At 42.3% G+C, this 144,179-nt stretch overlaps 2 protein-coding genes across 2 annotated transcripts in view; both read right to left on the bottom strand.

Annotated features, from left to right (window-relative positions):
- Nucleotides 1–32,295, bottom strand: part of LOC126354218 (partitioning defective 3 homolog) — a 468,105-nt gene extending 435,810 nt beyond the window's left edge. The window contains exon 1 of the mRNA XM_050003695.1: nt 32,027–32,295. Within this exon, the coding sequence (XP_049859652.1) occupies nt 32,027–32,146 (120 nt within the window). The 5' untranslated portion in view covers nt 32,147–32,295. The remainder of the gene's footprint in view (nt 1–32,026) is intronic.
- A 16,110-nt stretch (nt 32,296–48,405) lies between these two features.
- On the bottom strand, nt 48,406–116,538 carry LOC126355530 (uncharacterized). The gene is made up of 4 exons (XM_050005874.1): nt 116,485–116,538; nt 102,227–102,353; nt 49,471–50,864; nt 48,406–48,456 (listed from the first exon to the last, which is right to left on the bottom strand). The coding sequence occupies exons 1-4, from the start codon at nt 116,536–116,538 to the stop codon at nt 48,406–48,408; spliced, it is 1,626 nt and encodes a 541-aa protein (XP_049861831.1).
- Nucleotides 116,539–144,179: the final 27,641 nt, after the last annotated feature.

Raw genomic sequence — 144,179 nt, 5'->3', positions numbered from 1 at the left:
AGACATGTACCCTATAGGTTTCAATCAGTGAATCTGCGAGTGTTGAAATACATGACATAAACGGCCGTATGTTTTGATTGACGTAAGTTACATTTATTGCAGCAATAGAAAATTGTAGCGAAATGCAGGAAGATCTGCAGCGGATAGGCACTTGGTGCAGGGAGTGGCAACTGACCCTTAACATAGACAAATGTGATGTTTTGCGAATACATAGAAAGAAGGATCCTTTATTGTATGATTATATGATAGCGGAACAAACACTGGTAGCAGTTACATCTGTAAAATATCTGGGAGTATGCGTGCGGAACGATTTGAAGTGGAATGATCATATAAAATTAATTGTTGATAAGGCGGGTACCAGGTTGAAATTCATTGTGAGAGTCCTTAGAAAATGTAGTCCATCAACAAAGGAGGTGGCTTACAAAACACTCGTTCGACCTATACTTGAGTATTGCTCATCAGTGTGGGATCCGTACCAGATCGGGTTGACGGAAGAGATAGAGAAGATCTAAAGAAGAGCGGCGCGTTTCTTCACATTGTTATTTGGTACCCGTGACAGCGTTACGGAGATGTTTAGCAAACTCAAGTGGCAGACTCTGCAAGAGAGGCGCTCTGCATCGCGGTGTAGCTTGCTCGCCAGGTTTCGAGAGGGTGCGTTTCTGGATGAGGTATCGAATATATTGCTTCCCCCTACTTATACCTCCCGTGGAGATCACGAATGTAAAATTAGAGAGATTCGAGCGCGCACGGAGGCTTTCAGACAGTCGTTCTTCCCGCGACCCATACGCGACTGGAACAGAAAAGGGAGGTAATGACAGTGGCAAGTAAAGTACACTCCGCCACACACCGTTGGGTGGCTTGCGGAGTGTAAATGTAGATGGACAACGAGCCATCAAACTTAGTACAAGACATAAATTCAAACTTTATACGTCTAGCCGATCCTGAGAAGAACGGTTTTTAACATTCGGACAGAGAGACAGAAGGACATACAGACATACGAACGGACAACAAAGATACTCTATAAGGGTTCAGTTTTTATCGATTTAGGTAAGGAATCCTAAAAATGAATGAGATGTTCGTCCAGCCCTTCAGGAATTCTATATAGTAAACTGTAGGAAACATTGAGGAAGATGGGTGATATTTTTGAACCCGAGAGAAACAAGATTCGAGTGCCAATAACGGCACGCGCGGTAGCTATTTTACAGAAGTAGCATCTGTCTGGGTTGTGCAGTCAGGTCGCAGAACAGAGCTCGCGCTCACATAATTTCGACGTTCGTGGCCGCTGCGTGCATCCTCTCGCGGTGCGGAAAGATTCTCACAGATGGTGGCCAGAACATGCTAAGCAAAGATGGCGCCAATTTGCGCGCTAATTCTTACGAGCAATCTAAAAACCAAACGGCACCGACGAGGACCTGCTTCATAGTTTTTGTATGTTCATCCTTTTGGCAGGAGGTATCTGAGACGATGGCCGTTTACTATTGTGACAAAATGAAACACATACAGCCGTCCTTATGATTTTATATTGTTGCAACCAGTTTCAACGGTTCAGTGCGTCATCTTCAGGCTGTTGTTGATGCGGTACGGGTTGATTTGATCCATATATACATTAATCAGTTGCCAGCATTACTGTATACGCAGATAACGTGTCAGCACTCCAACCATCAACTGCCAACTGAGTTCGCAGTTGATGGTTGGAGTGCTGATACGTTATTTGCGTATCCAGTAACGCTGGCAACCGATATGCTTCAAAATCACCTTTTCATATCTATAGCTTTATTGTCGCCGTTTGTCTTTCAGCGCTCGGCTCAGATGCATCAATTGCTTTAGATAACGCTCTCCAGTGATCCTGCAATTGATTCTGTCTGTTTCATTAGATTCGATACTTTCTCTCCTCCACCGCCAGGCCAGTATTCGACATCAAAAATTACCGTTCGTCAAGCGTCGAAAGCATTCTTTGTGCGTTCTTTGATGAAGTGCTTCACCATAGGTCTTACCCTGCATTTATGAGCCTCGACCGCAGATTTCTTCAAATTAAAGAAAATAAAAACTTCCCGTAAATGACGAGAATTGGGCTCTTAAGTTGACAGACTGAATCGAGAATAACTTTATGATGGACTCACAAATTGACTAATATTTTGATGGCGTTATATTTACAAACGCTTAATCTCATTGTATGACACGACCTGCCACCTGAACCACCACTTGGCGCTACTGCCAAAAGGCGGAAGCAAAGCTGTAGAGCCAAATGGTAGCTTGGCAGTGACAAGTGTGCCAACAGTTACTTTCGTCCGCAAAGTTCTGCACATCAGTTTATTACACTACTGGCTATTAAAATTGATACACCAAGAAGAAATGCAGATGATAAATGGGTATTCATTGGACAAATACATTATACTAGAACTGACATGTGATTACATTTTCACGCAATTTGGGTGCATAGATCCTGAGAAAGCAGTACCCAGAACAACCACCTCTGACCGTAATAACGGCCTTGATACGCCTGGTCTTTGAGTCAAACAGAGCTTGGATGGCGTGTACAGGTGCACCTGCCCCTGCAGCTTCAACACGATACCACAGTTCATCAAGAGTAGTAACTGGCGTATTGTGACGAACCAGTTGCTCGTCCACCATTGACCAGACGTTTTCAGTTGGTGAGAAATCTGGAGAATGTGCTATCCAGGGCAGCAGTCGAACATTGTCTTTATCCAGAAAGGCCTGTACAGGACCTGCAACATGCAGTCGTGTATTATCCTGCTTAAGTGTAGGGTTTCGCAGGGATCGAATGAAGGATAGAGCCACGGAACGTAACACATCTGAAATGTAACGTCCACTGTTCAGAGTGACGTCAATGAGAACAAGAGGTGACCGAGAAGTGTAACCAATGGCACCCCATACCATCACGCCGGGTGAAACGCCAGTATGGCTATGACGAATACACGCTTCCAATGTGCGTTCACCGCGATGTCGCCAAACACGGATGCGACCATCATGATGCTGTAAACAGAACCTGGATTCATCAGAAAAATTGACGTTTTGGCAATCATGCAGTCAGGTTCATCGATGAGTACACCATCGCAGGCGCTCCTGTCTGTGATGCAGCGTCAAGGGTAACCGCAGTCACTGTCTCCGAGCTGACAGTCCATGCTGCTGCAAACGTCGTCGAACTGTTCATGCAGATGGTTGTCGTCTTGCAAACCTCCCCATCTGCTGACTCAGGGATCGAGACGTGGCTGCACGATCCGTTACATTCATGCAGATAACATGCCTGTCATCTCGACTGCTAGTGATACGAGGCCCTAGGGATCCAACACGGCGTTCCGTATTACCCTCCTGAACCCAGCGATTCCACTTTCTGCTAACAGTCATTGGATCTCGACCACAGCGAGCAGCAATGTCGCGATACGATAAACCGCAATCGCGATAAGTTACAATCCGACCTTTATCAGAGTCGGAAACGTGATGGTACGCATTTCTCCTCCTTAGACGAGGCATCACAACAACGTTTCACCAGGCAACGCCGGTCAACTGCTGTTTGTGTATGAGAAATCGGTTGGAAACTTTCCTCATGTCAGCACGTTTTAACTGTCGCCACCGGCGCCAACCTTGTGTGAATGCTCTGAAAAGCTTACTATTTGCATATCACAGCATCTTCTTCCTGTCTGTTAAATTTCGCGTCTGTAGCACGTCGTCTTCGTGGTGCAGCAATTTTAATGGCCAGCAGTGTAGTAGAGGAGACGGAATTCACATCGCTGCACGTCGAAAATCCTCGTCCATTTCGAGCTTAAGCTCAATCTCTAATGACGTCATCGTCAATTGAGCATTGGACCCTAGTCTTCAACATTTCACTTCCGGGACGCTCGTCGTATCTGTCGACAGAGAGCTACAGCCGTGTCGTGCGTTCCTTCGTAACTGGGTAGCAGTCGGAGATACTGGCAGGACGAGTGGAGCGCCGTTTTATGCTCCAGCGGCGCCAGGCTTATCTGGCGGCAGGCAGCGCGCTCCCGCGCCTTGCGCAACCTCCTCTCCCACCTACCTGCAGCTCGCCTCGCCTCTCCTCACCTCCCGCCAAACACCGCTGCCGCATGCCAGCCGGCCGCGTCACGGACAGAGAGCGAAAACAGAACACGCGCTGCGCTGCGCTTCGCCTCGTTTGGCGCTGGGACACCTCCAAGGCCAGACTGCGGAAACGTTTCGCGCTCAATTACTGCGTCGCTAATAGTGCTCCCGTGAGACCACTGCCTGACGCACTGTCCTTGAGAGCAACAAATACTGCCAAGTCGTCACACATTTCATACTATCTCGTTGGGTTGTAATTTAAAGAACAAAGCAAGGAGGCACAGATTAAAATTCCATCAATATAATAACCATTAAAGACGGTTATATAAGGAGCGCTCACATCAAAAGGTATGAAATTTCGTAATGACCAAACCGGTTGAAATTTCCGTCTGCCGCTTTGGAATAACGTAGACATCTACGGACTCGAATGTAGTATCGTCACATATCCCTAAAAGATTCACAGCTGAGTCCTAAATAGCCATGGTTATGCTCACCGCTTTTTTCGTCGTCGGGAATCCGATATTCGCCGAATTGCTTGAATGCGGAAAATCCATTAGTAGTGACGCATACTGTGACACACTCCGTTGTTGTTGTTGTGGTCTTCAGTCCTGAGACTGGTTTGATGCAGCTCTCCATGCTACTCTGTGCAAGCTTCTTCATGTCCCAGTACCTACTTCAACCTACATCCTTCTGAATCTGCTTAGTGTATTCATCTCTTGGTCTCCCTCTACGATTTGTACCCTCCACGGTCCCCTCCAATACTAAATTGCTGATCCCTTGATGTCTCAGAACATGTCCTACCAACCGATCCCTTCTTCTAGTCAAGTTGTGCCACAAATTCCTCTAATCCCCAATTCTATTCAGTACCTCCTCATTAGTTATGTGATCTACCCATCTAATCTTCAGCATTCTTCTATAGCACCACATTTCGAAAGCTTCTCTTCTCTTCTTGTCTAAACTATTTATCGTCCATGGTTCACTTCCATACATGGCTACGCCCCATACAAATACTTTCAGACGCGACTTCCTCACTCAAATCAAAACTCGATGTTAACAAATTTCTCTTCTTCAGAAACGCTTTCCTTTCCATTGACAGTGTACATTTTATATCCTCTCTACTTCGACCATCATCAGTTATTTTGCTCCCCAAATAGCAAAACTCCTTTACTACTTTAAGTGTCTCATTTCGTAATCTAATTCCCTCAACATCACTCGACTTAATTCGACTACATTCCATTATCCTCGTTTTGTTGATGTTTATCTTATACCCTCCTTTCAAGACACTGTCCATTCCGTTCAACTGCTCTTCCAAGTCCTTTACTGCCTCTGACAGAATTACAATGTCATCGGCGAACCTCAAAGTTTTAATTCTTCTCCGTGGATTTTAATACCTACTCCGATTTTTCTTTTGTTTCCTTCGCTGCTTGCTCAATATACAGATTGAATAACATCGGGGATAGGCTACAACACTGTCTCACTCCCTTCCCAACCACTGCTTCCCTTTCATGTCCCTCGACTCTTATAACTGCCATCTGGTTTCTGTACAAATTGTAAATAGCCTTTCGCTCCCTGTATTTTACCCCTGCCACCTTCAGAATTTGAAAGAGAGTATTCCAGTCAACATTGTCACAAGCTTTCTCCAAGTCTACAAATGCTAGAAACGTAGGTTTGCCTTTCCTTAATCTAGCTTCTAAGATAAGTCGTAGGGTCAGCCACGTGTTCCCACATTTCTACGGAATTCAAACTGATCTTCCCCGAGGTCAGCTTCTACCAGCTTTTCCACACTCCGTAGCCTATGCTAATCCACCAAGAACAAACGGCCTGGGTAGCTCGCAGAGGGAGTGATTCTGCTCCACAATAACGCGGATCGGCATGTCTTGAATACCGAGCGAGGTGGCGCAGTGGTTTGACACTGGACTCGCCTTCGGGCGGACGACGGTTCAATCCCGCGTCCGGCCATCCTGATTTAGGTTTTCCGGTATTCCCCTATATCGCTCCAGGCAAATGCTGGGATGGTCCCTTCGAAAGGGCACGTCCGACTTCCTTCCCCGTCCATCCCTAATTCGATGAGACCGATGACCTCACTGTCTGGTCTCCTCCCTCAAACAATCCAATCCATGTCTCGAAAGACGCACAATGTGTAAAGGCAAAGTTCAAGGGGGAGCAGCAGCTTGAGCATCTGCTCTACAGCCCACACATGTCGTCCTGTAACTTACATGTATTTGGTTAAAAAGAACTCAAAAAGGGAAGCTCTTCATCTAGGACGGCCAACTGAAGGATACAGTGGAGGACTGGCTCCTACCACAGTCACAGGAACTCTGGGAACTGGGAAGCCTTTGGCTCTTTGAAACAGTGGGATAGTTGTACTCCGCCCTCTAGTGATTACTTTCGAATGAAAATAATGCTTCAAATGGCCCTGAGCACTATGGGACTTAACATCTATGGTCATCAGTCCCCTAGGACATAGAACTACTTAAACCTAACTAGCCTAAGGACAGCACACAACATCCAGTCATCACGAGGCAGAGAAAATCCCTGACCCCGCCGGGAATCGAACCCGGGAGTGGGAAGCGAGAACGCTACCGCACGACCACGAGCCTTCGAATGAAGACTTCAGTTATATACACAGTGTTGTTTTATACTTTTTCTTTTGAACAAACCTCATATACAACGAAGCGCCAAAGAAACTGCAATAGGAATACGTATTCAATTACAGAGATATGTAAACAGGAGACTACGGTGCTGCGGTCGACAACTCCTATATAAGACAAGTGTCTGGCGCAAGAGATCTCCAATCCCTCGTACTCTTGCGGATTTATACAGGGTGTTACAAAAAGGTACGCCCAAACTTTCAGGAAACATTCCTCACACACAAAGAAAGAAAATATGTTATGTGGACATGTGTCCAGAAATGGTTACTTTCCATGTTAGAACTCATTTTATTACTTCTCTCCTAATCACATTAATCACGGAATGGAAACACACAGCAACAGAACTACCAGCGTGACGTCAAACACTTTGTTACAGGAAATGTTCAAAATGTCCTCCGTTAGCGAGGATACATGCATCCACCCTCCGTCGAATCCCTGATGCGCTGATGCAGCCCTGGAGAATGGCGTATTGTATCACAGCCGTCCACAATACGAGCGCGAAGAGTCTCTACATTTGGTACAGAAGAGCTTTCAACTGCCCCCATAAATGAAAGTCAAGAGGGTTGAGGCCAGGAGAGCGTGGAGGCCATGGAATTGCTCCGCGTCTACCAATCCATCGGTCACCGAATCTTCTGTTGAGAAGCGTACGAACACTTCGACTGAAATGTGGAGGAGCTCCATCGTGCATGAACCACGTGTTGTGTCGAACTTGTAAAGGCACATGTTCTAGCAGCACAGGTAGAGTATCCCGAATGAAATCATGGCGGTGAATCGAGGAACTAACAGTACATACTGACGAAACTGAAATGAGCTCTAACATGGAAATTAAGCGTTTCCGGACACATGTTCATATAACAACATCCTTCCTTTATTTGTGTGTCAAGAATGTTTCCTGAAAGTTTGGCCGTACCTTTTTGTAACACGTTGTATACAGCCCTGCAGGTGTCAGGTCCGTCCAGCATTACTTCAGACATTAGTCGTGTCTATGCCTCGTCTTGTTGCGGCACTTCTGCGTGCTCGGGGGGGGGGGGGGGGGGGGGGTTCTAATGTTAATAGACAGGTGTACCAGTTTCTTTGGCTCTTCAGTGTATATCTCGATGGTTAAGTGCCAGGGATGACGTTCTATTTCCAGTCAATCCTAGGATTTTTCTTTGTCACTTTTCACTTCTTCGACCTCTGCCAATGCTAAGCAGCACCATGAGTGAGAGTCCACGTTAAACTGTAGGACGCCGGACTATGTAGGCCCTAACTACTGGCCGTGCAAGTCACTTCAGAGGTCGGGGGACGGCTAGGACATATCACCTGCAATAGATCTATACCTGGAAAAAAGGTTGTTCAAACATATTTCGGGCTGGCAGCCGATCGTCGTTTAATTCGTAGCCCCATTTTGGACTGTACACCTGCCAGTCATCTTCCGGTGAGTCATCGAAGACTTCGATGGCTCACGTGAATATGACTGGCAGCATGTGTTCGTATCCTTCCGCATTTAGCGTTCGCCTAGCGCAATAAGGGGACTACACGCTAACCACCGAATAAAACGCTCCAATTCTGCAGCACGACCAGTAACGTACTTGATTGTCAAAAGTGGATATGACGACGCAGGTAACGTTCTCCGTGCATTCGCCACACCCAAGCCCTTTCCTCGGATTGCCACAGGGAACAGTGTGATACATCACTCCAAATCGCTCCGTTCCCATCATCCACTGTCCAGTGGAGTCGCTTTTTACACCACCTCAAGCGTCGCTTACCATATGCCACAGGAACGAGTTACTATCAGAAGCTGCTGAACCATTCTTTTTATTTTCCTTCGCACAGCCATTGCGCTACGTGAACTGCTGGCAGCGCCGTGGAACTCACGAGTGTTGTTTCCTTCCACTGGCTTCAAGCGATGTGTTACAACCGCCCTCACAAATGCCGTTTTACGTGAGGTCAGTTGCTGTTGTTAGTGCGTGTGTCCACTTCACCACCACATCATCAGTAACTGTCGACTTGGGCAGCTGTAGGAGGTTTTAAATGTCTTTGATGGATCTGTTACGCAGTGACTAGTCCCATGTTCCATATCACTGAGATCTTCTCATCGACCCAGTCTGCAGTTGGTGTTAACAACTCAGCATTCTCCGCCTCGTTTTATACTGATGGTTCTGCAACTTGTGACATCGAGTAGTCAATTTCTCATTACCTAGAGGGGTTCTGATACTTCTGAGCAGACAGCGTATCTATTTAAGCATTTAACCTATTATTCATCATAAATTCTGGGAGTTGCGAGTAGAGTTTCATACCCTGCAATATCTGTCTGACAACACCTGCAGAGTTCTTACAGGAACACTCCCACACGAGGAACACCAACATGACCGTGTAAAAAGTACAGCTGAAGTTCTGCAACGCGCCAAGTCACCGCTTCTGAGAAGTTGGCTGCAGTGACGTGGCGTGAGCATAGTGCTGGCGCGTTTCCTCCTTGTAAGGGGGCCCGAACAGTCACGCAGCACCTGGAACGAGACCTATTTCATAAGACCTTTGCTAAGGGTCGCTTTGTGTCAAAATACTCCTGATTTTTTTTTTTTTTTTTTTTTTGCCTGCAGACAAATGCAGTGAATTTTCGTGTCAGAGAACAACATATAACGCTTCTTACGAAAAACGGATGCGCTGTTTTAATAATAGCATTCAAGAGCCTGGAGGGTGGTTTGCAAACCATAATGGTTTACTAGACACGGACCTGCTAGAGATTGTATTCTCTTGCCTTCCTCTGTCAGGTAATTGCGTTTCCAAACCAGTAATGAGACACTTACAGTTTGACGTGTAATGTGAACTACACCATTACTTGCCACGTTTCATGTACTCTAAACCAGCAACTGACGTGAAATTCACACAATATCAGAAAAATTCATAGGATAAAATAGGGGCCGGAACCCTTCACTATAATACTTGTAGTTATCCTCTCAGCCATCAAATCAAACGAGATAGCTAATTTTACGATGTAGGAAAAAAAATTACGTACAGCATCTTTAATGACTGACTTAAGTGCATGTACGTCGTTTGTGGGGTTATTTAAAGATACAGTTCCGTGTGTCCAGACAGCTCTGAAATTCCACTCTTCTGCACAACATTTTGAGGAATGGGTTAGCAGTTTTTTTTTTAATCCTGTGCTGCAAGTTATGATCGTAGGGCGGTTGAGGTCCAGTGATCACTTCTGAAGTCACATTGTGAAGAGATGAGTCGTCAAACCGACCGATGGAGAAATGCATCTTCTAGCTGAAGCGTTTAGTAAACCCTCAAGAGGGCCGTTATTTACGATTTAGACATATGCAAAATGCCAAATTTTGCGACACCTTTGGTTGTACACAAGTTTCCGGATGATCTACGAGGAAAACGAAGCGATTCGATAATCGTCAGTAGAGAACAGTGCAGTTCAAATCAACCAAGAGGTTTTAGACAGCTCTGTTTCAAGTTGCTTATTTTTCCCACATTCTCTAACATGTCGTACGAGTGCATACGTCAGAATACGTACAAGGATTCTGTTTGAGGTTGCTATCTGAAAACGCTTCCTTATAATTCTTTACTACTATAAACTTGACTGCATGCAGCTAGGCAAATAAAGGTAAAGGTATCAAAAGAGTATTTTGGACTCTGCATTTAATACAGGACTCAAATAGCGATGATTAAAAGATTTCCATCACGCGAGATGACCACCGAAATTTTAAACTGCGTGCACTTTTTAAGAGCAGCAGCTTGCAAACAAGAAGGTATACTTACGTACAAGTCATGTCGAATTATGACGTAATGGGGAAGACGCCTCGTGTAGATAATCCCAAGCTTGCAAGCACTAGCAGAGACACTGATAAGTACGCCCCTCCATTCCTCGCCAACACATCTTCTAGATGCGTAGCTATGCCTTACAGCTAACGTTCAACGGAAACTTAACAAACATTGGGCGTTTCCCAAGGAAGCATAATAGAACCTCTAAAGCCTTCAATACAGACAAACGATTTATCTGGCGGAAATGCAGAGAGATTTGGAGCAAGCTACCACTGTATGTAATGAACGGCCGCTCTATTTGAATGTAGATAAATGTAAGGTAATGCCTTTAACAAAGAGAGAAACTGATAGTATCCCAAGCGATGTGAAATGGCATGATTACGTGAAATAAGTGATAGGTAAGGCCGTTGATCAATGGAAATGAGTCGGCTCTTCGGGTGAATCACATTTCTGCAACACTAGGTTGCTTGTCGTCTCCACAAACGTCGTCAACGAGATGGACAGACACGGTGGGAAAGGAGATGGACAGAACGGTGTGGGGGTGGGGGTGGAGAAGGTAGGCAGAGAGAGAGAGGGGAAGGCGGTGACCGACAAACAGTGAGGTGAAGAGGAGATGAGCTTATAGAAGACTTGAATTTATACATGGCCGCGGAACGCCGGGTACTCAGCTAAAACGGGTTTAAATCACCTCGGGGTATGACCATACACTGCATTTGGCCTGCGGTGGTCGCACAGTGGCGCTGGCAGCAGTTCACATACGCAGAGGTGTGCTGGTGCATGTCAGAGTACGGTGCACCGAGTAAGTGTGCAGACGTTTTAGGACGTGCTAATGGTGACTGTGTGTTGAAAAAAATGGTTCAAATGGCTCTGAGCACTATGGGACTTGACTTCCGAGGTCATCGGTCCCCTAGAACTATTTAAACCTAACTAACCTAAGGACATCACACACATCCACGCCCGAGGCAGGATTCGAACCTGTGACCGTAGCGGTCGCGCAGTTCCAGACTGTAGCGCCTTTTTTTTTTTTTTTTTTATCTGCTCGGGGCGGACGTCGTAAGACATCCATTTATGTTCGTTTTTGATCGATTGACTCAGTTTTTTTTTTATTACAGAGGGCGCCGGCCGCGGTAGTCTCGCGGTTCTAGGCGCGCAGTCCGGAACCGTGCGATTGCTACGGTCGCAGGTTCGAATCCTGCCTCGGGCATGGATGTGTGTGATGTCCTTAGGTTAGTTAGGTTTAAGTAGTTCTAAGTTCTAGGGGACTGATTACCACAGCAGTTGAGTCCCATAGTGCCCAGAGCTATTTGAACCATTTTTTTTTTTTTTTTTACACAGGGCGCGTAGCCCTCTGACCGAACACGCTGAGCTACCGTGCCGGCTAATTTTAGACAGTGGCGGGGATCGAACCCGGGACCGAAGACGTTTTGATTATGAATCAAAGACGCTACCCCTAGACCACGGGTACACTATTGCCTAGAACCGCTCGGCCACACCGGCCGACCGACTGTGTGTTGAAAATTGCTCAAAGAACACATATCGACAATATTATGAGGGGCAGAATACTAGGGCGACTGGAGGCTGGTCAAACACAGTGGGTCGTAACACGGGCCGTCCGTGTGCCACAAAGACTATGGCAGACTATGTTGTTAAGAGACTTTGTGGGTTTGATAGGCAACTAGGTTCTTAGTGGCGAAGAGTAAATTGCAAGGTCCGATTCCAGCAGACAACTCAGGTTTGGCTCAAACCCGCCGCCAGAGCTGCAGCGTACCGACCGGATTAAAGTAGTTCACAGAATTTTAATAGACGAGGATTCGGATAGAAGACTTGCGGATGGCAGTGCCGCTCCTTCCCTGCTGTGGCCGGGATATAGTCGCTGCTGCGGAAGTAGGGCGCGGCGTGCTCGGAGCCGGCATCGTCTCCAGAATCTGGCTATCGCACGCACGGCGCTGGCAGTCCCCGCGTGTTTGCTCCAGATAGCCGGGAACACACAGCACAGTACGCGCTTTGTCGGCCCGTGCGAAGTGTCAACACGCCGCGCCGCTCTTACCGGGCGCAATTACCGAGGCGGGCGACACGTGCTCTCCGTCCGACCTGCGAGACACCGCCAGCCTGGAGCTGCACTGAGGCAGCCCGGATTTCATTCCGCAGGCCTCAGGAGATTAACTGTCGACAGATGTCAACACTAGTCTCCTAATGCTCTGATGCGCGGTGATTACGAGTAATGCTTGTTAAGGAAAATGTAGTCATCAACTCGAACACTGGTTTAAAAACCTTTAATAGGTATTACTAACAATAGGTGCTATATTATTCTGACAAATTCACGAGATTAAGAAGTATTTAACAATAATATATTCATTTCAGCTCAGTCGCTGTCGATCATATTAGTTGAGCAAAATTAACAGTTAACAAATAACGGCTGCAATATTCAAACTGCTGTCTATTCTAGCGATGCAATTACTGAAGATTCAGCTAAGTATAAAGCTAAATTAAAATGTGTGAAAGCTTGAAACACGTTTTAGTATAAATCAAAATACATAAAAATACCCGACTGCTGTGTTTATTACAATACTAATACGTATTATTGCCGCCAAGAGCAACTGCCAATTGCAGTGGAGACGGTGTGAATCTTTGCAAAAAATCAACATTGATTCTACAAACGGAAATCTTGCCGAATTCAGACCTTCCATCAGATCCGGAGCGCCCTGAATAGCGTCATCCAGGTAGGCGGAGTGTTCATTGACTTCCAGAAAGCATTCGATATCGTACAGTCATTTAGTGGAGAAAATACAACCGTTCCAACAGGTTTATGATAGGAGCAAGACTTTCTTGCAGCCACAACTCAACTCGGCGTTGTTATAGAAATAAAATCAACGCATAGGTACAGTATAATGGTGTAAATAAGCAAAGAGATGCACTATTGTTCCATTACACTACCTCCGATAAATAACTGGAAATACTAACAACCGTAGAATACCTAGGAGTAACATTCCAGAGCGTCCTGAAGTGGAATGACCCCCTAAAACGAACTGAAGGAAAAGCAGATTCTAAGCCGACTTTCAATGGGAGAATCGCAACGATACATAATACATCCACAAAAGCAGCAGCATAGGAACACTTGTTCCATCGATCCTTCATTGTCGTGGAGATCTCCTACCAGATCACATTAACAGAAGAGATGGAGAAGACTTTCGTCACGGGATCGTTTAGTAAGAATGAGAACTTTACGGAGATGCTCAAACAACTCCCGTGGCCGACGCTTCCGGAGAGGAATTGCGCATCACGGAACACCTACTGTTGAAATTCCGAGAGCATGCGTTCTAGGAAGAGTTGGGCAGCATATTCCTTCCTACCGCATAACTTAGTCTCACGAAATGACCTCGACGAGAAAATCAGAGAAATTACACCTCATACAGAGGTTTATCTACAATGGTTGTTCCCGGACACCTTTCACGAGTGGGGCAGGGAATGCAGCAAAAGATGAACAGCATTCCACAGATGCAACTAATTCTAACCCTCACAAACACCCTGTGTAAGCTTTAGTCCACCAAAAATGTGTGGGTTCCTCATAGATCCTGCCGTAACGTCATTCATGGAATGTTTATATCAGACATGTCGTGGTTATTCTTATTTGTATGAAATCAAAACCGACAGCACATACAAAGAGGGTAAAACTGCCATTGGTTATGAGGTGGACAAACCTTGCAGAAGATGGCACGAAACACGGTCTTGGACGTATCCACAGCACTGTGATCACTTTCCTGTGTGTTTTAGCATTAGCAGCTAAACAACCCTCACAGTGGTGAACGTTTGTGACATTCACAGCAATACAGTCTGCAAATGGCATTTAGGGCTTTTCGATTCTTTTTCTCAAGCACTCACGTTCAGCCTGTTAACGTTTCTTATGGCAAATCGGATATATTACTCTTGAGTTATTTCGGCGTCGGGCGAGGCAAAATGTTCAACGTTTTAGTCACTATTTCAAGTTCGGTATGAAACCATCAACGACTCTTCGACAGTTATTTCACTATTTCGATCTACTTAATTTCAGATTTCGAAATTTTATACATCGTGGAGCTTCCGTAACAATCTCTCTGCCCGTGACCCAGAGTACTTTGCACTCATGTTTCCCTCCCTGTGACGTGACTACTCCATGACTTGTGGAGATATATGCAAAGGACTTGGTTTATCCATTTAAATATTTTAGTACATGGAAAATCCATAAATAACACTATCTTAATATTTATCACACATATAACCCCTTCCCCACTACCTCGATGAATCATAGGAGCTTTAATCTGAAAACAAAGCACTGCCTTAAAGAGAGGAGATAGCGGAGGCGGCATGAGTCACGATAAACCGATACGCTACGAGACATTCGGTTGGGTCGTTGGCTTCCTTGTTTACGTGAGCCACCTGCGTAAACTCTTCGGCGTCTGTAATTTGCGTTTCAGGTTACCTACTCAGACAAGGCTACGTTTTCAGTCTCTAACATTTTAGGCCTTTGAGCCAGCCTTCTTATTTTTATGAAGGATTTGCATTAGTAGAGCATTACATTGTGCATATCAGCTCAGAATAGTTTCTCGTGCTCTCCAGCCAGAGGTGATACTTACCTTTCTGTATACAAACTATCTAATCATGCTCACCGTGACGTGAATGGTGGACGATAGTCATAACAGAAACTATGGCTCTCGTTTTCCCTTTTATGGATGGAACGAGCAATGCGCACTTAGTCTCACCTCCACAAGTTTCAGTAATGCAGTTACACATTCGTGACACAAATCTATAGTGTACACAGGTAGTTCAAATTTATCGAGAAAAGACGAAATTGCGTACTCAGCGAGAGGCAGGGGTGGATAGCTGCCTTCTCCTTTGAACATACTCCCACACCAGACAGACAAGGCAGTCAGTCAGTCAATCCATCCATCAATCAAAAATTTCAGTATCGCTTTCAAGAAAACTAGAACACGTAATTGGTACAGTCGATGGAATCCCTATCAGATTCTATAACCAATTCGCAGCTGAGTCACCTCCTCTATTAACTATAATGTATGGTAGATACCTTGAACAAAACACTGCGCCCAGTTCTTTGGGAAAAAAAAAAGTACAGGTCACATCCGCCTACAAGAAGTGATTCACAAACTATCGTAGATAGTCTGATACCAATTTGCTGTAGAATCATAGAACGTAGACAGAGCTCAAACATAATAGGGTACGTCGAACAGAACGACTCCCTCCACGCCAACTAGAATGAATTTCATAAACATAGATTATGTGAAACCCAACTGGCACTTTTCTCACATGACATCCTGAAAGCCATGGATCAAGGCAGTTGGGCAGTTGGATAGATGCAGTACTTCTTCAGTTCCGAGAAGCGTTTGTCTCAGTACCACACCTAAGCTTATTATCAAACATACGATCATATGGGGTATCAGACGAAATATGTGGTGGATTAAAAGCTCTTTGGTAGGGAGGATGCAGCAAATTATCTTGGATGGAGAGTCATGAACACATTTCTCAGAACCTTCGGGTGTACCCCAGGGAAGTGTGTTGATATCTTGCTGTTCATATTGTAAAGTAATGATTTTGTGGCCAATATTAAGAGAAACCTCAGACTTTTCGCGGATGATGCAGTTATCTACAGTGAAGTACAGTTGGGACGCAGCCGTACAAATAGTCAGACCTTGATAAGATTTCAAAGTGGTGCAGTGATTGGCAGGTTGCTTTAATGTTCAAAAATGTAAAATTGTGCACTTCATAAAACCAAAAAAGCAAAGCATCCTATAAATATAGTAATAGTGAGTCACAGCTGGAATGTGTAAACTCATAAAGACCCCGAGAGTGTAACAAGGAAATGAGGTGAAACGATCGCACAGGCTCAGTCGTGTGTAAAGCAGGTAGCAGGCTTAGGTTCTTTGGCAGAATACTATGGAAATGCAGTCACTCTGCAAATGAGACAGCTTACAAATCAGTTGTGCGACTCACCCTAGATTTTGCTCAAGTGTGTGGGACCCGTACCAGATAGGAGTAGCAGGGGTTTTGACCGTATACAGAGAAGGCCACAATATTGAATTCCCTAAGATTTCCGAAATGAAATGGACTTGGCATCCAGCTTCAACTACCATTTCGAGTTCAAAGTTTGTTAATTCCTATCGTGTGGCCTTAATGACGCCGGAAACCTGAGTGCAAATGACAGCTCTGGCAATGCACTGCCCTTTTGTATCTTATGTACGCTATACTCCCGCCAACTGTATATGTGCGTATCGCTATCCCACGACTTTCGTCCCCTCATTGTATAGGTCAATCACCGATTACTTGGAAGACGGACAGAAACTAACCAGAGGATAGAAGAGAGAAAGAAAGGCTCGAGTGCGACGATTTTTGGCGCACAGAAGATGGTTGGTTGGTTTTGGGGTTTGATGGGGGCTAAACATCAAGGTCATCAGTCCCCTGTTCCAAACAGACATACTTGTAAAAGGCCTCTGTACCCAGAGGGAGTACAGAGCTAAAATGAACACCGCAATAACACAAAATAGGGGACATGTAAAAGGAGCAGAGCAAATAGTTGACTAGAGTAAAACAGACTACAGTGGTTGATGGATCCGGTAAAAGGTCAACCACTCAACTACAAACGAAGAACCTGCAGCTGGAAAGCGCTGACAGAGGTACCAACACAACTTGTTACCATAAAAGACACTATTTTCGTATCCACGTCACAATTAAAAGTCGCTGGAGTGAGTGTGGCCTGAGAAATCATGCGAGAGCGCTCACACTAGAGTGAGTGATAAAACCCAGCTGCACGGGTAAAACGTAAAACTGAGTCAGCGATAGAGGCATCGTCACCTAGAATTAAAGGAAGTGCAGCTGGTAAATTAAAGAACCGCCGCAAGGGGGCAGAAGATGGACCACTGGCAGCCCCGCATCACAGCGACACTTGGGCGGGTTCTCACGACGAAGGAGACAGCTGTGGGTCAACCTCGTATGTCCAGTTCTGAGACGGCAGACAACAACTGAGTCCCTACGAGTGCTCCTCAAGGATGAGTTCCATACGGCCGTGGACGACTTGACCATGCGGAGCTTATTTGGCGTGTTCAAGACAGACCATTCAGAGCTCCAGACGTCGCGGACCTGGCGATGCAGGGCTGACCGGAGGTCTCTTTCCACGAGACCGAGCTCCAGGGGTGGCCTGCTTGGCCAACCGATCGACACGTTCGTTTCCTGGAATGCCGATGTGGCCCGGGGTCCAAACACACGTCGCTGAACGGCCACACTCGGCGAGAGCAAAAACAGCGCAGACGTACCTCTTGTGTGAAGTATGCTGCAAGGACGCCACATACCGAGCCGCTAGAGAAACAGTAGCTAGGTAACGAAATGGGTTTCCGCGACCAAGGCTATCGATATCTGTGCAAGTATGGCTCACGCGGAGAGTGAGAGAAATCGGAGGAACAATTGTGTCAGGGGTGTGCTACACAAGAAGAGTATACCTGTGTAGTGTAGTGTAGTGTAGTTTTTTGCAGTGATAGTGACGTCTGTTGCTCACGGCTCAGCGCCATTAGAAGAGATTCTTCCTCCACACTACGCGTCTCCTCTCAAACACTGTATGTGGCCATCTTAGAAACCAGTGTGTTTCCTTGATAGATGGCTTCAGAGTATCTTATGCACTGCTCCCACCATGTTGTCAACCCAGATGGTCTTGTAGCCCCTCTCGTCCTGCAGAAACGTTTTTGTCCCTTAAGTTTGAAATGTTCCTTTCGTCCCTATCTTGGAGATTGCATGGTATTGCTCGAAATCGCGGTCGCAGTCTGAATTTGCGATTTGTGATGCACGAGATGTCACTGCATAGGACAAATGACTCTCCAGGGCAGGAGGAAAGGTGAGCGAGTGCACGATAAACAGCAACGAGCTCCGCAGTGGAAACTCTGCTCCCACAAGGCAGGGAGTGCTGCCCAACGTAGTCGCCGTGGATGAAAGCAAACCCTGTGCGTCCATCGACCACAGAACCATCGGTGTAGACTACATCTGCATCGCGAAACGAGGCAAGAAGAGCCAGAAATTGTTGACGAAGACTGGCTGGTGGAACAAATCCAAGCAAAGCCGCAAGCTGGTCCCCGGCACGAATCCGGCCGCGGTCCGGTAGTATACGTCGGACCCGCGTGTCGCCACTATCAGTGACTGCAGACCGAGGGCCGCCACACGGCAGGTCTAGAGAGACTTCCTAGCACTCGCCCCAGTTGTACAGCCGACTTTGCTAGTGATGGTTCACTGACTTCTACGCTCTCATTTGCCGAGACGATAGTTAGCATAGCCTTCAGCTACGTTATTTGCTACGACCTAGCAAGGCGCCAGTATCCGTACCATTGATATTGTGAATCATGAACCATAAAGAGCGACGTTCTCCATTAATGGATTAAAGTTAAGTATTCCACCAGCTACGTCCGTTTTTCTCAATTCTAATTCCCTTGTCATGTTCCAGACCTCACGCCAGCCTGCGTGAGCTAAAACGCGTGCATTTCGGTATCCTTTAGAAATACGGGGTTGGCTCTCCTGCCAACCACAACATACACCATAATTACTCCACTGGGAACCGAACCGCGGCGGTGGACTGCTGTAGCCGGCTGTGTACCACTTAGGGCTACGGCGGAGACGAAGCCTCTCCGTCGTTTCTAGGTCCCAAGTTCAATACATTCATACGTACATACACTATACTATACTATACTATACTATACTATACTATACTATACTATACTCGTGTCGCCTAACGAAGTGTTTAATGGCCTTTATCGAATAAAAAAATAAAGGTTTCCGAATGGTACTTCTCTGTATGGTGTGGTTTGTTTCGTACCCTCGCGTGAACCTCCATAGTTAGGGAATGTAAGACAGGTCCCGGGCTCGGGGTCCCACCGGTAAACGAGCTAGCTACAGCTGGCGGCTGGCGGCTGCCCACGCTCTGCCTACCACGAGTATCCGAGTCGCAGCCGCGGCCTCTGCTGCGCCCTTTCGCCGCTGGAATGCCGCGCCGTGCCCCACCTCCCGGCCGGCTGGCTTGCGGCACGGCTCTACAAGGTACGCAGCTACAGCCAGGCAAACAGCTGACGCTCGTGCAGAAAAAGCTTTGCCCGCACTCCAGATTAGCCATCACCACCTACGGCCTACGTGCTTCATAATGCCGCGCTTTCGGGTGTTCGGCCGACGCGTTTCCTGTTTTCTACACACACGTCGCCTTTTTTTTCTCCAGAAAGAACATTTATTATACAGATTATAAGTGATTCAAGAGAGCCCTGATTCCATGTTTAGCAATGCTGTTGTTTTTTTCTTCTTCTTCTGGTGTAGCTCTATATTTCATTACAAGTCTTCAACGAATCTCGGCAATTTTCTTCATAGCCGGTACCACACCAAGAAATCGAATAAAAGATAGAATTCCTTTCACATCTGCAGTGTTTATAATTCTGCTTGACGACTAGTTTCTGCCTTTTAGGCCATTACCAAGTGATTTTCTGTTTGAAAGGGAACACAGACTACATTACCTTCACGAAAAGAAACGCAATGCTATGAACGTAACTTATTAGAAAGTAGAAAATTGTGTGATATGCATCAAAATGGAAGCGCCTTTAAATTTACGTGCTCTGTTCGCATATTGTGTCTTGCTACTCTGACAGCCAGACATTTTTATAAGGCGCAATTCCCGCGTATCGTAAGCAGCCACCTTTATAACTTCGGCTATCCGAGCACGCCTCTTCTTTTTTGGCAATTTTGCTTGTTGTGGTTGGTCGTTGCTGCCGTCACATAACATCCGTTCAAGTTCGTTTTGTTGACCCTTCCACCCCGCTTTTTATTACACAGGCCATCCAGCTCTCCGACCGGACACGCCGAGAGACCGTGCCGGCTGCCTCCAGAATCGATCCAAACTTCCACACGGAACGTAACTAGGACACTACTCCTCGCACAGTTAGTGATTCCCGCACAGGTAGACAAATATTATGCTATTATTTTAGCACAAATTTTCGTGTGTCGTAAGCGGCTGACGTCAGCACATAATCGCACAATGCGAATCTACACTAAGACAAGAAAAAAGAAACGATGCTCCAGGGATGCAGTTATTCGAATGGGACGGAAACCGGCAGTTGTGATGTACACTTACAAACAAATGATTAAAATTTCAGAAAAAAATGATACTTAATTCAGGATAAACAACTTCACAAACTGAGCAAGTCTATGGCGCATTGGTCGACCTCTGGTCCTTATGGTAGCAGGTATTCGGCTTGGCGCTAATTGACAGAGTTGTTGGAGAACCCCCTGAGAGATGTGTCAAATTCTGCCCAAAAAAAAAACATAAAAAAATCCCCAAACACTCTCTCTCTTGACACAAAACACACACATAAGAAAGTACTTGTAATAATAATAATTAAAAATCCTGAACCCTACATTCTCTCTCTCTCTCTCTCTCTCTCTCTCTCTCTCTCTCTCTCTCACACACACACACACACACACACACACACACACACACACACACACAGACACAGACACAGACACAGACACAGACACAGACACAGACACACACACACACACACACACACACACACACACACACAGACACACAGACAGAGAGAGAGAGAGAGAGAGAGAGAGAGAGAGAGAGAGAGAGAGAGAGAGAGAGAGAGAGAGAATTAATTAATTTTGAGCATAGAAATAACAAGTTTCAAATCCTAATTTTGGCTTAAACAATGTCTGCTTTAAGGTGTAAGTGATTGTAGATAACAAATGTGAAACAAAACAGTCACTGTAGATAGACAACGCATGAGAAACACCACACGATGTGCTAAAAAGGTATGAATTCATAATTTTATGTGTTTTTTTCAAATATCTGTAATTACCATTTAAAACTAATAGTTGCATGTGTACAGACAGTAAAGAACATACTTTATCTTCAACAGTCATAAAATAAAAACCCATTAAAAATGCTGCAACTGCAGTGAAAGATGTTTAGGTTAAAAAAACAAAACTGTCTTTTGCTAAAGGAGGACCCTATTCAAAAACTTATGTATTGTTAAAGCAAATACACAAAAAAAGAGGTTCAACCCCAAGATGATTATTTGCCCAATTGGTACGTTATCGTCAAAATCCCGAGGTGGTTGGATACCTCTGCTCACAACGCTCCAAATGCTCTCAATTGTGCAGAGACCCGGCGACACTGCTGGCGAAGGCAGGGTTTGACAAGCGCGAAGGCAAGCAGTAGGAGCTCTCTCTCCACGAGTGAGCGGGCAGTACCTTAATGAAATGTGAGGTCAGGCTGGCTTGCCGTGAAGGACAACAAAACGGGGAGTAGAATGTCGTCGACGAACCACTGTGCTATAAAGGCGCCGCGGATGACAACAAAAGGTGCCCTGCTATGAAATAAAATGGCACGCCATACCATCACTGCTGGCTGGCTGGCTGGCCACAGTCAGGTTGATATCCCGACACCGTCCCGGCCGCCTCCAGAAATGTCTTCGACGTCAAGTCTCACTGATGGGAGTAGAATTATCCATAGTGACGAGTTCCGCTTCTAAATGAGTCCCGAGGACCTGCGAAGAAGTGTGTGGAGACGATACGGATGGCGGTGAGATGCCAGCCTTGCTAGAGCCCGCAGTACGACGCGACAACCACAAAAAGTGACGGTCTGGCTCGTCGTTTCATTTCAAAGCAGGTTGTCATCTGTGGCACCTCTACAGTGCAGCGGTACGTTGATGATATTCTACGCCCCATTTTGCTGCCCTTCATGGTAAGCCAGGCTGGGCTTACATTTTAGCAAGATAATGCCCGTCCGCACACGGCGAGAGTTTCTACTGCTCGTCTTCGAGCTTGCGAAACCGTACCCTGGCCAGCAACGGTGCCGGTTCTCTCCATAATTGAGAAAGTTTAGAGCATTATGGGCAGGACCTTCCAACCACACTGCATTTTGACTATCTTACGCACCATTTGGATAGACTTTGACACGCTATTCCTCAGGAGAACATCTAACAACTTCGTCAATCCATGCCAAGGCGAATGACTGGCTGCGCAAGGGCCAGAGGCGGACCAATGCGTTAACTTTTTGTGAAGTTCTCTCTCTTCAATAAATCAATCACTTTTCTGAAACTGTAGTAATTTATTTTTATTTTTAGATGTACATGAGATCTACCGATTTCCGTCTTGTTTTCTTACAAGGGAACCTCCCCATCGCACCCCCCTCAGATTTAGTTACAAGTTGGCACAGTGGATAGGCCTTGAAAAATTGAACACAGATCAATCGAGAAAACAGGAAGAAGTTGTGTGGAACTATGAAAAAAATAAGCAAAATATACAAACTGAGTAGTCCATGCGCAAGACAGGCAATATCAAGGACAATGTGAGCTCAGTAGCGCCGTGGTTAGCGTGAGCAGGTGCGGATCGAAATGTTCTTGATTCAACTCTTCCCTCGAGTGAAAAATTTATTTTCTTTATTTTCGCAATGCTATGATCTGTCCGTTTGTTCATTGACGTCTGTGTTCACTGTAATAAGTTTTTGTCTGTGTTTTGCGACCGCACCGCAAAACCGTGCGATTAGTAGACGAAAGGACGTGCCTCTCCAATGGGAACCAAAAAATTTGATTGCAAGGTTACAGGTCAACCGATTCCTCGACAGGAAAACACGTCTGATATATTCTATACGAGACTGGTGACGGCATGTGCGTCACATGACTGGAATATGTTGTCGACCCACCTAACTTGTACACTTGGCGGAAGGGTAAAAAGATTTTTCTACCTTGCCCGATTTAGGTTTTCTTGTGGATGTGATAATCACTCCCAAAAAAGTGATGAGAACATAAGAGTTTGTCACATAAACTGCAACAAATGAATGCAACAGTTTCACAGTCGCACAGTTTTCCCTGTGCTCTGTCAAAACATGTGTTTCTAACGTTTTCAAATTTTTACGTGTGTAGACCGACAAATCCTGCATATCTCCAAGCAAATCTGAACATGTCCTGGAGTTTTGGAGAGCGAAGCTGATTATATAAAAAATTAAACTTTTCGCTCGAGGGAAGAGTTGAAACAAGGACCTCTCGTTCCGCAGCTGCTCACGCTAACCACGGGACCACGGCGCTCCTGAACTCACATTATCCTTGATGTTGCCTATCTTGTGCATGGCCTACTCAGTTAGTATATTTTGCTTATTTTTTTCATAGTTCCACATAACTTCTTCCTGTTTTCTCGATTGATCTTTCAGTTTTTCAAGGCCTATCCACTGTGCCAACTTATAACTAAATCTGAGGGGGTTGCTATGGGGCGGTTCCCTTGTTAGTGTGTAATTCGTGTTTACCACAGCCGTAGCCGACAGCGACTGTCCCTTCAGACATGCCTACATGTCTACAAGAAATTGTATTACGAAGATGCAGACCGTGTATAAAGACAGACTTTGTAACGAACAGAGACGATTTGGCGGTGAGGCGAGGGCCGCCGGTGCGGTGTCCTCGGCCAGCACGGACGGCACGAGGCTGTCGCCTTTGTCCGCGGGAGCCAATGTGCGGCAGCCTTTGTGTGGCTGGCTGTTGCCCCTGACACAGCGCTGCACGGCTCACCAAGTCAAACCACCACCACTCACTAAAACCAAAAAACTCTCACCACACCAAATAGAAAAATTGCCAGTTACAGCAGTAGCACAGCCATACAGAAGGCCTCATTTACACACCGAGAACCAGAACTCCCGCGACAAACTGTCAGAGGTTGTCCAGGGACACCTCTTACGCATTTCGGTACAACGGGTACGCGGTCTCCGACGGTTCGTTACAGAGCTATAACGTAATTATGACTAATCCAGTTTGTTACCGCAATTACCTTCTTTTCTGTGAATGTGCCTTCACAACATCGAAGGAGCCTGTAATATGCAAACAAGAGGATCTCTGGGAAACATCCGCACTTGTATAGTTTAAATGCCACTATTTAGAATAGGTGTAGTCTTTGGGATAAGGGAAGTTGGTAATGAGGAGAAAACATCTTTAAAAATGAACCGAATGACCTGAAACAATCTTTAATTCATGGTTCATCCTTGTATGTCCATAATTTTCAACATTTTTTTTTACAGTGCATTAAAATACGTCACTGTAAATATGTGACGTAAGGATGTAATCTTGGTACACTTTAGGATTTTTTTCATTTTCTTTGAGTGGTAGGGACAGAGACAAAGAACTACCGCAGTGGTCACGGTTATTATCTACGACAGGGGTTCCCAACAAAACTTTCTCGCGGACCGCCTCATCGAGCATGATTGGTACCTTGTCATATCACAGTATCAAGTACCTAAAAAATCCAAATGAAGAGTCTTTTTCTACCTTTTCTATTTTTGGTACTTAGAAAAAACATTGACATGTGCGTTACTCAAAAAATATTGAGCTTAAAAGTTTTTCAATTTAGCCATTATTGTTATTAACTATTTGCCTCTGTCTAATTCTAGTTTTTCGCTAGAGTGTGCTAATGTCAGCTCGCTCTAGGAAGACGCTAGACGCAGAAGTTAGCGTTCGCTAAAGCTCTGCTCATGCAGGAAGCCGCCAAAACAAAAAATCTGTTATCATACGAAATACATTTATAATATTTTCATTCTAATAGCATCTTGCGGATCCCTCTGGCATATCTCGCGGACCCCTGGGGGTCCTCTGACCACCTGTTGGCAACCACTGATCTACGACAATGCTGCACACAAATTATCCAGTTAAAAAGTACTTTAAAATAAATAAAATCGTATTTGTTATAAGCTAATATGAAAAGGGAGTCCCTTATTCGTGATTAACACGTTAGCCTCGAAAACTGTAGATATTAATAGCTAAAAGTTTCTTGTATGTTAAAATTTTCCACAAATAGTAAGTTGTAGCGCAAAATTGAATGCAGTGTCAGAAGCCGGTTAGAGAAGCTTTCTAACGGTACCTCATTCGTTCCCATATGATAGTATGTGTCGAGTAAAGATATGTGATATCCAAAATGTTATAACACAACACAGAGTAATGCAACAACCCCAGACGAAATACGTACGCTTTTAACATAGTGTGTTCTATCTGTTCGGCATCCATCGATACCAATTTTCTCAACTGAAATTACTACAACTGTTTTGTGTAAATTCGCACGTATCTCGATTTTTGCAGGGGAGTTCGCGGTATCAATAATATTTTCTGTTACTAGTATTGCTTTGTGCATTCTGAATTTTATATAAGCATTTTATATTTTGAAGATATATTTACAGGAACTGCGAAAAAAAGTTAGCCATCCAGTGATTATTACATTAAAATTAAACAGAACCGCTCAGAATAATAATTACAATATAGCTATTAATACATAATCTGTAATAACGTATAAATTTCTGCTTCTTGATGCACAAAAACAAAAAATCCAACAATTTCTACATTTTAACACCAATGAAACATCTTTAATGCATTCTTGTCTTTGGTAGTATGTTGGGTCCAAGCGGAGCAGAGACAGAAAGAAAGAAAGAGAAAGAATTGTTCTCAACTGTGGTTAAGTTACGGACTATGTTGGCAATGTAATGGACATTTTACGAGCAGTGTTTGCTGTTAACTACTTCAAGAGTTTGGCAAATTTATATTAAAAGAGTTGTGGACTTTGTGGACATGGCATTAAAGATTGTCATAAAAAGTGTAGTTATAATTATTTTGTGGCTGGCTGGACCGTATCTTTGGAGTATCTGAGTGGAATTTAAATGACCCTGGACACTGACGCGGCAACAAGATAACGTTGAGAATAAATACTTCCTCACCGGCTGTTGAAATACACTTATTAAGAAGTCACTACCGGCTATGCATCAATAGAGCTGCACATTCAAGGGATAGGTGTTTTAAAATGCCTGGCGCGGCAAAGTGGTTGCTTAGAGTAAAGTCCCAGCATTCATCGCCAAGACAGAAGGAAGCAGCACGCTAAAAGCGATAGTTCGTGACTAAACTGATTGTGATGGCAGAGCACCACGTCATAGAGAGGATACATGTGTACGGCGCCAGCGTACAACAGTTCATTATCTAAATTAAATCCTGAAACCTGCAATGTAATTCATATTTGCTTGAGGAAACAATTCACTGCGCAAAAGTGCAGTTACGGTGTTGCTGCGTCGTCTGTTGCGTGCTGCGGTTGACAATTGCGCGACGAATTAATTATCAGTCGTATTTTTGTGTTAAGATTCGTTGGGCTTCGTCAACTCTCAGCCAAATTACCGCAACCTAATCTTGTCCTCAGGTTTCGCTACTGGTCAGTTTTCTCCCTTCTCTCCACGTCGAATACAAATCGAGTCGCCTACTTCGTATTATGCATCACGCAGTTGTCAACTAAAGTACGGTACGAAGACGGCGTAACTTCATTTTAGCCCAAAACATAGAAAACACGTTCGTGTAAACTTCATTAATTTATATATGCAGCATAAAAGATGTCCCGGTAAGTTTAAGAAATTCATTCAGGTGAGAAGAAGAAAGATTACAAATGTTGGTGGTGCACATCATCTAATAAATTCAACAACAGATACATAAGAAATGAAGCATTTAGCAAATGTGAGAATTTAAAAAACTGTCACACAAAAATAAAGAATAAAAGACACGCATAGGATGCGCCAGGAAATATTAAAGAAGTACCTAAAACGAAAAACTCCGTGAACGATAGAGCAATTTCACTATCAGCTGATTCGCAAGTTTGATTCAACTATAAGGGTCCGTCAGAAGAAAACGAGGTAGACGGAAAAAGTAAGCAAGCTGTTTCTTATTTCAAAAGTAATCTAACTTCAATCATTTATCCCACTGTGACACAAGACGGTAAATGCCTTCACGGAAAAATGTTTGCGATTGTCTACGGAACCATAATAGTACGCAGGCGTGCACCTCTTCGTCCGAAGCAAATCGACGGCCACTAATATCTTTCTCCAGGGCCCGAAAAATATCGCAATCGCGTCGGGAGGGATCGGGAATGCACATAGCACGTTTAGGGGGTTCCCAGCGAACTTTCTGCAGCTTGCTCTAAACCGTCTTGCCAATCTGTTGGCCCGCTGCGGAGTTTCACTGATGCGATTACTAAATTTTTGAGGCCCTGAAGGAAGATGCTCGTAGCCACTGATTTGCTTCGGACGAAGAGGGCCTGCATACAATCGTGGCTCCACAGGCAACCGCAAACATTTTTCCACGAAGGCACCCGACCTTCTTCTCTGACAGTGGGATAGATGTATTCACAATTACGGCGATTACTTTTGTAATAAAAAGTTACTTTTTTTCCATTCGTCTCATAGTCATGATTTCCAGTTATATCTCGAATCGATAATCTGCCGTATTTTCGCCCAGGATTGTAAGAGATTAACCTTATATATCTGTAGCTACCCACTTTTTGATGTAAACCTAGTGTAGACAGCTAGAAAAGTCGTTGCCTCTGACACCCTTCAAATATTGAGGGCAAATGGTGTTTTCATTCCGGTCACGGTTGTGTCACTTCTCCGCTAGGGCGTCACACGGGTTTGGTCTCTCACAAACCTGTATATTTCGTTGTGAATGGAACGTAGTCGCGCTTGGTTCAACCGTAACAGACAACGTTAACTGCTGTCACGGTTGGGGCACAAAGGCGAGATACTTGAGTGAATAAGGAGCGATTCGCCTTCGGGAGACTGGCCCGCGATGGAGCCGTTTGAAAGGACGGTCAGCGTGCTGCGGAACGCCTGGTTTTCCGCGGAGTGCACAGGCAGGTGGCTCTGAGTCACGGTCCGCGTGCCGTCTGCGCCGGAGAGGCCTGCAGGCAGAGGCGGCGACGGCGCATGCGCCAGCGTCCCGCGCGCCCACAGCGCCGTGCTACTGGACCAAAACTACAAACCAGAGGCGCACTTCTTGCCGGCTGTGTGTGCCCTTCCGTCACTAATTCTGCTCACTTCTTTGTCTTGCTAGCGCCCAAGATACGCCGCATTCCACTCCAATACGAGTCGCCTCCGAAGAGCTTCCACTAGTTGTCTCGCTACTTGTACTGTCCTTCAAACGCCCCTTCGTAGCGGCAACGTTCATGTATACGGTTTGCCTCTCACGATTATTCTGCGATACCTGTTACCATTACTGACAGTACGGAATTAACAGCTTTCTTATCTCAAGCTAACTCTCAAATTCCAAAATAAACCAAGCGAAACAAATGACAGCTCAGGCATCGATATTAATAGTTTGCTGTGTTCTGTACGTCCATAATACCTAAACTTCAAACATTTGGGCAAAATACAAAGCGCTATAAACTGGCTCCTCGCTGCATAAAACATACTGCTCAGTCAAGATGTTGTAACTGACGACTATGGACCGATAATGATTAGGTGCCATCTGAAACATTTTTATTCTGTTAAATGCTACCTTACTGTGAGATTTCCTAGTACAGGAAGAAAAAAGGTAACCACAATAAAAGATTGATGACGCCAACAGGCCACTAACTTTGTAAGGAAAGGCTTTTATTAGCAGCTAGTAATCAACGCTAACTAAATATGGCGGTTTACCTGTTACCGGTAATTTATTTTAGCCTATACATAAAATGCCGATAATGTAACCACTAAACACTAGCTCGCCTTACACTGAGCCGTCTCTCTACACTTCAACGTTTTAAACAGGAGAGTTGCACGTCTGTCGACACTACGCTACGTAACGCGCAAAACAATAACCAGAAGCCTATACACGATGTTGCAAAACACAGTCGGTTTTTTGCGTCAAGGTGCGCACACTTCAGTTTTAGCACCGTTTAGTGTTCGTTTAAGGGCTGGATGTCTGAACACTCACCATTTGGTCTATATTCGTAAAGCCTATGTAAACTTTTCACTAGGTTACCCGTCAAGCCTTCATTGCATGCTGTTAACGGACGGACTGTAAGAAGAATAACTGCAGCTATTCTTCTCGCCGATCTCACTGACTCCGTCGAAGAATGTTTTCACTGAACAATATCTTTATTTCCGCTCTGAAAGCTTGCTGTTAGTATTTTCTTAGCAGCTTTATGCGATATATTGGTGACTTACAATTTAAATTATTCGAACGAGTTCAACAATTCGCTATAAAATAGGCAACAGTTACATAATGATGCCCCCCCTTGCATTTTTTCTTGTTTACATACTATGTGTGTACATACTATACACCAAAATAAGCGACAGGTACTTGTTTATTAATATAGGCTTTGCAAATATACGTGATTTTTTTGTTGTTACAACGAACAGTGAGCTAAACATTTCGCACAAACATAGACATCTGGCTAAGCTACAGCTCAGTTTGTTACCATAACCATTGTTTCGCATTCACGTTCGTTGTTTTACCAAGTGTCATCCAGGCTTCCACTTCTCAGTCTAACCTAGACATCAGACTACGTTACCGCGCGACTGCTACGGTCGCAGGTTCGAATCCTGCCTAGGGCATGGATGTGTGTGATGTCCTTACGTTAGTTAGGTTTAAGTAGTTCTAAGTTCTAGGAGACTGATGACCTCAGATGTTAAGTCCCATAGTGCTCAGAGCCATTTGAAGCATCAGACTGCGCTACTGATCAGTGTTGCCACCACAGCGAGGATGATAAAAAAAAAAAGGGTGGCAGAAGACACTATCACTCTCTAGACGATCAAATAATGGAGCAGCTCAACCCACGGATTAAAGGGTTTTCAGAGTCATTAATGTCAATCGCCCTTAGCCACCATTGTATAAAACAAAACCTACTTCGGTTCCAAATAGAGTGAAGAACGATTTAAGCAAGCCACAAAATTTTGTACATTTTTTTGGAGCATAGCGCTGTTAATGGTAATCGTGATCTGCACTGTTAAAGACAGCAGTTATTGAAACCTGCTTTTGAAATGTAAATATATACACCAGACGTTGGGTGAACAGTATGGCAAGAGTGCCGATACGAACTTGTAAACAAGACAAAGTTGCACGGCAATGGCTAGATGTTTTGCCGCTGCAAGCGAGAATTGAAATAACGCCTCGTCTTTTTCCACTACCATCGGTCTCCTTGATGTCAGCCCCCCCCCCCCTCCCCTCTACCATCTAATTGTTTAATTGTTCGACGAAGGGCTCGGGGCACACGCAGCAAATAAATCTTACACATTGTGATGTTATTTTAACACAGATAACATTTCGACTAAAATTATAGTGTAAACTGTAGCTGAATTCGTTTCTACGATATTATCGCACCCGGTAATTTTTTTGAAATTTGACTAATCAATCAAAAACTTTGTAAGATTTTTGGACTCATTTCCAACTTTATCATGAAATAGAAGATCAGTGTTATTAATAAAATCCGTTTCATTGTTCTAGATTACGGATTCTGCTAAGAGTTTTTGTCCCAACAGCGTACGATGCCCAGTCTCTATACGGTTTATAGCTTAAAATATCCTTTCGCGCCGTCAGCAAAGAACAATATCCAACAAAGAGATTTCATTATCTTGCTGTCGTTAATTACACTGAGAAAATAGCTTGGAAGCACAAGGCACACCATTTCTACACGTATGTCCCGCTGATAAACAAGTCGTTACTCTCTCGTCCTGGTTATTATTTGCGTACACATCAAATTTTAAGAAAACTACGAGTAACTTGTTTGAGAGAAGACAATGTAGTTCTTTTCTCGTGCAGAAGGTATCAGCCACTCCGAGATAGAATTACACACACACACACACACGACTGATTTTTTATGTACGGTTATGATAAACTGTACTTAACCTTTTACTCATTTGATTTATTTTAAAAGGTAAATACGTAATTGATTGTCCACAGGAAATAACAGTAGAACTCCAAATCTTCAAATGTGTGTGAAATCTTATGGGACTAATCTGGTAAGGTCATCAGTCCCTAACCTTACACACTACATAACCTAAATTATCCTAAGGACAAACACACACGCCAATGCCGGAGGGAGGACTCGAACCTTCGCCAAGACCAGCCGCACAGTCTATGACTGCAGCGCCTTAGACCACCTTTTTTTTCTTCATCTGTTCATGGCGGACGTCGCAAGACAACCGTTTCAGTTTGTCGTTGATCCATTAACTCAGGTTTTTTGAGGGCAGCTAACCCTCCGGTCCAACATGCCGAGTTACCGCGCCGGCTCCGCTCGGCTAAGCACGCGCGGCATAGGAGAACTAAAAATACCAACAGAACCACTGAGGACAACTGTCGCTTGACAAATGGTCTGCAGAGGCGAAAAGAAAAAGAGCGACTGAGCGAGGTAGGACATCAACACGTAAACACGGTCGCAAACCAGCGCTCGACAGACATGAATTAAGGTCATATTTGTTTCGTTTCCTACCCAATAGTGGCCGCTTTAGTTTTGAGGTTGATAAAGGCAATGTGTGTCGCTACCTCAAAGTAAATGCCGTCTGCTTTTGCAAACAGTTTACTCCTCATTTGCTCAATTTTTCGCTGCTTGATTTAAAATTAATCTTTTTCCGCCCTTTGCCGCGCCTAAAATAGTGGTCCTAGGCGCTAGCTAGCCTTGCCTAGAGGTAGAAACGGCGGCGGGCAGCATTTGTTGCAGACGGCAGGTAAGAAGCAGCTGGCGTGGGCAGCCGGGCAGGCGGAGAGCGGCTCGCCTTGGCCTCGGCGCGGCGCACTCACCTTGCCGGTGGCCTTCTTGTAGCGCAGCGTCGCCTGCCGGATGAGATCCCTGACGAGCATGTCGCCGTCCCCGCAGGGCACCACCACCCGCACAGGCCCGAAGATCACAGTCACCTTCATGCCACCACACACTGCGTACTGCTCCAGCACAGAATCACACAGCACACGCGCCGCGTCGCGCACTAGCAGAGCGGGCACACGGGTTGGCTGGCCGCATGACGGCGGCGTCGCCGAGCGCTCACTGCTGGAAGACCGGAGAGGAGCGCTGGAGGCTCCGGACTGCCGCCCTCAGCCGCGCCGCCGACAAAAGCCGGAAAAACCTGTTTTCCAGCGGCCCCAAGGTGCGGCGCTGGCGCCCGCCGCAGCGCGCCCTGCCACCTGGCGGTCGCCGGGCGAGCCACTGGCGCGCTATCTGGCGCCGCACGTCACAAGTACTGGGAGCGTGAACACGCCAAAATCAAAATTCGCTCGCACGCTAGTTTACTTTTTACTTATCTGCATGTTCTACAGATCATAATTGCAATCTCCGCTATGATATAGCACGAGCCATTTAGTTTACAGCTTTGCCTTTTCTGCTTTTGGGGACTCATTGGACCAATTCAGTCAAACATTTTCTGTTCCTCTTCTACAACACGTCTGATTTTCGAATTGCCCACTATCTTTTTATTCGTTCTGACCTGCCTTGTAATTCCTCAGTTTGTCTGTTTCTCATTTAAATCTTACTGTTATGTTTTTTAGTTTCTTTAAATTCTGTGCTTTATTTTACAAACCGTGAAGGGTTAATTCTAGGTCTTTCATATCCATATGATTTCCTATGTCCTTTCTACTTTTTGCTTTATATTCCATAGTTTATAATTTATCTTGATAATCTGGGTTCTTGTTTCCTTATAATGTGACCAAAGACATAATTTTCCCGTATATACCACTACATTTGGCACAATCCACCATTGTCCATCTATATGATATTCCTTATTTATGCAAGTTCTAGCAATTTTTCTGTCTACTTTTAGCATTTTGTACTTCTGGGTGACTTCCGTATGCCATCTCTGGTTGAACCACCGTCTTGTAATGTTTTAATTTAGTGTTAATTCACAGAAGTTTTTATTGTATGTAGATCACGTTCATTTTTGGGCTTTTATCATTTTGTTACTTCTTTCTTCTCACGCAGTTCTCTCGTCAAAGTTGCATATAAAAATCTCTCCTATGTATTTAAATTGTTTCACTGTTTTTAATTTCCTGTTATTTACTGTTATGTGGTTGATTATTAGTGGTTTTGCTACCATTATCTCAGTCTTTTCGAATGATGTCTGGAGTCCTATTTTTTTTTTTTTTTTTTTTACTATATTGTGAGCTTGTTAATTGATTTCTGTCTTCTTGAATGTTATCAGCTAGTAACAATAAGTCGTTTACGAATATCATGCAGTTTATTTGCACTTTCTTGAATACAATTCTTATGTTTTTAGGATTTTCCTTGTACCATTCCTTAATTACGTACTCGAGTGCACAGTTTACAATTATAATAAATTTTCTGAGAGGCACCACGAACTGAAGGGTGTCATAAGGCTCCGTGCTGCATCCCTTTCTTTCGTTATTTTTACAAACGATCTTATCTCTACAAAAAATACCTCAATCTGTTCAATGATAACACAGTCATTCTGACTGAAACTTCCATCAACCACCCAATAATAAAATACAAAGCGTTTACTCACTACGTTTAGAGAGGTTGTAGAATGGTTAGAATCAAATGGTCTCTCTCTCTCTCTCTCTCTCTCTCTCTCTATCAACCTCAAGAAGACAAAATTTACACAACTTTGCACAACAAGAAAAATACTAGATTATCTCACTATAAAATGCAAAGGTCAAATAACAAGAGTACATTCTTCCCGATTCCTTGGGAATGGTCAGCTGGACAGTAAGCACACTAGAACTAGGAAAAAAACTGAACTTAGCAGCATTCGCTGTTCGAACTTGCTATCGTTATTTCCGTTCTATTACAATATACGTGATTACATTGTAGGGGTTATCACCATCGAGGAAAGAATGTTTTTAGTTCTCAAAAGACGGTCAGTAACATGAAAAGAGCTCATCTCAGAGACTTCCGCAGCTATTTATTCCAACAGGTAGAAATCCTCAGCTGCCATACTAGTGCATTCTCTCGTTGATGAATTATACACACTGAATCGTGCATGTCACCAACGTGGCACACGAAATGAAAAAGATTTGTTGCTTTTGTTGGGTTGGTGCATAAGTTCGTAGCGTTTTTCCATAAGTTTAATGGACACAACAGATACACGTAACAGAGGCTTCAGTCGACAATAAAATATTCGCTTTAACTATTTACAAGTCTGCCAACGCTCGGGTAACTTTTCATTTGCGCGACTGTAGAAATAACGTAATTTTGAGGCGAAGAATCCAAAGTCAGCACGTCCACACTTCCCAATGGTTTTCGGTTCCTGCAGTTCTTATTCTACACATCGCCTGTTACAGTTTGCCGAGCATCGCTCGTCAACACATCTACCACTACCAAACAACAGTGACGTTCACATATAAATCAGTCTCTACTTCTGTACAGAGATTCTGTGCCATCCCATGTCCACGCTGTCGTACAATAATGCCATATCATATGGCAATGCCACAGAACCGACTGAACAACTTGGCTGTTCTTCATGCCCACCGAGATGTATTGGATGAATCGGATATCTGACCAGTCATCAACGGCTTCATATTCAGTAATCCAGTCATAAGGTCGATATTTGCACGTTTCTAAAGACACTCTAGCCCTAATAATGGCATTTAGAGCAATATTAAAAATCTTTATAAAATACAGAATTAAATACATACATCATGTTAAATTTTCAGTTTCGAAATATTGATACTAGTTTAGTACTGTATTACTGTATTATTATAGTACTGTATTAGTTATTTTAAAAACTTAAAATTTTTAGGTTGTAAGACCCAATGAAAACCTGCTATTTACATACTTTTTGACTGAAAGTATTAGGCATGCTATATTAACTTATCAGGAGAAGGAAAACTGGCGTTCTACGGATCGGAGCGTGGAATGTCAGATCCCTTAATCAGGCAGGTAGGTTAGAAATTTTAAAAAGGGAAATGGATAGGTTAAAGTTAGATGTAGTGGGAATTAGTGAAGTTCGGTGGCAGGAGGAACAAGACTTTTGGTCAGGTGAATACAGGGTTATAAATACAAAATCAAATAGGGGTAATGAAGGAATAGGTTTAATAATGAATAAACAATAGGAATGTGGGTAAGATACTACAAACAGCATAGTGAACGCATTATTGTGGCCAAGATAGACACGACGCCCACGCCTGCTACAGTAGTACAAGTTTATATGCCAACTAGCTCTGCAGATGATGAAGAAATTGATGAAATGGTTGATGAGATAAAAGAAATTATCTAGGTAGTGAAGGGAGACGAAAATTTAATAGTCATGGGTGACTGGAATTCGAGAATAGGAAAAGTGAGAGAAGGTAACATAGTAGGTGGATATGGATTGGGGCTAAGAAATGATAGAGGAAGCCGCCTAGTAGAATTTTGCACAGAGCACAACTTAATCATAGCTAACACTTGGTTTAAGAATCATGAAAGAAGGTTGTATACGTGGAAGAACCCTGGAGATACTAAAAGGTATCAGATAGATTATATAATGGTAAGACAGAGATTTAGGAACCAGGTTTTAAATTGTATGACATATCCAGGCGCAGATGTGGACTCTGACCACAATCTATTGGTAATGAACTGTAGATTAAAACTGAATAAACTGCAAAAAGGTGGGAATTTAAGGAGATGGGACCTGGATAAACTGACTAAACCAGAGGTTGTACAGAGTTTCAGGGAGAGCATAAAGGGACAATTGACAGGTATGGGGGAAAGAAATACAGCTGAATAAGAATGGGTAGCTTTGAGAGATGAAATAGAGAAGGCAGCAGTGGATGAAATAGGTAAAAAGACGAGGGCTAGTAGAAATCCTTGGGTAACATAAGAAATATTGAATTTAATTGATGAAAGGAGAAAATATAAAAATGCAGTAAATGAAGGAGGCAAAAAGGAATACAAACGTCTCAAAAATGATATCGACAGGAAGTGAAAAATGGCTAAGCAAGGATGGCTAGGGGACAAATGTAAGGATGTAGAGGCTTATCTCACTAAGGGTAAGATGAATACTGTCTGCAGGAAAATTAAAGAAACCTTTGGAGAAAGGAGAACCACTTGCATGAATATCAAGAGCTTTGATGAAAACCCAACTTTAAGCAAAGAAGGGAAGGCAGAAAGGTGGAAGGAGTATATAGAAGGTCTATACAAGGGCGATGTTCTTGAGGACAATATTATGGAAATGGAAGAGGATGTAGATGAAGATGAAATGGGGGATACGATACTGCGTGAAGAGTTTGAAAGAGCACTGAAAGACCTGAGTCGAAACAAGGCCTCGGAGTAGACAACATCCCATTAGAACTACAGACAGCCTTGGGAGAGCCAGTCCTGACAAAACTCTACCATCTGGTGAGCAAGATGTATGAGACAGACGAAATACATTCAGACTTCAAGAAGAATATGATAATTCCAATCCCAAAGAAAGAAGGTGTTGAAAGATGTGAAAATCACTGAACTATCAGTTTAATAAGCCACACAAAATACCAAAGCGAATTCTTCACAGACGAAAGGAAAAACTGATTGAAGCCAACCTCGGGGAAGATCAGTTTGGATTCCGTAGAAATATTGGAACACGTGAGGCAATACTGACCCTACTGCTTATCTTAGAAGAAAGAGCGGTGAAAGGCAAACCTACGTTTCTTGTAGACTTAGAGAAAACTTTTGACACTGTTGATTGGAATACTCTCTTTCAAATTCTGAAGGTGGCAGGGGTAAAATACAGGGAGCGAAAGGCTATTTATAATTTGTACAGAAAGCAGATGGCAGTTATAAGAGTCGAGGGGTATGAAAGGGAAGCAGTGGTTGGGAAGGGAGTGAGACGGGGTTGTAGCCTATCCCCGATGTTATTCAATCTGTATATTGAGCAAGCAGTGAAGGAAACAAAAGAAAAGTTCGGAGTAGGTATTAAAATCCATGGAGAAGAAATAAAAACTTTGAGGTTCGCCGATGACATTGTAATTCTGTCAGAGACAGCAAAGGACTTGGAAGAGCAGTTGAACGGAACGGACAGTGTCTTGAAAGGAGGGTGTAAGATGAACATCAACAGAAGCAAAACGAGGATAATGGAATGTAGTCGAATTAAGTCTGGTGATAATGAGGGAATTAGATTAGGAAATTAGGCACTTAAAGTAGTAAAGGAGTTTTGCTATTTGGGTAGAAAAATAACTGATGATGGTCGAAGTAGAGAGGATATAAAATGTACACTGGCAATGGAAAGGAAAGCGTTTCTGAAGAAGAGAAATTTGTTAACATCGAGTATAGATTTAAATGTCAGGAAGTCGTTTCTGAAAGTATTTGTATGGAATATAGCCATGTATGGAAGTGAAACGTGGACGATAAATAGTTTAGACAAGAAGAGAATAGAAGCTTTCGAAATGTGGTGCTACAGAAGAATGCTGAAGATTAGATGGGTAGATCACATAACTAATGAGGAGGTATTGAACAGAATTGGGGAGAAGAGGAGCATGTGTCACAACTTGACTAGAAGAAGGGATCGGTTGGTAGGACATGTTCTGAGGCACCAAGGGATCACCAATTTAGTACTGGAGGGGAGCGTGGAGGGTAAAAATCTCAGAGGGAGACCAAGAGATGAATACACTAAGCACATTCAGAAGGATGTAGGTTGAAGTAGGTACTAGGAGATGAAGAAGCTTGCACAGGATAGAGCAGCATGGAGAGCTGCATCACACCAGTCTCGGGACTGAAGACCACAAAACAACAACATATTAACTTTATTAACTGTATTATTGCATTAACTTTGAGGTATTGTTTTTATTTAGTGAACCCTGAGCCTTATTCAAAGCAAGCTTAAATTAGCTATTTCACTTATTAATCAAAATGCTATTACTGTGCGACATGAATATTTTATGTTTTATTCTTTTAATGATAGTTTAGGATTTATTTAAATATAAATTCAGTCTTTTCAGAGTTATATATTCACTTCTCTGTAATAGTCTATAAGCATGATTATTACTGTAAATTGAATTAGCTTTTTACGAAAATACTGTGCGTGTTTATGTTTTGATTCTTTTTTCAAAGCCAAAATATGTGTCAGGCTTGTCGAGTTTCCCGGAGTGTCGAGGTATCGAGAGTCCAGTTTTCGGGGTTCTAATGTTGATCATATGACTCCAAAATGCTTAAAAAACTTCAAAATTCACTATTTTTCATCTAAGATTCAGAATATTTTCCGGAGCCATACCCCCAGTATGCCCCCCCCCCCCCAATATTTTTTATAAGTCGGTGCTCCTGACCGTATGTACAATTTTTTTAGTCTTTACCTACTTTAAGCAATTGTATAATCAAAATATTAGGTAAGACGTCGCTTTCAGAGCAAACACAACGACATGGCGGACGCAGATACTACAATGTACGACTTGTTTCCCGATTCCTTGTTACACTCTCTTACCATAAGATCGTGGATTGTTGTTTGTTGCTGTGGCTTTCAGTGCACAGACTGTTTCGACGTTGCTCTCCACACTACTGTATCCTGTGCATGCCTCATCATCTCCGGATAACTACTGCAGCGCACATCCGTTTGAACCTACTTACCGTATTCACGCATTGATCACCCTTCAAAATTGTTAGCTCCCATATGTCCCTCTATTACAGAACTGACGATCCCTTCAGGTCTCAAGATGTGTCAAGGATCCCTTCTTTTAGTGAAGTTGTAACTAAAGTTTCTTTCTTTCTTAATTCGATTCAGTATGTCTTTATGTATTATCCGAGCTACCCATCGAATCTTAAATATTGTTCCGTAATTTCTGGGAATTATTCTGTAAAATATCTCATTTCAAAAGCTTCAATGCTTTTTTTCTCTAAACTGCTTGTAGTCCATGTCTTACGTGTATACAAGGCTATACTCCAGGCACATACGTCCAGGAAAGGCTTCATAACACTTTTATAATCGATAATAAAATATGTTTCTTTTTTAGGAGCGCTTTTCTTGCGATTGCAAGTCTACGTTTTACATCTTCTGTGATTCTGTCACCAGCAGTTGTTTTGTTGCCCAAAAAAAAAAATTATCTCTTGCTTTAAATGCCTCATTTCCGAAAATAATTCCCTCAACCTTCCCTGATTTAATTCGACTACTTTCCATTATCCGTGTCTCTTTTTTGTTGGTGTTCATCTCATAACCTCTTTTCAAGGATGCATCCATTCCATTCAACTGCTCTTCCGAGTTCTTTGCTGCCTCTGACACATTTACATTGTCGTACACTAGCCTCAGTTTTGTTATTTCTTCTTCCTGAACTTTAATTATCTTTCCAAATTTCTCCTTCGTACTTTTATTTCTTGCCTAATGTACAGGCTGAATAACACCCCTTCTCAATCATTGCCTCCCTTTCATCTCCTTCTACTTTTATAACTGCAGTTTGGTTTCTGTATTTTATCTCTGTTACGTTTAGAATTTCAGAGACTGTATTTCATTCAGATTTGTCAATTTCTCTAAATCTACAAATGCTATAAACGTCGGTATGTGTTCTCTAACCTGTCTTCTAAGATAAGTCGCAGGTTCAGTATTGCCTCGCGTGTTCCTACCTTTTCTCAGAACTCAAACTGATCTTCCCTGAGGTAGGGTTCTACCAATATTTTCATTCTTCTGTAAATACCTGATGTTAATATTTCGCAACCTACAACCACATTTTTTGAATTGTTAATTCAGTATTATTCACACTCGTCAGCATCTGTACTCTTTGTATTTGGAATTGTTACATTCTTCTTGAAGCCCGAGGGTATTTCGCCTGTTTCATACACTCGTATCTTGCACACCAGGTGCAATCACTTCTCAAGGACCTCAATAATTCTCTATGGGAATGATGTCTAGTCCAACAGCCTTGCTTCGACTCACATCTTTCAGTGCTCTGTTAAATTCTTCTCGCTGTATCATACCTCCCATCCTGTCATCATTTGCTTCCTCTTCTTCTTCTATAATATTGGCTTCAAGTTCTTAGTTTGCAGATCCAGAAAGCAGATCATGATAACTCTCCCAGGTCCTCCGCTGGTAAAGGTCTGCGCGCATGACGGAACACCATTGGCCTCCGCAAGTCTTTTATCGGCTTTCGGATACTCCTATTTAACCCTTTCGGTACGTTGGAACTCTGACGGCAGGATTCCGCGAGGCCAGATGTTTTACGTAAGTGACAGGTATGATTCAGGCATAAGGAAGCTGCCGGTACGACGGTTGCAGGACGTCTGTGTAGTGGTGCATAAAATCATGATGTCATCTTTAGCTCTTGCAGATGCCAATAGCGCATCTTCAGGGTATTGCGCATTCGAACCAGTACGCCGGAAGTCTGTACAGAGTAGGTAATAATACTGACGTAATCAATAATAATCTTTCTTACTGAGCGCTTATAATGCAAAAATGGATGAAAATAGTAACACTGAACTTTAACTTTTAGCCAGAATGTAATTATTACTGCAATTATCTGCAGATTCACCTGCGGATATTAGCAACGATGCGTCTTTTATCCATATAATCGATGTTAGTGCCAATATCCGCTTCCATGTAGACATCTGTCCCTAGGATAGGCTTTGCAGACACCTCAATCTGCACTTGAAAGATAACTCCTGAAGGAGAATTAATTCAGCAATTCATTATGTGTGAACGGTATTGTCATTGGCAAGTCGCTTGTATGAGAGGCCAAAAAAGGTGAATTACCAGTCTCCCTCTAGTGACATCACTGTTCTAGAACCAGAAAACGTAGCTACTTACAGAATCAAAATGGACTTAATAAGAGACTTAATGAGCGTACATGACTTTCCGTAGGAGACCTACGCTAATACCCCTAGTTTTTCTATTGTTTTCCTTTAGCCTGTGGAAACCATCGTATAACTAAAGGATTACACAGCAATTTCACTTCAGGAAAAATAGTATATTTGTATCAATCTTTGCCTCCCTCCTCCTTCATCAAACAATTCAAATTAGTTGTACTACGTATCTTATTCGCACAACGCACCACTGCCATAAATACGTTGAATGAAGGTCGCGTTTTTCTTTTCAGGCTGTAATATGTATTAGGCCTCTTCTTAATTATATGATTTTTCTCGGCCTACATAGACATGTTGGAGTGTTTACTTGTAAAAAGCACGGGAAATACACTCTCTGATCAAAAGTAACAGGACACCACGATGTAACGTTGAGTTGGGCATCAGATATCACGCCAGGCGTATCCACCGGTATAAAACGAGGCAGGGAGTGTTGTGTTGTTAGTAGAGAAACGGCACCAACAGAATGGGTCGGTCATGAGAGCTCAGTCAGTGAGAAACAAATTCGTCAGGGACACTTCACTCCTTCTAAAGCTGCCCATGTCAATCGTTGATGATGTGACTCTGAAGTGGAGATGGAAAGGAAGAACCACTTGTAAACTATGAAGACAGACAGGTCTCAGTAGTGGAACAAAGACATTTCTGGAACAAATAATTTATTCAAAATGGCCGCTGGGTCTTCCCCAACCTCTATGACATCACCCATCCCCTCCATCTAATTTCCCCCACCCCTCCTATCCTCCTACGATGTCACATCTGGAGATGACGGGAAAAGGTCAGTTGGGCTGCCCTAATGTGTGGAAATGGTGGGAAACGATAGAAAGGGACTCAAATTATTTTATGTATTTATTTATAGCTCAATTGGGCTACCTCCAGTAACTTATAACAGACATGTGTGCTCCCCTTGATGTGGAGGGAATGATTGAGCTAGTTCACACTACATTCACCAGAGGGCGCTGTTGACCTCACCTCTCCTCCCCCATTCGCCATACTCCTATGATATCACCAACTACCATCACCACTTTTCCTCTGGAAATGGCAGGAAATGGTGAGCCTCTGTCTAGCTGCCAGAGAGGAAGGTTAGATTAGTGCACTTTATTTTGGGTGGGAAACTGAAGTAAAGATCGATCCTAATTACACATCTATATGCATAGTGCTAGACAACAAGTGTTTAAAATCGCAATACGGCTCAAAAACGACGACGTCGTACAACTGGTGTTATCCTGCTGGAAAAAAATCACAATACCACGCGAAACTAGTAGGAGGGGCATTCTAAATAAATAGCAATCCACACTGGATGCTTCCTTCACCTACAAATTGGAATAAACGTCTCTACTTCACCTGTGACTTGGCAGGTAAAAGACTCAGTCTAGAACGATAACTGAAACAACTCCCTAAACTGGATATACTTAGAACCTGTGGAGAAACTAGGAACGCAGTGATATTAAAAAAAATTGACTACAGATACCTGCTACTGATAATACCACTGTTCTAAAAACGACTGCACAAAGATTAACACCACTTTGTAAGTTACAGCCGTATGCTGCAGGATATAAAAAAATAAACACGAAAAAGCTTTCTAAATTAATGGGTGGTATTGTAGCGGATGTTAAAAGCGACTACACACTATGCTGGTCGCAGTGTATTTGTCGCACAGTGTGACACTGCGCAAGGTACTAAGCTACTGGGTGGGGACGCATCACGTTGGGATGGCGGTGGGCCTCTAATCGATGCTCTGCCGCAGACTGCGGCCTGCAGCAGAGATGCCACGCACACTGCCAACCATCGCGATACCTGACAACCGCCAGAGGACACATCTGCGTGATTACTCTGCTATTCACAATAAAGTGCCTGGCAGAGGGTTCAATGAACCACCTTCAAGCTGTCTCTCTACCGTTCCACTCTCGAACGGCACGCGGGAAAAACGAGCATTTAAATTTTTCTGTGCCAGCCCTGATTTCTCTTATTTTATAGTGATGATCATTTCTCCCTATGTAAGAGGGTGCTAACAGAATGTTTTCGCAATAGGAGGAAAAACTGGTGATTGAAATTTCATGAGAAGATCCAGTTGCAACGAAAAACGCCTTTGTTTTAATGATTGCCACTCCAATTCACGTATCATGTCTGTGACACTATCTCCCCTATTTCGCGATAATACAAAACGAGCTGCCTTTCTTTGTACTTTTTCGATGTCATCCGTCAGTCCCACCTGATGCGGATCCTACACAGCACAGCAAAACTCCAGAATAGGGCGGACAAGTGTGGTGTAAGCAGTCTCTTTAGTAAACCTGTTGCACCATCTAAGTGTTCTGCCAATTAGTCGCAGTCTTTGGTTTGCTCTACCCTCAATATTATCTATGTGATCCTTCCAATTTAGATTATTTGTAGTTGTAATCCCTAAGTATTTAGTTGAATTTGCAGCCTTCAGATTTGTGTGACTTATCGCGTAATCGAAATTTAGCTGATTTCTTTTAGTACTCATGTGAATAACTTCACATTTTTCATTATTCAGGGTCAATTGCCACTTTTCGCACCATACAGATATCTAAATCATTTTTCAAGTCGTTTCGATCATCTGATGACTTTACAAGACGGTAAATGACAGTATCATCTGCAAACAATCTAAAACTACTACTTAGATTGTCTCCTATGATGTTAATATAGATCAGGAACAATAGAGGGCCTATAAAACTTCCTTGGGGAACGCCGGATGTTACTTCTGTTTTACTCGATGACTTTCCGTCTATTACTATGAACTGTGACCTTTGTGACAGGAAATCACGAATCCAGTCATACAACTGAGGCGATATTCCATAACCAGGCAGTTTGTTTAGAAGACGCTTGTGAGGAACGGGGTCGAAATCCTTCTGAAAATGTAAAAATATGGGATCAATTTGACATCCGCTGTCGATAGCACTCATTACTTCATGATTATAAACAGCTAGTTGTGTTTCACAAGGAACCATAGTGTGGCACTCCAAGCAATGCCATGCGAGACGGTATGCGGAGTCTTGTCATGATTTCACAATAGTGGCGTGGCCTGTTCTGTGGGATCCAAACACAAATATGCACTCAGCCTCAGTTGCATAGATGGACGGTGCTAACATGTGGCGCCGGTCTATAACAATAGCATACTTTCTTAACACCTTTGTGTCTATTGTATGTGGCGAGCGGTCCTCTCCGTTCATAAACAATGGACGCTGTCGATCATAGATAAAGTCATTCCTGAAATACAGTTCTTTAACATCCCCAGTGTCAATACTTTTAACAGCAACTTCCTAAAATATGACTATTTCGAGAGCATTTTGCCATTAATGCAAAAAGCTTTCTCAGCAGGAGAGAGAGGGAGAGAGAGAGAGAGAGAGAGAGAGAGAGAGAGAGAGAGAGAGAGAGAGAGAGAAAGAGAGAGAGAGGTGATACCTATCAAAATCAAACAGTTCTTCGTAAAAATTTCCTCTCTAGAATATCTCATGGACTGAATGCTGAGGGAAACGCTTTCTGTGAGCCAACACATGCCGGCCTTGTGAAAAATATCGAAGTACCTGTCTACTATCCACTCCTTAATAAATGTGTATCCTGCCCTGTATTCATAACGACTGAGGAAACACATGTTTTCATATCGTGGAAATATCATGAAAATCCTGTTCAGCAGTATGTCACAGACTATACTTCCTCTAAGTATCGTCTCACCGGGTAAAAAACAATCTATTCTTATCTGTTACATCCTGCAACGGCAAACGCCTGATTACCGCTCGAACTTGCTGAAACTTCCCCTTAGAAAAATTACACACGACTGTGCTTAAACTGACACACAATAGTTTTTAACGCAACGCAGTCTGACTTTCAATAATCCCTACAAGAGAATGGCCCTGACTAACATTAACCTATATGTTTCACAAATCACTTACCTCACAAAAATCTTCGTTACTCGAACTACAGCAATACAGCGAGCGCCACTACTGCTAGCTAACTAAAAGATTCAAACTACGGAAGTCACTAGCTACTGATAGGCACAGTTAGCAAATGAAAGATTTTAATAGAGAACAAACAATGTATTTACCTTTATAGTCATAATATATATATCAGTTCATGACACCAATTCTTACAAATTTCAAAACTCCGCCATCTCTCTCCCCACGTCCACCACCGCTGGTGGCTCACCTCCAACTGCGCGACGCTACGCGCTGTTAGCATCCAGCTGCCGCTGCCCGACACTACAATGGCAGACAACAATGCAAACTAGCCACAGGCTGCGCACAGCACAGCCAGTGATTTTTCATACAGAGCGCTATGTGGCGTTACCAATAAGAAAACCTAAACAGCCTACTTACAATCTGTTACATCCTGCAACGGCAAACGCCTGATTACCGCTCGAACTTGCGAATCATATCCATGGCCGCTGCCATCCCACTCTGCCGGCACCAACAGGCAAAAGTCCTGACTTATTTCCTTAAGTTAAAGCCCAAAATGTACATTGTGGCCGGCCGCTGTGACCGAGCGGTTCTAGGCGCTTCACCGCGCGGGATTAGCCGAGCGTCTAAGGCGCTGCAGTCACAGACTGCGCGGCTGGTCCTGGCGGAGGCTCGAGTCCTCCCTCGGGCATGAATGTGTGTTTGTCCTTAGGATAATTTAGGTTAAGTAGTGTGTAAGCTTAGGGACTGATGATCTTAGCAGTTAAATGCCATAAGATTTCATACACATTTGAACATTTTTTTCCTAGGCGCTTCAGTCCGGAACATCGCTGCTGCTGCGGTCGCAGGTTCGAATCCTGCCTCGGGGCTGGCCGGAGTGGCCGTGCGGTTCTAGGCGCTACAGTCTGCAACCGAGCGAACGCTAAGGTCGCAGGTTCGAATCCTGCCTCGGCCATGGATGTGTGTGATGTCCTTAGGTTAGTTAGGTTTAAGTAGTTCTAAGTCTAGGGGACTGATGACCTCATATGTTAAGTCCCATAGTGCTTAGAGCCATTTGAACCATTTTTTTTGTACATTGTGTAATAAGAACACTCGAATTTTTATGTAAACGAATACCTTGCAACGGGAGGCCCCTATTCTGTGGCTGCAAGATTTACGATGATCATCATTAGGCCAGGTGTTTCAAATGACAATGGAATTTGTGTGACAGTCAAACAGATGAGAAAAATACGAAAGAGAACGAAGTCTAATAACAACAATAGACCGTCCTAATCGAGAGGGAAAAAAAGAAATCACCCCCGTGGCAATTACAATCATGAAACATACCTCACTATCCAGGGGAACGTGCGTCCAGCTGCGTGTGTGCTTCTATAAAATGGAACCGGACTGTCGTACACTGTGCGAGTGGTTTTCGGAGCTGCCCGCTGCTGAATGGGGTGCCTTGTAATGGACCACGAGTCCAGTAGAAAGACCTGATGTATGGTGTGTGTGTGTGTGTGTGTGTGAGAGAGAGAGAGAGAGAGAGAGAGAGAGAGAGAGAGAGAGAGAGAGGACTTCCCATCAACTGCCCTACCGGATGCAGAGGCTACTGAGGGACAGTAGCACAGTGGCACAGAGGGTTACTCTACAAATTATACACACAAGGGTTCCCAGGGAGCGTACTTAAGCAAATTAAAAGCTATCTCACGGACAGAACTTTCTCCGTTAAAGTAGAAACAGCCATCTCCACCAAAAGACGTATTCGTGCTGTGGTGCGGCAGGGATCGGTTCTGGGGGCCCTTATTGTACAGTCTGTACACTGCGGACACACCAACGGCCCCTCTGGTGCACACCGCACAATATGCAGACGACACAGCCTTCTGCACACGTAACTCGAACAAGGACCTGGTCATCCGTAGGCTACAACGGGTTTTAGATGACACAGGAACTTGGGCCCGTCTCTGGCGCATCACCATCAACTCTGAAAAGACACAGGCTATGCTGATTACCCGGAGGCTGGGAAGGCGCGGACCCCTTCAACGCCCCCCCCCCCCCCCTCCCCAGCTTCACCTAAACGGAACCGAACTCCCCTGGCGTAACCTTGGACTCTCGTCTTACGTGGAAACCCCACATAAACGAGGTCCACAGGAAGGTCGGTGCCAGAATGTCCATCCTATACCCAGTCCTCAACTCAACCAGCTGCCTTCCCTGCTATGTAGGAGTGAATGTATATCAGGCCCTCATACGACCAGTAATGGAGTATGCATAGTCTGAATAAAACGTTCTCGGTTTTCCAGCCGTGTCAATTCGAACAAAATCCTCGAGCTTTCGATGGCCATCTCCGCAATCGTTGTCAGGAGATCAGTCAGTGATCTCCTGACGACAATGGCAACATCGAAATCTCGAGGATTTTATTCGAACTACGCGGCTGGAAAATCGAGAATGTTTTATTCATGTATGCCGTCGCTAAAGACCCCGAGGACACATATGCATACCCTGTCTGAGGATATGCGGCGAAGCAGCCTCTGGACAAGGCCCAAAAACTACAGAACCGCGCCCTCAGGAGGGCACTGCATCTACCTCTCGGATTCCCCACTGACGATCTGCCCGCCGCAGCTGAAACCGCCTTCCTGAAAGAGCGTTTCCAAGAACTGGCAAGGGCCCCCTAAGAGAGCTCCTCCAGATCTGGAAATGACCTCATCCACTCCCTAGGTGGGTTTAACTTGTGCCGTGACAAGTACAAACACCAAAAGACGATTTTTGATGACTAAGTGGAAGGGAAAATCCCTGTTTCCAATTCCTAATCCTGATCACCCCCCCCCCCCCCCCCCCCCTAAAATCAATAACCTCGCCAACCTCATACAAGCACTAGACACATACAGAACATTCATAACATTACACAGACATCCAAAAATCATAGAAAATAATGACACACACAAGCAAACACGTGGAGTAAAAGCCAAAAAGCTACAGACTCCTCTACACACTTCCCCAAAGAGGGGAAAGTAACAGATGAGAGCGACGACGTGACTGGGTGTCCATTCAAAATGAGGCCCTCTGACCGGCTGCGTGTGGAATGTGGTGAGGCTTTATAAGCACCCATCCTCACTCTGCTCCTGTCCACTGTAGTGTTCGTGTGCGTCGTTAAAAGTGAAACAAAGCAGGAACAACTCCAACATTAGCGGCAAGTAGCCTAGATTTGTACGAGACAAAGTATGCTGTAAGTAAATAATTTTTTCCGTAGATATCTGCCTATAGTATGGAAAGCGGAAAAATTCCACGTATTAAATTCTGTAGCGAATTTCTCCTCAGCAGCTCCGTTGCATTTTGCTCGTTGCAGCACAGTTCCACGATTTTACTCTGGAGTGTGAGGAGAGGCAGGAAGAGGAGGAGGCGGCTCGATGATGGCAGACTCTTTGGCCTATTACTGTTGAGGTGTGGCCTCACAGCTAGGACTGCCATGTAAGTAAACAAAAAATAATAATAATTTGTTCTTGTAGTAGTAGTAGCGATACTTTGACGCTCAAAATTTTATTTCATGCTTGTCCTTGTCACAGTGCACATGCCAGGAATGCAGGCTCAACTAGAGGCAATGCTGAAGTCTGTAAAACAACAACAGCAACAGCATCTGCAACATGCTGTGAAACACCCCCCCCCCTCCCCCCCCCCCTGCATAGAATTCTCAGTGGCAACAGTCTCGTAAGCATAGGGAAAAATGTCTCTGAAGTAGCCGTGTAATCTTTCTGTCTCTCTCTGCGTGTGTGTAATTTAACATCAAAAGAATTATATTTCGTCTTGTTACAGAAACCATTCTACAGGGGCTTAACTTTATCGTCAGGTAGCTGGGGACTGTTCACCAGCAAAAACAGGTGCTGGAACAGACTGCAACAGACAATGAGACACCGGAGCAGCTTTGCAAGCAGAAATTAAAAAAAAGAAAAATTCTGTGGTGCTCAAATACATTTCGTTTGTTTCCGTAGTGTAGGAGAGAGGAGGTCTTTCTCTAACAAAACGGTATATTATTACGGCCTCCGATCTCGGTATAGTTGACCAGTGGCTGCAGGGTAGCTCCGACATAGAGATGTCGAGATTAGAGACGTGGTGAATCAGTTTTCGAGTTGTCGCTACCTGAATGGGCCCATGCAGTGCCTGATGATACGAGGGATATGATCACCTCCTGCCTCCACAATGACATTAGCGGCGCTGCTGGCTCAGGTAAATTGTTTTCTCTTCGTGTGGCATCTGTGTTCTTTTTTAGTTAGTGTATTTTTCTTCCGTCCTCTACAACCGACACGTCTACGTGTTTAATTAATGTACTTGTTCATTCTACAGCTAGTCAGTGGGCAGTACCTGGCACCGAGCAACGTGGCGCAGTGGTTAGCACACTGGACTCGCATTCGGGAGGACGTCGGTTCAATCCCGCGTCCGACCATCCTGATTTAGGTTTTCCGTGATTTCCCTAGATCACTTTAGGCAAATGCCGGGACTGTTAATTCGAAAGGGCACGGCCCATTTCCTTCCCCATCCTTCCCTAATCCGAGCTTGTGCTCCATCTCTAATGACCTCGTTGTCAACGGGACGTTAAACACCGATGTCCTCCTCCTCCGCACTCGAACCCTGTGCGGGTGCCAGGTGCACGGACTACCCGCACGCCGCCGGCCAGACAAACAGCGGCGCCGCAACCTGCGTCCGCAAGGGGCAACATATCCGCAAAATGGCTGCTCATTCTGGCCAAGACAGGGCGCTGGAGATCCGCACCGGCGTCCTATGCCACCACCGCCACCACCGCCACCACCGCCACCACCACCACCACCATCACCACGACCACCATCACCACCACCACCATCACCACCAAAACCGCCACCACCACCACCGTCACCACAATCACCGCCACCACCACCACCATCACCACCACCACCATCACCACCACCACCACTGCTGCCACCACCACCATCATCACCACCACCACTGCCACCACCACCACCGTCACCACCACCACCACCACCACCACCACCACTGTCAACACCACCACCATCACCACCACCACCACTGCTGCCACCACCGCCACCACCGCCACCACCACCACCATCACCACCACCACCATCACCACCACCACCGCCACCACCGCCACCACCACCACCATCACCACAATCATCGCCACCACCACCACCATCACCACCACCACCATCACCACCACCACCATCACCACCACCACCATCACCACCACCACCATCACCACCACCACCACTGCCACCACCACCACTGTCACCACCACCACCACCATCACCACCACCACTGCTACCACCACCACCATCGCCACCACCACCACCACTGTCACCACCACCACCACCACTGTCAACACCACCACCATCACCACCACCACCACTGCTGCCACCACCGCCACCACCGCCACCACCACCACCATCACCACCACCACCATCACCACCACCACCATCACCACCACCACCGCCACCACCACCACCATCACCACAATCACCGCCACCACCACCACCATCACCACCACCACCATCACCACCACCACCACTGCCACCACCACCACCATCACCACCATCACCACTGCTGCCACCTCCATCGCCACCACCACCACCACCACCATCACCACCACCACCATCGCCACCACCACCACCATCACCACCACCACCACCACCACAGTCACCACCACCACCATCACCACCACCACCACTGCTGCCACCACCACCATCGCCACCACCACCACCACCACCACCACCATCACCACCGCCACCGCCACCACCACCATCGTCACCACCACCATCGTCAACACCACCACTGCCACCACCACCATCGTCACCACCACCACCATCACCACCACCACCACTGCTGCCACCACCACCATCGCCACCACCGCCACCACTGTCACCACCACCACCGCCACCACCACCACGGCCACCACCACCACAGCCACCACCACCACCATCACCACCACCACTGTCACCACCACCACCCCCACTGTCGCCTTCTGTTTGTTGTACTAGTAGTACAAGTAGTGGTAGTAGTAGTAATAGTGATAGTGATATGGCTACTAGCAGTCCACCTCCCCCTATTACAGGATATCAGACTGCAAACATCATGCCAGAACTAGAATATGCAGTGATCGAGGGTGCGTTTGATGGGGTATTTCGTTTACAAGCATCGGGAATCCGACAGAGTGGTACAGGTATGTTACAAGTTTCCTGTTGGCCTGCCACCCCATCAGGCAGAGAGAGTTCACCAAATTCGTAAATGATCCGCGAAATCCCTCTGTGAAATGCAGCGCATTACTGCGCTGCGAGCTGTAGCATCCCCCTCTCTTCAAATGGTTCAAATGGCTCTGAGCACTATGGGACTTAACTTCTGAGGTCGTCAGTCCCCTAGAACTTAGAACTACTTAAATCTAACTAACCTAAGGACATCACACACATCCATGCCCGACGCAGGATTCGAACCTGCGACCGTAGCGGTCGCGCGGTTCCGGACTGTAGCGCCTAGAACCGCTCGGCCACCCCGGTCGGCCATCCCCCTTCCTCTCCCCAAAGAGAAAGCGCTGCCGAGGCGAAAATTACTGTCCATCTTCGGGGGAAAGACGATGTGATATCGTGGAACAGCTTGATCACCCAACGGTTCCACGACCCTCCTTGAGTGCTATTTTGACCGGGATTTGGAGATGGCTGGTAGAGGATCCGACAACGGCCTTGCCACAGTGGATACAGCGGTTCCCGTCAGATCACCCAAGTTAAGCGCTGTCGGGCGTGGCCAGTGCCTGGGTGGGTGACCATCCGGGCCGCCATGAGCTGTTGCCACTTTTCGGGGTGCACTCAGTCTCGTGATGCTAATTGAGGAGCTTGACCGAATAGTAGCGGCTCCGGTCACAGTAAACCATCATAACGACTGTGAGAGTGGTGCACTGACCACACGTCCCTCCTAGCCGAGGATGACACGGCGATCAGATTCTCCCGATGGGCCACTTGTGGCCAGAGGACAGAGTGCTGTTAAGTGCTGGTTGAGGATCCGGTAAAGCACGCAGTCGTGTTCTACATGTCCACATCCATTCACGTCTCCATGATTCAATAAACGGAAGGTCCAGCTAAATCGAGCTCTGAAAGATATAGCAGGTATACATGGTTCAAAATGGGTCTGAGCACTATGGGACTTAACGTCTCAGGTCATCAGTCCCCTAGAACATAGAACTACTTAAACCTAACTAACGTAAGGACATCACACACATGCATGCCCGAGGCAGGATCCGAACCTGCGACTGTAGCGCTCGTGCGGTGCCAGACAGTAGCGCCTAGAACAGCTCGGCCACCCCTGCTGGCATCATACATGAGTGCATTAATGTCAAGAATAAAACAGACGATGCCTATTTCGCTTGGTCCATACTGGCTTGTGAAAGAAATTACAAGGTTCATCTGGAGTGTCCAGGGGAATACTGTGTTCTTGATGTTAATACATGTTACAACTATGTATTGAGTTCCTGGTTAAACTTTGGGACATACCCAAATTCTAGAGGCAGAATGAGCGTTATTCAATTAACAGTTTTGGCTTGAAGAAAGACAAGCCAGATGATAATGTATCCAGTATTCAAGATCAGCAAATGCTGCGTCTCAAAATGCTGCTACTCTCAGTGAGGATGAACATCACCACCACGTGTGGGTCAACGACATGTCCCGACTCTTTTCCTTCCTGTTGAGTAAATATGGAAATGAACAGCATGTTTGCTACATGTGCCTCAATGTCTTTTCCTCAAGAGAGCATTTAGCATAACATCAAGTTGGTTGCTCGGCCAATAAACCGGTACATGTTGAGACGCCAGCAGCGGAAAACAAATTCTTAAATTTTAAGAATCGCCACCACCATGAGTGGTTGCTTTTAAGTAATAGAACCCAGCACATTGTCCTCGATGGTGAGTGTTCATCGGAGGTGAGGTTGTCATCTGGAGTCCCCCAGGGAAGTGTGGTAGGTCCGCTGTTGTTTTCTGTCTACATAAATGATCTTTTGGATAGGGTGGATAGCAATGTGCGGCTGTTTGCTGATGATGTGTACGGGAAGGTGTCGTCGTTGAGTGACTGCAGGAGGATACAAGGTGACTTGGACAGGATTTGTGATTGGCGTAAAGAATGGCAGCTAACTCTAAATATAGATAAATGTAAATTAATGCAGATGAAAAGGAAAAAGAATCCTTTAGTGTTTCAATACTGCATTAGTAGTGTAGCGCTTGGCACAGTCACGTCGATTAAATATTTGGGCGTAACATTGAAGAGCGATATGAAGTGGGACAAGGATGTAATGGCAGTTGTGGGGAAGGCGGATAGTCGTCTTCGGTTCATTGGTAGAATTTTGGGAAGATGTGGTTCATCTGTAAAGCAGACCGCTTATAAAACATTAATACGACCTATTCTTGAGTACTGCTCGAGCGTTTGGGATCCCTATCAGGTCGGATTGAGGGAGGACATAGAAGCAATTCAGAGGCGGGGTGCTAGATTTGTTACTGGTAGCTTAGATCATCACGCGAGTGTTACGGAAATGCTTCAGGAACTCGGGTGGGAGTCTCTAGAGGCTAAGGAGGCATTCTTTTCGTGAATCGCTACTCAGGAAATTTAGAGAACCAGCATTTGAGGCTGACTGCAGTACAATTTTACTGCGGCCAACTTACATTTCGCGGAAAGACCATAAAGATAAGATGAGATTAGGGCTCGTACAGAGGCATATAGACAGTTATTTTTCCCTCGTTCGAATTGGGAGTGGAACAGGGAGAGAAGATGCTAGTTGTGGTACGAGGTACCCTCCGCCACGCACCGTATGGTAGATTGCGGAGTATGTATGTAGATGTAGATGTAGAGCGAACTCCCTTTGTAGTTTATGCTGACTTTGAGTGTTTCCTCGCTCCTGTCACACAGCGTGAAGGTGATTCCAATACCTCACACACAACCTTCACCGAGAAACACAAACCGTATGTGGTGGCGCACCAGCTTTAATTCCAGTTTCAATCATCACAAATCATTCATCAGAGATAATCCTACGATTTGCTTACTCACTGAGCTCGAGAAACTTCCGTGGGAAATCGATAAGCTTTACAGCAACATCGTCCCCATGGCCAAGTCAAAGGAAAATGATGGTTTGTACAAGAAGGCTGTTGATTGTCATATTCGTGGGTTGCCGTTAGATAGCAAAGTGGAAACTGCCTGTAAGGTCCGTTGTCACCTAACGCGGAAATTCCACAGTGTGGGTCACAGTGCATGTAAACTGAAGTATCAATTGCCACGACATGTACCTATTCTCTTCCATAATCTGTGTGGGTATGAGGATAACTTTCTTGTTGGACACTTTACTGATTTCGGTGAGAAGAATGATCAGGTCATTGTCCTATCTGAGAGCCTCGAGAAATATACGTCATTTCCCAAACAAATAATGTCTCAAATAATGCCTCTTCCTCAACTTGCTACATTTTATTCAGACACCATTTTCCATAAACTTATTGAAACTGCGTGTCAAGGTGACATGCACGTCACCTGAGCTGCCGATGACGCAAAATTTCATCTTGTGATTATAAATGGCGTATGCCCATCTCGACAGTATGGCAAAAGTCGACGAAACAAGACCACCCGACATATTTGTATTCTCCAGTAATTTCATGGGCGAAACCGTAGCGGATGCAGAATATGAGTATGTTGTGAATGTCTGGCAGACATTTAATATCCCAACATCGGGCGAATACGCAAAGCTGTGCATGGACACAGACACACGCTTGCTTGCAGATGTTTCTCATAACTTCTGGAAATTAATGAACAATTCAATTTTCATCAAAAATATGGAGAATTTAATAATTCACCACAATATTTCTAATAGAACTCCATGGGAAAGGCATTATGGCTCAAGGAAATGCATCGCCAGACCATATTTCAAACGGGTCACCATATTCAATAAGAACTTTTTTGCTGTGGAGATGATGAAGGTTGCAGTAGAGTTCGCAAAACCTAACTATGTGGGGATGTTAGTATTTTGTATCCGTGACTTATTAAACTGATTGTTCGGTAATTTTCACATCTGTCAACACCTGCTTTCTTTGGGATTGGAATTATTATATTCTTCTTAAAGTCTGAGTGTATTTCGCCTGTCTCATACATCTTGCTCACCAGATAGTAGAGTTTTGTCAGGACTGGCTCTCCCAAGGCCGACAGTAGTTCTAATGGAAAGTTGTCTACTCCGGGGGCCTTCTTTTGACTCAGGTCTTTCACTGCTCTGTCAAACTCTTCACGCAGTATCGTATCTCCCATTTCATCTTCATCTACATCCTCTTCCATTTCCATAATATTGACCTCAAGTACATCGCCCTTGTATAGACCCTCTATGTACTCCTTCCACCTTTCTGCGTTCCCTTCTTTGCTTAGAACTGGGTTTCCATCTGAGCTCTTGATATTCATACAAGTGGTTCTCTTTCTCCAAAGGTCTCTTTAATCTTCCTGTAGGTAGTATCTATCTTACCCCTAGTGAGATAAGCCTCTACATCCTTACATTTGTCCTCCAGCCGTCCCTGCTTAGCCATTTTGCATTCCTGTCGATATCATTTTTGAGACCTTTGTATTCCTTTTTACCTCCTTCATTTACTGCATTTTTTATATTTTCTCCTTTCATCAATTAAATTCAATATTTCTTCTGTTACCAAAGGATTTCTACTAGCCCTCGTTTTTTACCTACTTGATCCTCTGCTGCCTTCACTACTTCATCTCTCAAAGCTACCCATTCTTCTTCTACTGTATTTCTTTCCTCCACTCCTGTCAATTGTTCCTTAATGCTCACTCTGAAACTCTGTACAACCTCTGGTTTAGTCAGTTTATCCAAGTCCCATCTCCTTAAATTCCCACCTTTTTGCAGTTTCTTCAGTTTTAATCTATAGTTCATAACCAATAGATTGTGGTCAGAGTCCACATCTGCCCCTTGAAATGTCTTACAATTTAAAACCTGGTTCCTAAATCTCTGTCTTACCATTATGTAATCTACCTGAAACCTCTCAGTATCTCCAGGCTTCTTCCATGTATACAACCTTTTTTCATGATTCTTGAACCATGTGTTAGCTATGATTAAGTTGTGCCCTGTGCAAAATTCTATCAGGCGGCTTCCTCTTTCATTTCTTAGCCCCAATCCATATTCACCTACTACGTTTCCTTCTCTCCCTTTTCCTACTACCGAATTCCGATCACCCATGACTATTAAATTTTCATCTCCCTTCACTATCTGAATAATTTTTTTTTATTTCATCATACATTTCATCAATTTCTTCATCATCTGCAGAGCTAGTTGGCATATAAACTTGTACTACTGTAGTAGGCGTGGGCTTCGTGTCTATCTTGGCCACAATAATGCGTTCACTATGCTGTTTGTAGTAGCTTAGCCGCAATCCTATTTTTTTATTCATTATTAAACCGACTCCTGCATTACACCTATTTGATTTTGTATTTATAACCCTGTATTCGATTGACCAGAAGTCTTGTTCCTCCTGCCACCGAACTTCACTAATTCCTACTATATCTAACTTTAACCTATCCATTTCTCTTTTTAAATTTTCTAACCTACCTGCTCGATTAAGGGATCTGACATTCCACGCTCCGATCCGTAGAACACCAGTTTTCTTTCTCCTGATAACGACGTCTTCTTGAGTACTCCCCCCCAAAGATCCGAATGGGGGACTATTGTACCTTCGGAAAATTTATTCAACAGGACGCCATCATCATTTTACCATACAGTAAAGCTGCATGCCCTCGGGACAAATTACGGCAGTAGTTTCCCCTTGCTTTCAGCCGTTCGCAGTACCAGCACAGCAAGGCCGTTTTGGTTATTGTTACAAGGCCAGATCAGTCAATCATGCAGACTGTTGCCCCTGCAACTACTGAAAAGGCTGCTGCTCCTTTTCAGGAACCACACGTTTATCTGGCCTCTCAACAGATACCCCTCCGTTGTGTTTGCACCTACGGTACGGCTATCTGTATCGCTGAGGCACGCAAGCCTCCCCACCAACGGCAAGGTCCATGGTTCTTGGGGGGGGGGGGGGGGTTATACAGATAGCTTTACCTACTGGATGAAGAACTGCGATCCACATTAAGTAATTAGGTACCATGGCAATGAATTCGACACGTCCTCATACAAGGCCATAATCCTTACGGTACCGTTCCACGGAACAAGAAAGTTATTGGGCAAATTAAAGAGGAGGTGAATGGATTGCTGATCGTGTAGTATGTAGGCCTGTGAACAAAAATGTAGCCTATGTGTATCGCACGTTGGGAGGTGCCACCCAGAGATGGACTCTGGATGTACATAATGATAGGTCAAGGACCCTCACAGTTGAAAATTACTTGTGGTGCCTATATGATTGTGCTCATGGTGCTCCACCATAACCTCAGAATATCGTGCAGCAAACTAGTATTCAATCACGAGGGCACGAGGTGCACACTGTGCTGCAATGTAAGATTGGGCTGTCACCTCATTACTATAAATGGGTCGTTTGTGAGGACCTGACTGAAATCTTCCCATACTCACACTATTCACTCCATGATGTGGGTGGAGAGAATTATAGAGAGTGAAACCGTGCGTGTACAAGGAATGAATGTATGTGGAATAGTGTGGCATGCTCATCATAGTGTAAATATTAGAAGTAGATTGCACACTGTGTGGGCTGTAGAGTAAACAGTTTTTTCACGCACATCACACATATAAATATGTCACGTGGAACACACTTTGCCTGCACACCATGTGTGCCATGTAGACAGTTTTGGTGTTTTTACATAGAAAAAAAAAATGATCAAACAATAAAAATTATTAAAAAATTATAAAATAACTGTATAAAAAAGTTAACTGCAATATATTTCACTTTCGTAAACTGTCTGACAGCACGTCTTATAAAAATGTGTACCAGGTATATATGTAAATATTCTACTTTTGATGTTTCACCTGCTACTAGCCATCACAGCCCTATTAGTTTTCAGTATTTCTTCTTCCCAGTCCAATGCAACTTTTAGATATTTCAATACATCCAATGTTACTATTTTAAAACTGTCCTTCGATAAATAGTCCACTGCAAAAAAATCCCATGTTGCTCAAAATTGCTTGGACTGTAGCCTATAGGTATTATTAGTAATAGTACTAGATTAAGGAAGAAAGTACCCCTGCTTGACTGTAAAATATGAATGTATCTGTTTTCTAAAAGATCCAAAATGTAGCTGTCTTGAAAAGTATGAAAAATGTATTTTCCTAAAAAAAGAACTGAACTGTATCTAATGAAATAAATTCTACCTGTGGATTGCATCTCAGTAACCAATAAGCAGAAACGACCAAATTATATTACTGAACATTTACATGCATCTGTGTCTGTGTCTAGACGAACCGCATTGTGTCTCAAGAACCAAACTGTATCTCAAGAACCAAATTGTATCTCGAGAATCAAATTGTATTTGTAAGAAATGAATAAACGAAAAACTTCTTTACTACGCGTCTTTGTTGTTGTTATTTATAGAAAAAACTATTCCACTTATATACACAAAGGATGTGAAGGAGACAAGTAACATTACTTTTTAACATGATTCCTATTATGGAGTTGAAGTTTAAGATGGAGAACAACGAAATTTATGCAATTGTTGTATTGGACTATGCCTATCATGCTTCATGTTTCGTTGTGGGAGTAGGTGGCATGTTACTTTGTCTGCCTCCAAAGACGTCGAGCAAACATGTCTAAAATTATGTCCTCTGCTGGAGGAGACCCACAGATGTGGTACCTGGGTAAAATTACATACTGACAAAAAATGAAAAACAAGGACATACAGATTATGAGATTAAAATTAATTTATTTCACAACCAGCTAACGGTAATTTTAGATTTTTATAAGGAGACCCAACACTGTTTTCAGAGAGAGTCTTCTTTTTGATTCGACAGAGAGCAGGGCATTTGTAGAATTCCAGGTCTCGAACAGCAGCAAACCGGAAGATTCGACGCATCCATGTGACCTTCTCCGCGCCTTTGATGTAGGTGATGGTATCTGTGTGGTCATATAACAGAAGTGATGTCACCATATCTTTATGGGGTATACCAGGAACATCCCAGCGAATTTCGTGGCGGAAATGTGTTAGCCACCTTGCACTTCTCCACATCTTAAAACACCTCACATCCTTTAAAAACCTTGGTGATGCAAGGCGGCTGAGAACACCAGCATGTTATGTGTACGCTACAAGTGCAACATCTTTAAATTTGAACTGTCCATACTTTTCATCATGGACACCCTGAAGGTCCACAATGATGTTCACACCTTGAGATCCCAATGTGAAATGCTTCAGGTATGGCACAACACATGTTCATTTGTACAGCTCGACGAGCAATACCAGTGAGTGGGTAGTAGTTATCATACTGTCATGTACAACTGGAGGATACGATGCAGTGTGCTCATGGAAATCTGCCAAAGATTCAAATTGAATTATCACCTCTATAGGCCTTGAGTTCAGACTTAATTATCTTGTTCTGTTTTGAGCAGTCTGTTACGATTATTGGTGTTAGCTCCTTAATTTCCGTGGGTCGAGTAGACTTACTTCCTCTTCATAGAGGCATGGAACCGTGCATACATGTCAAATGCTAGACTACCTACATTTTGGTTCCACTGCAAACGTAAATTATCATATGGGTAGAATTCATCGTTCAAGTACAGTCTGGCATTAGTTAACCCACAATTTTCAAATTTAATGGAATCATTTACTATTTTCCCTGTTCTGTTGGCCTGGAAGACAAGTATGATGAATCGCAGGGTTTAGAGTTGACCAGAGGCTTTAGTAGCCCACGTTTGCCTGCTTGCAGTCGGTAAAACTGGGTATTCAGAAATACAATGGTAGAAATACAATGGTAGAAATATATCTGAAATCAGAACTTTTAAAAGTTTCAAACGTTGCTCATCCAATACAGTGATGTGTGGAATTTTCCATTTTATTTTATTGATGTGATCTCGTTCTCCTCTTGTGCTCCCCGAATGTATGAATTACAAACCGTTGCACTCCGTACCAGAATATGTTCCTGTTTAGCATTTAAAATAAAGCATTGCTTGTCTTCAAAGTCTCCCATAAGCAGGATTAGAGATATAAATGTAGTAAATCTCCTGTACTCTTCAGCTGTTCTACCGACTGGCTCGTCTATGAACCAGATCCGAGGGAGAAGCAGAGACATACATTTTAAGAGTTGATGCTATACCTACATTGCGTGTACGGTCAATCTCGGCCCCATTAAGTTCATACCGTATCTCACGAAACAGGAATGCTGAGGCATTATGCGAAAGCTTTGATCCCACAGTAGCTTTACCATTCCTTTTCGTGAATGATCCATCAAGACATATTAAACTGCTGCATGGGAGGGTTAAAGCGTCTTGGTGTTGGATGACAATTCTAATCTCGTATTTCTTGTTAAATATGGTTGAAGCATAAGCTTTGTGTGAGAAGTATACTTGATGTATGGTACACTCGTCATATTCCATTGGGCTAGTTATATCGAATGACGTCACTGCATGGTTTTACACTTAGTGATTTAAGAAACTCGTAGTTTGCACGTGTTACCTTGCGGTTCTGTTGTAATGTGTCACGCTGAGTGTCGTGGACATTAGTTTCTCAGCTGGTTGAAGATGGCTTCTGTCGCTTCCAGTCACACGGTAGTGTGAGAGGTTGGGGGAGAGTCCACTGCAAGTCCCGACCAGTTGAAGCTCACTGGTGGTCGCCGCATGTTCAAGATCACTGGTGGTTCTGCTATGGGTGTAGTCATTCAAAGACTTCCTGACTACGAAAGTCGACAAGTTGATTATCCTGGTCCACAATATGTAGCTCCAGATAGTCCAATGTCTGGACTGTTGCTGGAAGGTGAACAGCGTTGGTAGGAGGCTCAGTAGCTTTATACCCAGTTCCAAATAATGGGAAGAATCCATAATTATATGAATCAATCTATGGTTGAGATACGAGTTTGTTAGAATGTTACACAGGAAGTATATCTACCGACTGATCAGATCTGTAAAATTTACTACGATCCTTCTTCAAAACCTATCCTTTTGTGAAACCCAGTAGTCATCCTACAGAACCTTTCTGGTTAAATACAATCATTGCATTCGCAGTCTCATTTCAGATCTAAGTGTTTAGATGTTTGCACATAGCACAATTCCTTTTCTAGACAGTTTTAAAATTTCGTTTAAATCATCAGTCTCATATACAGCACACCATTAATTTCCAAATGAAATTTACTGTCCGCCTCAGTGAAATTCGGAATGTTGTTGTGTATCAACAGCCCAATCAATGCAATACTCTACTCTCTATTGTTTAAATAAGTCAAAAAATACATTGCATCTGGACATCAAGTGATGAGTGGATGCTTAATGCAAGTATCGTTGTAACTCTCCTGGTGGTTGCAAGTCTCTAATGAGTCGAAATAGTAGACGTTATTTGTATTTTTCTTACCTATGCACCACCTAGTGGGTTCCAGGTCCTCCAGCATCATCTAAATTCACAATTCCACATTCTCTGGATTTCCACATAGTCTTTGGTAATGTGCTCCTTAGAAACTCACCCTTGAGTCTTGGGATTCTGAAGTTTTTCCCAATAAATCTGGGAAAATTTATGTTTGTAAGCAACCTGTTCTGTAGGACGGCTAACGGGCTTTTTTTTTTTATTTGTGAAGAGACCTAGTCCTTTCATGTACGGTTTCAGGTATACTTGTTTTCCGATGGCTGCTGCCTCCATTATGTGGTTATGTCTCCTTGTCTCCTCTAGCTGCTCCTGTGAGTTCTGTGCGTTCTTGACAATTCTGGCAAAAGCCACAGCACTACCAGTCAGTGGACTCATCGTTGAGGGACCTGCAAGGGCAGGAATGAGGAATGTTGAGTATTGGCAGAACCTGGGGTACTTTACTGGCCCTTTATGCTTCAGGGCACTTTTAACTGCATAAATCGCTGCCAGGACACAGTTTTTTAATCATCCCTTCTGCTCCTTATCACCAAGAGCCAAACATTTTTGAAGCTTTGTGCCAGGCCTACGGCAGTTATTAACCAGAATGCGCAGTTCAACTGGAATACGACTGCCTCCTATAAAGTGTCTCATGTTGTGCACTTTATGCTGTTGAGCTGGTTCTGCTCTCTGTACAACATTTTACAGCAAATCGTCAGCGTCAGTCCAGCTGTATTGTGTTGCAGGAAAACCAAGCCATTTAACAAGTGCTCTATTCCCTCGACATCTTATGACATGCTTTATGAGAAACACATGTGTTTCTGAGCTCTTATGCATTTCCTCTGCCTAAAAGCATCCTGAAATTTCAGTGTCACTGCTGTCTTTTAAGATGTAAGTTCTCAGTAGATTGTAAACTGCGAATGTCTCACTCGACCAGTTTGAAAGGTATCATTTCTCAAATGCTGTCTTGTGTTTTGATATGTACCAAATCATCCAAATTAAACTTCTGTTTATGTGGATCCAGCATTTTAGTACGATAGAACACTGCATCCATAAGTCGATTGTCATGAACATTGATTAGTCTAGTTTTTATTGAAAGTTACGCCCATTCCTACCTTTATTCAGTTTTCGTGTTTTATCAATAACCAGAAATCTGCGCTGTGATTATGGAAATCTCTACATTTCTTTACAGCTTCATTGAATGACACATCAGTTCCTGCGTGCGTATGCTCAATGAGCTTTAAATTCAGATTGTCTTGTCTGAACGGTATAATGAGGTTTGCATTATGCTCTAACAACTGTTTCGGCATTCTGGAACATGCGTGTCAAATAAAATACGTCAACACTCATATGACGACCAAAACAGAGATACGGTAGAATTTGATCCTGGTGTTCCACAGCAACATCATCGAATAAGAAACGGTGTTTGGTTTTACTTTTTCTGGTGGTGGGATTTCACTGCTTTGACTGAATTTCATGTATGTTACACCATAGACATCTTTTAGTATCTTTTGCAGCAGCTGGTACGTGGGCTGAAACGTAGTTTTTAAAAATACACATACACGTTCAAATTGTACTCCATCCAGGTGTGTTAACAGCAACATGAGAAGATTTGTCTTACGGCAACTGGATGGACGTACAGTTATCACTTGTATATTATCAGGGAGGAGTATCCCATTTTCTTATTCTTTTAGTCTTCTTCCGCACAGAAAAATTCTGATGCTTCACCCACTGTCAGGTATAGGCGTGCAACGGATTTTTATAGAAATAACACATTTAATAAAAAATGTAGCCACTGTAACGCAATAAGCTCGTTACTGACTGAGCTAAAGTGGCTACATTTAAACAAGAAGGTTGTAGCGTTGTTGCATTAGTTTGTTATGAAGGCGGTGCTAATAGACAATAAATGTCGGTTAAAAGCTGTGAGCTATGTGGGGAAGTTAACCTTGCATTACTGCGCAACGGTTTCACCAGGTATCCAGTCTAGCTTACCAAATTACCAACCAGACTAACATTAATTATAATCTTTTAATCGTCATACGATAACCGGTGAATTTAAATAAAAAGAAGTAAATCAGTTTATAATTGGAAATTTATTTTAACATTGATCATTGAAATTTCAGCATATTAAACTTGATTCATAACTGAACTGGTGCCTTATTTAGGATTGTGAAAATGTGAGTTTTTAATCTTACAGAACACATCAGATATGGAGCCAAGATTGGGATACTGCATACAACACTACATTCATAAAATAACACACGAAGAAAGTTGAAACATATGCGAGAGGAAGTTAACCTCAACCAACCGATTCAATTTTCACCCAAAGAAGTTACATTCGTAGCGCAATCCTGTCCGTCATGTAATTACCACACACTGGTATACTAAATTCATACTAACTCCCCGTGAAATCTTCCCAAAAAGAATAGCTGAGGGCTACTTTGATGATTACACCACATGCTTCACGTGGTCAACTTGGTTTACACAAAGAGTGTAACTCCACAATAATTTTGATAATTAAAATATATTAGATCGAAAAGAAATTTACAAAAGAAGAACCTCGAACTGGTTACTATCGTCTTAGTATTAACACGATGGGTCAAACAATTGTATAAGCATGTGGTACTGGTCTCACAAAGTACACCCCACGTGGGTTGAACATAAAGAAAAGTTGCTATATTGAAAAATATTGTCAAGACGAGACGTTATTATCTCACGCACATTCGCATTTAAGATTGATGATCTTAGTTAGAGTTACTGATCAACACGTGGTTCCACATTACTCACAAAGTAGTGACAAAGCAACTACTGGAAGATATTCTGAACTTCACACTCGAAATACACTGTGTTGCAATTTAAGATAACATTAGATATTTTAGAGCTAAACCTGAAATAAAGGTGATTAAATTTTCAGTTAGGCTGAACTTAAGAAATCCATTGTTCTGCGGACTTAGCAGAGACGCGATTAGCCGGAGATCTTACCACGGACAGACTGACCTGCGGGGCTCCTACCGAGCGTGCTTCACAAATACAAACGGAAGTGACCAGAGAGGCAGTTCCCTATACCAACATGACAAGGGACGGACAGGACTATACTAAGAATAGAAACCTCTTTGCTTCTAGAAAGCGTAGCTACCTGTTCCGACGTTGGTCCTATTGTTCTCTAGCAGACAGGCTTGTATGCTACCATCAAGCATGCAACTAGAAATACATTTGCTCATTCATTCTTTCACGCAGAAGGGAAGGGGGATGACAGTATCTTATCATATACTGTATATAAAAGAAAGCGGATGTAGGTTACGTATGAGACTGTGTGACATGAATTACATATAAACTGTGTTTTAAAGTGTAGTAGTGTGACAGATCGTTCTTGTTTATGTGTAAAAGTAACACGTTTCACTGCTCAGTCTCCTCCCAGATAGTCAGAATCACCACAGTAAATTTAGAAGAGGAATTTATGCCGTAAATGGCACCAGATTTAAGAAATTAACATGAAATGAATCCAACAGAGACCTTTCAAGGTTATGAAGTAAGAAAAATAAAAGATAATATAATAATATGTTATTTACTCTGCAGTAACGATACATAGGATGCAGTACATCAGCAAAATCCAGTGGCTCTTTTTTCACACCAGTACAGTATGTAGCCAATATCAGTCTCTTATATGCACAAAATACAGCGTGTATTTCCCTCAAACTGATGGATATTCCTTTAGCTTCTTCTTTTGGTCTCGTGTTGATACAATGTTCTAAACCGTCTACATACATACATACATACATATGGAGATAGTTCACAATGTCTTTATATGCACTTTGAATATAAGGCAACCACCTGTTCAGTCATACAACACAGTGGATAGCACCATCTGTAGGTCGAACAAGTTTGTATGGTAGAGTGCTGTAAATATATGGGCCGTCCATCCGATCTCAGCATGATTACAGCGCTGTTGCACTGTGATGTTGTGGATAGCACCAGGCAGGCACAGAAAATCTCTGGGGGAGAGCGAAATGGATCAAATCCTGTGGTCATCTGCTGATTGATGTAGGGTTCTGCGTTACACAGTTTATCCAGTTCCGACTCCATAAACCTCAACTTAACACCTCTCAGTGCATTTTCAACATGCCAGTCACTGTCCACTGATGCTTCTGTACCCATATTTAAGCTAAATCACCTCTCCATTACTTTGCAAGTACCGTACACTAGATTGAGAATGCATATAGATACCAGTGCAGAACGACTATTCGGTCATAGACGCCGAAGTATACCAGTTGTTCCATAATTTCAACGCCAGCCAATGACACAGTAGAATGCTTCCCAGTTACTGTATCTTCGCTAAATCACCCCTCCACTACTTTGCAAGCACTATATAGTAGACTGTGAATGCAGATAGATAACTGTGCAGTACGTCCATTCTGTCATAAACGCCAAAGTACACCAGACAGCGTACTATTCCAATACAATTAGATTAGCAACATATTTCCAGCACATCGATCATAGTGCTAAATTTACAATTACGAATGGCAATCTTTCCCTGTGTGGATGGGCGTCACAGAGTATTCTCGCATTCGTAGGCTGAAGTAGGAGATTGACGGATCCCTCCCACATATCCTTGTCCAATCGTCCCTGCAACACAACTGTCAATTTCATCTGCAACTGGCCTGAAGTATGAGGGTCCTACATCCACTACATTCCCCGTCTCGTGAAGGAACAGGGCGAGCTGTATCCGTAACTGATGTTCAACAAAGACTGTTCTCCACAAGTCTTACGCAAAGCACCCATCCAGATCCACAAGATCTCTCCAGATGAGCCGGCCGGAGTGGCAGAGCGGTTCTAGGCGCTACAGTCTGGAACCGTGCGACCGCTACTGTCGCAGGTTCGAATCCTGCCTCGGGTATGGATGTGTGTGTTGTCCTTAGGTTAGTTAGATTTAAGTACTTCTAAGTTCTTGGGGACTGATGACCTCAGAAGTTAAGTCCCATAGTGCTCAGAGCCATTTGAACCATTTTTCTCCAGATGCTTGTATGTCGAGGAGAGTAGCACACCTTACCAGTGAATAGTAGACATGAGAATATTGCAGTGATATAACAGACGGTTAAGACATGATGGAGCCCCAGACAGATGAAGTTTGAAACATTTCACGTAAGTCAACTCAGCTGTCAATTGTGTGGTATTGTTCCACTGCCTGGGGTCAGTATCAGGAAGGTACCGGCATGAGAGAAACGATCATGGAGCATAAGCACACACTCCTATGGCTACAAGGTTCGGACCCTAAAACGCTATATTGTTAAAGCCATATGGTTTCCAAAGTATTAGTCGTGCGGAATGCGATGCTCTTAATACTCTAACGCAAGATATATCTGTCTAACATCAGACATACAACTACCTCCAAGTTTTCTACTCCAATAATTACGGTGACAAACTTTAATGATAAAATTACTTCTTTGTGCACTATTCTAGGAAGACATCGTCAGTGTATATACGCATCTCGATCTGCTTATAAACCAACTAGAACGAAGTCAGGAGACTGCTGTTCTGTCTCTTAGGAAATTAATGGATTTTATACGTCTTTTAGAGTTGGAAACTTATATTCCTTCATTCACATTTTTCGCGTCAGTCGTGCTTATAATTAGTAGTAGTAGCGATTTTCACGGATGCAGCTATGTCTTTCCAAGAAATAGAGTGAGGAAAAGACGACATGAATATTTTCGGTAGTTGATACATTGAGTTGCCACCTACGCACTGCTGCACGAAAATGCACGTGAAGAAGCAACTTCTTACGAAGGAGTAAGCACCACCATCAGTGGCCAAAGGATATGTAACAGTCCTATTGCTGTTTTGCAGTAGCATCGCCACAGCTCTGTTAACATTCCTCTTGCACAAACAAGTCCTGGTCTGATGTCAGGTAGTTTTGCTCATTTGTAGGATACGCAAGTCTCTCGAGTACATCCTCCGTACGTAAAAAAGGGCGTTACTATACTTTCAAATACCTAATTTCAACTACTTTTCAAGATCAAACAACTACCCACTTTCCCCATCCGAAATACATGGATCATTGTATATAGGAAATATATTAGGATTTTTGGTAGGTCAGCGAATAAGACAAGCAATATTCTAGTACAAAATATTTATTAACTTTTGCATAAACATTTGCATACAGAAAACAACTCTTTCCTTATTCTTGTTAGGTGTAGTTTTAATAATGTCCAATTTAACTTTTAACTTACAGCTTAAATCCACATCTGAATCATCTGTTTCTTTCTCCAGTCAGTAATTTGACAAATACAGAGAAGGTACGTTCTCGAATTCGTGTATATCTACTTTTTTTCTTGTAAACCACCTCTTTTGTGGCTTTAACAATTTGTTCTGTTCCTTCCGGCAGTTCTTCTAGACGAGAGCATTCGGAGATTTTAATTTTTCCTCTTATTTCCTGCGTAACACTGTTCTTCTAACACTCCACATCTTCCCAGGTGTAGGCCGCCATTTCTTCTTCTGCGGCGTCTTGTAGAATTTTGGTATAGAACTTTAAGTTTACAACTTTTGCAAACGAATTGCCATTAAAGCTTGTTATGCCGTTGGTTTTAAGCTCTGTAGACGGTTATTACGTTGCTAAGTGTTTGACATCAAGTCCACCATATTTCGACCTATTGTAACCATTCTTTTTAAGCAGATCCAAGGAGGAATGTAGTTTGATGAATAGATTTTTCGTGTGTCCTTTATCATTGTAAACGTGCTGCAATACGCAGTTTTCCGCAAGTACTCTAACATAAAGCCACTTACCACTGCTCTTTATAGTAGATGCTATTATTACCCAGTCGTAGCCAGATTTTTTTCATCCATTGTGTTTAAAGTCATGTGAAAGCGTGGCCTGCACATCCACAATTTTCCATTTGCGCCTTGTATTCTTCCTTTTTAGCAGTTGTTTTCTCCATGTACCCCAGTTTTCTTTTCTTTACTTCGATGTCCTGCATATCCAGTTTCCTTTTCAGTGCTTTTAACACATTAACTGTACTTAAAGGTGTAATTTCTTTAATGGGGAATGATTTAAGTCTGTTAGACACATTGGTTCTTTTTCTTGCGACTTGTGGTGTAATGCTACTTGTGTCAACCAATCCTAATTCTTCAATATCTATATCGGATGTTCTACACTGAGAAAAGTACGTTTCATTTGCTTTAACACAACACTTCTGTATAATACTTATATAGTCAATGGCGTCAGTGTTAAGGATAGACGGTTAAAACAGTACGCAGACAGAACATACCTGATGATTATTTCCAGGTCTTGATTATCTGGAAGACCTACTTGTACATCTGTCAATCTTCGGGTATACTTATTACCCCAGTAGACAAACTGCAGCACATTATTAAACACAATAGCTGTTCTGTAACTTATCTATTAATTGGCGCTACATGGACGCAACTGGCACAGAGTAAAGAGGAGCACTTTGTGAATACTGTCTGTTGGTGACTAATACACGTAAACGCTCTTGCCCAGGATCGAATACACGATCCATTCTGTAGATGTACACGGAAGCCCCCAGCCTGGAAATGCTATGCTGCTTAGCAAAGGAGCACCTAAACGTTTCTCGTAGTCGCATATCAGGACACTTTATAATATCTGTAATGTGGTTACCAACATCTCTGTTCACTCCAAGAGTTGTTGTCCGACATATAAATTTATTATTTATCTCCATTCTACAGTTGCAGCTTAACCAAGTTAGACAGACTATTCCAACCGTCTAATCGTTGTCAAAAATCACATTGTTGTTTCCCTGGCGATCTCCTTCCATGCTTAAGCCATGGTTTGGTATTAACTAGTCGCACATCCCCATTTTATTAAAAATTCCTGCAATGTCTTGCGTTATGCCCAAATCCAAAGGTAACAGTCGTCTACACGTAACTGTCCCAGGCAGGTCATCCATTAGAACATCCATTTTAACGTCAACTAATTCCAGTTTATATGGTATAACCACAGGATTTATATATTTTTTCTCGCACTGATTTCCGGTGCTTCCTTACCGATTTTTTCTCGCATCCCTCTGTCTGTCACACTGTCGTTCCCGTGTAGGAGAAAAGACAGCTTCTGCTTGACACTATGTCTTGCAGTGACGAAATTGGAAAATTTACAATTTAGATAATAGTTAAATGAGCCACTCACCTCCTTCGTTAACTTTAGAGACTGTCCTCTTTCCAATTGTCCTTGACAGTTCACTTGATCGCAGGTTTTAACCAGCATAGTGTTATCGTAAAACGGTTCTGATCAGCTGCGGCTGTCAAGCCTTCATTTATACTCTATAGTTCCAAAATGGTGGCACTTTCGGTTACGTGATCTTGCGTCACGCACTCTACATTACTCCTAGCCGATTTGCGCTGTTTTATTTGCAAGATGTCTTTACACCTATTACAGAATCTCACGATTTGTTTTATAAACGTCAGTGCGATATAGCATCATACTGGTAAAATGGGATTTACCATAGTGCACAAAACAGCAACGCCTCTTGAATTATAGCTTGCTGTTGTCGAACATAAAATGATTGTCTTTTTTTCCGACATGTGAGCAGATGGCGTGAAAGGCTGTATTCTTTAACGATATTTCACTTGTCTGAAATGTTTGTAATACACACGTCCATGAGTGTTTGCTTACAGACAGTGATTTGAACGTGAGGGACGCTCTGAAACCATGTAATTTGTCCATCAAGCTGAAACAAATCGCTTAACATAGATATTTTTTCTTCGGAGTTTAAAGTCTCTTTTTTTGCCACGATGACGGTTTGGAAACAATGAGGATATTCAGCAGTGATCGGTGTTTCCTGCAGCAAAATAGTGGAAGTTTTTTTTTTTTTTTTTAATCATACGCAGGGTAGACATGTATAGGGGGTATGAAGCCTAACCTCTGCAGTCTGGTCATCTGTAATCGACGACGGTGGTGTATTTTTTTTCCACTACGTTAGATGCCTAAAAATAACGGGAATTGGTTGGGAGATAGAGGAAGAGAGAGAGAGGCGAATAGTATCATGCAGTCGAACACAAAAACTATACCTATTTTGGTCAAAAAACGAAAGGAAAATGGACTGCACCTATTTTCGTGGAAGGAGGACATTTATTATCATTGCGATTGTGCTCTCCTTTCTAATATACGCTCGATCATAAGAGATGCATTAACGTTAAATAAAAGTGTTCTCCACCGGAGAATGGTTGGCTGGCAGAGGCGTTGTGGAGAGGACGATGCGGTGGCTGCATTTTAGACAAACAAGCAAGTTGCACTTGGAGTGGCCATCGTTTATCTCACATTATTTAGTTGGTGTTACATCCTTCTGTCTTGGTAAAAGACCAATGTGTGGACCATCACCTCAGGGCAGGCTGGGTGCAGCCAGCGACCACGGGGGGCAGGCGATATGGCGCTGAGAAATGCATTGCATACAACAGCTGCTTGAAAATGCATGTGTCCCTACTGTAGGTGGAGGGCAGGACGAAGGGAGGAGGAGGCAAGAGTGGAGGTAGGAGTGCCTATAATTTCGTTCGTTTCTGGTCATACACCGTGGAGAATGCAAATTCAACTGCCGCGCCTCTCTCCTGTTGCAATCCTTAGGGATGACGATTTTCACAGTACTTTGTTGCATTACGATCCCTTGACACAAGTGCCGTTTTTCTTTATGGCAAATTCTATGTGTAAATTTAACAATGAAATATTTTCCATCAGTTGTGGTAGTGTGTATTGGCTTTGATTATCTGGGCTGCAGGGTGATTGTCGACCAATGCAGGGGGAGGTGTCTGTAGCAAACTGTGACGTCAAATAGCAGTAGATACAGTCCTAAGCGGTATGCTTACAGGTAATACATTTATTAACCTCCTCTTTGCCCAATACCAGCATGTCGTCAGTTGAACACAATTCCCATCAAAAATTAAGATAGTGCCTTCCACTATTTCATATTTCCCACCCGTTTGTAGATGGAGGGTAGAGTCTGAATATACCTGCCACTATTTTCGAGTGGTACTGTGAAATTTTTTCGCAGCAGGATAATGCCAGCTCTATGGTATCAAGAATTTTTGAGCTGTATTGCTACTATAGGCACTCCTTGTGTAGCGGTATGCATATAGTTGTGTAATTGGATCCAGTTTTTATGATTAATCATGTAATTAGAACCGATCTTTACTTCAGTCTCCCAATCAAAATAAGTAAAGTACACTAACCTAACCTCTCTCTCCTGTATCTGGACAGTTTTCATGTCCTTGTGGGGTACATTTGGGCTGGCTGTCCAGAAGGACAAGGGTTTGAGTCCCAGAAAGGGCGCCGCCATTTTTTATTTCTCACAAATTCCCGTTTGGGGGGGGGGGGGGGGATGAGGTGGGACGTCAGCACAGCCCTGGGACAATGAAATTCCTACCAAAATTAGAAATCCCCTCAAAATTCATAATACCCGCCAAAATTCGGAATTCCTGCAAACAGGCTCGGTAGTGTAGGGGAGTAGGGGTGGAGGGCGGGAACCCATGTGCCGGCTGAGGAAAACACATGGCGTCATCTGGGGGCGGCGGTTGGGTTGCAGGTGGGTGGGGGTGTGGGCCGGGGTCAGGGGTGTTTAACTGATCAGTTTCATTAATTTGATACCAGAGTAGCTGCATGACGAGTTGCCTATGAGTTATGAGTTCAATCAAACAATGCATTGTTGACGAGAGTTGCAGAAATGGCTACCACCATCCGATGACAACTGTCTGACGTACACCTCCCAAAAAACACTCTACAACTGACCACCGAATAATTCAGAGACTCAAAAGGTTGTACTACGGGGAAAAAAGTGAACACACAATATTCACAGACCAAAAGCCAAAACTGTCATATTTAAACATCTAAAGGAAGTCGTAACTACAGGTATTATCTGAAGAATACGAACATACGCTAACTCGGATAGCTCCACCAACCGACGTTCACTACTTTACAACAAAAATATTCGCCGGAGCATGGCAGTTAGTAAAAAGCTGTGTTACTGACAATTTCCCAGAGAGTTTCCAGACTTACAAGAGCGGCTCCAAAACTGAAGGTAATGGCGGCACGGATAGCTTATTCCAGTGTCCAAGCTCTGCAGACAAAAGAAATGATTTCGTTTCATAATGAGACTTCTAGTTTTTCTGCAGATGCGACAGGTGTACTTGCAGCTTTCATTAGTTACAGAAGCACACACTGAAAATTATTTCGTTTACAAGAGACTGCAAAAGTTTGTTCCGAGATATGCTGATCCTAGTCCTTAGCAATAAAACTAATCCACTGCTAGTGACTACCACGGAAGTCACCGTGTGAATCTACAGTTGTCGGGAGAAGAATAAATTAACGTAGATAATGGGAGCCGTTAACATTAAATATAATGAAGAAGTAGATGATTTAGAGTAGGCTGGAGACTTGAACATTTTCAAATGCTGCCATCACACCTAAAGACTATATTGTCTAGAAAAGCAAGGCGCTAGTGGGAAGACTAACATTAAGTACCTAAATGAGGCACATTTACACGTATACCCCTCAAGTGACCTTCCAGAGCGTTGTTTGGGACATTCCCTTTTCCACTCGCGAGTGGTACAAGGGAAGAACGACTGTCGAAAAACCTGCAAATACGCTCTGATTTCTCCCATTTCTCGTCGTGGTCAATTCACGAGACATATTTGGGAAGAAGTAATACGTTGCAGCACTCTGCTTCGAAACAACGCTCTCGAAATTTCAACAGTAAATCTCTGTGAGATGTACAAAGGATCTCCTGTAGCGTCTGCAACTTTTTTGTAAGCCACTTATTTCGCGGATGACTTACATTTTCTTTTCTTGCAATGAATCTTATCTTGGCATATGCTTTTACTACAGTTAGATTTACAGGGTGTCCAGAAAAGGACTCCCTGATTTCAAAATTGAAAATCTCGAAAACAAAGATCGATAGAGGAATGCAGTAAACGGTATGTTTATTTTGAAAGCTGTAAGAAGTTTATACAGCAGTTTGAAATAACAGTTACAAAAGCTGCTAACAGATGGCGCTGTAATCGCCATACGTAATGCCTAGTATAAATAGTGATACAAAGCCCACTACTGAAACGTGAAAGGAGGTTAGCGTACCGAAGGAAGAGATTAAAACCATGTACGCCATTGAACAACGCGTTTTTCTGGTGCTAGAGTATCACAGGTTAGAAGAGAGTCCTACGGCAACAAGGTGAAGTTTTCAAGCACGATTTAATGTTCCAAAAGGACCCGATGCGAAACCATTCGTACGCTCTTCGCAAAATTTCAACGAACAGGCAGCGTAAATTATGATGTAGTGGGGCACGTTGGCCGAAAGCAAACCACAGTTACGCCTGAAAATACCGCCACAGTTTCTGGAATTATTCAGCGAAAACCAATGTCATCCGTCCGTAGAATTGCACCTGAGACTGGTTTGAAGCGTTCCAGCACGCACAAAATACTAAGAAAGAGCCTACACATGTTTCCATTCAAAATTCAAACGCACCAGGCCATACCCGTACGAGCTGTGCAACAAAGGGTTGCCTTTGCTAATCAGATGCTCACAATGATTGATAGTGAAGGATTTGATGTTGGCTGCATCTGGTTTACAGATGAACCGCACTTCCACCTGAATGGATACGTAAATAAGCAGAACTGGCGATTTTGGGGTTCCGGAAAGCCATATTGGTGTGAAGCGAAACCCCTGTATTCTCCTAAAGTTACTGTGTGGGCTGCAGTATGCAGCAGAGACATTATTGGCCCTTTTTTCACTCGAGAAGCGGTCACTGGTGCACGTTACGTTGGAATTTTGGAACAATTTATCGCCACACAGCAAGCGTTAGAGGATCGACCAGGTACTGAATGGTTTGTGCACGACGGAGGCCGGCCACATCGGACCGAACAAGTGTTTCGCTTTCTTGAGGAATACTTCGGGAATCGAGTCATTGCTTTGGAATATCCCAAATTTACTGGTGCAGGCAGGGATTGGCCTCCATATTCGCTGTGACTTTTTTTTTTTTGTGGGGCACAGTGAAAGACATGGTCTACCCGAAGCATTCCGCCACGGTGGACGAGCTTGAATCGGCGATCTCTGTGGCATGTCAATCCATTTCGGTTGAGACACTACGAAATGTGATGGCGAATTTCATTCTTAGTTTGCGCCACCTCTGTAGTGGCAATGGTGAACATTTTGAAAACATTGTGATGTGATTGTTTGCAAAGATTGTTTTCATTCGATTATTTCACATATGTATGCTGATATGCCCTGTACAGCGTACAGCGCCATCTGTTAGCAGCTTTTGTAACTATTATTTCAAACTGCTGTATAAACTTCTTACAGCTTTCACAATAAACATACCGTTTACTGGATTCCTCTATCGATCTTTGTTTTCGAGATTTTTAATTTTGAAATCAGGGAGCTCTTTTCTGGACACCCTGTATATAGTCATTCCTCCTCAGATCGTCCCAAATTGTTACACCTATAGTTTGTGGTTTGCCAATAGCGACAGTGAACAGTAATGGTACTCTTCGCCTATTTATACGCAAAATGCTATACTTATTTACATCACGGGCGAGTGCCAGTCCCTGCTACACTGATCCTCTGCAGATCTTCCTGTATTTTTTACTGTTCAGGCTTTGCATCTATCCTGTAGACAGCAATGCCGTTTGCCAACAGCCACATGTAAATCATTAAATGAATTTTCTGTCTGTGCTTGGCAGAGCATGACAATAATATCAAAAAGGAAAACAGTTCCTAATGTTCTACAAAATAATGTTTATTTACTCACGAACATGTTCTCGGCTTCTTATGTCATCTTCAGATGACAACTGAATGTCGCAAGCACTGATAAACAAGATGTGCGACACAGCTACTATTTGTTGAGAATATAGAAAAATGACATTCATTATATTTACAGGAGATTCCCAAAACTGGATTTCACAAACTGATTTCACAATAGCGTTTCTGGCTGTTCCACATTTGGTGCTGGAAATCCATTTCTAACTGGCGGTTTTCGATTTCTACAATCGATTTTTCGCTCCCATGTAAACGCACAACGGACTTTAAAACTTGCTTGGGTCGCCAGGTTACGTCTCGAATTCAAAATATTCAGCTAATATGGACAGAGTGACTTATTACGCAGTGCAGGAGAAGCAGTATATTAGGCTGAGCATGAATCTGTCTACCAATAATATCTGTCTGAAGAAAAGTAGAGATGACTAAATCAGAAGCTGGAACAGCTGTTTTCCTGACGCCATTTTAACTGTGCTAGCAAATTCACTTTAGAACTTAACATACAAATACGACCACGAAAAACGGTTTGCGAAATTCGGTTTTCGCATTTCGGAAGGGTGTGTCGCATGTAAACGCAGCGATAGTGTCTTTACATATGAAAACTCACATTTTTTGTCACATAGTCATAACTACGTTAACTGAAATTTCAGGAGATATATCTAACAACTGATGAGAAATAATATAACTTTGGAATTCGAGTCTAAGATTTGAAACGAAAGACTAATTTAACTAAGGGGAAAAAGGAAATTGAGTCTGCCTATTTCACGCTAAGCTGGCTTTCTGTATCAGGGTTTTGTTGATTTCCAGTAGGATCATCTTTCTGCTTTTCTTAACAGAATGTAAAGCTTCGCATTGTACATCATATGAGTGGATTCAGGCTAAAAAATAAATAGCAAAGGTTGATAAATGACATAAATCTGTAGCCTGTGAATTCAACTAAATACTTAGGGATTACAGTTACAAATAATTTAAATTGTAATGATCATATAGACAATATTGTAGGTAAAGCGAATCAAAGACTGCGATTTGGTCGGAAGAACACTTAGAAAATGCAATAGATCTACTAAAGAGGCTGCCTACACTACGCTTGCCCGTCCTTTTCTGGATTTTTGCTGCTTGAAAAGAGATCCACATCAGATAGCACTGACGGAGGATATCGAAAAAATTAATAAATAATGGCAGATTGTTTTTTATTATCGCGATGTTCGGGTGACAGTTACTGAAAAAAAACGCTTTTTTCGTTAATGCAGGATCTTCTCATAAAATTTCAATCACCAGCTTTCTTCTCCGAACGTGAAAATACTCATATTTTGTCGGCGCCCACATGCACAGGGGAAAATAATCATCATAATAAAACAGGATACATCAGATCTTGCACGGAAAGATTTAAGTGTACATTTTTCTTGCGTTCGAGAGTGGAACGGTGGAGAAATAGCTGGAAAGGGTTCGATGAACGCTCTGCCAGGCACTTGATTGTGAATTGAAGAGTAATCATATAGATGTGATGTAATTTCCAATTTTGCTTTGGTTCAAATAGCCTATGTAGCTGCCAGAGCTCTGCCTGACTATCCAAACGTACTTCTTCATACATGGAGTGGTGTGTGATTTTACACACACCACTCCATGGCAAAGGTTGCAATTAATCTTTACTATTGAACAAAAATTGTGCTATGCTATTGATATTACAAAATGCAGTTCTGTCTGAAATGTTGCCAATATATAGAATTTTGCGCCAGACTTCGTTAAGTAGAGACTGTTTCCTGTTGTCCAGCGTACAGAAGTTGCCTAATTTCACACATTTTATTTTTCCGTAGTATTTTTTATGTAAATGCCAAATAAGTGTCTTCCCTTGCTAATATAAGTATTTGAATTAAGGTCCAAGAAATATATAGGGGAACCTCCCACCTCTATTGTAAATTGAATTTTCTTATGTCATGACTTTAAATGTTGTAGGAATGTGTTTAATTACCTAGTGGTACCGTCCCACAAACGCAGCACATCGTACCATCCGTATATGTGAACGATACTTAATTTAGCAGTTCAGGGTTTCTGTCAGTAAGTAAATTTGTTCCAAATTCTCCATGAAAATTTCAGATAATATACGACTGAGAGGTGAACCCATAGGTAGGCTATCTGACTGACTATAATACTTATTTTGAAACTAGAAGTGATTCTGTTTTACACACATTTGAGTGGTATCGATTGTGTCCTGTAATTCTACAGGATTTACTTCGGATTTGTGTAAAAGATCTGTTAGTATCCAGAATGAGATTTTCATTCTGCAGCGGAGTGTGCACTGATATGAAACTGCCTGACAGATTAAAACTGTGTGGCGGACCGAGACTCGAACTCAGGACCTTTGCCTTTCGCAGGCAAGTGCTCTGCCAACTTTTTTTTATTTTTTTTATTTTTATTTTTTTTGTTTTTGCATGAAAATAAGAGACGACGTTCTTCATAAAATAACACAATACCCTTTGGAAATGGAAAACATAAAAGGTAGCTATATATCCGCAAAGGCCTTCTATTTTTATTCTTTTTTTGTTAACATAAAGGAGTATACAGTCTCACCATCAGCAGCAAACTCTTTTGTAGTCTTTTTTTGTTTTTGTTTTGGGGGAGCACAGGAGAAAGAAAAACAAATAGGCTGCAGATAGAGAGCTGTGTGAAAGGGATAAACACGTATAAGGAGAAAAAAACTTAGAAGAGGAGGAGAAAAGAGAAGTGAAATAAAATAGGAATACTTTCCGCGCCATGCTCCACTTTGGCGGGCCATCAGAACAAAATGCATTCTATCATTGACCATTGAAGGGGAACGTGGGATCGTCCAGTCTTGGCTGGCAATGTTCGTTGAGATTCCAGCTTTGAGGCAGGTTGGTGAAAATACTCTGTAAATAGTTCGCGAAAGTGGCCCGATAGTGTCGATGTCGGCGAAGGGTTTGGTGACGTACTTGGAGGCGTGTCCAGAAGTCCACCGGATCGACGATGTCGTCCCGGAAGAGGTAGTTGACAGCCATGCCACTGATCCATGTGACGGCGTGCCACTTAGCCGGTGGAAAGTAGGTCGTGTCAGGATATATCATCATAGTAGGAGAAACATGATGTGGTGGTACTCGGAGGTAGAAAGCCACAATCTTCTGTACGAGGGTCCAGACAGCTGCTGCTGGCCCACACTCAAAACTATGTAAGTCTGTATCTTCGACATTGCATTTGAGGCACAGGGGTGAGTTCACCAGTGCGATACGATGCAGTTTCTGTCTTGTAGTATACTTGCCGTTGACGAGAAAGTACCACATAGAGGTGGTGTCAGTGGTGTGATGTGGTTGGTGGATCGTTTTCCAAACTGTAGGCCATGAAACCTGAGGTTGACGTGTTTCGGCGGGGCTGCGTGGTGGAGACTTTCGGAGAAGGCGGTAGATGTCGCGGGTGGTCGTCTTCCTGGTCCTGGGGAGCTCGGTGCATATGTAGCTGTACTCCAAAAAGAAACGGCCGATATGTGACATCGGAGGTGGGATGTGCGCCAAAGACGTCGGTGGGCGTTTCGAAACAGTTGCGAGCTCGGTGGTCAACATTCCAGTAAAACTAGCATTTTGGCTTTTCCATAACCGGAGCATAGTATTGGTGTAAAGTGCCGCAGTCCTGGCTCTCACATTAACCAGGTCGAGGCCACCATCCCGCTTCGGTAAGGTGAGAGCTTCATACTGGACTTTGAATATGTGTCCAGAACAAATGAAATAGCCGAAAGCCGCTTGTAATCTGGCCGCCATTGTCGCAGTGATGGGCAGAATCTGCGCTATATGGGGTATCCGGGTTGCCAGATGGTTATTGACGAAGGTGACCCTCTGGCACATATAGAATGTGATTTTGTATGTTGGCCCGGATGCGTTGCAGCAGCGCCCGATAATTGATCGCCGAGGTGCGGCGAATGTCTCGCGTGTACACCAACCCGAGACAGCGAAGAGTGTCCACCAGTTGAAATGGGACGACGCTGTCTGCGGGAAGGCCGCGGTCGATCTTCATGGCGCATGATTTTGCCACGTTCATAGCGCTCGCTGCCCCTTCACTGTAACGGGTAATCCACTGCATCGCAGCTTGTACGTCGGCCGCTGAACGTACGACGAGGGCCAAGTCGTCCGCGTAAGCTCGGCAGCGGAACATATGATCCCGGAGTGGAATACCTATCAAACGTCGCCGTAATCCGCAAATGAGTGGTTCCATCGCAATGGCATAAAGCACCGTCGACAAGGGGCAACCCTGCCGTACTGAGCGTTCAATCCGTACAGGTTCTGTAAGTCTGCCGTTGACGAGAAGTCTGGACGTTGCTCCACGAAGGAGCCGCATAACCACTTGCGTGAACGTCGGGGGAATTGCCATTCGGTTCATCACTGCGTTCAGGAATGCATGATTGACGCGGTCAAACGCTTGTTTGAAGTTGATGGAGATTAAAGCGCCTGGCAGCCTCGAGTGTGTTGCCACAGCGATCACATCTCGATATTCACTGAGGGCTGTCTGTATATTACGATCGCCGCCTAAAGATGTTTGTTCGTGGGAAACAATGTCTCGTAAGACATGTTTGAGTCGCACTGCTAGAATCTTGAAGTCGGAATTGAGTAACGTGATCGGCCGATAACTGTCGAGTCGTGTTCCTCCTGCGGGTTTCGGGAGTGGTACAAGTAAGCCTTCCATGAACATTGGTGGCGGGTTCGCCGCGCCGGACAAAAGTTCCCAGTACATGTCCCTCCATCGTGACATCATCAAATCTTGGAGGGTTCTGTAAAATTCGAGAGGTAAACCATCCGGGGCGGGAGATCGATTCAGAGACCCTTTAGCCACAGCGCCTTGGACGTCGCCGTTGGTCACTTCAGAAGTCAGGAGGGTTGCAGCTGCTGCGTTTAGAGTACCAAGTGTCTCCTGGGTAACCTCAGCAATGGCTTCTGCACCGGCAGGTACCTCTTGATATAAAAGTCTATAGTGCGTTGTGAATGCATCCGCAATGGTAGCTTGCGAAGTCAGCCGGCGTCCATCAGGTAAGTCTAAAGTTGTCATTAAAGCCTGTCGGCGTCGACGAACATTTTGAATAATATGATGCATAGAAGGTTCTTCACCGTTAATCCTATCTTGGCTGCGTGCTCGTACAATAGCTCCCTCTAGACGACATCTGGTCAAGGTTAAAATCTTCGCCTTAATGCGTTGAGCTTCTTTTAGACGATCCGGGGATGGAGGTTGATCCATGAGTTCACGTAGAGCGCTATAGTAGAAGTCAGTTGTATGGTGATTCCACCTGGCTTTGGCTCTGCCATAGTGTGTCAATGTGCGTCGGATGGCCGGTTTGGCGCACAGCAACCACCGCTGCAGTGTGGTCTCGTAACGCGTAATTCGTTGAACACAGGTGTGCCACGTGTCGGTGACCTGTTGTCGACATTCAGGGTCCCGCAGTAGTGCTACATTGAGTTTCCAAGGTGCTGCACTGCGCCATATAGATTGTCGACGTAGGTTCATGGTACAGATGTAGATGTCATGATCCGAGAAGGCAGACGGCCAAAGTTCCGCGTCGAGGAGAACTGATTTTAGAGCGTTAGAGATGTATATTCTGTCAAGTCGGCTGGCGGAGTGGCTCGTAATGTGTGTATACCCCGGGCGGTCGCCGTGTACCACTCGCCAAGTGTCGAGGAGACGAAGGCGGCGGACGAGGAAGCGAAGTTCCGGACATGTGGTGAAATGGGGGTATTGGTCTGTGCGCTCGAGAACGCAGTTGAAATCTCCACCTACGATGAGATGATCGTCTCGGGCGAGGAATACAGGTGTGATATCTTCTGCGTAGAACTGTGAGCGATCCCTCCGTTTATCAGTACCCTATGGGGCGTACAGATTAATGATTTTGAGTCCGTCAACTGTGATGGCCACCCCTCGCGCTGTTGGGAGGTATGCGACATCGGAAACTGCAATCCCTTCTCGGAGGAGGATGGCTGCGCCTGTGTGTTCCATAGCTGCAGGGGCGGCGTACATCTCATATCCATAACACCCAGCCCAAGTTGCTGTCCTCAGCTCTTGTAACAGGGCGATGTCGATGTCCGCTGCTCTTAGCGTGTCACGGAGCAGTTGAAGTTTAGCGTGGGAGCCGATATTATTAGTATTGATAGTAGCTATTCGGTACGCCTGATGGGAGATTCGTGCTGCCGATAGGGTCGTAGTATTTAAATTCTGGAGGCGCTGGGTATCGATCCCAGTACCTCTCGCACACTAAGCGAGCGCTCTACCATCTGAGCTACGCCCGCCCCCCCCCCCCCCCCCCTCAACTAAGCTACCCAAGCACGACTCAGGCCCCCTCCTCACAAGTTTGGAAGGTAGGAGACGAGGTACTGGCGGAAGTAAAGCTGTGTGGAAGCGGCGTGAGTCGTGCTTGGGTAGCTCAGTTGGTAGAGCACTTGCCCGCGAAAGGCAAAAGTCCCGAGTCTCGGTCCGGCACACAGATTTAATCTGCCAGGAAGTTTCATACCTGTGAGTATGTTTGTATCTCCTGCATAAATAATATCTGTGTGAGCCGCACATCATGTTTATATGTGTTTGTGATATTCAGTTGTCACCTAAAGAAGACCTAAGACGCCGAAAGCAGGTTCGTGACCAAACAAAAATAATTTTGCAGAACATTAGGAAGAGTTTTCGTTTTTAATATTTAGGTATACTGTAAACGGTAATAACCCTTACAACTGCCGATTTGGTCGCGTAACGTAGGACATTAAGGACAAATACAACTGAATACTCCGCCGTAGCCCTGGTTGTGGATAGTTCAAGCGTCTGAGATTTAATCATGAACAATTACAACTCATCTTCGCCGAATACACTTTTGGAAATAGTCCTTGCTATAGGTGCCATGCAATAACAGCTGGAAATACACTAGCGCCTGCTGAAAAGTAATTCCTACGAATCATTTATTCTGTACTCAGTATCGGTTGAGATATTACTGAATGCCATGCATATCTTTCGGTCGACTCCCCCGTCTGGCATCAACAAACTGTTATCTCGATGCAGTGTTCGTCGCCAGGGTGACTGTACTGAGAATTAAATATGTAGATATGAAGAATAAAGAAGTACAATGGTGATAAAGTTTATTTTATTTAAAAATCTCCTAGAGTTTTCACACGAAAATTTCAGAAGCATTATTTTTCAGCACACCCTCATAAATAATTTTCTTCGCATGTAAGCGGTATTCAAAGAAGCAATTGGGATTCTTGCAACAGTTGATCAGACTCTGTAAATCATTACCCATTGATATGGAATCTCTCCATCATCAAAGCATATTAATTTTAAAACACTGTAACGAAGTGTACAGTACGGTCCTTGCAGGTGCATGAGCAGACTTCCACTCATTCACGACATTCAGATAACCAATGGGACTTGTACCGATCACCCTCACTCTGTTTCATTTTCCGTTCTTTATTCCCCATCGTAGCTAGCTGTTAGGCTATGTAATTGGATTTGTTTCTTTACATGTGCGGCAGCCTGTTGTACAATTAAACAAGTAAGTTATAACTATAATCTTTAACTATGTTGTGCACTATTTATAAAACCCATCCTGTACAATACATTTAGATCTTTAGATCCTTGGTTTATGTAGCAGCAGCAAAATAAATAAGTAAAACTGAAGCCAAACAGGTACATCTCATCTTATTGCAAGCACATAATTCCCGTGGACAAACAAGAATACACTACTCTCAGCCCTCTTCAGCAGCGTTTAAGGTCTAACACGGACATTCTGGTGGTATTGTAAAGCCCACGAACTTCCTAATTCTACTACCTTACAAGTCGTATTACAGCATACTAACACAGACTCCAGGCAAGTTTAATTATTTTTCTGCCAAGACGTATTTTGAACAATTAAATCGTCATCTTTATAACTTGCTTGTATATATTAACGCCAGAGGGGGAGGAAAAACAGATCTGGTTCATCCGCACTCCAGTTCAACGACCTTTGTTGTGATATACCTGAAAGGCTAAATGTAGTTTTCAGGTTGTTTTGATTTTGCCAGTCTACCTCCCATTTACCTCTCTGAAATAGAGCACACAAACAGTAACTCGAAACAGATGGTTCAAATGGCTCTGAGCACTATGGGACTCAACTGCTGTGGTCATTAGTCCCCTAGAACTTAGAACTACTTAAACCTAACTAACCTAAAGACATCACACACATCCATGCCCGAGGCAGGATTCGAACCTGCGACCGTAGTAGTCCCTTGGTTCCGGACTGCGCGCCTAGAACCGCGAGACCACCGCGGCCGGCTGACTCAAAACAGAGTTTATAGGTTTCCTGAGCAGTTGGCACACGTTACTCGCTGCCGTCAAGGGGTAAATTCGACGAGTCGACAGTAATGATAGCTCTCCACAGGAAAAAAATATTGTAATCGATAATATAAAGGTGTCCATGACATATTGACCTTGGAAATGGAATAAACTGCAGTTATGGAGAGAGGTAAATGTTATCTGCGGACAGTTATCCTAACAAAACTACAAAACTGCGTCAGAACAGGCCTCGTAGACCTCAACGGTGCAGACCGACCGCCGTGTCATCCTCAGCCCCCAGGCATCGCTGGATGCGAATATGAAGGGACATGTGGTCAGCACACCGCTCTTCCGGCCGTTGTCTGTTTTCGTGATGGCAGGCACTAGTTCGCTATCAATTACCGCCCCAATTGGCCTCACAAGTGCTGAGTTCACACCGCTTGCCAACAGTGCTTGGCTGACCGGACGTTCACCATTGAAGTGCTTGCAAAGTCCAACAGCGCTTACCTTCAGTGACCTGATGGGGACTGGTGTTACCGCTGCGGCAAGGCCGTTGGCCATTTGTACCTACTAAGTGCGACTGAATATCTTTACCTTGGGGTATCATACTAAATCAGATAGAAGTAAGTGTCCGGTAGCGACGGTTTAGAAACATATATCTAATTAAAATGTACAAGATCTACTTACCATTTTGACTTTGACAGTAGGTGAAATATTAACAAATACATCATTTCGTTTTGACTGATTTGCTTGTCAAAACACAGGCAAAACTTTAGTTGCATTGTTACTTTCAGAGACCATGCATTTGCTACGAAAGATTATACTGTCAGTTGATTTGAACCTGTGTCACAACAAACAGAAATAATTTTGTTACTAAATTATCGTCTTCTCCTTTTTTTCTTTTTTCCCATCACACGTGTTCGAGAATGTTTAAGTAGTTTATAGGAGGTGTACTGATTTACTTCCATTTTCCCACGTTAATATTTGTTGCTTTTTTCCGGAGTTGTAAATAAATTTCTGATTTTTCGTCCCCGAGTCCTTAATTGCGCTTGTGAATTTACTCCCTGTTTCAGGAAGACGGCTTGCAACAGCTGAACGCCTGTTCTTGTGGCATGATCTTATGTTTTCATGATAACTTTTGTAGCATTCCCTACCAAATGTCCATTATAATAAACAGGCGCTAAGAAAATGTGAAACGATATTTCCGAATTGTGTACCTCCGCTCCTATTGTAGCTTCTAACTGGTCAAAAAAAAAATAACTTTACTTTGTGTTGCCTTTTTGAAAACGGTTTCCCAGGAAGAATATATTTTATTTATTTATTTATTTATTTAACCTGGCAAGATTAGGGCCATCAGGCCCTCTCTTACATCTAACCAGGCATTCTACTTATTTTACAGTCATATGTTTCAGTAGGCATGTTAAACTACATCTAATACAAAAAGTGAGATAAACAATTAGAAAGGTACACCTCGAAAAATGCATTATTGAAGAGAAAGATTTAAGATAGGAGTGCTGGCACCAGGGAGTATGAGGGAGACTCATGGTGAGGGGAGGAGAAGAATAGAGAGACATGATGAAACATAATTAAGGAAAATATAAAGGAAAAGGAGACTGCGTGGCTAATAGAGATAGATGAAGAGGAAGGCATCTCAGCGGCAAGATACGAGACGCTAGCTTTGCTATTTGACAGATGAGAGGATTGGCCTTGCACATTAATTTTGTGGAGAATTTTATGCGGATGATAGTAGGAAATGCTTCAACTTCTTCTTAAAAGCCACAGGAGATTGAATTTTCCTCAAGGTAAGAGGCAGTTTGTTCCAGAGGCGGACAGCGGCAACTGAGAAGGAGTTTGCAAAAGTTTTTGTTTTGTGAGTGGGCACAGTTAGGATACCAGATAAGAGTGACCTCGTGTTTCGATTATGATGGCATGACAGGTTTTTAATCTCTGAAGCTAGGTACTGGGGTTCTTGCGCGATGAGGAGTCGGTGAAGTAGACATAGAGTGTGGTAGTCACGCAGTTTGTCTGGCCGCAGCCACCCTAGCTCGGAGTATGAAGCACTAACATGATCATATCGGCGAATGTTGCAGGTGTAACGCACACAGGCATTCATGGTTAGCTCTAGCCGTCTTTTGTTTTCACTACTCATGCCTTGTTGAATCACATCACAATAGTGGAGGTTCGGTAGAACGAGTGCTTGCACGAGCTGGCGTTTCAAGTCCTGTGGGAATATGTTCCGAAACTTTTTGAGAGCATAGAGACAAGCAGACGTCTTTCGGCACACTGCGACTGTATTCTCCGCCCAGTTGAGATGCTCGTCCAAAGTTACACCCAAGTTCTTCACTGTTTTCTGATATGGTATTGGAGTACCTTCGAGCAGAATAGGAGGTAGCCGTTGGCGGAAATCTGAAACTTATTAATTTCTGATGGGCTATTAAGATTACTTGCGTCTTTTTTGCATTTAATTTAAGCCCCAGATTTTTCGCCCATGTCACTACTGAAGACAGATCATCATTCATCAGAGCGATTGCAGTGTTCACGTCTTCAGGTCTGACGCTTAGGTAGAGCTGGAGGTCGTCGGCATAGAAATGATGTTTACAGGAGGACAAAACCGACGAATATGGAAACTGCTTCGGTGTAATGTTCTTTCATTTTCTTGTTAGGTATTTTTTGACATCTGGTTTTAATGCAGATGTCATTTTATACTGTATTATGACCGTGTTAGAATAATAATTATAGCCATTTCCGCATTGTCATAATAACACCAATTTGTGTCTCTGGCTCTTACATGTGTATATATACCCATGATTTTGGTCACAGAGTAAGAATACATATGGAGAGAATGTTCAGATGCACAAAACAGAACTATTGTAGCCCATACCGGGTGTTACAAAAAGGTACGGCCAAACTTTCAGGAAACATTCCTCACACACACATGAAGAAAAGATGTTACGTGGACACGTGTCCGGAAACTCTTAATTTCCATGTTAGAGCTCATTTTAGTTTCGTCAGTGTGTACTCCAACGTGATCAAACTGTAAATTTTCACAATCAACATGTGTGGGGCTGACGAGAATCCGCAAGCAATTGTGCAATCACGTCATCAACACAGATTTTCTGTGAACGTTTGGGCAGGCATTGTTGGTGATATCTTGATTGGACCCCATGTTCTTCCACCTACGCTCAATGGAGCACATTAGCATGATTTCATGCGAGATACTCTACCTGTGCTGCTAGAACATGTGGCTTTACTAGTACGACACAACATGTGGTTCATGAACGATGGAGCTCCTGCACATTTCAGTAGAAGTGTTCGTACGCTTCTCAACAACAGATTCGGTGACCGATGGATTGGTAGAGGCGGACCAATTCCATGGCCTCCACGCTCTCCTGACCTCAACCCTCTTGACTTTCATTTATGGGGGCATTTGAAAGCTCTTGTCTACGCAACCCCGGTACCAAATGTGAGCCTCTTCGTGCTCGTATTGTGGATGGCTGTGATACAATACACCATTCTCCAGGGCTGCATCAGCGGATCAGGGATTCTATGCGACGGAGGGTGGATGCCTGTATCCTCGCTAACGGAGGACATTTTGAACATTTCCTGTAACAAAGTGTTCGAAGTCACGCTGGTACATTCTGTTGCTGTGTGTTTCCATTCCATGATTAATGTGATTTGAAGAGAAGTAATAAAATGAGCTCTAACATGGAAAGTAAGAGTTTCTGGACACATGTCCACTAACGTATTTTCTTTCTTTGTGTGTGAAGAATGTTTCCTGAAAGTTTGGGCGTACCTTTTTGTAACACCCTGTATACATTGCCTCCAAGGTCACGCTATGGTCAGGGATAAGGTAGATTTCGCCTTGTAGGATTCGAATGTGATTACATTGCTGGTACAGACAGATCATGTGTCATGAATCCTGTCCACACGATATGTAGGCATGCTATAAGTGGAATTCGATATCGTATCAAACGTGAACTTGGCTTCAAGCTTTGAGAAGGAAAAAGGAAGGGCATTCCCTTGTTTGCCAAAAGATAACAGCTCAGATGATGCTTTTATTTTATTTATTTATTTATTGTTCCGTGGGACCAAATTAAGGAGAAGTCTCCATGGTCATGGAACAAGTCAATACATGAAATTATAAAACGATAGTAGAAACAGATAAAATGAAATACAAGAAACGTATTCAGGCGACAATTCGTAAGTTTAAATAAAGAAATTCAACAATGTAACACTGGAATTTGCTTAATTTTTCAGCTCTTCCAGCAAACTAAGTGATACTCACTCAATTTTTTTGTTTTGCACTGTACTTGATCTTATTGTGTAGTCTCTCTTGTAATACATTACTAGCTGACAAACTCGGCGTTGCCCGACTAGTAGTTTATCAAAAAATAAACTGCGCCTGTAGTGCAATACCAAAAAAAATTAATTTCTGTGTATTCGTGCACACACCAATGAAATTATGAAACAGTCGCACAGAGAAATATGCAAAATGCAGTAATGTATAAGCACAGAATCCAAATTAAGTAACATATTACACAAAATACAAATTCATTGTTATGTTTATTTATCTCAGAATTTGATTATAAACAATATTTCTATTACACTGCGTGCAACTGCTTAGTGCGTGTAGAATGCGATTTTGTAAACATTTCTATGGCAAGCCCTCTTCATAGCTCTATAGACTACCACTGTTTTCGCCTGCAGCCGCTTGCGCTTTGCAGTTGCAAACTGTCAAAAGCGCTGTCAGGTGTCAGGGACGGATTTGCTCAAGCTGGCTCGACTGTAATTGTGTCTTAGTAGTAAAGAATACATGTATGAAAACTTCGTGCGTTTTTCACGCATCTCCGTGTTTCCGAAGTCATATATCATGAACTATCTGCCGTAATAATGATATATTTGTGTAGGTACATTCAGGGGCGTATGTGGAAATTCTCTGCCAAATATATTGTGAATACATTTAGTAGCAAAGAACTAGTAAATTTAAAAGTCATGCATGATCCGGCAGTTTTTCACGCATCGCAGTGTTTACGAAGTTATATCTCCTGAAGTATGTATCATACAATGACATAATTTTGTATCGCATCCGGGAGGACGATGGTTCAATCCCGTCTCCAGCCATCCTGATTTAGGTTTTCCGTGACTTCCCTAAATCGTTTCAGGCAAATGCCGGGATGGTTCCTTTGAAAGGGCACGGCCGATTTCCTTCCCAGTCCTTCCCTGACCCGAGCTTGCGCTCCGTCTCTAATGACCTCGTTGTCGACGGGACGTTTAACACTAACCACCACCACCACATAATTTTGTAGGTACAGTCAGTGGCATATGCGGAAACTGTCTGCAAAATGTGTTTCGAATAGATGTAGTACTAAAAAAGCAGTAAATTTAAACGTCAAGCACACTGATGGCAGTTTTTCACGCACCTCTGTGTTTATGACATCATATCTACTGAACGATGTGTGGCACCACAACATATTTTTTTAGGTGTATTGAGCGGCATATGTGAATACCGTCTGAGAAACTTATTGCGAATAGTGTTAGTAGCATAGAAGAAATAAGTTTAAACGTCATGCACGATGCGGCAGTTTTCCAAGCATCTCATTGAAAATCATTTCTCCAGAACTATGACGCGTAGGTGGTTCTTACTGCCGCAGCGATCGTTGCCTGACAGTAATTGAAATGTGCACCATGCTTCGTTGATATCGTCCTATTCGTAGAGGAGATGTGGAACGTGCATATATATATATTGCTGGCCAAGCCGTTCCACAATTCCACCGTAGAATATATATATATATATATATATATATATATATATATATATATATATATATATATATTCTACGGTGGAATTGTGGAATTGTGGAATGGCTTGCTGGCACGCTATCGTGAAAGTGTCCCAAAAAACTTCGAAATTGGAGCTATGATATGCAGCGAATTAGAGATTTATCTCATTCTGAAATTACTGAGGAATGAAAACCTTCCATTTTCACCTTGTGGCACAATACTTTTAATCATAGTTAATCCCTAGGGAAACTAAAATACTAATATCACTTTGGCACTAATTGAACAGTTTTCAAGTGTGGCTACTTAAAATAAAAGTAATGACTTTGTGAGATCTATATAATCTGTACTTGATGACTCAAACTGTTATCTCCTGGTGATTATTGATCGAAACGCGTATACATTCTACAGATAGACTGACAGCACGCTTACACACTACTGAATTTATCTGCCACTTGTCTCATAGATATATGAACGTGCAGCAACATGATTTTACCGTCTGATATTATTTGTTTATTACACTGCGTTCCGATGCATTTGAAAACATAAAGCATCTCTTGCTAGTACGATAACCAAACTATGATAAGCAGGTCTAAAATCTGTATGGATTTATCTTCTTATTATTTTATTGTACGGCTTACTCTTTTATCCAAAAGCGGCTAACCTTTTACTTTTTTCATGTCTTCATGTAGTGTGACGTGAAGCTGCACAATCAAGTAAAGCGAAGAGTGAATTATTATGACAATGCGCAATCAAATAAAGCGAAGTTGAAGAATTGATTCAAGAGACAATTAATTGTGGCGAAGAATGAAGTATTACGCTGTTACGTAAACAATTAAAGCGAAGAATGAAGTATTATACCAAGGCACAAACGATTAAATCGAAGAGTTACGTATTATTTGCGATAAAATGCCGGTATCAATAATGCAGATTCTTTCTGTCTCTTGCTATGCACTTAGTTGTATTCAATTATCCGAAACTTTGGTGTCTGTGACACAGGATCTGTGTTGTACCTCACATGTGCTAGCCACCAATAGCATTGCTCAAATAAAGAATGCTGCTGATGTGATTGACTCCATTGTGTACAGCTGAAGCTAATCATTTGAAATGTCACAGGTACGAGAACAGTGAAGTATTGCAATTTTGTCAGAAAATAATGTTGTTCCTCTTCATGACTTAAGCTGTGGAGTGCAACCACATGCAGTATTTAATTTTTTATTTAGATCAAGTAAATGGCAAATGTGAAATGTTGTGTAAAATAGGGACTGAAAATAAGTAAATAAAACATCTTTAAAAATGATGAGAAACCCAGAACAATTATTACTGTATTATGTTGTTAGAGATACAGATTACTTTAAAGTAGAATTGAGCGACAAAATGTGCGCTATAGGTGTAAATTAAATTTGAAGTTGTTATTGCTGTAACGATGCTTGTCTGGTACTGGCTCAGGATTTTTAATGCTTTTCATAATAACAACAAACAATAAAAAGTGATTTCTGGAGGTATGTTCCGTCTACGCAACTAACTGCAGACAGTTTGTTTATTGACACACGCATTTAGCTTCTTTTATTTGGGAAGCATCTTCAGTGGCCTGTAATACGCGTTTCTTCTTATACATACGATAAACGTATTATGTGGTAGATACAATACGCAGCTATGTTACATTTTGTCGTGTTTTTCTGTAAGTAATACCGAACGATAAGCTCACATTACGAAACTTGTGCTACAAAAGTTGATTCTAACCTAAAAAACAAGAGCAAAACATGACGTAATGTTAGATAACATCATATTGTATCTACCATAAAATACGTTTATCGTATGTATAAGAAGAAACGCGTATAACAGGACACTGAAAATGCTTCCCAAATGAAAGAAGCGAAACGCGTATGGCAATAAACAAACTGCCTACAATTAGTTGCATAGATGGAACATACCTCCACGAATTTAAAGCAGCTAAGGAAAGCCAGAAAACAGATAAAATGTCAATAAAAGAGTATGTTACGCTGTGACCTCCCCTTCTTTCTATGCTCCGTTTCTATCGCTGATCTTTCCTCTTCTTTCTTCCTTCTTCGTACCGCGGGTATATCTCAGGGTTTTCAATGCAGAAATGTAGTGAGAAGGGGACACATGTGTGTGGTGGTTCACGATATCGTAGTGCTGTGAGGTAGCATCACTCGTGCCTCTGGTTTGAGAAGACTGACGACAGAAGTACGAACAATTCTTAAAAGAAAAACAGGTACGTGCTCTCTTTTCTTTTAAAACTATAAATAGTAGCGTAGCTAGTACTATCTATCGTTCTACTAAACTGAACGAGCGCGACACCATTGATAAAGTTTCACTCTCGAAAGAAGTTTATTAATACCAATTAGCTGAAAAAAAACGCATCCAATCCAGAAGTCACTCACAGAGTAATTAGCTTCTGATGTGTGTGTAGCAGTCATTAATACTTAAGCAACACATCAACAAGCTAACTATACAATGATTAATATTTGTCGAATCCCGACAGTAAATCGCTTCTCGCTTGTTTTAAGCACCAAGACGATTACTATGCTTTTCATATAAGTCTTTGATAGTTATTATCAAGCTAATGTCCTTAAATTGCGGTTAATGTTACTGAATCACACACGCGACAATAACGCCCGAAATCCTGCCTCGTATCTTAAACTCCGCGCCGATATTTCAGAATTCGCGCGCGATTTGTTTGCACCAAAGGCGGGCCGTGGTTCCCTAGAATAATTTTTAAATCGATTGCGGGTTGTAAATTAACAATTCTATACCCATTCATGAAAGTTACAGCAGATCCGCCCACTCGACGACTACTTGATCGCGCACATGAGCAACACGGAAGTTTTTTTGTTCTTAAAAAGAGGAAACATATCATGCATAATGCAACAAGGTTATTTGCTATGTCAAAACATATTTATATCTATCTCGTTAAAACTCATTACGTATTAAATGTTGTGCATAATTCAATTCGTTACTCTGTAAATAATCAATAAATTTTAGAAATGAATGACATGTATAAAAGAAATCTCATGTTGATATGACGACATGGGTCACTACTGGTTTCGACTCCCCTATACTCACGTGACGAAAAGTAGATACTGCTATACAGGACATATTCATGTAATGTTACAACGCTTGGTTTTGTTTCTACAAACATGCTAAAGAGAATCATTTCTGCCTTCAATTTAACGAATGTAGTACATGTTTCTTCGAGCGTTGGCGTGTGATCCTTCTTTACAACGAATCGACAATGTAACGTAATAGCAGACTTCATCAAGCACAGTACATTGGATTCTGAAGAATCTTGTTTGAAGCTTCTGTAAATATGGATTAAGTTGCAATATATTCCGATGACCGTTTTCTTTAAACATTTGGACGTTTGAAGATTTATAGCTGTTACACTCTTTGGCAGCCCAGCCTCAGTGAAAGGGCAGGATTTGTACCATCATCGTAACGTCATGTTTGCCTACAACGATTGGTGCTACTGCCGCACTTGCAACAAGCAGTCACTTCCCATGTCAAACATGCGAGGCAGCGGCAACTGCTAACGGCCGCACTTACTGACTCACGCACATGTGTCACATGTACGGCGCGTTTCCCAGTCCTCATGCCGCACACGTCCCCTGCTTCCGGTAGCGTCATACATGTACTGTGCCAGTTGGCAACACACGTGACGCGTTGTTTTCTTCGCTTTGTTGTTTTTAGTCTCTGAATTGCCTCATTGAAAACGGTCATACCAGTGGAGAAGGCTTGTAGTCAAGTCTGCATACGTGGAAATGTAGGATGCCTTTTCTTCAGTGCCAGCAAATGACTTGATTATGGTTATGAAAACTATGTTATATGAGATTCAAACAATTCTTTCTTGATATTTTACAATGCTGTACTTGACTCTGGACATTTTTTCAGTTTAAGCGTCCATCTACATGATTATAAGAGAAATGAAAATTATTGCATTTTGAAGCTATGTTGTGTTACTACGGTATTTTTTTCGTGTACTAAACATGAGGAAATATTTTTTGCAGAAAATGTCCAGTTAATACAAATATTAAGTCTGGTATAGGGGAGAGTGTTGCACACTTTGGCACACTTTTTAGACTCAGGCCCAATAACAGAAGTCGAATATATTTTCTTATTCAATTCGAAACGATAACATGCAATTTATGTGTGCTGCAGTCTTTTATTGACATTACAAAAATTATTCCGGAAATGTAAGGTTTCTCCAAATTTAGAATGCTGCTTCAAACTACAGCATGGTCATGTACCTAGGAAACCACATTCTGTCCACATTTAAAAGTGTTACAGTTGTGATAATCTTGTCATTACTGCATTTAATGGTCCACGAGTGCTATACTACGCTATATATACCGCTATACTACGCACCAATAATCAGTACATGAAATCAAATTAAGAACAAATTTTATAAAGAACCAGTTACGAGTTAAAAGCATTTTGAAGTGGAAGCTACGGGCAACTAACATAAATTTCCATTTTAGAGGCAAGAGAAATCGCGGAGACATTAAAGGAACTCAGTTCATTTGCAAATATCACGTGTTCCATGATAAAAGGCCTTCTGTACCAAGGTATATGATAATGCAAAGTGCAAGATGGCCTAACCGTCCACACATTATGCAACTAGATTTATCAATATACAGAATTTTAGCCACCATAGAACTCTGTAACTGAAGAATTAACAATATCCTCAAATAGCAGTAATACACTATATGGCACCGCATAGAATTAGTAATTTTCACAAACGCTGCATAACCTCGTCTCACAACAACAAAAACAGTAGAAAATGCCGGAAACAGTTTATGATAGTCTTCAGGGGGAGTTGCCTCATTTGATGCTAAAAACTGTTACTGGACTGAAACACTGACCAGGAAACATAATATGTTCCTGGCTGCAATGGCCTCCAGGCACGATGCTCCACCCTACTAAGTAAATGAAAAGCAGTTGACTTAGGATACCATGCACGAAATATCTGTTCTGTCTTGAAAGGCCGGTGAGTGATACAAGAAAGCTTATTGCTGAACTGTAATGAGCGCGCTACTGAGCTGCGCTGATTTCGGTGAAAGAACAGTAAATCGACACAGTGTTCTCGGTACGTTTACATAACCTACAAGTTTCGTTTTCATCCAGCTCTCAAACGTTGGACATTCAGTTCGCAACAGCCAAGAAACTACAAATGAACATAACAAAAGGTGACTGATCATTTACTGTTTTCGAGATAGATCTGCGCGTTCATGAAGATTTCAACCAAGTACAGAACAGAAAAAACCTGTTACACATGTAGTTGCGAAAATAGCTTGTAAGGCTGCTATTCCTTATTATAAACTAGTTCGTGACCTGACTGATCAATTTTGTAACGTTGCGTGTCTTCGGTAGTGAAAATAGAAATTAAATGAGTAGCTCACACATAAATCGTTCAGCTTAATGAATGGCAGACACTGTATGAATAATTGGGCAGCAATAAATCTGAAAATTACTCTGAAGATCCTATCAAAATTACTGAGTGATTAGTGACCAATTTATAATCGACCGTCTGTGTAATGATGATCGAGGGCCCCTTCAGTAATTCCAGTAGTCAAATACACTCCTGGAAATTGAAATAAGAACACCGCGAATTCATTGTCCCAGGAAGGGGAAACTTTATTGACACATTCCTGGGGTCAGATACATCACATGATCACACTGACACAACCACAGGCACGTAGACACAGGCAACACAGCATGCACAATGTCGGCACTAGTACAGTGTATATCCACCTTTCGCAGCAATGCAGGCTGCTATTCTCCCATGGAGACGATCGTAGAGATGCTGGATGTAGTCCTGTGGAACGGCTTTTCCATGCCATTTCCACCTGGCGCCTCAGTTGGACCAGCGTTCGTGCTGGACGTGCAGACCGCGTGAGACGACGCTTCATCCAGTCCCAAACATGCTCAATGGGGGACAGATCCGGAGATCTTGCTGGCCAGGGTAGTTGACTTACATCTTCTAGAGCACGTTGGGTGGCACGGGATACATGCGGACGTGCATTGTCCTGTTGGAACAGCAAGTTCCCTTGCCGGTCTAGGAATGGTAGAACGATGGGTTCGATGACGGTTTGGATGTACCGTGCACTATTCAGTGTCCCCTCGACGATCACCAGAGGTGTACGGCCAGTGTAGGAGATCGCTCCCCACACCATGATGCCGGATGTTGGCCCTGTGTGCCTCGGTCGTATGCAGTCCTGATTGTGGCGCTCACCTGCACGGCGCCAAACACGCATACGACCATCATTGGCACCAAGGCAGAAGCGACTCTCATCGCTGAAGACGACACGTTTCCATTCGTCCCTCCATTCACACCTGTCGCGACACCACTGGAGGCGGGCTGCACGATGTTGGGGCGTGAGCGGAGACGGCCTAATGGTGTGCGGGACCGTAGCCCAGCTTCATGGAGACGGTTGCGAATGGTCCTCGCCGATACCCCAGGAGCAACAGTGTCCCTAATTTGCTGGGAAGTGGCGGTGCGGTCCCCTACGGCACTGCGTAGAATCCTACGGTCTTGGCGTGCATCCGTGCGTCGCTGCGGTCCGGTCCCAGGTCGACGGGCACGTGCACCTTCCGCCGACCACTGGCGACAACATCGATGTACTGTGGAGACCTCACGCCCCACGTGTTGAGCAATTCGGCGGTACGTCCACCCATCCTCCCGCATGCCCACTATACGCCCTCGCTCAAAGTCCGTCAGCTGCACATACGGTACACATCCACGCTGTCGCGGCATGCTACCAGTGTTAAAGACTGCGATGGAGCTCCGTATGCCACGGCAAACTGGCTGACAGTGACGGCGGCGGTGCACAAATGCTGTGCAGCTAGCGCCATTCGACGGCCAACACCGCGGTTACTGGTGTGTCCGCTGTGCCGTGCGTGTGATCAATGCTTGTACAGCCCTCTCGCAGTGTCCGGAGCAAGTATGGTGGGTCTGACACACCGGTGTCAATGTGTTCTTTTTTCCATTTCCAGGAGTGTATGAATAGAGAGTACCTGACTGCAATACGTCTCATAATCATTGGAATAATGTGCAGTTCGAAAGACCTGTTAAGTAATATTGGACGAATCGAGGTAACGTCATCTGTATTTTAGTTTGTTAAACATGAATATATACACTTTATAGAATCAGCTACAGCATTTCTTTATTCAGCGACCGTCGTTAACACCTATCTTCACTAGTGGAATTATGGCTAAAGAACGTGGTTGGTTGGTTGTTTTGGGGAAGGAGACCAGACAGCTAGGTCATCGGTCTCATCGAATTAGGGAAGGACGGGGATGGAAGTCGGCCATGCCCCTTGAAAGGAACCATCTCGGCATTTTCCTGGAGCGATTTGGGGAAATCACGGAAAATCTAAATCAGGATGGCCGGACGCTTGATTGAACCGTCGTCCTCTCCCGAATGCGAGTCCAGTGTCTAACCACTGTGCCACTTCGCTCGGTGAGGAACGTGGTATTTATTATTATAAACAGTGCGGAACTATCCGGGAACTGAAATACTTCATGGATTTTGTCAACTGCATCGACTATACAGGTAAAAGGTAACACCTTGCAGCACATTAACACGAAATGGCAGGAGACAAAGCACACGCCAAAATGTACGTAAATATCAAATAAATGACTTAGGAGAGTGAAAATGAGAAACGGTATATGCAATTAGATTTTACATTCGTTTCCAGCATCAAGTAATCTACTTGGCTTCCAAAAAACACGTGTACATGAAATGAAAGTACTTCCACTTGGGAAGACTAATATGTAAGCACGTAAGTGGGCTGTTTAGGTTTTTATGTTGGTAACGCCACGTAGCGCTCTGTATGAAAATCACTGGCTGTGCTGTGTGCAGTCTGTGGCTGGTTGGCATTGTGGGAATATTCGCCATTGTGGTGTTGGGCAGTTGGATGTGAACAGCGCGTAGCGTTGCGCAGTTCGAGGTGAGTCGCCAGCAGTGATGGGTGTGGGGAGAGATGGCGGAGTTTTGAGAGCAGATGATCTGGACGTGTGTCCATCAGAGACAGCAAAATTGTAAGACTGGATGTCATGAACTGATAAATATATATTATGACCTTTGAACACTATTAAGGTAAATACATTGTTTGTTCTCTATCAAAATCTTTCATTTGCTAACTGTGCCTATCAGTAGTTAGTGACTTCCGTAGTTAGAATCTTTTCTTTAGCTGGCAGTATTGGCGCTCGCTGTATTCCAATAATACGAGTAACGAAGATTTTTGTGAGGTAAGTGGTTCATGAAAGGTATAGGTTATTGTTAGTCAGGGCCATTCTTTTGTAGGGATTGTTGAAAGTCAGATTGCGTTACGCTAAAAAATATTGTGTGTCAGTTTAAGCACAGTCATTTATAATTTTTCTAAGGGTCGTTTCAAGCACAACTTCAAGAAAAACGCAATATGAGCTAAATTGATGGGGAGAGTGAATAATGTTTCACGTACACGTTTCTGTAACCATTTCCAAGCCTAATGAATTCACGAAGACATAGGAGTTTTGTGACGCCACGCACATGGGTATCAGTTCACTTTCGTAAATCAAACAGAGTTTAGCAAGCGAAGTTAGAAAAAGTTAACCGCAGTGTATGAACACCACACGGGATGATATACCAGTAAAATCTTCGCTGTCAGGAGCCGCTCGAATAATCGCTAACAAGTGTTTCAAACGCTATCCGCAAGCATGGACTCTTAACTGAGGGTTTGCTAATTAGCTGAAAGCGCATGGAAGCGTCAGAGGTGGCTACACTTCCGCCACAACTGCTGGGACAGACATTAAAAGACTCTATATTCTACACAGGAATGCTGGTTATAGAGCATCTTTCCAGAGTACCAACAAAGGTAAGTCGGCCGGATTGGCCGAGCGGTTCTAGGCGCTACAGTCTGGAACCGCGCGACCGCTATGGTCGCATGTTCGAATCCTGCCTCGGGCATGGATGTGTGTGATGTCCTTAGGTTAGTTAGGTTCAAGTAGTTCTAAGTTCTACGGGACTGATTACCTCAGAAGTTAAGTCCCATAGTGCTCACAGCCATTTGAACCATTTTTTGAACAAAGGTAAGTTTCAGATATACTGAAAGAAAGGTACTGAAGAACTGAAAGTAGTCGTTTAACAGGCAACTTCCATTGATGACAATGAATTGAAATCATTGACAGAAATTTTGATATTTATTTGTTAACAGTGTTAGAATTGTTTTAATCAATCAATGTACGAAAATGACATTGTGTTTTGTCTGTATCAGTATTGTGTGTGAGGTCCAAGAGGCATACAATAAAAGCCATGAGATGACGCCGAGGCGTGGACCACTCGCCGGGCGCCTCTCAGTTTCAAAACAATGGCTCTCGCAAATCCGACCGCTTTCTGCTTCCGCGCCTCGTCCGTCAGTGCATCGTATTCGTCTGCCGACAGTTATGTCCGCCACCAAAGACAGCGATGTCAACCAAGGACAGCTTTTTTCCCGCGTGGTGCTGGCGGACATAGAAACCCCTCCACAAACAGGCAGAAGAGGCGATGTGCAGTGGATACTCTCGCAGTTCCGATTTTGTCGTCAGACGATACAGTTTAGTGCCTGCAGCCATCTCAGTGCAGCACGGTACCCGCAGTTACACTACACGACGAGTTCTGTTCTGAGAACAACAGTTCTGGCTTGACAAAGAGGGGTAGAAAGCCGATGTGCTCTCCGCGACCAAACTAGGAGTCATTCCAGACGTGAAACGGGTCCTTCCGGATGCCATGAAGAGCACAGGGTGTAGCCAACTGCAGATGGTGGCTCATGTCGGTTACAATGACGTGTGTCACTTTGGATCAGAAGAGATGCTACCTGGTTTCGAGCGGCTATCAGAAGTAGTAAAAACTGCCTGCGAGATGAAAGCAGAGCACACCATTTGCAGTATAGTCTGCAGGACCGATTGCAGACCTCTGGTACAGAGCAGAGTGGAGGGTTTGAATCAAAGGCTCAGGCGGTTCTGCGACCGTGTAGGCTGCAAATGCCTAATGGTGGAGTCATTATTCAGGCTTTCCCGGCGAGGTGTCGCCATGTTGAAGAATCGGTTATTCGCGTTTTTCTTGCACGATATTTCGACTGCGTGACTTGCAGTCTTCTTCAGGCGCTGCCTGATATTGATTCCATTGTGGAAGGAGTCCGGTATTTATGCCATGTTCTGCTAGGCGCTCCGTCTGTGATCTGCGCCGCGTCAGGCGCTCTGTCCGTGGTATGCGCCGACCAATAGTGACTGTAGTGTTTTCTTCTACCCGCGGTTGTTCCGAAAACTGTGCGAATACTTCGTGGTTATTATCCGTGGTCAATCATACTGTAAGAAGTTCTGAATGAATTTCAAGTCGTACTAGACTTTTAGACTTTTATCTTCCGACGGTAGTCATTTAAGCCTGGCCGCGGTGGTCTCGCGGTTCTAGGCGCGCTGTCCGGGACCGTGCGACTGCTACGGTCGCAGGTTCGAATCCTGCCTCGGGCATGGATGTGTGTGATGTCCTTAGGTTAGTTAGGTTTAAGTAGTTCTAAGTTCTAGGGGACTGATGACCACAGCAGGTGAGTCCCATAGTGCTCAGAGCCATTTGAACCATTTAAGCCCTCCTGTGATGTAGGATGTTCCGTTATCGTGGAGTGCCGTGTCAGGCGCTCCGCCCGAGGTTATGCCGGCCAGGAGCGGTTGCAATGTTATTTTCAGGCAGCTGGCGTTCAAATTCCCGCTCGAGACGCGGTAAAACATTCTCAGGTATTAGGTCTGTTGTCTGAGGTAACATTTCAGGTGCGTCCATGGTTACATATGTTGGGGTGTTTCTTCTAACTTCATCTTCATATGTGTGTCCCTTGGTGTCTTGAAATTCCCTTCATTGCGTCTTCAGAAGATCGAGTATCGGGTTCATGAGATTCTCTGTGATCTTTGATCACGCTATACCAGTTGTGTTTGAATCTTGGCATCATTATAGTTCACACAATGACTGAGTTCTAAACAACGCTCAGCAATCACTGACTTGGTGCCTGTCTCACTTTGGTGTGGCTTTGGTGTTCATTGCATTTAAAGTCAACGGCCTGGTCATCTAGCCGATGTATGCCATACCTCATTTACGAGGTATGTGGTAAACATCCGGTTTCTGTAGACCCAGTTCATCTTTCACACTTCCTACCAGAACCTCAATTTTAGTGGGTGGATGGACCACGCTCCTAATGTTATATTTCAGGAGAATTCTGCTGATTTTGGCAGATATCGGTCCGACATGTGGCAAAATTCAACCTTCATCGTTTCTTCTTCTTGTACCTCTTCAGGAACCTCTGGGGAGTGGTGGGAGGCTGGGGGCGGTGGGGGGGGGGGGGAGGTGCAACACCTTTTGAACATCTCGAGAAGAGTATCCACGTTTATAGAACGTATGTTGTAAGTGTTCTGCCTCCGTTGCCAAATTATCAGGATCTGCAAAAGTTAGTACCTGGTGAACCAAAGTTCTGAGTACATTAATTTTCTGTGCCGGATGGTGGCAATACCTGACTTGAAGGTACAAGTCTGTGTGAATGGGTTTGCAGTACACACTTGACTGGAGGTACTGAAGCGTCCCGTTTGGAAAATTATTAAGGACTGTTCTGATAAAACTCTTACGTTATTTGATTTTCAAACAGCTGAGCAATACTGAACGTATTAAACATTTCTCACTTTACTTATTCTCGTAAACACTAAACTGACGCCGGCCGAAGTGGCCGAGCGGTTCTATGCGCTACAGTCTGGAACCGCGAGACCGCTACGGTCCCAGGGTAGAATCCTGCCTTGGGCATGGATGTGTGTGATGTCCTTAGGTTAGTTAGGTTTAAGTAGTTCTAAGTTCTAGGGGACTGATGACCTCAGAAGTTAAGTCCCATAGTGCTCAGAGCCATTTTTGAACTAAACTGACAACCAATATTTTTAGTGCAACGCAGTCTGACTTTCAGTAATCCCTACAAAAGAATGGCCCTGGCTAACAGTAACCTATACCTTTCATGAATCACTTCGTCACAAAAATCTTCGTTACTCAAACTACTGCAATACAGCATGCGCCAATGCTGCCAGCTGAATACAAGATTCTAACTACTGAACTCACTAACTACTGATAGGTATAGTTAGCAAATGAAAGATTTTGATAGAGAACAAACAATGTATTTACCTTAATAATGTCCAAAATTCGTCATATATATGTCAGTTCATAATATCCAATATTACAAATTTACTCTTTCTGATGGACACACGTCCAGATCGTCCGCTCTCAAAATTCTGCCATCTCTCCTCCCCACATCCACCACTGCTGGCGGCTCACCTACAACTGCACAACGCTATGCGCTGTTCACATCCAACTGCCCAACACTACAATAGCGACAGCGAACATTCCAACAATGCCTACCAGCCACAGACTACACACAGCACGGCCAGTGATTTTCATACAGAGCGCTACGTGTCGTTACCAACATAAAAACTTAAACAGCCTACTTACAGTACCAACTGCCTGCCTCTTGACTAGTACAGCTAGGAGGGGGAGTGGTCCATTCTGCTGCAGTTCCAAGGTAAATTTAATGTTAGGGTGGCGTGAATTTAGGTAATCCAAGAAAACATCGAGTTTTTCCCTTCCCGTCGGGACGTATAAAAAACATGTCATCCACGTACCTAAAAAGCGTTCAGATTGATGTTGATGAAAGCAGCTTTGCGGTTTTTTGGTGAAATTTAGGGCCTTGGCATCTGCCTGACACCGGGAATTGGCCGAGTTGCAGTCCAGTAGAAAGATCGCTTAATGAATGCTGTAGCTGTGGATCTGTAGTCTGAAAGGTGATGAGTTCCTTCTAGTCTGTGATACTTGCCAAACCACAGTTGGGTGAAAATATTTTCCACGACTGCGAGTCACATTTGTGTCTGGTCAGGGATAAAAGGCGGGGCTCGTAGCTGCAAACGACGAACGGACGTTCATTGCTCTGACTGCGGGTGTGTCGCGAAAGAGGTCACCGGAAAAGTCAGCATTTTAAAATCTGGTTTAACATTACTTGCTGGCGATCGTTGAACCGATGTGGCTGCTTCAGCGTTCGGTTGTGTACACTGCATTGTGTTCACTTTCTGCTTTGCACGAAGGTAGAGTTCCAAAGCTCGTGTTTCATTGCGGATTTCCTTGAATTTCTTCATTGATGGCACGCAGCTGCTTCCATTATCGGGCGCCGTATTTAACTGTCCACAAAATAAACGGTTCACACTTACGCTTGTTTCTTATTTTTCGCGGTCACAAATTTTTTGTGTAAGGCTTACACACCACATAAAATAACACACACAGTACTGAAGCGTACAGAATTACGATTTATTTCCAACAACACAAATTGAGTTTTGAAATGTTTCATTCTTGCTTTCAGAAACTTTTTAGCCACTAAAGCTTCTTGTACCATGTAATGTGCGCCGTACAGTGTGCTCCAAAACACTTACCGGCTCCAGTATGTTTCTCCGTCATCAGATCTGCCACAGATTGCCACCTGTGACGCTTTTTAGAGCAGAAAAGCCTCAGTACGACCTTTACATTCTCTGATGAGGCATCGACGTCCGACACCTTCCACATACTTGGAGTTTCGCTGCCCACAAACCACTTATCACAGATGCTGAAGACAGTGGTACACGAATGGTTGACCAACTCCGTCGATCCTGAGATGCTAGTATGAGAGTAATAGCGACTTTGAATAAAGATCGGCCTTCAACCGTTGGATTGCGCACATTCAGGGGCACAACAGGTAGAAACACGTGTCATCATGCCCTACCCGTCCTTCTTCTCTGGCTCTTACTTGGAGAGTGTGTCATGTTTGTGGATGTTTTAGGTAATAACAGTAATAATAATAAATTCTGCAAACCTAGATCCCAAGGCTCCAATGTTGCCTGTCAGAAGCTAGCATGAAAGAGGAGTGATGGAGGACTAACACCACATAAATAAAATCTTGGTTAAGCTGGCCCAGTTGATAGTACCAAGTAAGGGCCACTTGGCTAATTTTATAATGAAGGACCCAATAACACCAAAAGCAGGGATGATGGGCTTCGGAATGGCGTAGCTGGCGAAAGAGGCAGCTTATTGCCCAAGATTAAAATGGACAGTAGACATGGCTGTTCCACATGTTAGTGGCGGTACCCTGGCAGAACTCATTGAACATTTCGTGGTGGCTGAATCAGTGAAATTCTAGGCTACCTACCTGGTATTATTTTCGTACTTTGGGAATGACTGGATTTACTGCTCTCAACATTTTACAATCGGAAAAAGGAAAGTTTACATAATGGCTGCACCATCCCCAGGTTCTGATTTTGATGAGAAATGCATGGGGACCTAGGATTCTAGTGGAGCCAGTATTTGCGATGAAGAAGAAACGGAATATAAAAGTACTGAAATATCTTCTAGGTTCAAGTTCAAGATGGAGTACTAATTTGGAACATTAAATGCGATCAGTCTTCTGAAAATTAGAAAACAAAGAATTGGAACTGTTTCTACAGAATGTAATTCATGCACAATATTTAATAATTGATAAAGAGAAACTAACGATAAGAAAGAGGGAAAACATTCCAACGTTTGAAACACCAGTTTCTATAAACAAAGTATCAATATACATTATAAAAGATTTTGAGTTAACTCAGAAAGAATGTCCATGTTAAAAATAAAGTGCAAAATTAAAAATCATATCTTTGTAAATTGCCATGCACCTTGTAATATTTCTGAGTTCACTGCCATCATATTCAGCTACAAGAACTTCTTCTTAGAGTAGTTGAGAATGTAGCAGTGGGAAGATGACGTAATGTGGTGAGAGGTACAGGTATGGGTGTCCTAAATTGTGGTCTTTCTCCACGAACGGCTGTTGTGTTCGGAAGTAGCGCTCCAATATGATAAACTTCTGTTATTAAACAGTGAATTTACTTTCACTTAATATAAAAACATCTCTCAATTACAGGCTGTCATTCCATTACTTCAAAAGTGTTAATTACCAGCAACATAATAAACAATTGCTAAGTGAAAAGGCAGAGAATGCACTTTGGAGATCTTCAGATCCCATCTAACTTGGATGGCAGGTGAAATGGTTTGGCTGTAAGATCGGAGCTGGTTTGGCTGTCTCGGAGGACAGTATCTGTTAAGAACTTAATTAGCAATCTCTGGTTATTTGTACATGTAACTGAGGACAGTTTGATACTTATTACCCAAATACTAAGTTCAACATTTTGTTTATGTAAATTATTTGTGACTCACAACTTTACTGTTTAATTGCAGTTTAAAAAAATTATAAGTTTCTGGAATTTAGAGGTAAAATATATCAAAATTGAAACAATAATTTTGTGAAGGAAATCAAATGGAATCAAGATAACCATTCTGGCTTTTGCACACGATTTTACAATACTTTCAGAAAATGTGACAGAAGCAGTGACTCAAACAAACCATCTAGAAAAAATAGCAGATATAAATGTTCTGAAAATTTCAGTTGAAAAAATATCATCACAACTTTAAAAATGTTCCAAAATATATAGAAAAACAATCAGTTAAAATGCTATAAGTTAGGAAATATAAATATCTTGGAGGACCACACAGGTGTAGAAAAATTCGCAATGATGTAATAGTTAATAAATTGGAAGAGGTTATATTCTGACAAAAGAATGTGCAACAGAAATGCACATCTAGAAAAACAAGATTTAAACATTATACCCCAGTGATGAGATCAGAATGTTTATAAGCATATGAAAGCTTAATGATGAGCTATAGCCATATAGAACTGAGGTATTTGGAGAGATTATTAGAATCTTAATGTGTGCAATAAAAACTACAGATAGTTGAAAACCGAAATCTCAAAAAAAACAATAAAGAACAGGGAACATGTCAGAAGTAATGACAAAGTGAGTCAAGATTCTTCTTCTATGGACAAAGTGCACTGAAATAAAATCACAATTGTGACTGAAGATGGGTGCTATTTATTGGGTGGAACTATTACAATCACAAAAGAAACACTGAGTATGATGGATAAAATTAAATTCTTTGGACAACTCTAGTGAATGAAAGAGAAGAAGCTAACAAGACAAACCCTCCCGTATTTCTGGAAAAAGAAATCGACAGTTTTATGGATTACGGAAATAAGAAAAGAAACGACAAAGTATAAGAAATGACGTGAAGAAACGATTTTAATCCTAAAATAATAAAATTTCTTTCACTCCTAATTTGAATAGATGGAACACATCTCCAAGAACGCATTGATAATAATGTAGAAGTTTTCCATATTAAATCACTCATGAAATCACAAACTTTTTAAACTCTCAAACAAATGACACAAACTTTTCTGCTCCTTACATTTTGTCCAGGACTGCGCTGGACTTCCTCAGAGGCGCTGCTCCGCTGTCTTGCCGACTGATTGGTCGGTTTTTTTTCTTTATTAATTTTCAATTCCCCCGAAAGGGGGGGGGGGCGGGCTGGAAGCAGCTTAGTACACTGCTCTACAGCCTACAGACTCTTTGGTAAGAAAATGAAGAAGAAAGAAACACGCGGTTCTAGGCGCGCAGTCCGGAACCGTGCGACTGCTACGGTTACAGGTTCGAATCCTGCCTCGGGCATGGATGTGTGTGATGTCCTTAGGTTAGTTAGGTTTAAGTAGTTCTAAGTTCTAGTGGACTAATGACCACAGCAGTTGAGTCCCATAGTGCTTAGAGCCATTTGAACCAAGAAAGAAACAAGGAAAAACCGGCGATAAAATGATGACTTAAAGTGTAAAACGGCGAAAAATGCGGAGAATTAAAACAGAAATCAAAAGGGGTCGGCAATGTCGATAAAATACACTGGAATCGGACAAGTAACATAGTAGACACACAATTAAAAAAAAAAAAAACATGGCGACAGTCTGGTTTCTGTTCGCAAGAGATAAAAAAAAAATTACACCCAGCGACAGTATGATGGCTGTTCGCTACACGTCCCTAAAGACACACCACGGAACACTCACTGGAAAACACACACTGTAAAACACTGCACGAAAAACGGTGGCACAAATACGACACTCCCGAGCCAAAGGCAGATGGGGGGCGGGACCTGGAGGAGGGGGAAAAAAAAAACAAGGAGGGAGGAGAGGAGAAAACGAAAGGGAGGGAACCAAGGAGGGAGAGGACTCATAAGGGGGGAGAGGGGGCTGTTCAGGTGTCTGAGAGCGACTTATATATTGTGGGAAAGGGGGGCGTGGTTCAGGTGACACATGATGAGCAGTGATAATCCATAGCAAAGATAAGGTTGACTATCGATTACCACCTTGTCAAAGATAAAAACTGTTAGCGATTTTGTATAGCCACTATCCATATATCGCTAAGTTTCATAGCCTCCTCTTTCCTAATAAAATTATCGTGATGTTTATAAATTTCAATAGCTTCTCTATATAGCCGTGGATACTAATTTAACGTTGTAGATAAAACTTCAGTATCTGAAAACTTCACTTGGTAGTTTCCTGGTTGAAGAGCATGTTCCGCTACAGCTGATTTTTCTATTTTTCCAAGTCGACAAAGACTTTTATGCTGTTTCAGTCGCGTATTTACGCTTCTTTCTGTAGTACCAATATAAACTTTACCACAGGTACACGTAATTTTATACACACCACATATCGACAGGGGAGGGCGTATATCCTTCCCAGATCGCTTAGCGCACAACACTTGTGGTATAAAAGTTGCCATTTTATCTTTGCTGAACACCTGTTATAGCATAGCCCTGAATTATCTAACACAGTGCAAGATAGGGAAATTATTCGAATGAGGAATCACAACAGGAGTCTCTTAACATTACAAAACAATTTTCATTTGCAAAGAGCCCTAGTAATGAACAAGAAAGAATTAAATGACTATATTAATATAAGTATTAACTCATTGATCACATTAGCCATGAAAACAATAACAAAACATTTTGTTGAATGTAACCAGATTAAATAATAACCAACTCTATCTCCCTACCACTGACACTTCAATTAATAAATTGTGTTTTTTTTCACTCATTGTCCAGCTTTTGAACAGAGCATCTTTTACCATAGAGAATAACAAATGCATCTACACAACCGAATACAATAATACATACAGACACCAAAGGTCCAAAAGACGACCGAAAACACGCAGTGACAATTGGCAAAGCTATGGACAGTAAACACATACTCCGAAACAATATGCATTTTAAAAAAATACACACTATGAAAGTCAAGTGTTTAGATGGAATGCGCCTATAAACACCGAAAATCTGACACCTTGGTGAATGAAGGACAATGAGGTAAAATTCCAAGATTTCTAAAGAATTGCATGTAGAATCAAATAGAAATATATCGTTATGAAACTTGCACTGCAAGAACATATCTTTTACCTAACGATAAGAGAATAATGGACAAAACTGTAATATATTTGGAAACATGTTTAATATATACATAAAACGAACGTCTTTCCTCAAAAACCACAAAAAAGGTTCGGTAATTGAAGTTTGACTGCTGTACCACTAACAGAAGACAACATTAACCAGATCTAAAATCGAAATTAATGGAAGTGGTATAATAACTTATATTAATTGGAAGACAATATCGCCAAACTCATAATAAAGACAGCATAAACTAGACAACAAAGCTTATTCTACTTTTCTACTGTTTAGGTTTACTGGAAAATTAATGTACTATTATTATTATTATTATTGTTATAATTGGTGATGTATACAGAGATTACGAAGTCGCTTGATAAGAATCATTATCACAGAAGAGAGGTGGTGGTTCATGGTGTGGGTTCCTGGTATCATGTCCTAGTTCATGAATCACGGGCCATGAACCATGGCCAAGTAAGTGGTCCTGACAGTCGGGATACCAGTTACTTTGGAATAAGGCTGGGCATCTCAGACATATTCCGAGTCGTAGCCACCTTTGTGCTCAGAGGGCAAAGACTACCAAATCCACCGGTTAGTCCCTGAAGTGTTAGGGGTAAAACTCAATGGGACCCGGGGCAAGAAAGGCTAGCAACCTGCTTCCCTGGTACTATAAAGCAGTAATCACACCAATCTTTAAACATGGAAACAGAAAAGATTGTAAGAACTACAGAGATATCTCTTTGATCAGCGTTGTGGGTAAACTCCTCTCAGGTATTGTTGAAAGGAAAGTGCGAGTATTAGTTGAGGACAAATTGGATGAAAATCAGTGTGGGTTTAGGCCTCTTAGAGGTTGTCAGGACCTGATCATTAGCTTACGGCAAATAATGGAGAAGTGTTACGAGTGGAATAGGGAATTGTATCTATGTTTTATAGATCTAGAAAAGACATATGACTGGGTTCCTAGAAGGAAGTTATTATCTGTTTTACGAGATTATGGAATAGGAGGCAAACTTCTGCAAGCAATTAAAGGTCTTTACATAGATAGTCAGGCAGCAGTTAGAGTTGACAGTAAATTGAGTCCATGGTTCAGAGTAGTTTCAGGGGTAAGAAAAGGCTGCAACCTGTCTCCACTGTTGTTCACATTATTTATGGATCATATGTTGAAAACAATAGACTGGCTGGGTGAGATTAAGATAGGTGAACACAAAATAAGCAGTCTTGCATATGCGGATTCTATTGAAAGTTTGCAAAGTAATATTTCAGAGCTAGATCAGAAATGTAAGGACTATGGTATGAAGATTAGCATCTCCAAAACAAAAGTAATGTCAGTGGGAAAGAGATATAAAAGGATTGAGTGCCAAATAGGAGGAACAAAGTTAGAACAGTTGGACAGTTTGAAGTGCTTAGGATGCATATTCTCACAGGATGGCAACATTGTGAAAGAACTGGAAGCGAGGTGTAGCAAAGCTAATGCAGTGAGCTCTCAGCTACGATCTACTCTCTTCTGCAAGAAGGAAGTCAGTACCAAGACTAAGTTATCTGTGCACCGTACAATCTTTCGACCAACTTTGTTGTATGGGAGCGAAAGCTGGGTGGATTCAGGTTACCTTATCCATAAGGTTGAGGTTACGGATATGAAAGTAGCTACGATGATTGCAGGTAATAGTTGATGGGAACAATGGCAGGAGGGTGTGCACAATGAGGAAATCAAAGAAAAACTGGGAATAAACTCTATAGATGTAGCAGTCAGGGCAAACAGGGTTAGATGGTGGGGTCATGTTACACGTATGGGAGAAGCAAGGTTACCCAAGAGACTCATGGGTTCAGCAGCAGAGGGTAGGAGGAGTCGTGGTAGGCCAAGGAGAAGGTACCTGGATTCGCTTAAGAATGATTTTGAAGTAATAGGATTTACATCAGAAGAGGCACCAATGTTAGTACTGAATAGGGGATCATGGAGGAATTTTATAATGGGGGACCATGCTCTAGACTGAACGCTGAAAGGCATAATCAGTCTTCAATGATGATGATGATGATGAGAAGAGAGGTGGAGCACAGGTGAAGTATGATAATGTCATACATTTGACACTGGCCTGCTCCTGAATGTAGGCAACATGACAGTCAAAGATCCACCAAGAGGGTATTTTGAACATTCCAGTTAAGAAAATGTGTGCTTCCCATGACCAATGTGATTAAGAACAGGAGCAAATAATCTGCTGTTTCATGGAAATAAAGCATTTCTGGACCCATGTTCATATACAGCATCTTGTCTTCTATTTGTGAGGAATATTCCTGAAAGTCTGTGCATATCTTTTTGTTACACCCTTTGTAACAGACATGCATAACGGCACTACTGGTCGGTCAGTGAGGAATTCTGAAATTTAAAACAATGGTGAGTATTATAGCGTTTTGAACCAATCTTCCTACTTATTAAAATTTACAAATTCTAATTTGCTTAAAAAAAGTCTTATTCATCAGCATGAGAGCTTATGTTATCACAATTGTGATAATGCAGCATATGTAACACACTTATGAATTGGATATAAGGTTAGTGAAAATTAATAAAATTCATCCTCTTTGAATAATTATATTTACAAATACCTTATTTATTGTAAAACAGCTGACTTATTTTAGATAATATGTAGAAGGAAAGTGTACCATCAGTACCTGAGAGATGCTGGATACATCAGTGTCAATAATTGATGTAATGCATGTTATTATTCTACAAGTATGATTTTGTACTTAAAGAATTTCTTTATAATCTATCAAATGGCTTAGGGCACGTATATTAATAGCTTAAAACCTCATTGAATTGCTATTCTCACTAGTTCACTAGTGTTTATATAAAATATAAATAATACTAATAGAGTAAGTAACTGTTAGATGATACATTTATCATCCATTCCATAGTACTGTTGTATTGCAGAACTTGTGAGATCCTTAATATTAAAACAGACAGCACATTATTAATAGTTATTTCAGTAATGAGTTTTTATCATTTGTAATTGAGTACAATACTCGCCTTTTGCAAAAAGATATAATTTTGTAATTTTGTGTATAGAAAAGAATACCTACACATACTGGAAGTGAAACCAGGATTTAACGTTGTATGACATTAACATAGACCTCTTCTCAATATATAAAAAATTCTTCCATCATATCTTTTTTTTTATTTGTGAATATTTTGTTGGATATGAAGTCAATTAGTAAAATATTAAGTCATTAATTAAATTAGTTGTGAAAGCTCTTAAAAGAAATGTGGTGAAGAGACCTATCAAATTCTGATATTTGTTATTTGGTATAACGAATGTTGCTTATTAAGTAACTGTTCAGATAAATAGAGTTATTTGCTATTTGCATGAATGATGCTGAGACTGATGACTCACTGGACTCGATTTTGAGAGGACGATATTTCAATCCCGTGTCCAGCCTTTCTGATTTAGGTTTTCTGTGATTTCCCTAAATCGCTCCAGGCAAATGTTGGGATGGTTCCTTTGAAAGGGCATGGCCGACATCCTTTCCTGTCCTTCCTTAATCTGATGAGACCAATGGCCTCGCTGTTTGGTCTCTTTCCCCAAAACAACCCAACTCAACCCACACTGATGACTCATATTGTATATCATAACAAAAACATGGAAAGATAAGGAATGGTAAAACATAGCAGTCATTGCAGCCTCCTGTTATTCTTCTTGTAAAGAATCTGGATGGTGGCATATGTTACAAAAATTTGTAGTAAGTTATGAACTGATGTCTCTCGCACTTGTGGGTAAGGGTTTTACTATTATGAAGCAAGAACATACCTTAGATGTTCATAAATTTATTTTTTGAAGATGAACATTTTTGGAGGGCGAGTGCAATAAGGTTTCACCCCAATTAAATATATACAGGGCTATTTCATAAAATGCTTCTAGGTTGCGGACCTCATCATAATTTTGAATATTGAACCAACATAGTTCAAGGTTTAACAATATTATGTGGCCCAAAATCCAGAAATGTTTATGAATTTTTTTTGATGTACCATAGTAATATTTGTGATATGCTGGTACATGGTATTTACTAGTTAGTTTGAAATCATATTTATTTCACTTCTATTGAAAAGTACTACCTAAATTGACATATGCTAAGTAAGAAATATGATAAATGCAATGTCAATAACAGATATCTTGTGGATCAACGTTTTCATTTCTATGATTGAATATGGTACTACAAAACAAATTATGTGGTGAAAAACCTTGTTGACAATACTTCTTGCAAGGCAATTTGTATGCAGTTCTTGCTCAGATCTGCTGCAGTCCATCATGATATATGAAGTCCTACTCACACCTGACCACTTTTGTTTGTGTACATAAATCTTAGCAACTACATATTATATTTTAACTAAATCCATCCAAATAATTTAACTGATGATAAATGAAAAAGTTAGGAACACTGTATGGTCAATAAAGTGAAACGCATCTGGTGAAAAAAACGCATTTTTGTAGTTGAAATGTTGTATATAAAGTACCCTCAAGAGTTTTAAAGCAACTATAGACAATATGGCTACACAAATAAAGAATTTCATGACGCCTTGTCAAACATTTCCAGTTGGGCTCTATTACTGGTTTAAGAAGATTCATTTAAACCTGTGTAAAACAGTTTAAACTATCAGATTCAATAACTATTGTAAATGTAATGATCTTATGCCACAATACATCAATGCAAAAATCAAAAACAGTTCGAAATTATCAAATGTTGCCAGACAGTCCACTAAAATGTCTGGCTGAAACACTAAATTAAGACACTACAGACAAAGAAACAGACACTAAACCAAGAATTATACGACCATAAGTACAAACCAACATATTGTTAACTAACTGTTTGGGATCTTAAAGCAAATCAAAATGTGAATAACTTAATTACAGACCACTGATGATGCTTTACCTCAATAAAGCAAAACGTGCCTGATGAAAAAAAGAACACGAATTTTTTCAATTGCAATGACAGAACACATATACCCTCAAGAACAGTAGAATCGTAAAGACACAAAGACAGGTTAAAGAATTATTTGAATGATTCCAAATGAACAACTGTCTACGTTCTGAAGTGCAGCAGAATTCACGAAAGTGATACTCGATGTTCTTGACAAAGATGACTATGTCACATGTATATTTTTAGATCTTTCTAAGGCCTTTGGTATCGTTGATTACAAGATTTTATTCAATAATCTTGAAGTATTAGAAATAAGAGATCTAGCTAATGATTGTTCTGATAACAGCTTGCAGGTAGGGTACAAAGAGTAGAATTAACAAATACCTCAAATAAATTTAAACTTTAAGTAAAACAGTTTTCAGAACAAAAATACTTAACACTTGAGTGTAGCATATTAGGGCCAGTGCTGTTCCCGATGTACAACAATGGCTTCCCTGTAGTGTCAGTCATAGGGAAAAATTCTCCTTGCTGATGACACCAATATTATAATCACTGAACAAAAACGGGAACTCCTTGCTTAGAAAGCAAATGAAAACCTCAAGGAAGTATACAACTGATCAATATGCAGTGATATTGAAAATAAATAAAACAAAGTCCATGAATTTCAGTTTGAAGAGACGAAAATACACTATTAAGTTAAATGTAGATGCCACCTCTACAGACTGTCACATAATTTCAGTGAATGAATACTAATTCCCAATTGAAATGGTGTGAACACACAAAGACACTTCAAAACAAAATGTCGTCAGTATCTTGTACCCTTAGAGTCCTGTCATCAATGTGTAACAGCCACTGTCTTTTAGTTATGTACTATTCATATATACACTCAATTATTAAATATAGAACTCTTTCATGCAGAACAAGTGCACAAAATATGAACACATTTTCCAAAATACAGAAAAGAGCAATAAGAGTAGTAAGCAAAAATAATAGTGGAGCTCAAACAGACACTGGGGATTTTAACTACACCATGTGAGTATATTTGTCAATCAGTTATACACATCAAAAATAATATTGGTAATAATTATTGTACAGCTCCGTATGTAGTCATGGAAAAAAATACATACTGAATTTACATTTAGCAAGAAAGAATAAACACTAAACTCAAAACATCGTTTCTACCAAGAAATAAAACTGTACAATATAATACACAAGGAGATTAAAGAAATTACTGAAACAGACTTACTTACATTGAATATATTACTTAGATAACACTACTAGTGGTTAGGTAAATTATGTAACACAAGTAAGTACTAACAACGATAATGAAACATCTGCCAATTCACATAAAAGTTTCACACTGTGTTTTGCTTCTTTTTTTTCTATTCTTGAAAATCTTACCCCAAAAGTAATGCAGTGTATAATATTAACACCTTATGCTGTTTCTGTGCTGAACAACTTATTCATTATTGAGGGATATTGACTCAGCTTTCCAGGTTAACACATTGGAAGCTGTGGTACACAAAATAGAAACCAAAAATCCTTTCTATGTTCCCTGTGTCATGTCATAGTTTATGTAGTGTTGCATTATCAAACAATTTATATGTAATACGTGTACTGTGAGTAGTGACTGGGAGTGAGAAATCAATTAAAATTGTAGGACCAGGCCTTTTACATTATTACATAACTTCTTTTCAAAACACTATTGTACACTAGGGACTAACCGAATGAGGCTGACCTTTTTAAACAGACTGGCCTTTTATTTGAGAGGATGGAGACTCCAGTCTTCATCCGATCATCCTGTTTAATGTTTTCCATGGCTTCTCAAAATTTCTTCAGGCAGATACTGGTTTGTTTATTACTATAAGTCCCCCAGTTTACTACCTGGCTTATTATTGTCAAACTACAACTGTAGGAAGTATGTAACCCTGTATATATCAATTGTGTTACTTTTATTGTTACTGAAATGTATTATCAAGCCATACCCAACATATCTGTAGAAATTACTTTTTTTTTTTAGTCAAAGACTTGTGACTGGTGTGATGTGGCCAGCCACGAATTCCTCTCCTGTACCAAACTTTTTATCTCAGATTAGGACTTGCAACTTACATCCCCAATTACTTGCTGCAAGTGTTCTAATCTCTGTTTTCCTCCACAGTTTTTAATCTCTGTAGCTTCCTCTAGCACCATGGGAGTTACTGTATGATGTCTTAACAGGTGTCCTACCATCTTGTCCTTCTTCTTGTCAGGGTTATCTGTATATTCTCATCCTCGTCGATTCTCTGGTAACCCCTTCATTTCTTACCTTATCAGTCCACGTAATTTTCGACAATCATCTCAAATGCTTCAAGTTCATTTTTGCTGTCATTCCCTACAGTCAATGTTTCATTACCACACAACGCTCTGCTCCAAATGTAGCCTCAGAAATTTATTCCTAAAATTAAGGTTTATGTTTGATACTAGTAGATGTCTCCTGGCCAGGAATATCCTTTTGCCAGTGCTAGTCGGCTTTTCATTTCCTCCTTGCTCTGGCTGTCAAGTGTTGTTTTGCTTGCTAGGTAGCAGAATTCCTTAACTTCATCTACTTCATGGTAACCAATCCCGATGTTAAGTTTCTCAATGTTCTAATTTCTGCTACTTCTCATTACTTTCGTCATTCTTCCATTTACTCTCAATCCATATTCTGTACTCATTAGAGTATTCATTCTATTCAGCAGATCATGTAATTCTTCTTCAATTTCACTGAGGATAGAAATGATAGATTATTGATGCCCTTCACCTTGAATTTTAATTCCACTCTTGAACTTTCTTCGATTGAACACAAGGGGTAAAAGACTACATTGTTGTCATACAATCCCTTTAATGCAGCACCTCATTCTCTATCTATCACTCTGACTGTTCCTTCTTGGTTCTTGTACATACTGGATGTTACCAACCTTTCCCTATAACTTGTTGCTATTTTTCTCAGGATTTCGAACATCTTTCACAATTTTATGTTGTCAAACGCTTTTTCCAGGTTGACAGATCCTAGGAACATGTCTTGATTTTTCTTCAGTCTTGGTTCCGTTGCCAACCACATTGTCAGATTGCCCCTTTGGTGCCTTTTACTTTCCTAAAGCCAAACTGATCGTCATCTAACTGTTACTACCTTTTCTTCACCACCTGTGGTCTAGGGGTAGCATCCTTGATTACCAACCAAAACGTTCTCGGTCCATGATTCTAACCCCGCCATCGCATAAACTTTGAATAAAAATCATCAGTAGTGGCGACCAGAGACTTCCGGGATAAGAAGTCATACTCATTGTGCCAACAGCTCATCAAAGAGGGCGGAGGAGCGATAAGAGGTTCAGGGACCTCTCTTGATCTTGGGGTGGGAAACTGCCCTAAAGACGGAAGAATCAGCAATGATCAATGGCATGAGGATGTAGAAAGTAATGGAAGCCATTGCATAAAAGACATACATGGTGTATTTACAGGACATGTGCCCAGTAAAAGAAATTACCTATGGATTAATAAAGCTACTACTGCTAGTACTCTACCACCTCAAATACCTCCACAAAGCTTTTCTGTCATCAGCAGACACAATGTTAGACGTGTCTTCATCCGCCAGAGAAACTAAGGAATTTCGTAGGTCTCCATGAAGACTATCTCGGTCTCAGGAAGTAATGTGTCTAAGAGATTCCTTTTAGGGTGGAGTGGCGTATATTGGCCAGACTTATACAATGCCATACTGATGTGATGAACGCCAACCTTCATACACGTCTGGGATGATCAGATAAATCTTCAATAACAGAACATTGCCTTAGTATAGGACACCACGTGATATTAGGAAAGACAAAGGTTGTACTCTCAGTTTTATCCTTCTGAGTCTATGTGGTAAAGTAGGCAATAGACACTTTCGTGCATGATAACCTAATATTGAGCCACTCAGGGTTCCATTTAAAGTATAACTCGGAACTTGCCGCTATTGAATATAAAGAGAACATGAGTTTCTGACAACAGTTAGACGGCAGTATAGAGGGTGTTCCATCGGACAACAATTCTCGTTGGACTTCCTCCACACCGACAGTTGATGGCAGCACGTATTACCTGGAGCGTGTGCAGATCGCCACAGCTCGGCTTCCGGCAGGGGTCGTTGAACATGCTACCGTCATCCATCTGCAAGTAACCCGACAGTACTTTCAAACGAAGTCTCTACAGAGAACACTGGCAGATGCTACCTGCTGGCAGTAAAGCCACCAAGTGACAATGTCGAGCAGTTTTCATGTGAAGGTCTTCGCAGACAGGATAAGTTTCTAGTTACTCAGTGGCTCACAATGATTTCTTACTCAGGGGGAAATTGTGTGATCTGATTGGAGGAAGCTATGCATAGAATGCACTGACACAAAGCCCGAAAATACCAAAAGGTTTCGTGGAAGTGGTGAAATCGATAAACCAAAAAGACTATAGGTTTTTTAAAAATTGTAATTACATCCTTTATGCATTGACAAATTCGTAATGGCAGGAGGCTTTTTGCAGTGCAAAAACGACACCCAGATGGTCCAAATCAGAGATGTTATGCTGCTGCTTGAACGTAAAGGTACCGCGGGTTATGTTCCAACATACATTTGTGGGAAGTAATCAAACTACTATTCAAATAAAAACAAAAAAGAAATACGTGTGTTTAGTCGTAATGGAAGGATAAATTGGACGTGGTGAATTGTGATTTCACTGTACTGAGGAGTATATACAAACGTAAGTGGTGATAGATTCATTTCATAAACAGCTGCACAATATAGCAATGCATGTGTTCAGCTGGACGGCTGTAGTGTACAAACTGGATGGGAAATACGGCTCTAACAATACGTCCCCTCATTGGCACCCCTGAGTGTACCCTCGCATTTTCCTTGTTTTATCGATAGTGGTGTTGATTACAGTTCACCAACCCACATCGGTGATGTCTTTCCAAGCATTATGTCCGTGGGTGTGGCATTCATTATCAAATGGTGCGGGACGCCTGTCCTTCATAACATTTGTTTGAGATAATCTTGGCAGAATGTAGCACCTTCCAGGAGCGCTGATTCGAAGACTTTATCAGGTAATCTGCTAAGACTGAGGAGAATGGAGACATGTAGCTGGTGTGAGTCTAGGCATATCATAATTTTTTCAGGCACTGTACAGATATAAAAGATAACTGCACTGTTTGTGTAAAATGTGTATATATTGTAGTGCAATGTTACTGTGGCTTATGTTATGGCATGACCAGAGAAAATGAATGTGTCTTATCGTGAGGGATGTATAGGTTCAACACATTGATAATCACAAGGGAATGAGAGAGATGTTTATGTGGATTATTTTGTGTGCTATAGATACGGAGATTCGTTCCAGAGCCACATCTGTCAAGAGGAGACATTACCTGTATATCGACTGCTGCCAGACTGCAGCAGCAATCGTAATATTTAATTATAGTTACACTGATTAATATGTTCCTGGTTCCCAATATTCTTGTGAGTCTTGTATGTATTTGATGATCTGTAACAACTTTTGTGGGGTTTATCTGCAGAAAGATAGTGATGCATTCTTTATTCATGTGTTCAAAGACAAGTTGAAGCAGACCATCCATCCCTGGCATAATGCTGCCCCTCATCTGGCATAGTGGTATTAGGGGCTCTCTAGACCAGTAGCTGTAGGACACCGAAAGTTCCAGCCACGCTACGCACACATGTACTGGCGATACGTCAGCCTCACTGGGCAGGTAAACACAAAGGAGCGGCTGACGCATCTCGCCTGTCCTGTTAGGATCTCTAGGAATAACGCACCCCCAGTTATCCTGAGAAACATTGGAACAGATTTCAATAGCACTGGACCTGCAGCTCTGCATCATAGCGCCAGCAACAGTGCCTAGGCGAACATGTATTTCGACAGGAATTCGTCAGGTGTTAGGTATGGAAGGGATGCCACCACCTCATGCTTGCAGGACCCAAATAGACACCTGTGCTTGGCTCGGCAGCTGTCGTCCGCGTCGTCACTTTGCAGGGCTGCCAGTGCACCCTGACTCCTGGGCGTATGGGGTGCAGGGCTGCCAGTGCACCCTGACTCCTGGGCACATGTGTGGAATCAGCAGAGTCAGCGTCAGATGTCGGGATGCATTTCTTACTAGCAATCGTATGTTTAAACTATATTCCATTGATTTCACCGGACAATAGAATGCTGATAAATTAAAAAAAAACTTCCCCATACAGTGAAGAATATCGATTTAGTTAATTTGCATAATTTTTTTATATCAACGTGGTGTTAGTGGTACAATAGTAAAGGGATGGGTGTATGAGAGTTGGTGATATGGAGTAGAACAACAGGCTAAGTGCACAACACTAGGTTCATTTGCACAATTTTTATGTAAAACGCAATACAGTAGTTTAAGGGGGTGGGTGACAAAGAAGAATGCGGCAGAAATGGCGTTCAAAACATGTGAAATTTGAAAAGTGTACAAGAAAGTGGTGGGAACACACAACTATTTGCAATAGTTTAAGGAAATGGGGGTGACATGGAAAACCACTTAACAGAACAATAGGTTAAGTGCTGACAAAGGGCTGAACATTAAGTTACGATACCCAGAGTACCATGCCGAACATTAGGTTAGGCAGCCAACTTCCTGTCGTGACAACTTGTCTTGCCATAAAGTGACTGTGTGTGCATGCTTAAGCTTGAAATGACCTTTCGAGGCTGGTTGACAAACTAAGTGACAGATTAAAGATGCTGAATTGAACTGGGTCACAGTTAGACACAAGGTGCACTCTAGGGAGTGGTTTGCCAACTTAAATTTAACATACTGTACTACATTCTGACTACTTGTTACTCCTTGGCACTATCTTTTGATGTGGTTATCACTCATTTTCCTGAGAACTCCTTAGAACATGTAGAGAATCGGTGAATGTGGGTATGGGCTTTGATTTCTTGGTGACTAACAGACCATAAATTTTTCGTTCAGTTTATTTGAAGTAAAAGTAAAAATGTCCTCAACTTGAAGGTTGGTTTACTAGACATTGTCATGCTGGAGGTGGTATCCTCTTCTATTTGTCATGCCTTTGAACTGACCTACTGACACAGTTACAAGGGACCTACTGCTTAACTTAAGCTTTGAACCATGTTGCAACATGATATTTCCTTATTGGTCACCATGGATGTGATGTCCTAGTACACCACCATCTCCATTGCCATGGCCACAAAGCCTTTCCAAATATCCTAACGACTCCAGACCCACCATTTCTTTGTTAACCCTCCTAGCCAACCACATCCTGGCCCAAAATAATTTCATTTCTATAAAGAAATCCTTCATGCTGCCATGGGAACTCTCATGGCACATCCTATGTCAACTTTTCCCATGTAATTACTTCTTACAAGACTTACAGCAGAGAATGATGAACAAGAGAAACCCAACCCCACAAACTGAATTTTTTATAAATAAACAATATACCAAAACTTCCTGGCAGATTAAAACTGTGTGCCCGACCGAGACTCGAACTCGGGACCTTTGCCTTTCGCGGGCAAGTGCTCTACCAACTGAGCTACCGAAGCACGACTCACGTCCGGTACTCACAGCTTTACTTCTGCCAGTATCCGTCTCCTACCTTCCAAACTTAACAGAAGCTCTTCTGCGAAACTTGCAGAACTAGCACTCCTGAAAGAAAGGATATTGCAGAGACATGGCTTAGCCACAGCCTGGGGGATGTTTCCAGAATGAGATTTTCACTCTGCAGCGGAGTGTGCGCTGATATGAAACTTCCTGGCAGATTAAAACTGTGTGCCCGACCGAGACTCGAACTCGGGACCTTTGCCTTTCGCGGGCAAGTGCTCTACCAACTGAGCTACCGAAGCACGACTCACGTCCGGTACTCACAGCTTTACTTCTGCCAGTATCCGTCTCCTACCTTCCAAACTTAACAGAAGCTCTTCTGCGAAACTTGCAGAACTAGCACTCCTGAAAGAAAGGATATTGCAGAGACATGGCTTAGCCACAGCCTGGGGGATGTTTCCAGAATGAGATTTTCACTCTGCAGCGGAGTGTGCGCTGATATGAAACTTCCTGGCAGATTAAAACTGTGTGCCCGACCGAGACTCGAACTCGGGACCTTTGCCTTTCGCGGGCAAGTGCTCTACCAACTGAGCTACCGAAGCACGACTCACGTCCGGTACTCACAGCTTTACTTCTGCCAGTATCCGTCTCCTACCTTCCAAACTTAACAGAAGCTCTTCTGCGAAACTTGCAGAACTAGCACTCCTGAAAGAAAGGATATTGCAGAGACATGGCTTAGCCACAGCCTGGGGGATGTTTCCAGAATGAGATTTTCACTCTGCAGCGGAGTGTGCGCTGATATGAAACTTCCTGGCAGATTAAAACTGTGTGCCCGACCGAGACTCGAACTCGGGACCTTTGCCTTTCGCGGGCAAGTGCTCTACCAACTGAGCTACCGAAGCACGACTCACGTCCGGTACTCACAGCTTTACTTCTGCCAGTATCCGTCTCCTACCTTCCAAACTTAACAGAAGCTCTTCTGCGAAACTTGCAGAACTAGCACTCCTGAAAGAAAGGATATTGCAGAGACATGGCTTAGCCACAGCCTGGGGGATGTTTCCAGAATGAGATTTTCACTCTGCAGCGGAGTGTGCGCTGATATGAAACTTCCTGGCAGATTAAAACTGTGCGCCCGACCGAGACTCGAACTCGGGACCTTTGCCTTTCGCGGGCAAGTGCTCTACCAACTGAGCTCCCGAAGCACGACTCACGTCCGGTACTCACAGCTTTACTTCTGCCAGTATCCGTCTCCTACCTTCCAAACTTAACAGAAGCTCCCGAGTTCGAGTCTTGGTCGGGCACACAGTTTTAATCTGCCAGGAAGTTTCATATCAGCGCACACTCCGCTGCAGAGTGAAAATCTCATTCTGGAAACATCCCCCAGGCTGTGGCTAAGCCATGTCTCTGCAATATCCTTTCTTTCAGGAGTGCTAGTTCTGCAAGTTTCGCAGAAGAGCTTCTGTTAAGTTTGGAAGGTAGGAGACGGATACTGGCAGAAGTAAAGCTGTGAGTACCGGACGTGAGTCGTGCTTCGGTAGCTCAGTTGGTAGAGCACTTGCCCGCGAAAGGCAAAGGTCCCGAGTTCGAGTCTCAGTCGGGCACACAGTTTTAATCTGCCAGGAAGTTTCATATCAGCGCACACTCCGCTGCAGAGTGAAAATCTCATTCTGGAAACATCCCCCAGGCTGTGGCTAAGCCATGTCTCTGCAATATCCTTTCTTTCAGGAGTGCTAGTTCTGCAAGTTTCGCAGAAGAGCTTCTGTTAAGTTTGGAAGGTAGGAGACGGATACTGGCAGAAGTAAAGCTGTGAGTACCGGACGTGAGTCGTGCTTCGGTAGCTCAGTTGGTAGAGCACTTGCCCGCGAAAGGCAAAGGTCCCGAGTTCGAGTCTCGGTCGGGCACACAGTTTTAATCTGCCAGGAAGTTTCATATCAGCGCACACTCCGCTGCAGAGTGAAAATCTCATTCTGGAAACAATATACCCTTGAATTTCCTGTTATGAGATCCTTCCTCTCTACCAATTTCCATACATTCCATACACTACTTTGAATCCCCTAAATTGTTTGAATACACAATATTCCACACATTGTCTAAATTGTTTAAACAGTATTCCATACGCTACAATCGAATTCCCTCCAAATGACCGACGAACTGAATCTTTTTCCCACCAGTTTCTGGGAGGGAGGAAGGGTGGGAGGAGAGGGGATTTACCAGAAGGGGAGAGGTTAATTAATTGATCAATTTAATTAAGTAGTCAATCAAACTGATAAGAGTGAGAGGGTCTATTCCAATAACTCAGACCTGAAAGTGTACCTGTAGCAGTGAGGGGGAAGGTTTTCTGAGGCAGGAGGAGAGGAGGGGTGGGGACAATAGGTTAAGTGCCTGTAAATCAAAAGGGAGGATTCTTTTAGCAGAACAATAGGTTAAGATACTATCAATCAAAGGAGAACAGTAGGTTAATGACCTGACAATCAATGGAGAACAACAGGTTTGCCCCAGAGTGCATACCTGCCACTGATGTAGGTAACCCACACTAACAAAATGGGGAATTTTTACCTTTAACTGATATAGTGGCTAGTTCTGCCTTGCCGGCCGCGGTGGTCTCGCGGTTCTAGGCGCGCAGTCCGGAACCGTGCAACTGCTACGGTCGCAGGTTCGAATCCTGCCTCGGGCATGGATGTTTGTGATGTCCTTAGGTTAGTTAGGTTTAAGTAGTTCTAAGTTCTAGGGGACTAATGACCACAGCAGTTGAGTCCCATAGTGCTCAGAGCCATTTGAACCAGTTCTGCCTTGATACTTAAGAAGCTATGTATGTCTGGCGAAATGGAGGATTGTTTGTACAGTAGAATTCGCTAGTATGTAGTACATGATTTTTCCTATTCATCCTGTTCGTTGTACAATGTAGGTTGAAAGGATTCCCTTTATTTTTCTCTATGCAGCGTTTTTGACCAGTGCCCACAGATTGAAATGTTTCTGACAAACGCCACAATTACAGTAATCTCCATCTGCATATCAATGAAAATATTTATTTAACACACCATTTAAAAAGCAGCATCTTTATCTTTAAGAAGTGCTTCAAAAGATCCAGTATTTTTGATGAAACTTTGTAAGCTATGTTTCTCGTTTCTTGTGTAAACTTAGTATTCTCTTCATAAAACGAACTGAAACAAATCCAACACCAAAATCATAAATAGCAACTTTATCTGCACACACAGTATCACAATGATTAGATAATCTAAGTATATATTCAGTATATGTATCTTATAACCCCGAACTGTAATGAGAACCTTTCTGAATAGAGGTTTATATTTATTTCTGACTAGAGTTTTATGTTTTTAAGCTTCTCAGACACAATGCTTTTAAAGACTGTAGTTACACCTGAATGCATACCTAAAAAAAATGAAATGCATTCCACTTGTCATCTGAAATTCCATATAGTCGATATGATTAAATGTCATTTGGATATTTTCAAACTCTCTCTCTCTCTCTCTCTTTCTATTCTCTCTCTCTCTCTCTCTCTCTCTCTCTCTCTCTCTCTCTCTCTCTCACACACACACACACACACACACACACACACTCTCTCTCTCTCTGGTACAGGGTTCCATAATAAATACAACCTTCTCCTACTGTGTTTGAAATGTACTACTCTGCACAGTAAAACACAGAGATATACACAAAATTTTAAGTTTTGGCTGGAACTTTGAGTGACATTTTCTTAGAAACAGGTTAAAATTTCTCCAGTCCTCCAACTCTGACCAAGGTTTCCCTTGATTGACGTAGAAGTACCGGAACTGGTAAGCCCCACCCTTTAATTTTCAACTGGGTAACCCCTACATCTCACTACCAGCTCCCACAATACTGACTGAAAAGATCCGAGACTCCACGATCGGCCGCATCTAAAATAGCCAGCTCTAGTTCTTAGAATGAAAAATAGTGCCAAAAGAAAGTGTGTTCGGTGGCGTGATTCAGGTTTGAGTATCTTCAAATTCTCTGTTTTAAGATTTACTCAGTTATTCGATGTTAAGTCGCCAGTATAAGGAAACACTGTGAATTCCACATAATTTTGTGAAAAATCACTTCTGTACCATTATCAATAATGGCTAACATGTTACAAACTAAAAAAACATTAAGAAAAATTATCTACAAATGGCGATAGCAGATAAAAAATTTCCTTCATTCGAGAACCCAGAAACGACTGCCATTTCTCCCTGAAAACTATTATTTAAAGGTAGCATTGTCCAAAGGAACATTCATGAGTCAAATTATTTTGATTAAGAGACCAATTTAAAAAAGTCTGCCTCACACAGTGCTACTTCTTTTTATCAGTAATTATTATTCATAATTATTTTATTGAACTGGGTTTGGAAGGAGACTCTTAAAAATTACAACTTTGCCACTGAAATATAGAATAGCAGGAATAATTTTCTGATGCATGACATTAATTTATATTTTGTCTGTAAACATCCTGTGTGATTGAAATCTTCTTGTGATTTGTTTATAAGGCTGTTGAAGAGTTAATCTTTCATTATCAACTAACATATCACCTTTGACTTGAAACAGATTGTCTTTTCTGAGCCAGTTTAACAACCTCTATCGTTTGCACAAGAATAATCATTCTGATATATGATGTCAAGAAAATAATGCAATTCGACCTATGCAAATCACTACATACGTGCTGTGGTGTCTCAGCAAAATGGATCGGACCACTACTTAGTTACGAAATATGTGAATCGTTTTGTCTTTAAATAAATGTTGATAGGAGGTGAAATCACAAATCTGAGAACTAGTCCTGTCTATTGTTATAGAGGAGTGGGAGTTTTATTCAACTGTGGATTGCTTTAACAGGGCTAGTGGCAGTTTGAGAACAAAAATCGTAATTCATCTATGCAGAGGCACATACATACCTACTTCTGTAGTTCGACATGAATGGCACAGGTAGCCATAGTTGTAACAGGAACAATTATACCATTTCCTGAAGTCTTTTAGGAAAATCGGGATAGAGAGTACAGTCTCCTTCCACCCAAATTTCAGGCCAGTCTGTTTTAAACTGTGTAACTTCATTTGCATTATAGCTAGCGTACAGTACTGTTTAATCCATACATTCTAGGAAAGAAATTATTTAGTAACTCATATACAAAAAGGAAAGGATATTAGTAACTTTTCATGGCAGAGATCTGGTGTAAAGTTTTCCAGAAAAAATTAAGATTGTAGAGCAAATATGTATTGTGAATTGACAGAGATATTTTATTATTATTTAACTGTGTTCCATTTTCTTTTTTTTAATCAAATCCCTATTCATGTTATCTAAGGTGCCCTTCACTGCACAGCATTTATTGCTTAACAAGAACTTGACTCAATCTTTAAATAAGTTTGTTTTACATCTCTTTAATTTCTGTAAGCAATTTATTGTATAATTTCTTACATTGGGATAAAATACTGATTTGAGTTTTATGTACATTCTTTTTACGTAATGTAAGTTTACTCAAGGCCTTTTTCCGTGATCATGATCAGAACTGTTTGTCCAGTTATTATCAAAGTTATTATTTATGTATTTAGGTGATTGGTAAATTGACTCATACAGTGTGGTTAAAATTCCCAAGATGTTGAACAGATCTTTACAATGAGTCTGATCACAATTTTTTTGTTATTAATCTATGAACGTTTTCTGTAGTTTGAAAAACTACAAATTTTGTGCATTTATTCCTAAGAAAGAGTTCCACAACTAAGAAGTGAGAGTAGATGTGAGTTATATGTAATTAAAGGTGTAGAGTAGATCTAGATGGGGATTTTCCAGGTAGAACAATGGAGGGCATAAATACCAATGATCTACATTTCATTGCAAGACGAAGACACATTCAAACACATGTGTACACAACTGTAGTCAGTGATGAGCAGTCTCAAAGAATTTCACTGAGGTGGAACCGTAGTGCTGGCCAAAGAATTTCTTTGCTGGGCTGCACGACTGCTGCTAGGTGAGCGCAATGGGACTGGCTGTACACCCTGGTGATAGGCCTTTAAAGGGGGTGACACGCTGATGACATGCTGTTTGCATATGTCAGTATGTGTTCACACGACTTCAAAAGAGAATTAGTATTCATTCCTAGAAATTTTGTGATTGGTAATTAGGGTGTCTGATACCAAATAAATAAAAAAATGATGATCAAGATTGAACTGTTATCTCTATGTTGCACGCAATTTAAATGTTACAAAAATATTAAATAAATTTAATCTATGAGCCAAAAACGTTCACGTTTGTAGGTGTCAATCAGTTATAGATCTTGTAGATGCAGTCGATCTATTGACGATTAGATGTAGCAAATAACAGGCTTTATATCACACTTGTAATAAAAAACTGATTCCTAACAAGTGCTGTTTGTTAAGTATAATGAAACTATGCAGTCAAACAAATATCATCAAACAATGGGTAATCTCCTATCTTGTGGACTCCATAACGCACGAAAACAACAATGCACAAAATCCACCATCTCAAGAACGCAATAAACAGTGAGCAGTTCCATACTTAAGAAACCACAAACGTAAAAATATCATTTTATGTGCACAACACAATTGGAAACGTTTTTTCCCAATGGCAAGGGCAGTACCCCAATTTGGTAAAAGAGTGGAATATATATAATTACTTGTAATTGTGGCAGATTCTATATACAAGGGTCAGTCTGGAAGGACTATATGTCCCCTGTTGAAGGAAATTTACGAAAGGAGGCTCTACTTTTGCAGACCACATGCTTAAAGAAGGGCATAGTTACAAGTTGAAACATGAATTATTACATCACATTCATAGAGGAAGAAATATGAACTATCTTGAAGTGAGAATGAAATGAAACGTTATGTGGCTGGGGCCTCCCGTCGGGTAGACTGGTCGCCTGGTGCAAGTCTCTTTAGTTGACGCCACTTCGGCGACTTGCGTGTCGATGGGGATGAAGGCATCACCTCACCTATTACCTGAGCGAAGAAAATCTCCGATCCAGGCTGAAATCGAACCCGGGCCCCTTTGCATGGCATCTCATCGCGCTGACCACTCAGCTGTCGAGGCGGACTATCTAGAAGTAATGGAAGCTAATAAAGACATGTCCATGAACCCAAAGCTTAGTAGAGAAATATCAGGATTAGTCAGAATAATTTCCTAATTAATTTGAACCATTTCAAGTTACTAGTTTTACCAGAGCTCAGTTAATTTCACTACCAATAATTATTTCCTATTTCAGTCACACTGTTGACATGTAAACAGATGTAATTACTATATTATTGATAAAGTTAGCAAAATAACTTACAGAAATCCCTAAAGTAATCAGGTAGCTAACGTCCAGAAACTGGCAGGAACATTAGCACTTAATTAGTTTCCAGGTTGTTAACTCTTTTATGTATGTTATTGTTTATTTAGCTATTTTTGCAGTTTCGTCATCAAGAAGGCTTATTTCAGTGTAAACTCTTATTGAAACATGAAGTTCAGACTAAAACCATATTTCAGCACCACGCAATTAATTTGAGATGTAAAATTATCATTGCAAATGATCGAAATTAGATATTTAACAAAGTGAAACTGTAGTAGTATTTTCGAAAAATTATATATGCACTGTTTGTTCCCAGATTTTGGGCGTGGAACCCATGTCAGTCAAAACAAGAATAATAGATGTTGTTGTGAATAAGAACACGGGCAGTGGAGAAGGGCAACTGATAACGATTGCTGGTTAACTGTTAAATAGAAGTGCCACACTTATAGTCCATCGGAGTGAGACTGTTGTAGGTTAGTTAAGGTGTACTGCACAGTGACTGTTGTCGTATAATTAGAAGGTGCAGTATGTGCATTCCTGGTAAATGAGGCTTAACTACTTAAATAAGATACAGATTGAAATATACAGACTAGTCGTATCTAATTCAGTGAGGGGTGTCTGGCGTTCATGGAAGAAAATTGAATGTGATGTGTGTGTGTGTGTTTGCGTGTGTGTGTGTGTGTGTGTGTGTGTGTGTGTGTGTATGTGTGTGTGTGTGGAGCACATTATTGGATGTAAATATTGCTGTACCCACCCATGTTTACAGCTAATAGTTCGCACTGATCGCTGCCACTGAGGAACTACAAGCTGATATATGACTAGGTACGATACCAGCTGCTTCACTCGCCTGCTTAATGTCACTGTTATATCTTATATGTTTGTAGTTTAGGATCTATTAAAGAGAAGATTAATTTGTTGAGCCTCTTCTTTGGAATATGTCACGAAAGTTTATTGTTCAGTAATTCTTTTATATACTAATGTTGTAATTTGCCTATATTTCATCAATTAATGTGTCACATATTTTACCTTAGTTAAAGAAGCTTAAATCGCTTTTACAGTGGATTAATTCGTCTTGTTTTATTCCTAATTCTAACGTTAACATTTTTCATATCTGGAAATGGAGATGCTCTGTAGACGCATTAGTTTGAAATCTGTGATTGAACAAAATTTCACTGCACCGCATACTTATCATTGTATCTGATGATGACATAACAGCCGAAAACCGGTTAGTGTAGCAAGTAATAAATATTTTGGACTATTACACCAGTGTTGTGTGAGTTTAATTCATAATATGTAAAACATCCTACCAAGAATTGACCTATCAGTCAATAAAATAACACAATGAATGACGGCAGTGCATATGAAATTGTATCCAAAACTAATTGGAATTCCTTTTCTACAGATGGAGGAGTAATGTCAGGTTTTAAATCAGCGGTAGGATCGGCGGAAGTAGGTCCCTGACAGGTGTTAGTGTTGCTGCCAGCTTTCATCTGCAGAGAGCAGTCAGCTGTCGTCGAAAACAAGTCATCTACAAATTCCCGTCACAAACTTCTAGGACTTGTCGAGGGGAGTGAGTGCATAGTATTTCGAATAGGAACCCGTGTCTGTAAGTGTTAGAGGAACTTGGCTGAGTACACGTCTGCAGAATACACCGACATGATCCTTCTGAATGACGAAGCTCACGGGAATGAAAGAGCTGCTCGTCGCCTTCATCAATATCGTTCTCCACAGCATCCGACTCCATCTCATTCCCTTTTCGCCGCAACTACGCAACGGCTTCGAGAAAGGGTATCTTCACCGTCAGTAGGCGTGACTGTCGTGTTCCAAGGAGAGGCCGCACACCCGAATTGGAAGAGGCTATACTGCATCACTCTGAAGAAAACACATTAACGAGTACGCGAGCAGTTTCTTTCGCTATGAATGAGTGGAATTGTAAAGCAAGTGATGTAATGGGTCACTCTTAATCAATTACTTATAAAAGTGGTTGCGTTATCAATGTGTTTTCGATGGTTGTAGCACGGAAACGGTACGTTTCCTGACATGGGCTCCAGTTCAGAATATTATCTGTTTACTCTCCACTACTGTAACGGGAATTTCCGAACATCCTGTATAGGGCTGCAGAAACGAGGAGTAGTCGCCATACAGACGTACGCAAAATCGCATTACGTGATTGGTTGAGGCAGGCTCTTCAAAGCAACTGTGCTACGCCCTGTGCAAAGTCGTCTTCTTTCACTGACCCTGCTGTAGGTGCTTCCCCTACACACTGTTCTGAATCAGTTGTCATCCAAACGGAAGCGACTGCTAGGTACAAATGCTTTTTTTTAGTAAATGCTTTTTCACGTGTTCAGCGATTTTGTGGATCCAGATATGAATGACTGGGATGCTGATATCACGTTTCTGTTAATAGTTGATACAGTGGTTGAAGGTGTGATCCGTAGATCAAGTGAAAACTGTGCCGAGGGAAGCAACAGGCGAGTACCATTGTGGAAACAACGCTTGTATGTTTTTCGACATGAAGCCAACTAGGGGAAACAGCGCAGCGCATTCATAAACAGCCACTCCAACGTAATTGATTCTTCTGATGGGTGATGTGTGACCACATGATTAAAATCAGCGTTTGGTAGACACACCTAGCAGAAGAATGCATCACCAGCGTCCCTCCATATGCAGGAAAGGAATTGTTCAAAAAATGGTTCAAATGGCTCTGAACACTATGGGACTTAACATCTGAGGTCATCAGTCCCTTAGAAACTAGAACTACTTAAACCTAACTAACTTAAGGAAATCACACACATCCATGCCCAAGGCAGGATTCGAACCCGCGACCGTAGCGGTTGCGCGGTTCCAGACTGAAGCGCCTAGAACCGCTCGGCCACTCCAGACGGCAGGAAAGGAATTCTCATAACTCTTGTGGCCCCCTCGTACATATTATGACAGACAAATGAATTGATTTTAGTAATGTAAAAACATTTCCAGTATCATCAGGAAAGAATTTAAGTGCTGAAAAGTGAAGCTATTTTGTAAATTGGATCTGTGCTCATTCATTATTAAGACTTTTGTACACTTACAATGACATGAGGAAAGAACACGAATATTTTTGCACTGGAATACATTTATACAGCTCTGAAAAACGAGCTACATTTCCGATGAAAAAGGGTATGTTGAAGTAAGTTTCTGAATGCGATCAATGAATCTGAATTTACAAACAGTATAAATTCTTATTCTCCTAAAATATCGAATTAATCTGTAAATAAGTTACTTGTGTTTACTCACTGCAATGAAGGATGGTACAATGTTTAATTTCCTATAATTCATATTTTAACATTATGCATAGCAGTTCCTGAATATTACCTATAAGACCAGCTCAGAATCCTTTGGGGTTGACTCATGTAACATAGTCTGCTGCTTACAAGCGCAGGATCTTCGGCTGCTGGTAAGATGGCTCCCCCATCTTCTCCTCAAGGAAGAAGGGACGCGATATCTGTACCTACAGCCTGACTGGACTGCAACCAGGTACACACCCATACCATCCGGGTGGCCCAGCTGCAGGTGTCGTCCGCAATGGGCACAGGCGTCTGGAAGTCAGCTGCAAGGGTTGGAAGCAAACAAGAACAACAACAAGAACAACAACAACAACAACGCGACTTGTTAGCGACGGGAATTCTGGACGTCACTTCTGCACCGCTACTCTCTCCGTCACGACACAAGGTGCATCCAGCGCAACTATTTCCTTCTGCAAGTCACGTCCCTGAGAATAGTCCACGCTGTATACATCCGCCTCCGCAATACTTAGGGCAGCGCACGGACTCCAAGAAGCCAGTCGTTGTCGGGAATTACGCGGGGCAACTGCGCCAACCACTTCGCAGTTCCTCGTTTGGAGTACCTCCAGACCAACGCCACCCCCCGCCAACTTGAGGAATCCTCTCGGCAGACACCTTCTCGCAGACCTAGGCCTCACTGTTAGGGCTCCATCACGCATTTTCAGGGAAGTTACTAGCCCGATGATGTCTCCTTCAGTAACTCCCTAGGTGGTTACTTGCTAAGTGCCAAGCCTTCCTTTAACCCACGTAGACTATACAGTTGCTTCATAGTGTTATTTCTTCCTATCTGTGACCTGAATAAATGTGTTATTATTAGCAACCACAGTATTGGAGTAGGGGAGCTTCGGCCAGCTTATCGTGAGTTTTTATTGTGATATTTCACGAGGGCCCGCTGAGACACTTGATAGTATATGCACACTCTGCTCTGATATCATTCACAGTGCGATGTACTTTCCTCAGGCACCATTGCACTTGTTCCTTGTCAAGGCATCGCGTTTTTCTGGTAACAGCCACGCGTGGCCAACAGCAGTAATATCGTGGTCAAATAGTTCTTGATTGCTGTATTATCTGTATGTACCGAACCACAGCACATAATAACAAATAACAATTTTTCCACTAGCAGTCCAAAACATATCTGTATCATCTGCTGTATTCATTGCATAGAGGGCGGACATTAATAAAACCGACAAACTGCAGCGACGGATACCTGAGTGGAAGTGGAGAACCGAAGGTCGTATGAACTTGCGTCCAGAAGTGGACGGTGGGCGTGCAGCGACCACAAGTCATCCCGGAACACAGTAAAGAACTGCATCGTATTCACGTCATAACAAATGTTCAAAGTGGCCTCCTTGGAATGCGGTTGTCATGCAGGATACACGTAATCATACTTTAGGTTACACCATGTCACCTCCATGAAACCGAGCGAGGTGGCGCAGTGGTTAGACACTGGACTCGCATTCGGGAGGACGACGGTTCAATCCCGCGTCCTGCCATCCTGATTTAGGTTTTCCGTGATTTCCCTAAATCGCTCCAGGCAAATGCCGGGATGGTTCCTTTCAAAGGGCACGGCCGACTTCCTTCCCCGTCCTTCCCTAATCCGATGAGACCGATGACCTCGCTGTCTGGTCTCCTTCCCCAAACCAAACAACCAACCTCCATGAAGTCATTCTTATAGATTTGATAGAAATATTCACGAATGTCAGTGTAATCCCTTAACTATAAAACCCAACCAAAATGAGCAGATAATGTCTGTTACATAAAAGTGCACGCACAATTTTTTTTTGTCATGTTGCATACATTCAGCAACCATCTTACGTGCGCACTGTAAGCGGAAGTAATTTACCGGGAGATCAAAAAGTCAGTATAAATTTGAAAACTTAATAAACCACGGAATAATGTAGATAGACAGGTAAAAATTGACACACACGCTTGCAATCACATGGGGTTTTATTAGAACCAGCCCATATTGCTAGACGCGTGAAAGATCTCTTGCGCGCGTCGTTTGGTGATGATCGTGTGCTCAGCCGCCACTTTCGTCATGCTTGGCCTCCCAGGTCCCCAGACCTCAGTCCGTGTGATTATTGGCTTTGGGGTTACGTGACTTCGCAAGTGTATTGTGATCGAACGACATCTCTGGGGATTCTGAAAGACAACATCCGACGCCAGTGCCTCACCATAACTCCGGACATGCTTTACAGTGCTGTTCACAACATTATTCCTAGACTATAGGTATTGTTGAGGAATGATGGTGGACACATTGAGCATTTCCTGTAAAGAACATCATCTTTGCTTTGTCTTACTTTGTTATGCTAATTATTGCTACTCTGATCAGATGAAACGCCATCTGTCGGACATTTTTTGAACTTTTGTATTTATTTATTTATTTATTTATTTTTTTGTTCTGATAAAACCCCATGTCATTCCAAGCATGTGTGTCAATTTGTGCCTCTCTATCTACATTATTCCGTGATTTATTCAGTTTTCAAATTTATACTGACTTTTTGATCACCCGGTATATTACTTCAGCGGCTAACATTTTCGAGACAATTTATGAAGGAACATTACCTAAAATGTTCATTCTTCATTAGAAGAATCAGTAAAACTGGATGTAACTATGAACTACATTCTCATTACTCTGTTTCCAAATACAGTGCGGAAGAAAAGTGCAACTCCCGCATTTTATACTTTATAATATAACAAATGCTACAACAAATTGAACTTAACGTCCTTTATATAAGAAGAGTAAATCGAGTGCGAAAACTACTTGCCTACACAAAACCAGCTCTGAAAACGAGTGCCTCAAAGACATTAGTAAATGTTCATATCATTATTCACTTCTCTATTAACATCTCAAGCCTACCGACTTAGTTATATAAAACTGACATTAATAGGCGTCAGAGAAACTGTTGTGAATATATTAATACCAATCAAGTCAATTGTTTGCAGTAAATAAAATAATAAAGAGCATTTAAGACCAATTGTATTTGTATTTAGCAATGTCACTTAAAAGGGTTAAATGACGGAACAATTACAAACCAATCAGTGGAACAAACTCATACTGGTAATCACCCACATCGAGTGAATTAGAAGGATCCAGAGAGCATCAGGGGAAACAAATAAGATGGTATTAGAGTTTTATGTCCCGTCAACAAACTAGTATTTAGGAATGCAGCACCAGTTCAGACGGACTAAGGAAACAAACATGACCTTGTTGTAGGAACTGTGTCAGATCTAGCGTGGAGTTATTTTAGAAAATCACGAGAAACCGAAATCTTAATGAACAATTGGACTTTCAAATCCTCTCCCACGTATTAGTCCAGGATCTTAATCTCTGTATCATGTAACCTAGTAGGCAAAGCTAAACAGACACACACACACACACACACACACACACGCACACACACGCACACACACACACTCTCACATACATACATTATACAAATTGTGAAGTTTTTAAATGGATAGAAAATGTATTATGCAGAATGCTATTAAGAAGGAGAAGGCAACGTGAAAAATGAATAACGTACTTGAAGCAAAGAAGTGTTAGGAATATGACCATGTGGTTAAGAGGCGTCTACATGAGTCCGATACATAATAAAGGAATGGCGAGACAGTAGCTTGTACAGGAGAATCCAAGTAACAATGACAGTGTTGTACGCATTATGGTGATTGTTGATGTGGGGGCATGTTCTGCTGTAGGACACCTTCACTTCTCTGGAGATAGTGTCTACCTACGGTCACTACTTAGTACAGAAAGTGGAACTGGGGTCCTTTTAGGATGTGTGTCACAGTGGTGTCTTCAGAGTAATACGAGGAAACATATATTTTCACTGACTTACCTCACGTAGCGGTTATCAGCACCGTACCTCCCGACGATTCCTCAGTGAAAGACACTGCTTACATGAACTTAACAGATCTGTTCCGACAGGAACAGGATCGGCTAAACAGTAAGATGTAAGTAATATACATAAGGGCCATTCCGAAACTAAAGCCTTCCATTTTTAATGGGAACTTAACCGATACAGAAAGCACAATAACATAGTTGAAGATAGTTAGATTTCAGCTATATCCTGTCATTTTATTACATAGTCGCCACCATTCGTTGTGCTCGTACACTTTTGCCAAAGACGAACAAGGGCCTGCGTGCTGCGTTCGTAAAAACCTGAACCAGCTGAGGCTAGCTACTGTCTTATAGCTACACCGACAGTGTCTGCGTCTGGGAAATACTGGCTGCGTAATCGTTCACAGACCTAAGGAGATGGAAGATTGGGATTCTGGATCAGGACTGTAGACTGGATGTAGTGGGTAGGACAGTGCACTTACATTCGGCAATGAGTAGCAAAACTGTTGTGGAGCCTGGCGTTATAGAGCTGAAAGCGGAAGTTCGTCTTTTTCTGTGGCCCGAATCTGGCAATTCGGGTTTTCAGCGTTATTAGTGTTTTCTTGTAACGCTACTAATTGACTCCAAGACACCCAAGAGAGCCACAAGCTTCCTACCCTCGTCACTTTGCCTGCAAAAAATGTCTCTCTTGAACTTCTTGTTTGTTAGATAACATCAGAGATTGCCATTCGGGCTGTCCTTTTGATTCCAGCTCATTGTGGAACCATCACGTGTCATCTCCGGTGATGACAGAGTTCAATCACATATTGGCCCAGCAAATCCCGACAAATTTCCAATAGATTACATTTTTCGTTCTGCCGGATCCATATCACACACACTTCGCGATATCCAGTGTTGCGTAATATCTTGTCTGAATGCAGTACAGGTGGCATTCAGCAGGCGGATTTCAGCTGCGCACACGAGTCCTTGGCCAAAATCCGCCGATGTTCACTGATGCGTTGACGGAGACGCTGTTCATTGTGAGGGATGCGAACTGAGCAGGGTCGCCTGGATGTTGACTTGTGCACCGCCTTTCCACCACTAGAGAAACGCAGTGCCCACCACCCCACTCTGTTTGTGTCTAGAGTATCATCTCAGTGTACCTTTGGATATCGTGAAAGGATTTCGGCTCTAGCAATTTGTTCAACAGACGCAAATCTGTTTTGTATGCATCTCCGTGTCAGACTTCATTCTGAAACATTCTGCTGCAGCTGCCACCTGTCACGAGGCGACGAAACCACCAGGGCTTTAGGGGAAGATTCCAAAACTCAGTACTGCACCAGACTCAGACATACAGTCGACAGAAAAGAAATAGAGGGTATTAGTTTCGGAATGACCTTCGCAACTTTCCCAAACACTGTAGGCTTCAGACAATAAAACAAACAACAGTTTCTGATAAACACATTCAGCACAGTTTAATATACACTCCATTTACAAAACATCGAATAAAATATATCTAATTGACTCAATTGTCTGAAAGTGTAACTCTCATAAACTCTTTGAAGTGAATCACAACTTACGATACTGCGTACAGTAGGAGGTGTTTAAGTGGAGTGTGGCAAAAAATGCGTGTTTTTGCGCACGTGAGGGGGCCTGCCTGTGCCGAAAACACGTGCGTCGCTCTGTCTTCGCCGTGACGTATCTGCTGTGACTACCATTTACAATAAACACTTTGTACACCTGAGGTTCGTATGCGTCCGGAGCCTCCGGCCGCTCTGACCAATAACGCAGTCCGCGTTCTGGATTTCTTCGTGTGCATGTCTAGGAACTAATGGGATACACAGTCCATAATGAGATGTGCTAGGATTGCATCGGATGACTTCTACCAGAGTACGATAACTTTGACCTCTCCTCTGTTATTCAGCCGGTAGCGTCGCCCAGATGGTGCGCCCCAAGGACTGTCGTGCCTCGAGCACCCTCAAAGCGGCGTCCGAAGTATTACATGATTCAAACTCCTGTCTTCATCTACAAGCCCATTGAATAATCGGATCTGTACGAATTCTTTTGATACACACTCATAAAACACCTGAGAAGTTGAAGAAAACCAATATCCGCAGTTTACTCATTCTTCAAATTCTTTCCTAACATGACAATAACTGATTCACCTACCACGATGTCCATTCTTTCCGTCCTGTCTAATTCCTTCCTATTTATCCTCCTCGCATCGTGATTTATCCCTTTCGTTCCCCTTTCCATGTCTATCATTTTCATAGACATGGCCCAATCTCTAACCAGATATACTGAACTAAAATTCTCGTATGTCCCTAACAACAACGCTCGACAGTAGGCTAAATCTTTGGAGTTCAATCCTAACTGTACCTTGCCATAATCATCTTGAATTTTTTTAAATATTTACATTCCTGTTTACTTAGTTATGAAATATAGATTTAAGACGTTCGTAGGGAACGACCTGTTATTGATGAATAGGAAATATTCTGCGGTTAAGATAGCTTGGTATTTCAGTTTTCATTATCAGTAACCGGTTTCGACGGCATCCTACTGTCACACTGAATCTTCGGAAAATTCTTATTAACATGCATACAGGCCACCAGTACAATGAGAACACTTTCCACTAATAGGAAACGACACCAAGCTGACTTGTCAAATAAATAAAAGCTAACCTATAAAAACTCCATTGCACCAACTGTGTGACCAGGAGTGAAGGTGAACAAATAGAAACTGCTGCCGTAGGACGAGCACATTACAGGAAAAACTCAAAGGAAACTCTGGTGTTTCACAAGTTCAACATGGTCACACATTGAAACAATGATCCAGGAAGTGTAGAATGAATTTCTTTTATTTTCGCTGATGATCACAAAACTTTTGGTCCTTAGATTGCCGGTTTCGGTCAGCAATGGCCATCTTCGGATCTGCACAAACTATGGGAAATTAAATACAACAAGTGATCACATTATGCCATAACGAAAAATTATTACTTTCATAGATGTGAAAACATGTGGTTAAAATATGACGAGGCATGCCTGTTATATAACATGTCTTAATATAGTAAAGCCGAAGTGACATCGTCAATCGTCACAATTAGCTTAGCATCGTCGCCCATATTTAAAATGTGGTGTAAACTAGACCACTGTTCTAGCAGTCATATTGTCTCTATCGCTACTGTTGAAACAAACTCCAGTACAGTGACCACAAGATATGTTTGTGCTGTAAGCTTACTAGGTATCTACTGTAAGTTGGTTTAAAGAGGAGGTGGGGGGGGGGGGGGGGGGGGAAGGGGGGACCAAACTGCTAGATCATCGGTCCCTACTGTAAGTCTACACACATTTGTCTCAATTATAAAATTGTACATAACGCAGTAAATGAAGGATATAATAGGTAAAGCTACAGTTGGCTTGCCAGATGTATACGTTATTACAGTAATAATTAAAAACGAGAATAAAGTTACATTTAAAATTGTTAAAAGGTTATGGTTAAGTGATAATATATGTTTCTCAAACGTTCTTTTGGTTATTTTAGATAAAAATACACAAGAATAAGCTGAAGCTAATAAAAAGGTGATAGAATAACTAGGGAAAGAAGCAAAAAGGATGAAAACAAAAGACTAAAGTGAGCAATCAGCGACATCTGTTGGTGTAGCCGCCAGAATGTAGCAAAGCCAGGAAGTTTTGTGATCGTTGGCAGAAATAAAAGAATTCATTCTGAACTGTGATGTTCTTGAGCCACGACTCCATTTCTGTTTGCTCACTTCCACTCCTGGGCAGACAATTGGTGCAATGGATATTTTACATGTTCTTTTTTACGTCTCTGAGAAGCCAACGTGGTGTCGTTTCCTATGAATGGAAAATGTTCACCTTGTATTGGTGACATGTATGCATTTTAATAAGAATTTTCCGAAGATACGATGATGACAGAAAGAGTCAGGCGAAAGCAGTCATGGTGAAATAAAATAAACATACCGGGCACTCTTCGCTGCAGACGATTTTATGTTTAATATTACTCACAAAACATAATTTTTGGGAATTCCGCCTCGAACAAGATAAAACTGCTTCCTTTTCAGTTTCCTCGTACATGTGTCGATCCTGTTACATCAGAATCTGAGTATTTATTTTTATTTTACAATGAAAGCTAAATTGCATTGAATATACTTCACTGCCATTTTCTATAATGAACACGTACTATAACAGCACATTTGGTTCCTCATGCTCCTGTCTGACTCACATAGTGCCGGGTATACTTTTACACAGTTTGTCATCTGTGAGTAGTAATTCTTTTTGGTTTGATGCTGTATGTGAACGGGAAACTCAGGGCTCAAAAAAATAGCTCTGAGACTGAGGACTTAACTTCTGAGGTCATCAGTCCCCTAGAACCTAGAACTACTTAAACCTAACTAACCTAAGGACATCACACACATCCATGCCCGAGGCAGGATTCGAACCTGCGACCGTAGCTGGCGCGCGGTTCCAGACTGTGGCGCCTAGAACCGCTCGGCCACCTCGGCCGGCTCTCAGGGCTCAGTGATATTAAAAAACCGTCAACAACCAAAAGGTTTGCTTGAACAATGCTGCACTTTTTTAGACGTGATCCTATTGAGATCTTTTTCCGACGTAAGAACTTAGCCGGCCAGTTACTGACAGACCTACATTATAACGTGGGCTCTGAACCCCTGTGCAAAATGGCATTTTTTACACTAATACATTGCTAGAGGTAAAACAAGAGATACGTGACAAAATATTCTTAGCACAGTAATATCAGAAATTGAGTCCGCCTTGATTCAAAACAACGTGTTATTCGTTTAGTCCTTTAAGTCAAACTAGTTTCGGCGACAAATATCACCATCATCAATGGTTTTTTTAAATCTAAAACATGCAGAAAATAGTATGGTTGTACAAACACAGTAAAACATTATTACATTTTTTTCAAATCGTCTTTTGAAATATAGTTTTATATCGATACTGTCATACTACCTTATTTATTGTATGTTACAGCATGTTTTAAGCAATTAATGGCGCTATTTGTGACATATTTCCTGTGCTCGGTTTTTTTCTGTTGCTGTCTTTTCACTTTGCGAAACAGCGACAATAATTGCTTAAAACTTGCTGTAATATACAATAAATAAGGTAGTATAAAAGTATCGATATAAAACTATATTTCAAAAGACGATTTGTAAAAATGTAATAATGTTTTACTGTGTTTGCACAAACATACCATTTTCTGCATGTTTTAGATTTTTTTAAACCACTGATGATGGTGATATTTGTCACCGAAACTAGTTTGGGTTAATAAAGAAATAAACAAATAACACGGTGTTTTGCATCAAGGCGGACACAATTTCTGATATTACCGTTTTTCTATGCAACACGGAGCAAATGGAAGAGTTCCAAGATAATATTATTGTTTCTTAGCAAGGACTCGTATGGGACCACAAATACTTGGATTTGTTATCTTGCACTTAACTACAGATACACCAAGCTACACAGCTAATAAATCTATTAAGTACTATATGACTAGTTCAAATCAAATGGGTCTGAGCACTATGGGACTTAACTTCTGAGGTCATCAGTCCCCTAGAACTTAGAACTACTTAAACCTAAGGACATCATACACATCCATGACCGAGGCAGGATTCGAACCTGCCACCGTAGCGGTCGCGCGGTTCCAGACTGTAGCGCCTAAAACCGCTCGGCCACCACGGCCGGCGTTTTTAATTACAGCGTTCCTGATTGTTAAAGGAACTACTTTTTCACACTTCATGTTACTGTTATTTACTTGCAATTTGTGCCCGACTGATGTCACAATGAAATCTACTATTTTAAGACTACTATTTGCTGTCTGTGAGTTAAAAAGACGCATTATTTTGCATGAAATTTTGTAGTAATAACTGAGATTATGGTTAAAACTGGCTAACTGAAGAGTTGTCGTTTGCTAACTGAGCTCATATTCGTGCTTCCTTTTTAGTCATTGTTCAGCTCTCCATCAGGGTCTATTATAAGCGAACTCCTTCACTTCTACATAACTAATTACTCCTGCATATTTCTAGCTTGTTTTAAACATGCTGATCAGGGCTTTCTTCGACCCATCTTTCGTCGTAAAGTTATATATGTGATATCTTGAGACAGTCGATTATGGCGTATTGTATGACTTATGCAGTGAAGTCGTTTTCGTTAGATAGTTCTGATGAATGGTCGATCATCACTAATTCTTTGAGAAGCTTCTGCTTGGTCGTTAACCGTACTTCAAATGGTTTAAAAGATTTTATTTCAGTTTCACCTATCGCTCATATTTTAAAGCTCTAAAGAGTTGAGCTACAGCTGAAGTATTTAACAAGGCTTGTGAGCATCTCATTGCTTATGCAGGTTCAGCGCTGCAGTCTTCTTTTATTAATTAATATTAATTTTGTTACTCTAAGAATTATTTTATGTATTTTTTGCTTCGTCTGTTACCTTACTGCCCAAATCTTCGTATATTCTTGCATGTTCTGTTTTATTTCCTCCAATTTTAAAATTTACTTTTTAAGATTCCTTGAAGCACATTACTATATCCGCCTTCTTGCTATTAATTTCGGCTATTAGCTAGTTTTTCATTTCGGTTTTGTATCTAAATACAGCATCCAAATCTTTTAAAACCTGTTTGGAGGTTTCTTTCGTCTGGGACACTTGGTCACTCAGTTACATTTCGAACGTACCTGTCCCATCTCCTTTCACTTCGGTACGTAACAGATATCTAACAGGCATCGCACTCATGAGCACCAACACGTAGGTATTTTTCTAGTCTGATGACGACGTAACGCTAACACGCACAGAACTGCACTCATCATGGTCAAGAGAAGGGGGTGTCAGGTGTTGCTTCGCGCTTGCAACAGTGGCAAGTGGGAGAACTCCCGGGTTGATATTCCTGCTCTGCCTGTTACCTCAGAAAACTCACGTTGCACACATGACATAGATTTTTAGATAAAAATCCATCAGCGTTACCACTGCGGTAGGCACCGGCTTCAGTTCTGCTCCAGTTTATGTGGGATTGCTGCTTATCTTGCAGATAAGAATGCCTATCACGGGTCTTTTGCAACTGGATTTTATTTTGTTCCTTAACCAGACGTGTTTCACCTAATTCTTTCAGGCATCTACTCGTTATTTGGGTCTCCCCTATCTTCTGTATAACATGTATAGCTAGTTATCCTAGCTTTAAATGCGAACAGTTTAGGTTAAGTTATACCATGACCAACAGATATCAATTAAAACTTTTGATAACAGTGTCACTAACTAAAGAATTATTGATATATAGGGAAGGAAAGGCAATCTGTAGTGTGCATATACATATTTAAGAATGTAGGTTGCTCTTAAAAACAGAGATGTTACTGTTGTAAATATTGTCATTTTTGTCGTTTAGGATCGACTCATGTCATTTTCTTTGGCGTTGTATAGTGCTGATACTTATGCTATTAACATTTTGTATTCCACATTTTTTAGTGCCATGTTATCCTTGAATATAATCTCAAATGCCTGCTAGTCTGACCTATGTAGAAACAGTCTCAACACAATATACAAGTTTGTATTCAGCCATATGCTGCAGTGGGTTTCTTGTGTTGCTGCTGAGAGATATTTTCTGCCCAGTCTTAATGATATGAGACAAGAGGTCTATAATAAGGTGAGAAGAAATATCTTCAGGTGCTCTGTTGATAAGAGGTCTTCGTCTTTTCTCCATTCTTCTTGTTAATTTGAGACGAATGCCTCCTGAAATATATTACGCACACAGTTCTTTCAATAATACATTGAAAACGATGCATTCTGAACTTCCAAACACATTAGATTTACTCTCTGTTTTGATGGGAGGTACTTGGGCCCAAAACTTGTCCAGACATTTTTCACAATTATCTCGTGTGCTCTTTAGCAAAGCAGGGCGATCGGTTCTGACCTTCATCAGATATCACAGTACACAGGTAAACCTTCTGTTACTTCGTAAGCTTGCCATAATTTTTAATTGTCCTATTTTGTCCAGGGTTATTACACGGCGAATATGATTATATTTACAGTTTTCCTATGAGCTTGTAAGGAGAACAAGAGCAATGGTATTTAATGCATTCGAAGATACCATGCTGTAGCAACAAGCTACGCTTGTGGCTGTATTTCAGTACAGTGAGTTGCTATGAAAAGAGCATTTGTGCTTCAAACCATAATTTTAACACCAGTAAATTACATACATAATACGTAATTTGAATTCCTGTGTTTAGCCACTTTTCAAATGTTGTTACATGCGTTAATATCACTACCGAACAGCCACTTTCCTCGACTAAGAATGTTATCAAGATAAACGTAAAGCTGCACAAGGCACTAGCTTACAACCTCATCAAGTGCCGAGTTTGTTAACGAGATGAACGTTTTATGAGAAGTACAAGTTGCTGATCTTAACATTTATTTGTATTACAAATTACAGTGACTGGTTACTATTAGTAGGCGATTTTTTAAGTATTATTAATTTGTTGGCTGAGTGAGTTTAAGCGCGTGCACCAAATGTAGCTTTGGGTTACCAACGAAAAAAAAAAGTCTCCTCCCGAACAAGCCATGAAGCATGAAGGCACAACGGGTTATCAATGTAGTATTCAATAAACACAGTTTTGAGCGACATCTTGCAGCGGCAATGAGAAAAATCGATGTGGTATGACGCTATTGGCCGACTGGTTTGTTTACGCGGTGAAATCCCCGTGTTCGGAGCGCGCTGGTCAAGAAGTTCACACGACAGCCGCTCGATGGCGCTAGCGGTTGCTGAGGGCCGATGAGGACGCAAACGTTTGCTCTACAAGACAGGAATCAGCAAATAAATGCGATGATGGTACATACGACGACTTTTCCTGCACTCTTTACTGACACCATGTTATCTATATGATAACTGGAGGGAGATGGGAAAGTAGGCGAACCAGAAGAAACATGTAAGTTGACAAAGAAGTGGGAAACACTCTGTCAGTGACCAAAATAGCACACAGCATGAGAAATTACAGACTTTCAGATTTGATTAAAATTATGACGAAGATTACTCTTCGTCATCATAAAACACTAAATCAGCTAAAATGCTGATGTCGTCCTGGAGAGAAATGTTGCAAAGTCGTTCGAAATGTCAGCATTTTAGTTATTTTAGTCTTATAATGATGTGGCCTAATTCCCAGAATGATTTTATTCAATTTGACACTGGCCGTGGATGCTAAAATCTGATATTTTAAAAGATTATATCCGTGTATAGTGCGCGGATCTCCTCAATCTAGAGACGAGCTAACTGACTAGGAAACCTGAGGTTTACATCACGTGAGCTACAGTGGATCTTTGGTTTCTACTTGGCGAGGGATAGCAGCTACTGAGCCTCGAAGGAGCGAGAAGGGCAATTTTGTTGGTGTAACTGTCACATGATGGTGTTCCTAGAGCATCACTTAAAATTTGGTTTTTCGTTGGCGTGACGAAAACCAAGTGACTTGAGCAAGAGAATCGCATAGAAAGTTCTTACTGCAGAAGTTTCAGGTACGTAGGAACGCGCGCTTTCATAGTGTTCGTACATTCTGGTAACTGACATTACAGCAGAGGCAATCCATCTTCAAATAAGTTAATGTACATTTCGTGAATTGGCATGCTATATAGACTATATGCTTTTCCACTACATTATCAGCAGTCGTAAAATAAAATTTAATTTTGCCAGTACTTGGACATTTCATCTTCATGAAGTACATGTTCAAGAACTATATCCTCTCCTTCCGTTTCAGTTTTCGGCGCTCGTTTTTTTTTTTCTTTTTTTACAAGAACTGC

This window comes from Schistocerca gregaria, chromosome 3 (assembly GCF_023897955.1).
Source record: "Schistocerca gregaria isolate iqSchGreg1 chromosome 3, iqSchGreg1.2, whole genome shotgun sequence".
NCBI classification, from domain to species: Eukaryota; Metazoa; Arthropoda; class Insecta; order Orthoptera; family Acrididae; genus Schistocerca; species Schistocerca gregaria.
This window is presented reverse-complemented; position numbering and strand designations above follow the sequence as displayed.

Excerpts from the sequence above, each read along its gene's own strand:
- LOC126355530 (XM_050005874.1), bottom strand. The coding sequence starts at position 116,538 with ATGTTCAACGACCCCTGCCGGAAGCCGAGCTGTGGCGATCTGCACACG. Across the intron at positions 102,354-116,484 it reads GCGATCTGCACACGCTCCAG|TTAAATACGGCGCCCGATAA; the intron begins GTAATACGTGCT and ends TTTTGTGGACAG. Across the intron at positions 50,865-102,226 it reads GAAAGTGAACACAATGCAGT|TACAACAAACAGAAGGCGAC; the intron begins GTACACAACCGA and ends TTGTACTACTAG.